Genomic DNA, 137,969 nt, shown 5'->3' on the forward strand with positions numbered 1-137,969 from the left:
ATCTGCTCCACAGTGGCCCCAGACAGTACAATCTGCTCCACAGTGACCCCAGACAGTACAATCTGCTCCACAGTGGCCCCCAGACAGTACAATAGGCTCCTCAGTGGCCCCCAGACAGTACAATCTGCTCCTCAGTGGCCCCCAGACAGTACAATCTGCTCCACAGTGGCCCCCAGACAGTACAATCTGCTTCTCAGTGGCCCTTAGACAGTACAATCTGCTCCACAGTAGCCGCCACACAGTACAATCTGCTCCACAGTGGCCCTCAGACAGTACAATCTGCTCCACAGTGGCCCCCACACAGTACAATCTGCTCCACAATGGCCCCACACAGTACAATCTGCTCCACAATGGCTCCATACAGTACAATCTGCTCCACAGTGACCCCAGACAGTACAATCTGCTCCACAGTGGCCCCACACAGTACAATCTGCTCCATAGTGGCCCCCAGACAGTACAATCTGCTCCTCAGTGGCCCCCAGACAGTATAATCTGCTCCACAGTAGCCGCCACACAGTACAATCTGCTCCACAGTGGCCCTCAGACAGTACAATCTGCTCCACAGTGGCCCTCAGACAGTACAATCTGCTCCACAGTGGCCCCCACACAGTACAATCTGCTCTATAGTACCCCACACAGTACAATCTGTTCCACAGACAGGTGCCCACAGAGAGGTTCACCATCACGGGTCTATGGGGTCCACGGGTTTCCTTAAGTAACCACTTTTTTATTTGGCTAGGTTTCCATTCAGAGTGTCCCCAAGCGGACTCCCCAAGAGGAAATCCGAACGCAGATGTGAATTGGACCTAAGACCCCAATGTAGTGAGCCACAGCAAAAAAGCGCTGCGGGAAAAACCACGGGGATAACGCATCACAGCTTTTCCCACAGAGCCTTTCACAGAAAGACCGCAGAGGTTTCCTCTGCAGACTTTTTGCTTGCATTATACCTAGAGGGAAATGGATGCATTTATGTAGGTATAATTGACATGCTGTGATTTCCAAAACGTGTCCGCTGCGCAAAGTTTTCTGCAATGTGTGGATGGGATTTGCCAGAATCCCATCCACTTTGCAGAGACTGTAAAACGCAGCGTTTTTTTCTGCGGTGTTTACACCATATGGCCCCCGGCCTCAGGCATGTTTACAGGTAAACAATTGAGAAAAGTGAATAAAGACAATAGGGGAAATTCATCCACCCCATGACAACAGTATATTGGAGCTGAGGAATGCCATTGTGACGCACATTTAGCGAAAAGCCCTTTCTTGCGCCTCATTGTGACACACTGTTGTGCTTGCAATACAAGCTCTGACATTGTGCAAAACGGTGGAACGGAGCTGGGACATCTCTGTCTACAGATTCATTATAGCTTAGGCCAGATTTCCATTGTGGCATAGGGATGTCCTACTGATATATGAAGACGCCGCAGTCTCTTCATGAATCTCTCGGTGCCTGCGCCAGTCTGACCATTTATTAAGACTGGCATTCAATAGATCATCATTGGAAGAGCCCAGAAAACCCCTTTATTGCAGCCCTAACAATGGGTGCCAGCTTCAGATGCCCCACAAGTCCCTTACAGTCCAAACGCAGAGTCCCAACAGATGCCCCTCAGTACACCTGCCACAGATGTCTCCGAGAGTGTCAGCCACAGATGCCCAATTTACTGCCAGGCACAGATGGGACCACTCCTGAGCCTGACCATAACTCTTAGGCTACATTCACATGACAGTGGAAACTGTCAGCATGATGTCACATGGCAGCATTAACTTCACACTCAGTGAATGGGCCTATTTTCCTGACCATTATTTTGACAAGCCGTTGTCATTTCCTATTTTTGGCCATTTTCATGGTTCCTCCATACAGATGGTCTGCATTAGGTGTAGTCTGATACACACTGTATAAGGAGCTCACAGCTATATTCACATGATATGGGACCCAAATCTACCTGGAGAGTGGGTATATCCTGACCCCCATTCGTGGCCATAGTAAAGGGGAAGACGGTCTCTTCATTCTTGTGTGTTGACGTTCCCTAAATACTTTGGCTATTTTTTGGAGCTGCTGTAAGTGGACAAACCCGCATATATGCCGCCAGCGTCGGACTGACCCAACAGAGTGCCAGTGCCGGAGTGCCAGTCGGCCAAATAATGGGGCAGCAGATGACACCCACATTTAAAGGGTTCTATGGTCCATATACTAGGGGTTATTGATGGTGGGTGCCCACAATCAGTTTATCTCATGTGCCCAAGGAACTTGAGTCCGACACTGTATGCAGACATCTCTTACTTGGTGTCGGGGAACATTGGGCCTTTATAGCACATCCTATGGTATAGAACCATATGGCACGTTTTAGGGCACTCTCTCCTTTTACTTGCAGATTGTAGGCACATAGCAAAATCTGCAAAATGTCTTATTTGTTGCATATTCTTACTCGTTGCAATCCTGTAGCCAAGTCTACAGCATAATCCGCATAACCAGTGGATCCTTTCCAGAAATCCTACTGAAGTTTGCACTAGGATGGTGCGTGAGATCCCAGCGCACTGCATGCAATATGAGACTGTGCAGCCCCAGCCTAATACTGTAACCTATACGGATGCTCATTATATCCAAGTCTATATACCGGCTGTTTAAAATATTCATTAACTCCTTAGAATCCAATGCCAAGCCCAAAGTCAACCTGCTACCATCTGCAACCCAGAGCCTGACAGCTGAATGACACCGATGTTTGCTGTGTAGTGTAAATATCCATGGCCTGTCTGTGTTTGCACACGTGGGTTGACTTCCTGAGGACATGTCCTTTTCTGGCTGTCACATTGCATGTTCATCAAGTATCCAGTGTCAGCAGGGCAGGTGGCAGGCTGAAGGCCACTTCACTGTTGGTGGAGACGGAGTGTGTCTTTTATATGCCAAGCAGCTGATTTACATGACAGGACTTTGTATTCACATGGATGTCCACCCTGCAGGCTGGTTTATGCAGTCACTTTTATTCCACTCTCTTACATTGAAATGTGTGCTGCATCTATGTTTGCTATACAGGGTGCGGGGATTGAAACGTTTTGCTAGTGTTAATGTAATGTTCTGCAGCAGCAATAGGACTCACAGTATGGTGCATAAAATATTAGGCATGGGTGGAAAAAGCTTACAGAAATAGAAACATATCGCGTCATAGAAATAATATCACATCAGCTATAAAACCAGATACTGTGTGATACAAATAATGAGGGGTCCCCACACAGTATAATCTGCTCCACAATGCCCCCCACACAGTACAATCTGCTCCACAGTGGTCCCACACAGTACAATCTGCTCCACAGTGGCCCACACAGTACAATCTGCTCCACAGTGGTCCCACACAGTACAATCTGCTCCACAGTGGCCCCCCACACAGTACAATCTGCTCCACAGTGGCCCCACACACAGTACAATCTGCTCCATAGTGGCCCCCACACAGTACAATCTGCTCCACAGTGGCCCCCCACACAGTATAATCTGCTCCACAGTGGCCTCCACACAGTATAATCTGCTCCACAGTGGCCCCCACACAGTACAATCTGCTCCATAGTGGCCCGTACACAGTATAATCTGTTCCACAGTGGCCCCATACAGTATAATCTGCTCAATAGTGACCCCACACAGTACAATCTGCTGCACAGTGGCCCCCCACACAGTACAATCTGCTCCATAGTGGCCCCTACACAGTATAATCTGCTCCACAGTGGCCCCACACAGTACAATCTGCTCCACGGTGGCCCCTACACAGTATAATGTGCTCCACAGTGGCCCCCACACAGTATAATCTGCTCCACAATGGCCCCACACAGTATAATCTGCTCCACAGTGGCCCCCACACAGTATAATCTGCTCCACAGTGGCCCCCACACAGTATAATCTGCTCCACAATGGCCCCACACAGTATAATCTGCTCCACAGTGGCCCCCACACAGTATAATCTGCTCCACAATGGCCCCACACAGTATAATCTGCTCCACAATGGCCCCCAGACAGTACAGGGTTAATGATTTATTTTTATCCATATTTGGTGCAACCTTTGCCCTTTGCCTTCCATCCATTATTCTCCATATACTTGCATGAACTCCGGCAAGGAGGTTGTACCCGCCATCTTGGAGAACTAAGCACAGATCTTCTGTGGATGTAGGCTTGCTCCAATCCTTCTGGTTCTTTGTGTCATCCTAGACAGACTGGATGATTTTGAGAAAGAATGGCCAATAGAGCCATAACTTGAAGCTCCTGTGCACCAAGGCAACATTTGTGGCATAGTAACCTTTGGGAACACCTCAATGTTGAAGGCTGGTTACGATTGTTGCTACCTCTGTATCCCCTATAGCTATGCCCCTGGTGACCACAACAAATATCAAAATCAATATTTTATGGGATTTAGATTTCTCTTCATTCACTTCATTTTGGTATTTGACAAAAATAAACTATTAACCCTTCTATTTCTGAAAGTCCTTTGACTTTGCAGCATTTTTCCACGCATTCGCACGGTATTATATGTTACATGAGAAAGCAGTACAAAGTGTAAACCGCGGAGGTTTTGCACTTGCACCTAAAGAGGGTTTAACCTGCACATCTCATGGCATAGGCTTAGAGCTTGTTCACACGACAGGGTTCATCAGCCATGTGTAGGAAATGAACAGAGATCTAGCGCAGAAGTCATGAGATCGTATTATAATAAAAAATATTGTATAATCAAAGGTAAAATCCTGACTGATAGAAATTAAAGGCCATCTGTCAGCTAATAGTTTCCTTTAATGATGTCTGGGAGCCTGTGGCTGAGGGAACAATAGAAATCAATAAAACAAAGGCCTACCGGCTCGAAATTCAATTTTCCTATTGATCAGTCGGAGTTCCCCTTTGTTGTCTAATTGCCTATTGCTGCCGACTGAGAATCCAATCAATGATAGTAATTTGTCAAATGCTAACAGAGGGCAGCCCACCATTGTGGGGGTTTCAGGGTTTGTGTCCATAGACGGGGCAGGGACATTGGATCACTTGTATCTGTAATATATATATATATGGGTGTCCGCGCACTGCGCAGCAGGAAGGGCCTTAGAATTTTCTACGTCCGGGGTCCATAGCTTCCGATTCCCTCATTCTGAGTATGCAAGTGTTCTCGATGCGGAGAGCGGAGAAACCCCCCATTATTTGTCCTAATAGGAGACAAACTTGCGCAGATGTCTAGCAGTAATATATTTCCTTCTCCCTATTGATGACACATGCATGCTTGGACAAACTGAGTGTGCATGTGTATGGAGGGATCAGGAGGAATAGCTGTTGTCTAAATAAGGACACACATTTAGGTTTTCTGATGCAGTTTATAAAGCAAAAAAACTGATGTGGATCATGCAGGGTGAGACAGTCTATAGGACAGGTGATGTTCAATGTACTCCTGCTATTGGCCTGAACTTGTGTCCTTACCCTAAGGCCTCGTTCACATCTGTGTTGGTAATCTGTTCGGGGGAGTCCGCATGGGAACCCCCCGAATGGAATACCAAACGATTTGGCAAGCGGTGTGCAGTGGAAGCACACGAACCCCATAGACTATAATGGGGTCCGTGTGTTTTTCGCGCGCTGCCGCACGAATCATGCAGACAGAAAGCACTTTGTGATCTATTTTCCTCTCCGCATGATTGGTGCGGGAAGCGCACGGAAATCACACAGACCCCATTATACTCTATGGGTTTGTGAGCTTTCACTGTGTACCACTTGTCAATGCATTGGGTATTGCGTTCAGGGGTTGCCATACGGACTTACCAAACGCAGATGTGAACCAAGGGTCAGCCTAAAGTCACAAGATCGTGGTACAAATCAACCTTGAAAAATTGACACAAAAATTTGCTAGAGTCCTATCCACAGCGTTTGCACCACGTGAGGCCCCGGCCTTACACGGCGAATTATCGCAGTCTTGTGATGTAGGCCTAGACTCGCACTATACACAGTGACACGTTTTATAGCAGGGTTGTGTTAGAAGCCATAGAGGAAGTTGTATGAGAATCGTGACTACCTTGGACTATCACATGTACATAACTTATCAATAAGACATAGAATGAACACAATGGCGCACTAGTCGAAGCCCTGCTAACAATGTCTTTGGATAGTCTCACACAAGCTGTTCATTTATCATATATTTCGGATTCTATGTGAATTAGTAGACAATATTAGAGATGAGCGAGTACTGTTGGGATCAGCCGATCCGAACAGCACGCTCGCATAGAAATGAATGGACGTAGCCGGCACGCGGGGGGTTAAGCGGCCGGCCGCCGTCAAAGCGGAAGTACCAGGTGCATCCATTCATTTCTATGGAGCGTGCTGTTCGGATCGGCTGATCCCAACAGTACTCACTCATCTCTAGACAATATCAGCACCGATTTAGTATTTTGTGTATGCTCCAAGTACACGTCCGTAGTTTTTGTCAGCAATTGCGAATCAAAGTCCGCACACACGCATTTCTATGCACATAGCCGTAGTTTTTGCAGACGTGTGTCCGGGACATAGTGAAGAGCAGATCCTATACAGGTCCAGCTCAAGCAATGGGTCAGTAAAAATCACCGATACCAATCCATGTGTCATTGGTGCTATTTTTACTGACCCGTACACCGCACACGCTCATGTCCAGGACGTCGCAGAGCTTATTCTTTCCTTATTTACCTATCAGATGGCTATTAGATACTTTTCTCCAGTGCATACAGCCACATATGTCAATTTCTTTGCAAACCTACAGCTTCTATTTTTTGGCACTAATAGGGTTTAGCTTTCTAAGCTCCCCCCAAGGCCTCACACAGATGACCGTTGTAGTGCAGACTGGAATTGATGAAGAAACAGATGGTCGCAGTCCTGGTCAGGTCCCGCCTAAATCTTATGTATAATAGGATTGTACCAGCAGCTGGCCCAGTAAGAGCGTTAGGGGCACGTGGCAGGTAGTACAATGGGACAAACAGCAGAGTGACCTATTGTCTGTGAGCAGGGGACATTTGCCATCTGACTAGCAGCCGGGATGGGGGTAAAGAGGACTTAGTCCACCCGGGGCCCCTCTGTACAAGTATTTAGCATATTTAATTATTCAGTCTGAAGAGTGACAGCTGGATAGCAAACATGTAAGGGGACCTATAGCCGGAATAAAGGATCACCCTAAGTCCCCAAGTGGTGATCTGCCTTTATACACATATGTACCTAGGGCGGCATATGGCGGCCACACAGATGTAGCATAGCTAAGGCTGTCATCTTAACTAATGTTAACTTAATGCGCCATTGGTGTAGCAAACCATCACAATTCATTAAAGGGGGATTCCGGTTTCAGCAAATAAATGAGCTATTTTTATATGATATATCATTTTTTTGCATCAATTCTCAGAACTCTGCTGGCTGTCATTGAATAAGAATCTTCATTGTTTGCTCCTGGGGAATATAAATCTGTCCTGGACACAAAGGTGTTACACAGCTCTGCTACATATACCAGAACTGTAATGAGTTAATGTACAACAATGTATCGGTGTAATGTAGTGACGTATTCAGGTGACCAACTTCATCGGTCATAGGCTCCTGTGATCCGTGAAAAAAGTAGCATGTGCATTATTTTATCACAGGTCGGACTATGGGGATCATTGTTACGGACTTGATTGCGGTCATAGAGCAATGGAAAAAACGGGTTCTGCATCTTTGCACAATCGAGTGACTATACCCGTAGACTTCTCTCTGCCAAAAAGATGGGGGAGTTCAGATTTCAACATTACCTGGCAGATATATATATATATATATATATATATATATATATATATATATATATATATATTACATACTAGCTTTTACCCGCGACTTCGTCTGCGGTGATTGGAGAATTGGGCGGACACAGACGTGTGAAACTGTAAAAGGGCTTTAAAAAGTTTGGTGGGCTAGCAAATGTGATGTGATGTGTTATATTGTGTATCTAGTGATACAGACAATGTGATGCGTTGTATTGTGTATGTCGTGATACAGACAATGTGATGTGTTGTATTGTGTATGTCGTGATACAGACAATGTGATGTGTTGTATTGTGTATGTCGTGATACAGACAATGTGATGTGTTGTATTGTGTCAGAGAATGTGATGTGTTGTATTGTGTCAGACAATGTGATGTGTTGTATTGTGTATGTCGTGATACAGACAATGTGATGTGTTATATAGTGGAAAGCTATATGTAAAATGTGAGTGAGTACAGTGAGGGCTACTCCTGAGGTGACAGTAAGGAGTGTGCAGGCAGATTGAGGCAGGAAATGGCAGGCAGTGTGTGTGAGTGTGTATGTAGTGATACAGACAATGTGATGTGTTGTGTATGTAGTGATACAGACAATGTGATGTGTTATGTGAGTGAGTAGAGTGAGGGCTACTCCTGAGGTGACAGTAAGGAGTGTGCAGGCAGGTTGAGGCAGGAAATGCCAGGCAGTGTGTGTGAGTCTATAGCTGGGGCTAGGAGTCCTGCTTTTGTGAGTCTCCTGCTAGGAAGCCATGTTGTTTAGTGGCACCAAAAGTAGCCTGTGACTCAATCCTAAGGGAAAACTATGTTTGTGGAAAATTGCACGCAAATCCGTCCAGGCGTTTTAGCGTGATTGAGAAACAAACATCCAAACTCACAAACATCCAAACACACAAACTTTCACATTTATAATATTAGTAGGATAAGTAGGATTGAGCGAACGGAATTGGAAAAGATCGGATTCCAGTCGGCGATCGATTACGTTCCGATCCCGATCTTTTCCGGCAGGATCGAGGTTGGAGGTTATCTCAAGATCGGCTAAACCCTATTGATGTATATATCATGAATAGGGTTGAGTGATCGCGATCGGGAAAGATCGGATCCCGATCTGCGATCGAGCAAATTTCACGATCGGGATCGGCTGGAAAATGATCGGAAATCGGATTTTAAAATCGATCCTGAAATCTCAAGATCTTCTCAACCCTACATATAAGCCTTGGGGTGATGATGCGGAGCTGTGAGGAATGTCCCTTCTGACAGTGGGGAGACATCAGCACCAATATTTCCAGCACTTGAGTACATAGTGGGAAAGCTTTCTAGTGGTACATAACACTGCACATTGACAGAAACGAAATGTCTCAGAGCCTTCTTCATATTTCCCATTCCTTTTTATGCCACTCCTGACTTTGGCTCAAAAAACCGCAGCAAAATCTGCAACAAAAAAATTTCCTCAACATGGAGCTTTAGCCTAAGGGGATCTTCCAGAATAAAAATAATCTGTTCCAAGGATAGGTCTTCAGTATCATATTAGTGGCAGTCCAACACCAGGCAACCCCCTCAATCGGCAGCTGTTACACTGATAGAGAATGGAGCAGGATGCAGACAGCGCTCCTATTGTGTAGTGGCTGAACAGAGTCACTGCAGTTAATTTCACAATCAAGTGAATGGGAGCTGATCTGCAGTACCTGGTGTGGCCACTACACAGAGAACGGCGCTGTCTGCTTCCTGCTAAATCGGGTAGTGGATTCCCACCAATCTTATATTGATGACCTATCCTTGGGATAGGTCATCAATAGTTTTAGCCCCCCCCCCCCCCAATCCCTTTAACTAGGGGTCTGGTATATTTATTTACTCTTTGGTCTGATCTGGGGTCTGTGTGTATTTATCTGCTTTCATTTGGGATCTGCATTTACTTAGTTGGTCTGGTCCATGATCTGTTTGCGGGATTGAGTCTGGAGTCTGCTTTAGTTAAAGGGGTCTGGTTTTAGTTCTGTTTTTGTTCAAGGGATCTGGGCAGCGTTCTGTATTTGTTTAATGGTTGTGGGGGGTTGTGCCACCAAATCAAATTATAATCTGTCCTTCTATAGGTCATCATTTTCTGATCCGTGCAGGCCCAGTAGTCGGCCATTTTGGATATAATAATAATAATTTAGTAGGTAGTGGCCTAAAGTACCTCTGTCGGGGCCTGTATGGGAGGTATTATATTGTGTGGGGGCCTGTAATAGGGGCAATTACTGTATGGATGCCTATATTAGGGACCCTTCCTTTATAAGGGCTTTTATTAGGGCCCCATATTTACTGCTTACTGTATGGGGGTCTGTATTGAGGGCACTTACACTATGGGTGCTGTAACAGGGACAGTATACTGCATAGGGGCCTGTAATGGGGACAGTATAGTGTCTGGGGGCAATAAAGGAGGCAATTTATTGTATGCAATCCAACAAAGTAGCAATATACCATGTGGGGGGAACAGTAAAAGGGGTATTATAAGGGCACCACAAGGTACAGTTCTTGCCCCATTTCTCTTCACACTGTACACTGCTGACTTTAGGCACAACTCCTCCAGCTGTTACTTACAGAAGTACTCCGATGACTCTGCTATAGTCGGCCTTATCACTGATGGTGATGATAGGGAATACAGAGACTTAAACCGGGATTTTGTTGAATGGTGCCAGCAGAACCAGCTCAGGATTAATGCTGGGAAGACCAAGGAGATGGTGGTGGACTTTAGTAAACGGAGAAGTGCTCCGACCCCGGTGGAGATCCAAGGAACATGCATTGAGATAGTCAGGACCTATAAGTATTTGGGTGTGCTCCTCAACAATAAACTAGACTGGGCTGATCACCTGGAGGCGCTGCACAGAAAGGGCCACAGCAGACTCTACCTGCTCAGGAGGCTGAGGGCCTTCGGAGTCCGGGGGACACTTCTTAGGGCCTTCTTCATCTCTGTGGTTGCTTATTCAGCCATCTTTTTCGGTGTGGCCTGCTGGGGGAGCAGTATATCAACCAGGGACAGAAATAGACTAGACAGGCTGATCAGGAGGGCCAGCTCTGTCCTGGGGAGCCCCCTGGACCCAGTACAGGTGGTGGGTGACAGAAGGATACTGTCTGTGGTGACCTCCATGCGGGAGAACAAATCCCACCCCATGTATGGGACCTTGATGGGACTTGGCAGCACTGTAAGTGACCGTCTGCTTCACCCCAAGTGTGAGAAGGAGCGCTATCGGAGGTCCTTCCTTCCAACCGCGACCAGGCTGTATAATCTACATCAGTCCAAGCGAAGATCACTCCGCACAGAGAACTAATGATTATGACGATGACCATGAAGTCTTCCTTCTTTCTCTTCTGTTCCTTAGCTGCTATGGACTCCTAATATATCTTCTCTTCTCAGCATATGTGTGTCTACGTCTGTAATATATTACTGTGTATTATCCTGTATCTGTATTACTATGCTGCTGTAACATGCTCCCCACTGTGGGACTATTAAAGGATTATCTTATCTCTTATCTTATTATATCATGTGAGGGCCAGTAAAGAGGGCTTTATACATTGTGGGGGCTATAAGGGGGGTGTTATACCATCTGGGGGCCAGTAAAGAGGGCATTATACCTTGGGGTCCCTGTCTTCTGTATTTGTTTAAGCGATCTGGTTTTTGATCTGTATTTGTTCAGGGGATCTGGCCTGGGATCTGTATAAATTTAAAGGGGTTGTGCCACCGAAGCAAGTTCCAACCTATCCATAAGTCTTAATTTGCTGATCAGTGAGGGTCCCCGCAGTCGGATCCCCACTGATCAGTGGGTGCATTTAGGTACACTGTTAGTAGCTGACGTCCCAGAGCACCATGGGAAATTTCTGCACTTTTGTATTTGCGATCTTTGGAATTCCCATAGGTTTGTATAAATCTTAATGTTATGGCGTATCCTAGCACTTTAATAACAAACATAAACCTTTGTATTTCTATAGATTTTCACCATTTTGTGTTGATATAGAAGCTAAGTATGTAAAAAGTCTTTAATAAAAAATATAAAAAATCCTGGTTTGTATATATCGAGTCTGGTTATGCATTATAACCCCTGACAGCCGCCTGATACTCCATTGGTGTACTACTCCCCTCTATCTACCTCTTCTTCTACTCCTGCAGATGGACGTTCAGAAGATGGCGGATGAGTGGAGCTAGTGGTGTATGGCGGTAACAGCATTGATATAACAAGTCATAACACTAACTAGAACAGTTATGGCCCCCAGCAGACACTCATGTCTCCATTTGCAAACACTCTTGTCTTGGCTTCAAAGGCAAGTAGACTGCAAGTGTTTATTTGTGCTCCCCCTGGTGTTGGAAACCAAAATTACACATAAACCAGGCTGTCCTTAGACACTGTAATATAATAATCCTATTAATATTATAAATGTGAAAGTTTGTGGGTTTGTGTGTTTGGATGTTTGCATGTTCGGATGTTTGTTCCTCAATCACGGAAAAACCGCTCCACCGATTTGGCTGAAATTTTCCACAAACATAGATAATACACCAGATTAAACAATAGGCTACTTTTCGTCACAATAGCGCACATACGTTTGTGCCAGGACCCCCACAAAACCCAAACTCACACCACCATCTCTGCAATCTCACACACTTTGGACCATAGCAAGCCACAAAATTCATATTGCCCTCTACAGCCTCGCCCCTAACCCCACACAATCACATATACTGTACATATACAGTACTTTACCACTTTGCCCCTCCCCTTAACGATTCTCTAGGAGGCGCTCTTTAACGCTCCAGAGCAGCCATGTTTGCTGACCCCCACCGCTCTGACAATCCGCGACACCGCCCACCCATGTCAATACCCCTAGGCGGTCTAATAAATGCAAAGAAAAAAGTTTAAAAAAAGTAAAAAAAATATAAAAAATAAATAAAAAGGATTAAAAATTCAAATCACCCCCCTTTCCCTAGAACACATATAAAAGTAGTTAAAAACTGTGAAACATATACTGTTAGGTATCCCCACGTCCGAAATCTCCCGCTCTACAAAGCTACACAAATATTTTTCCTGTTCGGTAAACGCCGTAGCGGGAAAAATGGTCAAAAGTGCCAAACCGCCATTTTTTCACTGTTTTCATTCTGATAAAAATTTGAATAAAAAGTGATCAAAGCAATAACATTTCCCGAAAATGGTAGAACTACAAAGTACACCTGGTCCCGCAAAAAAAGACGCCCTATACATCCCCGTATACGCACGTATAAAAAAGTTACGACTGTCGGAATATGGCGACTTTTCAAAAAAAAAATTTTTTAACACAGTTTTGGATTTTTTTTAAGGGGTCAAAATGGAAATAAAACCATATAAATTTGGTATCCCCGGAATCGTAACGAAGCACAGAATACAGGGGACATGTCATTTTGGTTGCACAGTGAACGCCGTAAAACCAAAGCCCGTAAGAAAGTCGCAGAAATGCATTTTTTCTTGAAATCCACCCCATTCTGAATTTTTTCCCTGCTTCCCAGTACATTATATAGAATAATTAATAGTAGCATCATCAAGAAAAATTTGTCCCGCAAAGATCAAGACCTCATATGGCTCTGGGAGCGGAGAAATAAAAAAGTTATGGGGTTTAGAAGGAGGGGAGTCAAAAAACGAAAGTCAAAAAATACCATCGGCGGGAAAGGGTTAACTGCAAATACTTCTGTCCCAAAGTCACTATGTAAAGTTTCTCACAACATCGTATATATAGCAGCTCAAATACAAAGTAACTTCAACACAAAAGTCTCACGTATTCTCTGAATTACAGCAAACACAAGATACAAAGTTACATTTCATATCCCATACCTTATACACACTACGAAAACCTTACCCGCGCCTGTATATACCCACTGCTACAATCACCGCAGACGAAGTTGCGGGTACCAGCTAGTAATTTATATTTCTATAGCGCCAACATATTCTGCAGCGCTGTACAATATGTAGGGTTCAAATACAGACAGAAAGATACATTACAAAGAAAGTCATTTCACACAATGGGACTGAGGGCCCTGCTCACAAGAGCTTACAATCTATGAGGTAGAGGGGGGTGACACAAGAGGTAGCAGGGGCGGCATTGCTTATACAGAGGTCAGACAATTTTGTAATAGAGGTGACTGTCATTACACAAACATAAAACTTTATGAGCCATCACTAGTCGTGTCCTTTAACATGTGGATGGAACTTGGACCTATAAAGTTAGCCTGAAATGGCATCATATCATGTGGGGCAATGTGGGAGCGGGGACAGAGGAGGGTTACATTTTGGGGATTCTAATTATAGTACGGAAGGGTTTACGTTAGAAATTGTGATAGGCCTGTCTGAAGAGATGTGTCTTTAGTTTGCGTTTGAAACTGTAGAAATTGGGAGTTAATCTGATTGTCCGGGGTAGAGCATTCCAGAGAAGTGGTGCAGCTCGGGAGAAGTCTTGTATACGAGCGTGGGAGGTTCTGATAATAGAGGATGTAAGTGTTAGGTCATTGAGTGAGCGGAGAGCACGGGTTGGGCGATAGACAGAGATGAGGAAGGAAATGTAGGGAGGTGCGGCATTATGGAGAGCCTTGTGGATGAGAGTGATAACTTTATATTTTATTCTATAATGAATAGGCAGCCAATGTAATGACTGGCACAGACCAGAGGCATCGCTGTAGCGTCTAGCCTGATAGATGAGCCTGGCCGCTGCATTCAGAATAGATTGTAGAGGGGAGAATTTACTAAGGGGAAGACCGATTAGTAAGGAGTTACAGTAGTCAAGGCAAGAATGAATCAGAGAGACAATAAGTGTCTTTAGTGTTTTTTTTGTTTTTTTTTCCCGTCCCCTATACTGTTACGTCAGTCCAGGTAGCTGCAACGGGGCTAAGGAATAGCAGTAGGAAATCTCGCCCTACACTACTCCCACTAGCTATCCCGGTCCCTGCCTCACGGGTGTGGGTCGGCTGTTCTCAGGCTAAGCCTGACCCCGACAGCTCCTCTCTTACTGATACCGTAGGCCTAGAGGGAAGTGGGAGAAGGAATGCCCTATAAGATCTCTAGGGACTGGAGACTAAAGGGGGTCACCCCTAACGAACAAGTGAAGCTGCTACTGACAGGGACTGACAAGGGTGTGCGCTGACTAACAACACAAGCAGCACACAGGAAAAATGTGGGAAAGGATTCCCCCAAACCAATATGGGAAGGAACCTTACACTAGGAAACAAACACAGGGAAACTGAGTAGAAATCAAAGGATAAGGCAATTCACTCACACAGTCAATAACACACAGAGGGAGGATTGGTGAACACAGAAGGGAAAACACACAAACCAACTCGTTCACCCAAACCTCCCAAAAACCAACCATGGAACTTCCTCTATCCAAGATAACCACCTACTCCTCCTGCTAAGGCCTAGCTCTGTAAAAGCGACACTCAGCACAGAACCATGGGAGGCATGGGTTTAAATACAGAGTAGAGACCACTCCTCCCAGGTGCAAATGGGAGGACAGACTAATCCACCAGGAGATAAAGCTGCCTACCATTAGTGCGCACGTGCAAGTCAGAAGGTGTGCACCAATACTCACGACAGGACAACCCCGCAGCGCCAGGATGCCACCCCAGACACCGCACAGCCAAAAACTCCCCAGGTAAGAAAAATAGAAAGCAATGAACCAAAATACTCCTAACATATACTGCACGCAGAACTTTTCTCTCTGCATTTTTCAGGCGGAAACCTTGCACACCCTAATATAGTCTATGGGGTCTGTGGGTTTCTACGGGTAATCGATTTCTAAGTGGATTGGGTTTCCATTTTTTTCGGGACTGGAAACTTGAGTGCAGGTGTGAACCTAGCACTAACCTTTAGCTTAAGTTCACACAGGTTTTTTGGACTGGAACCTGAGACGGGGGTTGATTTCATGTCATGTGCATTCAGCCTTAAACTGAAGCTTGTAGAAACATGGACAAAGTATATTCAAAAGCAAGAAAATGATGTATTTGTCTTTTTTGTAGGTTGCTGAAGAGCGGATCTACAGAGCGGATCATTTTTGACTCGCCCTCCTACCTATCATCCTATGGGAGGTGGAGAAATAACTAAGATGTTGGAAACAGAGGTCCTCGTGTATCCAGAACGCTGTAGCGTGGCGACTCCGCATCCTGCTCTGCCTTGCCGCCAGTCCCAGGCCTTCGCTGCATGGACCATTACATTTTCCCCACAGTACACAAAATAAAAAGGATTTTCTTCTCCACACGAATCAACAAGCATCAGGAATCAGAAACATTTCAATTAGCTCCCGCGCACTCCACAAGCTCCATTAATATCAGAGTAATAAACTAATTACAGTGATTAGGGAAAAATAATAAATTAGCAGTGAATGGCAGGGGAGGGAGCAGAGCGGGCCAGCCGGGTGAATGGAGCAGCTGGCAGAGAGGATGAGGGTGGAGAGACTGGAAAATGAAGTATGACGGGGAGCGTATGGAGGTGGGAGCAGGCTGAAGAGCGGCCATAAATAAACTTTCATGAGAGGACAAGTCGGGAGCATGGATGGAGGGGGGTCTTCTTTCTTCTCCAGTTCTTGTTAACCCCTTAAGGACGCAGCCTATTTTGTCTAGGCTATACAGTTTCTGCAAGGAGGTTGGGGAAGGTGCAACGTTTAAAAAAAAAACAACCAAAACCTACTCACCTGTCCCCAGTGCTTCGGTGTCTCCCACCGCTGTCCGGTGAAAGGAACCAGAACGGCACTCACATACGTCACCCATGTCCTTCCATTAGACCTCAGCAGTCACATGCGGCGAGGACTTCCGCTGGAACAAGACCAGACCGCGATGGAAGACACTGGAGCACACGGGAGAGGTGAGTATGGTTTGTTTGTTTTTCACCTTCCCCAGCCTCCCTGCGGAAAACTGTAAATCCTGGACAACCCCTTTAAGGACTTTTTTTTTTTTACTTCATTATTACACTTCAAGTGCCAAACGGTTTCAATTTTTCAATCTATTTAACTGTATGAGGACTTGTGTTTTGTGGGATGACATGCATTTTTGGGGTAGATATGCATTAAGTAACTTTTGTTAGAAAAAAAAGGTTTTGTTTTTTTTTGTTTTTTTTACCCTGTAGTATACTGTAAGCCGTTCGGGTTTCTGGGCTATTGTTGACTAAGGCTATGTCACCGATATCAAATTAGTGGAGGTCTAAATCACCGGACCCCCTCAAATGAGTTGTTCTCAGATAGATATTGTACCCCAAACCATCCATCCACACTATGCCTGCCCCACCCCCTTAGCCACCCCCTACCCCAACCAGCTCAGCTCCCTACTCTACTTGCTTTGGCAATGCCAAATACCTATTCGGACGTGCCGATAAAGCTTCTTTGTATTGTATTGATAGCACTGTTCTCTGGGTAGTGGCCATATCTGTCTGTCTGCTGCCTGGTCCAGTCTCTGAGAACAGCTATCAACTACGGCCGTGCGTATGGGTCCCTAGAAATGCATGCGTCCGTATTTTGATCCCTTAGACCTCCTGCACACAATGTCATGTGTCCGTACCATATATATACTGCAAATTATGAAGAATGTCTTATTTTTGCTTGGACTTGTGGCTCAGAAAAGTGTAGGGGATCATACAAGTCTTTTTGCGGATCCGTGTCTGCAGGTAACATATTGGCATGGTTTTTACGAATCTCAGATCAGTATTTGCGGACAGTAAAAGCCACTATGGTCGTGTACAGGAGGACTAATACCGGACATGTCACCAATATGCTGTATTGACTGGTTGCAGAATAAGCAGCTATGATCGAGTAAAAAAAAAAAAAAAAAAAATCAATGATCGAGTATATTCACTTGTGACATATACTCGCTGCCCTAGCCATGGTGAGTACATGCGCTTACAGGAAGGGGTTAAGCTACATAAGATTTCATATAAAAATGATTACCTATGACTTACAAGACATCTGACCCCTGAGGTAATAGGTCAGAGGATGAGAAAATACAGTTTAAGGGTGAGGGAACGGCTGCGCCAGAGGAGGTTGTATATTTTGGATGTAAAAGCTTTTCCCGCTGCTTACAAACCACTGAATCCGCACTCGTTTCTCTCTGTTAATGACCCTCTCGGCATATATTAGAAAAACCTTAATTGAGAGAAATGGACTGTTATTATCCCTGTGCCAAAAAAACTACTCAGTGTTTCCAGATGCCTCGTGCAGTCCCAGGGTGGAGGGAGTGGACGTTCTCAGTTATGGTAGTTTAAGCCACTGTGGCATGTGATTTAACCCGTCGTGGGACAAAAAGAAAAGCAAGATGAATTTTTTATTGTTATTTTAATTGGGGCATCAAGTCCCTCATTTGTGACCTTAACCTAACAAGGACCTGAAGGTAATTGATACTGATGAAAGGTATCAGATTGGTTGGGGTCCGACACCTAGACCTCATCTGGCTATATATCTAGTATATGACTTCTGGCAACTGGTGTTTCGGTATATATATTGTACCTATATACTGCTAGTAGCATCTACAGTGAAAGATGCCATCACTACAGTCTATGGCGCTCAGTGCACTGTATACAGCTTCTGCTCTGCACAGTGTAGAGGTGGTGTATGGAACTGCAGCCCCACTCCAATTCATTGAATAGCAGCTGCTTCCATCTGTGTATCTTGTATATGGCTTCCCGGTGGCCAAAACACCCGATCAAGATGGGGCCCAAGTGTTTCACCCCAACCAATCTGAAACTAGAACTGTCTCAATTACCTTCAGGTCCTGGACAAACCCTTTAAACAACTAGCAAGAGTAAAGTTGCAAAGGGCAAAATTTGGCTGAGGGAATCTGGAAGAATGGAGTGGGGTGAGGCCACAACCCCTTTTGGGATTTGAGCATGTGCCATGCCCTGTTTTTGTGATATAGAATATTCCAGTACTCCATTAAGGTGACATCTATTGGCAATCCACAGATAACAGGTGACATTTCGGCCCCACTGGACCCTTCATCAGACATTGGATCGCTGCAGAAAGTAGATGAAGGAAAGGAGGAATAACAGTATATGATGGGCCCCTTTTTTGTGACATGACCTGCACAGAGATTTCAGTGGATGCAGGAGCCTTCTGTTGACCTCAGGATCTTTGCCCATGCTTTCAGAACTCCAAGAGGTCATCCCTTTCTTCCAGAGCCTTGTGGACAACCCTTGAGAATTTGCAAGTGTGACAAAGAGTATTGCTCTGCAGGATCCAGACTGTTTGGTCACTGACAGCCTCTTGATGTCAATGGCTTCATTTTTACTATGGTGGTTCTTCACAAGAATTGAAAAGTAGAGGTATAACTTGAAGCTCCTGGGCATCAATGCAAAATATGTAATAGGACCCCTACCCATTACATATCTTGCATTGGTGCTGCAGAGGGACCTTTGGAGCTCCATTAGCAACCAAGGCCTAGCAGCAATTGCTATGTTTATACCCCTGTTGAAATGGGTTTTCAGGATCCCTTTATTGATGGCTTATTATTGATAGGATAGACCATCGATATCAGATCGGTGGGGATCTTATTGACAGCACCTCAGCTGATCAGATGTTTGAAAGGGTGGCAACGCTCAGACACATGCATCCTCTTCATTGTTTACCATGTCTGCCTACCTGCATGCCATCTAGTTAGTAACAGCAGTGCAGAGTATTACAGCAGATTCTGCCAATATAACAATCGATCATTAGCATAGCGATCCCAGAATACTTTATGTTGCATGTCCCAAATGTCCCATCTGTTGGATAGGGTACTAGCATCAAGATACCCAGAGATCAGCTCAAGATGTAACAGGGCGGGGGCACCAACAAACCATTTCTGTAAAATTAGATACAGAGTAAGGGCAGTGCAGGAACCTTTGCCCAAAATGATGGTGATCCTTGTTACAGCTCCAGATCAACTTACTATAAGGAGACTCTTCTAATAACAAGACATTGCCTAAGGCAGACAGCCCCTTAACGGCATAGTGGGTTCGTTAACCCCATAAGGGGAGCGGTCAGGATGCAAAAGACCAGTGGACCGTGTTGGACTGGGGTGCCTAGGGCCCACCCATAAAAATCATACCTCGTATGTATTATTGTACTACATACCCCTTGCCTTAGAGTAGGCCCCCTTAGCTCTATGAACAAGATGATTGGTGATGGGCCATCATGTCGGCAAGTCAATGGGGCCTATAGAGTCAATGTGCATCCTGATTCCTAATACGACGTCCTTCATATCACTTAAATCTAAATGTACAGGCTCTCCTAAGTCTGTGATATGAGACAGTATACAGATCTTATTACTTCCTTCATATCAAAATCTTGGCATCCCTGTGTTTGAGAAGAAGCATAATTCTTTCCTCGTAATCTAGAGAGATCTAAAATGACTAATTCTAATAAACCGGACAGCACAGTGTAAATATAGTACGGACACCTGAGCATGGATCTTTTCATCTTGACTCTGCAGCGGCCATTATATACTCCAGTTTCATAGCTGTTCTTAATATCCTGCCAGGGAGAACTCTTCAAACCACAATGGGTTAAGTCCGCATCTGTACCAAATTTCTCTGAAGTCTTTGGAATTCCAGGGAATACTTCTAGGAGTAAATCTAGTTATGCATGGGTACAAGCTGCTGGCGGCTGAGGTTAGGAGACCTTTTTAGGGCCTTTTCTATGGTTACATGTTATGCTTGGACTAGAGTTAAGCCTTTGCCCTGACATTCAGGGAACAGCTGCGTTATTTCGCTGTCCAGCTGTCTACAGTTTCCAGAACAGCTGCATTTTAGTAAGAGGTTGCTTTCCAGCTGTGCCCATGGGTGGCATTGGTCTTTGTTTCAGACCTCTTTTTGTTCCTTCGTCGGCTTTAGCGTCCAAAGCATTATAGAATATACTGTATATTTAAAGGGGTTGTCCATGACAGCATATTGAAAGCCTGTCCTTAGGATAGGTCATCAATATGAGATGGGGGAGCCATACATGGGGCACCCCCACTGATATACCCCTTATAACGTATGCCAGAAAGCTGCCACAATGTATTGTGTCGAGGTGTCCCCGCCGCAGGATGGGGAATATGGTGCTCATTTGGTAGAAGAAAGGGCCTAGGACCAAATGTGCATCATAATATCACCCATCTACACCAGAAAACTGGTGAAAAGGGAGTTGATAAATTCCCCCCACTGTGTAGTGGCCAGGCCAGTGTACGACCTACCGAGCTGCAATATTGTGACATGCCCCCTATACGGTGTACAGAGCTGTCCGCTTCTGGCAAATAGCAGCTGATCAGTGGAGGTGTTGATTAAAAGATTCCCTCCCCACATCTCATGTTGATAACCTAATATGAGGACCTATTTTCAGTAAGTAGTCTTGGACAACCCCTTTAAAGTTAGCCTCCATGTTCACATGATCTTGATCAGAGGTGTAACTTGAAGCTTTTGGGCCCCAATGCAAAATCTGTAGTAAGTCCCCACTCTACCATGTGCTTATGAGATGTTTAGGGCCCCCTCAGTGTCTGTATGCAGCGTCTCCGCTTGGAAAACGTTTTTTTTTTTTTGCATGGACACAACGTCGTACATGCAGGAGACTGCATACAGACACCGGCGGAGCGTGAGAGCAGGAGACAGCAGAGTTCTGTGGCCGCCCAGGGATCCCTGGTGTCTGCTTGTTCACAGCGTAGGCTGAGAGTTATCTCTGGACACTGGCAGGCTGGGGCTGCGGCAACACCGCCTGTCAGTGTCCGGAGATGACTCTCAGCCTGTGCTATGAACAAGCAGCACCCCAGCTCCCTCCATCCCTAAGAGCGGGGAGCGCGTCATCCCCCGGTGCTGCTGCTGCCCGGCCTGCAAGTGTCTTGAGTGCTTGTTCACAGCGCAGGCTGAAAGTCGACACCGGGGATCCCTGGCTGCATCTCGAAATCGACCCATACGTCCATTGCGATCTACCGGTAGATCGCGATCGATGTATTGGGCACCCCTGCTCTAAACCATACCTTTTTTTTATACAAGTCATGAAAGTGTCTAAAACATGTCTGAAACACTTGATAAATGTGGTACAAGGAATCTTACACCGCTTCTTGCTGCAATTTACGCCAGATTGTTGATAAATCTCCTCAATATCTTTTGTAGTCTATTTCTACTGCTTTTACCTGTATTAGCTCAACATCGAATAATGCCATTTATGTTAATCCCATTTGGTTGTAGCCCTGACAGATTCTTGACTATAATGGCTGAAAGCATTTAAGATTATTTATTCATAGACTTATCCTTATTAACTTGTCTGTGTCTGAACCTATTGGGAAATGCTGGGATAATAGAAAGGTCCTCTTATTGGGAGCAGCCAGATCTAAGGCCTGTATTCAGCAAGGCTTACAGTTCTGGAGAACAACAACAGTCTACAGGACTGAAGCAGACTACAGCTGGTATGAAGTCAATCGATACGCCTTAAGGGAGTGTGTCACCAGAACCCAGCATATTAACCCAGCCCTGCAGATAGATAGGTTAGTGTCACCAGTACCCAGCATATCACTCAGCCCTGCAGATAGATAGGTTAGTGTCACCAGAACCCAATATATCAACCCAGCCCTGCAAATATATAGGTTAGGGTCACCAGAACCAGCATATCACCCCAGCCCTGCAGATAGATAGGTTATGGTCACCAGAACCCAATATATCAACCCAGCCCTGCAGATAGATAGGTTAGTGTCACCAGAACCTAACATATCACCTAGCCCTGCAGATAGATAGGTTGGGGTCACCAGAAAACAGGATATCAACCCAGCCCCACAGATAGATAGGTTAAGGGTACCAGAAACTAGCATCTCAACCCAGCTCTGCAGATAGATAGGTTAGGGTCTCCAGAACCCAGTATATCATCTCAACCCCACAGATAGATAGGTTAGGGTCACCAGAACCCAACATATTAACCCAGGCCTGCAGATAGATAGGTTAGTGTCACCAGAACCTAACATATCACCTAGCCCTGCAGATAGGTATCTGGGTGTGCTCCTCAATAATAAACTAGACTGGGCTGATCACCTGGATGTGCTGCACAGAAAGGGCCACAGCAGACTCTACCTGCTCAGGAGGCTGAGGGCCTTCGGAGTCCAGGGGACTAGAGATGAGCGAACAGTGTTCTATCGAACACATGTTCGATCGGATATCAGGGTGTTCGCCATGTTCGAATCGAATCGAACACCACGTGGTAAAGTGCGCCAAAATTCGATTCCCCTCCCACCTTCCCTGGCGCCTTTTTTGCACCAATAACAGCGCAGGGGAGGTGGGACAGGAACTACGACACTGGGGGCATTGAAAAAAATTGGAAAAAGTCATTGGCTGCCGAAATCAGGTGACCTCCATTTTAGACGAATAGTGGATTTCAAATCCGGGTCATATGAGAATGTGAACTTTGTGACTATGAGACAGGGATAGCTGTACAGGCAGGGATAGCTAGGGATAACCTTTATTTAGGGGGGAATGTTATTAAAAATAACTTTTTGGGGCTCTATCGGGTGTGTAATTGTGATTTTTGTGAGATAAACTTTTTCCCATAGGGATGCATTGGCCAGCGCTGATTGGCCGAATTCCGTACTCTGGCCAATCAGTGCTGGCCAATGCATTCTATTAGCTTGATGAAGCAGAGTGTGCACAAGGGTTCAAGCGCACCCTCGGCTCTGATGTAGCAGAGCCGAGGCTGCACAAGGGTTCAAGCGCACCCTCGGCTCTGATGTAGGAGAGCCGAGGGTGCACTTGAACCCTTGTGCACCCTCAGCTCTGCTACATCAGAGCCGAGGGTGCGCTTGAACCCTTGTGCACACTCTGCTTCATCAAGCTAATAGAATGCATTGGCCAGCGCTGATTGGCCAATGTATTCTATTAGCCTGATGAAGTAGAGCTGAATGTGTGTGCTAAGCACACACATTCAGCTCTACTTCATCGGGCTAATAGAATGCATTGGCCAGCGCTGATTGGCCAGAGTACGGAACTCGACCAATCAGCGCTGGCTCTGCTGGAGGAGGCGGAGTCTAAGATCGCTCCACACCAGTCTCCATTCAGGTCCGACCTTAGACTCCGCCTCCTCCGGCAGAGCCAGCGCTGATTGGCCGAAGGCTGGCCAATGCATTCCTATGCGAATGCAGAGACTTAGCAGTGCTGAGTCAGTTTTGCTCAACTACACATCTGATGCACACTCGGCACTGCTACATCAGATGTAGCAATCTGATGTAGCAGAGCCGAGGGTGCACTAGAACCCCTGTGCAAACTCAGTTCACGCTAATAGAATGCATTGGCCAGCGCTGATTGGCCAATGCATTCTATTAGCCCGATGAAGTAGAGCTGAATGTGTGTGCTAAGCACACACATTCAGCACTGCTTCATCACGCCAATACAATGCATTAGCCAGTGCTGATTGGCCAGAGTACGGAATTCGGCCAATCAGCGCTGGCTCTGCTGGAGGAGGCGGAGTCTAAGATCGCTCCACACCAGTCTCCATTCAGGTCCGACCTTAGACTCCGCCTCCTCCAGCAGAGCCAGCGCTGATTGGCCGAATTCCGTACTCTGGCCAATCAGCACTGGCTAATGCATTGTATTGGCTTGATGAAGCAGTGCTGAATGTGTGTGCTTAGCACACACATTCAGCTCTACTTCATCGGGCTAATAGAATGCATTGGCCAATCAGCGCTGGCCAATGCATTCTATTAGCGTGAACTGAGTTTGCACAGGGGTTCTAGTGCACCCTCGGCTCTGCTACATCAGATTGCTACATCTGATGTAGCAGTGCCGAGTGTGCATCAGATGTGTAGTTGAGCAAAACTGACTCAGCACTGCTAAGTCTGCATTCGCATAGGAATGCATTGGCCAGCCTTCGGCCAATCAGCGCTGGCTCTGCCGGAGGAGGCGGAGTCTAAGGTCGGACCTGAATGGAGACTGGTGTGGAGCTATCTTAGACTCCGCCTCCTCCAGCAGAGCCAGCGCTGATTGGTCGAGTTCCGTACTCTGGCCAATCAGCACTGGCCAATGCATTTCTATGGGGAAAAGTTAGCTTGCGAAAATCGCAAACTGACAGGGATTTCCATGAAATAAAGTGACTTTTATGCCCCCAGACATGCTTCCCCTGCTGTCCCAGTGTCATTCCAGGGTGTTGGTATCATTTCCTGGGGTGTCATAGTGGACTTGGTGACCCTCCAGACACGAATTTGGGTTTCCCCCTTAACGAGTTTATGTTCCCCATAGACTATAATGGGGTTCGAAACCCATTCGAACACTCGAACAGTGAGCGGCTGTTCGAATCGAATTTCGAACCTCGAACATTTTAGTGTTCGCTCATCTCTACAGGGGACACTTCTTAGGGCCTTTTTCAACTCTGTGGTTGCCTCAGCCATCTTTTTCTGTGTGGCCTGCTGGGGGAGCAGTATATCAACCAGGAACAGAAATAGACTCGACAGGCTGATCATAAGGGCCAGCTCTGTCCTGGGGAGCCCCTTGGATCCAGTACAGGTGGTGGGTGACAGAAGGATACTGTCTGTGGTGACCTCCATGCGGGAGAACAAATCCCACCCCATGTATGAGACCTTGATGGCACTTAGCAGCACTGTAAGTGACCGTCTGCTTCACCCCAAGTGTGAGAAGGAGCTATCGCAAGTCCTTCCTTCCAACCGCGTTCAGGCTGTATAATGTACATCAGACCAAGCGAAGATCACTCCGCACAGAGAACTAAATGACTATGAATGTCCTCCTTCTTTCTTCTCTGTTCCTTAGCTGCTATGGACTCCTAGTATATCTTTCTCAGCATATGTGTGTCTACGTCTGTAATATATTACTGTGTATTATCCTGTATCTGTATTACTATGCAGCTGTAACATACTGAAATTTCCCCACTGTGGGACTATTAAAGGATTAAAGGATAAGGAAAGGATATCACCCCAGCCCCCAGATAGATAGGTTAGGGTCACCAGAACCCAGTATATCACCCCAGCCTTGCAGATAATGGAACAGTAATATGGCTAGGAAGCACACAGGATAAAACAATGAATGGGGCCACAATGCTAAAATGATGGCATATCCTCGCAATGTGCCATCATACACTATATGAATGCCTCTTTTACACCTGGCTATAGTGGGTCCACACACTTTATGGGATAGCTTGAATATTGGGGACTATCAAGCCTATATGTAAGGCTAAGTGTAGCTTCTTTATGGGGTTTTTTGTAATGTAAAGTCTGTTATTTAGCTAGTGCTCTGTGTGTCAATGGGTCACATTGCCTCACCCAGGGCATTAAGATACAGGTTAGAGAGAGACCTTAAAGGGATCTTGTCACATGGACAATGCAGTCCAATCTGCCGGCAGAATGTTATACAGCAGGAGGAGCCGACCAGATTGATATATAGGTTTCTGGGAAAAGATACAGTATAACCTGTCATTTATCCATTGAAATGTCTGATTTTTCTATATTGAGACGTCCAGGAGACGGAGCTATCAGTGACATCTATGTATGCAGAGTGATAGAGGGGAGGCTGTCAATCACATATAGCTCCGCCTCCTGGACTTCTCAATATAGAAAAATCAGATTTCAATGGATATACTGAATCTTTTCCCACAAACCTATATATCAATCTGCTCGGCTCCTCCTGCTCTATAACATGCCGCCTACAGACTGCACTGCATTTTTCATGTGACAGGTTCCTTTTAAGAAATTGTCCTAATTTTCTAATATGTACTGTAGTCTGAGAAATTTTTGGGGCCTACAAAACTGTATTTATGACCACTGAAAGCTACAGGCTACTACAGTTCTTCTTTTTGGATCATACCATTTTTATATACATTGATTTCAGTAGTAGATTGTCACAAATCACACGACCCATATAAGTCTAGCGAAAGGAACGGCTGCAAACTAGGGTCATCCGAAATTTAGGAGGAATATACCATGTGTGGCCCAACATCAAACTCGTCCTGACTTTCATTGCCATGTACAGTAGAATAGACAATGAGTTCTCACCCAGACTTCTAGGAAGGTCGGTTAACTTGTACTCCGGGTTACACTTGTGGTTTAAGGATTTAGATTCTTGTTCCGTCATGGTTCCCACGCGTGAAAGAATGAGACCAGTGTAATTTCCGGATGTATATTAATCTTTTCATGGTTGTCATGTTCAACAACATCTGAATTCTTGGAATGCTACTTACCATGCTTCAGACATATCCCTATGACTAAGCGTTCTTAGGATCAATCTCTACCATTATTCCATTATTCTAGGACCGATCCGCTTTCGGGCATGGTTTAGTTTTAATAGAAGATTAAATATAATCTAATTTTGGTAAGACTGTGAGTCATTATAGGACGTATGCAAGGAAGGTTGGGAAAGGGGGGTGCAAATTTAAGATCTCCTCTGTACCCTAGAAAGCAGCTGCTACCTCACAGAAAAGAAAGAGAATTGACATTCAGCTGCCAACGTTCCCATAGTCATATGATTTTGTTCAACAATACAACCACTAGGTGGCAGCAGACCCGCTATAGTGAAGATGAGTGCAGTCTCTCCTCTATGAGGTTTCGAATTCCTCCTGATCAGCCAGGCTCAGGACTTTGCTTGCACCTTCTCCCTAAACTAAAGAGAAGCCAGGAGCTAGGCAGACTTTTGGGGGGATTTGGTCAAAGGTCTGGATTCATTTCGAGGTCCATTCTGCTGTCTGAATATATTGGTTATTTTGGTATATGTGTAGTGTTTCTTACCCCTCGTTCACTTCTGCGTTTAGTAATCCGTTCGGGGGGGGGGGGGGGGCCCATACTACCGAACGCACTGGCAAGTGGTGTGCAGTGAAAGCACACGGACCCTATAGACTATAATGGGGTCCATGTGCTTTCCGCTTGCTGCCGGCACGAATCATGCTGGCATGAAATTAGATCACAAAGTACTGTTCTGTCCGCACGTTCCGTGCGGACACCGCGGACTGTGATACAACATATAGTGTGTCCCGTATTCCCAATTGCGCACATGACCCTTGGGGATCACAGTCCACACCACTGACCAGCAGGACCTGGCTGTACTTTATAGACAGCAATGCCTTGTATAAATCTCACTATGAGCGGCATTTACATGTATCACTTGTGTAATTTTATGGTTACGGCATCACAATTGTTGATCAGTGATAAATGGTAGTTTTATCCTTCATCTCTATTGTTATTATTAACCAATTATTACAATTGTTCAAAAATGAGAGAATCATAAAGATAACTGGAAATCTAAATGGACCATTAATGGGAAGGTGTTTCTGTATTTCCCATTAACCAAAATGTGGGCAGGAGACATGAAATGTAACGTGTGAACCTGGGAAGATCCTATAACAAGCTCAGATATACTGATGTTTTTTTCTTTTGTAGGGCTCAGGATGTGAATTCCCTATTGGCAAGTTTTTTGGAGGAAATCTGAGTACCCAGGGAATACCCACACAAGCACGGGGAAAACATACAAAAAAAAAAATTCTCTATTGACATTTCTATATGTGGGCTTGTCAGTGACCCCATTTTAGGTTACATATAGCTTGTTGATTAACTCTTATTAATATACAATTTAGTAATTTTCCTTTTTTGTCCTCTTCCACTTTGCGCCATTCATCCTGCGGTATAAATCAAGGTATAGGTCAGTGCCATGATAGAAATACCAAATAGATTTATAGTAAGACCCCGGTATCTGCGGGTAATAGGTTCCAAGCCCACCCGCAGATAACGGAAACCGTGTATAACATCGCCAGAAGGGCTCAGCTCACTATGTAGTGACCAGGCCGCGCTTACAAGATCGGTCACTGCACAATTGTATGGACACATCTGCTTCTGTACTACTCAGCGAACAGATGATTGGAGCTGGGGTGTATATAGACCCCCAAAAATCTTATATTGACTTATCCAAGAGAGCTGACGTCTCTTTCTTTGATGCCATTTATACAGGCACAATGGTGCGGTTACATGTGTAGGATTTCTTTTATTACAGATAGTGGGGTAGCGTTCCGTACAGTAGTCTTAATCCCTTTGCCCTTATGGCGCTACATGTGCCTCACTTATTAGGAGGCCCCGACCACGTAGTACTTCAGGTTCACTCCCATGTGCCAGAATTGACATCTACATCAGTCACGTACCAGCTTAGATTTAGGGTATAACTCATACCAGCTTTCTGATGTGGGTTACAGTAGAATTGGCAAGGCCAGTCCGCATGAAAGGGCCGTATACCAAAGACTCACTAGTTCACCATATTTTATACCATCTAATCCTCAAATGTAGATGTAAAATATCCCCCCACCCTCATTAAATACACTATATCTATAGTATATTCAAGTGTATTAAGGATGGTTATTAGAGATGAGCGAACACTAAAATGTTCGAGGTTCGAAATTCGATTCGAACAGCCGCTCACTGTTCGAGTGTTCGAATGGGTTTCGAACCCCATTATAGTCTATGGGGAACATAAACTCGTTAAGGGGGAAACCCAAATTCGTGTCTGGAGGGTCACCAAGTCCACTATGACACCCCAGGAAATGATACCAACACCCTGGAATGACACTGGGACAGCAGGGGAAGCATGTCTGGGGGCATAAAAGTCACTTTATTTCATGGAAATCCCTGTCAGTTTGCGATTTTCGCAAGCTAACTTTTCCCCATAGAAATGCATTGGCCAGTGCTGATTGGCCAGAGTACGGAACTCGACCAATCAGCGCTGGCTCTGCTGGAGGAGGCGGAGTCTAAGATCGCTCCACACCAGTCTCCATTCAGGTCCGACCTTAGACTCCGCCTCCTCCGGCAGAGCCAGCGCTGATTGGCCGAAGGCTGGCCAATGCATTCCTATGCGAATGCAGACTTAGCAGTGCTGAGTCAGTTTTGCTCAACTACACATCTGATGCACACTCGGCACTGCTACATCAGATGTAGCAATCTGATGTAGCAGAGCCGAGGGTGCACTAGAACCCCTGTGCAAACTCAGTTCACGCTAATAGAATGCATTGGCCAGCGCTGATTGGCCAATGCATTCTATTAGCCCGATGAAGTAGAGCTGAATGTGTGTGCTAAGCACACACATTCAGCACTGCTTCATCAAGCCAATACAATGCATTAGCCAGTGCTGATTGGCCAGAGTACGGAATTCGGCCAATCAGCGCTGGCTCTGCTGGAGGAGGCGGAGTCTAAGATCGCTCCACACCAGTCTCCATTCAGGTCCGACCTTAGACTCCGCCTCCTCCAGCAGAGCCAGCGCTGATTGGCCGAATTCCGTACTCTGGCCAATCAGCACTGGCTAATGCATTGTATTGGCGTGATGAAGCAGTGCTGAATGTGTGTGCTTAGCACACACATTCAGCTCTACTTCATCGGGCTAATAGAATGCATTGGCCAATCAGCGCTGGCCAATGCATTCTATTAGCGTGAACTGAGTTTGCACAGGGGTTCTAGTGCACCCTCGGCTCTGCTACATCAGATTGCTACATCTGATGTAGCAGTGCCGAGTGTGCATCAGATGTGTAGTTGAGCAAAACTGACTCAGCACTGCTAAGTCTCTGCATTCGCATAGGAATGCATTGGCCAGCCTTCGGCCAATCAGCGCTGGCTCTGCCGGAGGAGGCGGAGTCTAAGGTCGGACCTGAATGGAGACTGGTGTGGAGCGATCTTAGACTCCGCCTCCTCCAGCAGAGCCAGCGCTGATTGGTCGAGTTCCGTACTCTGGCCAATCAGCGCTGGCCAATGCATTCTATTAGCCCGATGAAGTAGAGCTGAATGTGTGTGCTTAGCACACACATTCAGCTCTACTTCATCAGGCTAATAGAATACATTGGCCAATCAGCGCTGGCCAATGCATTCTATTAGCTTGATGAAGCAGAGTGTGCACAAGGGTTCAAGCGCACCCTCGGCTCTGATGTAGCAGAGCTGAGGGTGCACAAGGGTTCAAGTGCACCCTCGGCTCTCCTACATCAGAGCCGAGGGTGCGCTTGAACCCTTGTGCAGCCTCGGCTCTGCTACATCAGAGCCGAGGGTGCGCTTGAACCCTTGTGCACACTCTGCTTCATCAAGCTAATAGAATGCATTGGCCAGCACTGATTGGCCAGAGTACGGAATTCGGCCAATCAGCGCTGGCCAATGCATCCCTATGGGAAAAAGTTTATCTCACAAAAATCACAATTACACACCCGATAGAGCCCCAAAAAGTTATTTTTAATAACATTCCCCCCTAAATAAAGGTTATCCCTAGCTATCCCTGCCTGTACAGCTATCCCTGTCTCATAGTCACAAAGTTCACATTCTCATATGACCCGGATTTGAAATCCACTATTCGTCTAAAATGGAGGTCACCTGATTTCGGCAGCCAATGACTTTTTCCAATTTTTTTCAATGCCCCCAGTGTCGTAGTTCCTGTCCCACCTCCCCTGCGCTGTTATTGGTGCAAAAAAGGCGCCAGGGAAGGTGGGAGGGGAATCGAATTTTGGCGCACTTTACCACGTGGTGTTCGATTCGATTCGAACATGGCGAACACCCTGATATCCGATCGAACATGTGTTCGATAGAACACTGTTCGCTCATCTCTAATGGTTATCCTTCAGTGACACTTACAGGAAATGTCTGGGATTAGGAAAAGGAAAAAATCCGCCTGCAAAAAAAGGTTTCCATTCACTTCAATGGGACTCGCTTGCTTTTTCTCCCCGCTAGCGGGAGAAAGAAGCAACATACCCTATTCTTGTCGTGGATTTCATGGCTGACTCAGCCGCGGCATGAGACTCACTCTCGATTAGGCCCATTCATTTGGGCTTAATCAGGAGGGGGAGGCCGCGATGTTCACCTGTAATGACAGAATATAGAGAATGTGGAGATCTGGTGGATGGAGAGTTCGGTATGGGGCAGACTATAGACCCTGCTTGGTGCAGAAGGGCCAAGAGTATGGTTGTGTATTCACACTAGATATATACGACCATTGTAAGATTACAGACAAGTTCACCTGGACAACTCCTTCACAGGACATGGACCTGCTTATGGATCCGCTATTACCACCAGGGGGGGCTGTAGGTATTACGTGACACCTATTCAATGAATAAGTCTTTACAGTATTTCTATATTTTTCTACTTCACCAGATAGAAATCTATAATAAGTGTGTTAGTGACATAATGCCTTCTAATATTCAGTGTAAAAAAAAATAAAAAAAATAAAAAACATGGCCGATTTATTTTAAATAAAACGTTACCCTTGTCAATTGGTTGTGATCTGGTTGCAATACCATGCTTCACCCATGACCGAGCGGGGCGCTGTATCTTGAAGAAAGAAGCCATGTTTTCTCATCTAAACAGCTTCGTTAGATGGATTTATCTGGGCTTTTACATCAATAACCTATCTTTAGAATAGGACATCAACCGGGGATTCTCGGGGGTTTGCCGCTCATGAGTGTGGATCAGCGGTGACACTTTCCACTTCTCAGGCCACGTTACGTCAATACCAAGTGCAGCCACTATACTAACGTATGGTGCTATGCTTGGTACGTATTGAAGAGGCTGTAGCGCTCACCCATGCATTGAGGACTCTTCAGTCAGCTGATCGGCCCGGGTGTTGGACCAGTATACTGTAGCACGAGGCATACTACAGCTAAAAAGAAACTGCACCAATAATGAGAACTGTCTGTGTGACCTGTAAAGCAGTTTTTCATGGCTTTTATTTTTGGTGCCTATAGCCATGTATGAGGGATATCGCCGTCACCCAATTTTGGGTGCTTTTTTTTTTTTTTTTGCCATGGTGGCTTGCAAGAGAACACACTGTAGAATTTCCCTGTGAACATTCTGCAGCTTGTTCACACTGTGTGGCCCTGGCCTATGATTTCTACCTCCCTTGTTTTGTTATCTCCTTTAGGCTAAGGCCCCATGGGCCGTAAACCCCATGCTAAAGCGATGCGAGAACAACAGAGACGGGAACGCATCATGGTTCTTCCCACAGCACCTTAAACCGCACCTGGTTTGGAAATCGCAGGGTGTCCGCGCTGCAGTTTTAATCACAAAATGGGCATGGGATTCGCATGTACTGTAAACGCTGTGATTTTTCCCGCTGCGGACAAATTGCGACATTTCCGGCCCGTGGGGCCCCGGCCTTAGAACTTGCATTGTGCCATTCCTCTGTTATTCTGCCTGGAAATGCAAAAATCCACAGCCAACTAGCCACTGCCATTTCCCTACCAATGGTTATGTTCAATAGTAATTTATTCATACATTAGCAGGAGGAATAACTGAGGGACAACTATAGAGATTTAAGGGCTAGTTCACACAGGGGCAAGGAGTCGGATTTTAACAGCGGATTTCGCCTCAAAATCTGCCTCCATACAATGGTGGTCTATGTAGACCACTAGCGTTCTTTTTTCCGCTAGCGGAAAGAAGCGAGCTGCCCTTTCTTCAGGAGGATTGCACGGCTCACTGAGCCGCAGCTTCCACTTAGCGGCAGCAACTTCCCATTCATTTGAGCCGATTCCGGAGGGGGAAGCCGCGATCGCGACAGTCGTGGCAGGTGGGTTTTGACCCAAAAGTGACATTACTCCCCGCGTCACTCTTGGTGCCAAAATCAGCCCCTGTGTAAACAAGCCCTTACAAAAGATGTTCCAGAATTGTTAAGTAACGTTGAATAGAAGTATCCTTGGGAGAGAGGACAGATGCTCGAGGAAAGTAAGGCTAAGTTCACACGGGGGGCGGATTTTGGCACCGAGAGTGACGCGGGGAGCCGCGTCACTCGAGTCAAAACCCACCTGCCACGACTGTCGCGATCGCGGCTTTCCCTTCTTGAGCCGGCTCAAATGAATAGGATGACTCCGGAGGTTGCTGGGGTGCTCCATAGACCATTGTGAGGGGGTGGATTATGATGTGAATGGGCCCTAAATGTGTGCAAAAACTGCATTGTGTGAACATTACTATAAGGGTCGATGCACACGGAGTATTTGGGACCCAATTCTGACGCAAGGAAAAAAAGCCTCCCATTGACTTCAATGGGTTCCTTTTTATACGAGCGGAAGAAGCCTTCCATTGATTTCAATGGGAGGCTTTTTTTCTGTGCGGATTCCGCATCAGAATCCTTGCCCAAATACTCCGTGTGCAATGCCCCTAACCCTTGTAAAATGACCTGTCCTCTCATTCTCACGCACACAGACACCTCACAAAATGTCACACAACACGGATTATTAACAGCATTTTTATGTAGGAAAAACCCAGATGTCAGCATCAGGATGAAGAAAACGAATCAGTTACTTGCACAGTTAACATAGTCTGTCAAAGTCTTAATCTCAACATATACAGCATTAATAATCCCAAGTGTAGAAAAGTGACCGAAAACAAAAAAAAAAAGAGGAAAACAAGTCAAATAAATAACTCAGTGGATGAAATGTTACGTTTCTTGTGGACACGTCCGGACCGGTCAGATAAATTAGTAACACTACGAAAAAAAACTAAAAAAAAATAACAGAAAAAGTAACAAAAACAATGAGCGCCATTGATATGAGGCCGGGAATATCACAACAGGGATTTAACACTTCACCCACATTCAAGGCAATTCAAGAATGTTGTCAATTTCTTATAGTACATCCTAGAAGGAAAAAAAACAATAAAAAAAATCGCCCCAAATCGATATAATTTTCATTTCATGGTATATGTGTGTGCATGAATGTATATAAATATATATATATTCAGAGTTTATACATTGTGCGTATAGAGAATGAGTCAAGTATAGAGAGAATGTGACTGGCACAAGGGATAAGGCTAGAAAACAATATGGGGGACACAATGTCAACCTCGGTGCTGAAGATCCTATAGATACATGGATATAATGAAGCCAAACTAAACCGTACCCCACAGGTATATGGCGGCGTACTCTCAACCATACGTAACCCCAAACTGGCATCATACATCAGCATAGGAGAGGTTTTCTATGGCTACTTTGCATAGGGTGACTGTGTGGAGACATTTCTAGGTCTAGGGTGTCCACGTGAGCTTGGTTTTCGCCTACGTCTACATGACAGGAACCATTGGGAGTAGGCTGGAAGGTCCAAACTACTAAAACAATGCAGATCAACAAACGGGATGAAGAGGCCGCCATGTCTAGTGGTGCATCACTGCTCCTCGTACAGTAGGGGCACAGGACTGAATACTATAAACCTATTATAGACGTTAACATGGACAGAAGATGTGGAGTATATTATATTATGTAGTAAATAAAGATCTCTCTGCAGGTGGATTTTATTGACCTATATAGGTGTTGCAGCGCGGTTCCGAATTTTAAGACCCTCATCTCTTATGACAGCGGATGTGGGGGAGGGTTAGGAGACCCCAATACACATTGGATAGACACATTGCAATACACGTCTAATGTATACGGATAGCACAAGGCCTTAGGCACCAGAACATTGGAAAAAATGGCTGCAAATTTATTATAATGGTCTAAAATGAAAACTTAGTTGCCCACAGAAACCAATCGCAGTGCGGCCTTCATCTTAAAACTATCAAAAATGTGACGAAGCCTCAATGAAATCAATGGGGCAGATCTATTAGAACGAAACCATCTTAGTTGTCCATGGCAACCAATCACAGTGAAGGTTTCAGCTTATACTCTGCCTTTGAAAGATGAAAGCAGAGCTGTGATTGGTTGTTATTGGTTTCTTTTTGAACAATGTAATAAATCTGCCCCGTTGTGTTATAAAACAGTCACGTGACACCCGCTACATAAACAACACGCGGCCATGGTGTTCATGAGGCCATAAACGGCAACATGACACGCGGGTGCTTATTCATATATAACGTCTTCCCTGTCTCTGACCTATGCTGGCCCCATATGAACAGGGTAAGGCCTCATTCAGACAGCTAAACCTGGAGTCAACACAAACAGAAACATAATAATGAAGAGAATGACATCTCTTATACGTTTGGGTTCATTTCCTGGTTTTGGCTTACAAATACGGACGTGAAATACTGACCACAAGACTGCTGTCTGAATGAGGCCTAAGATTTGATCCACTTCCTGGAGTGGTAATGGAGGAGTCCCATGAAAAACAGGGCGGGAGATGAATGTATGACTGCTAGGGGTTTCACTCCTGGGACCCTCATGACCCTTACAATGGGGGGCAATATTGGTCACCTCCATTCAATGTCTGTAGGTTTGAGAGATGTTTCCCACAGACTTAAGGCCCCGTTCACACGGGGCAAGAGGGGGCGGATTATGGCGCTGAATCCACGTCATAATCCGCCCCCTCACAATGGAGGTCTATGTAGACCGCCAGCCTACTTTTTTCCAACAAGCCGCTCACGGAAAAAAAGAAACGAGCTGCCCTTTCTTCAGGCAGACTGCGCGGCTGATTCAGCCCCGGTGTCCGCCTCACGGCAGCACCCTCCGGAGTAGGCCCATTCATTAGAGCCTACTCTGGAGGGGAAAGCCGCGACAGTCGTGGCAGGCAAATTTTGTCCCAAGAGTGACGCGGCTTCCCGTATCAATCTTGGGGCCAAAATCAGCCAAACCGCAACCCGTGTGAAAGAGGCCTAAGTGAAAGATATCAGGATACATGGATGACCACTATGCCATGAAAATAAAAGATTAGGGCCCCTTTAGGATCGTCTGTAGCCAACATTGCCAGATATTCTTGACCAGTAACCAACACTCTTTTTCTGTCCAGGATTAGAAAAAAGGTCCATGGTGTAATCTTGTCCACAGAATAGGACTGAGTTGCAATACTACTCCCAGCCTGTGAACATTAGTGGCGATGTTCTAGGAAAACGCTTTCTATTCCTGGACCAATACACCAGATAAGGTAGGCTTCGCTATAGCATATGATACAAAAATGGTGACTGGTATCATGACCATCATCCCATTATCATCATCAAACCCATCTATATAGAAGTCATTGAAAAGCTTACAGATTCTGTATAGAAATATACATATATACACACACATATACACAGTTTAACATGCAATGAGGTGCAACTGTTTCAGAAGAATGCACGGCAAGTATTTACCCCCAGTCCCCCACCGTTTTGGGTTTTGCTTCATTGTCATCTACCCGGCTAGGTAGTGGATATCACTGTAAACATTCGCACTACATACGCCAATCCCCCATCAGTACTAGACTCAAAGCTTGGCTGTGTTTTCTATGCGGACTAATAGAAAGTGTTTACGCAGTGAGTACAGTAACATGTTGATCCTGTAGTGATCTGTGCATTGCACGCACAGGAGTGTATTACCTTATACATGAAATATATGATTTATTGGCTATAGGTTGGGTGTTTACGCCACTGGTAGGTATACAGGTTGCATTTGCATTAAAAAAAAAAAAAATCACATCAAACTTTGTATTGTTAGCTGTACTGTGTACGGGAAAGTCTACAATCGACATCTAAGAGACCACGTCATATAAAGTAAGAGCAGTAGTGTCAAAAAGGAGGTAACCAATGTGTAAAAACGAAGGGACTAAAAGAGTAGATCAACCTACTGAGATACAAACCACAGCTGCCATTATCTAGTTACCCTAGTTTGGAGGAAATTTTTTCTTCCCTTGGGTTGTCTTGGAGTTTTTGCCTTTTTTTTGGTTGGCAGAAACAGCGCCATACTTCACCACTGACTCTTTTTGGTATTACATCTCAGCTGAGCTGCAATACCACACATGCCCACAAATAAGAGCAGCGCTATTTCTGGGAGGAGGGGGCTGATCATCATTTTTTTTTTTTTAAAGGGAGTCTGTCACCAGAACCCAGTCTTGCAGATTGATTCGTGTGACCCCAACCTAACCTACAGTATTTCCTCCATTGACAAGATATCACTATTTTTGCCAATATGCTAATTAGCTCTTTTAAGCCTATAGGGTGCGGATTTTGCACAAGAGGAGAAAACAATTTGATTCAGGTGACCTTTATCTATCTAGGTGTGGGGTTGGGTTCTGGAGATAGACTCCCTTTAAGTGACTAATTTTTGTAAAACTAATGGACGTTGAGGGCAAAGAATGTTTACTCAAGTAACAGCAATTTCCATATACCGTATTTTTCGGACTATAAGACGCACTTTTTTTGTGGCGCCTGGCATCCGCTGTAATAGAGAGGCGGAAGCCGGCAAGTGATAGACGCCATCACAGGTGCCGGGGCCTGCGACATCGCGGCGCTCCTCTGTCCTGCATGAAGCCAGCAGCGGGAGGAGTGATGCTATTCCGCTCCTCCGTCCCCCGCCGCTGGCTTCATGCAGGGCAGGGCAGCGATGTCTCAGGCCCCGGCACCTGTGATGGTGTCTATCCCTTGCCGGCATCCGCCTCTCTAGTACAGCGGATGCCGGGTCAGTATCGGTGGCCCTTCTCCCCCGGGGCCGGTCCCCACCGGCCCCGTACCTGTTAAGTTGCAGGCCGGCTCCTGCGCGGCGATATCGCAGGAGCCGACCTGTTCGGGTGACAGCCGGGAGCCTAATGAGGCTCCCCGGCCTGTCACTGCTATATATTAGTATTGCGGCTGGGTCTATGACCAGCCGTAATACTAATATACAGAATGTCCCATAGACGGCAATACAGTTGTATTGCCGTCTATGGGACTTGCAATCAAGTGACCGCAGGTTCAAGCCCCGGGGGAGGAATAAAATAGTAAAAAAAAAAAAAAAAGCTTTAAAAATATATAATACAAATATGAAATAAATAAAAGTTCTAAATCACCTCCTCTCCCTAGAATATATATATAAAAGTAGAAAAACATATCATAAACCACCGTTTTTTTTTTTCAATACAAGGTGATCTAAGCAATAGATATTCCCCAAAATGGTAAACTAAAAAGTACTTCTGGCCCCGCAAAAAAAACACTCTATGCATCCCCGTACAGCTGCAGGGTCACCTGTCAATGTGGCCTTGCAGCTGTTGCAAAACTACAACTCCCATATATTAAATATTTTACCAGTTTTTGCTTCAAAATGTTTTTTCCCTATTTTCCTCCTCTAAAACCTAGGTGCGTCTTATAGTCCGAAAAATACGGTAGGTTTGTCTAACATAGAGAGATTTCTACTGAATCCCATATCGAGCACCCTCAAGAATAACTGTACCTGATAGGAGCAAACACTGAGCGCGAGGTCATCCTAAGTATTCAATACTTACACATAGATTCATTAGATTCATACTAAAGTGCCAATAATTCTGCAAAAGAAGAACCGACTGGAATGCAAAAATACAATGACGCCTGAAGTTCCCTGTGCGAATGCATAGTCCAGTTCATTTTTGGAACATGAAGGTACCTTCATAAAGCTAAAAGTATCCACCATCTCACAGAATCGTCATTTATCAACCAATTACGACCAATCCAGGGATTCAGATCTACCACCATGATGTCCTGGAGGCCACCATAGAATACTGCTGGTTAACTGGTCAGAACTCAAAAGATTTCCCTAAAATGACCTATGTAGTTGGGGGTAAGAGCAGAGAAGAGATGGTAGGAGCACCATTTTATAACCCAAGTTAATGAAGTACAAGGGTGCGAGTTACTGGAGGAAGAGACGGAACGAATACTGGCCATAGCACTTTAGACTGTTGTGGGGCCAACAGCTATCAGCCATGATTTACCCCATGATATAGGCCTCAGCCTATCCCAATGAAGTGAACAGGGTGTAGAAGCAGCTGTAGACCAAGAAAAAAAGCAGTGCAAGATGTGTTTCACATGCACACTCGGTCAAGGGGAGTAAGCCAGAGAAGATAGGTGGTGGCCAGCAGACAATGGTCAGTTTACCTACTAGACTGATCACATTTTTCCCCCCCAGTTACAGTACTTGCTATGTATGATATTTGACAACCTAAGGCCCCAAGTCACAAGGGAACCCGGGCCAGAATCTTCAATCCATACATAGCCTGGATTTCCAGTCCGGAGATGGGGACTCCTTGTATCATAGTGATGGCGGGTGTCCCTTTCTCCTTGTGCCTCTATTGTCCGTACGACTTACAGTACTCGATAGCGAAGTCAAGGACTCCCAGGACAAGGTCTCCTGACTGGATTCAGACCAGGTCATCTGGCCCAGATTCCCCCGTGTGAATGGTGCCGTAACAAGTGCAGGAAAAACTATACAAAAAAAAAAAAAAAAAAAAAAAATCGAAAAACTTCACATAGCAACGGCATGAATGTGAGAAATAGCTACATTACGCATCAACCGCAGGTTTAAAAAAATAGAAGACAGTGCTTAGTATTTCTGTCGTCAACTACCCATGAACAAATCCGTCTATTTACGTGGGTTTTTTTTGTTTGTTTTTTTAGAAAAAAAAAAGTATGAATATATGATTTTTATTTTTTTCCAAATCATTAATTATATATATCTATATATTTCCATCTACACTACTAGACCAGTAAATATAATAAAATAGGGCAAAATTTTTTAAAATATATATAAAAAAACAAATCTTAGCGCATGATTTTACGTACAGATTTGGCTTAAATAGGTTAGAAACAAATATAAAAAAAAAAAAAATATGGAGTTTTCTACATAGGATCACATAGAACAAGTGGCAAAGTTTTTTTTTTTTTTTTGCTTCTGAACTGTTTCCCACCATTGATTCAGTCTACAATGTATTTTGCCTTAGACTAGGGCAACATGGCGCCACGTGAGATCTCAACGATGGTCCATGTGATCACGTCACACCCTGATGGACGGCAGGAATCCAGCCCTGCTGGATTTCTATGAGACCACATTGAAGAGCATAAGTTTCGACTGGCAGCGCAACATCTAGGGCAGGGGTAGGGGACCTTCGGCTCTCCAGCTGCTGTGAAACTACAACTCCCAGCATTCTCCATTCACTTGCATGGGAGTGCCAAAAACAGCAGAGCCAGTATGCATGCTGGGAGTTGGAGTTTTGCAACAGCTGGAGAGCCGTACGTTCCCTACCCCTGATCTAGGGTTTTAATGAGCATGTGGCCCTAGCGGAGAACAGATCTGCGCCAAACCAGTTCAGGTCCTGATGGGTTTTTTTTTTTTTAAAGCAGCAGTCCCTATTATAACATTGCTTTGATGCGTCCAATACTAATTTTGTCATCTGCTCTACAGTGATTTTCTACCTTTAATCATATACACATATATTTCTCTTGTTCTCTATACAATAATTTTTTTCCTTGGTTTCTACGGTTTTTTTTAAAAAAAATTTAATTTTTTTATTTATTTATTTTTTTACAGAAGGCCATGCCTTTATCTTACAATTAAGGTGACGTCTGGCTCATCAAGTGCTCCTTTGAGTTACGGTACAATAGGTACCAGGGGATACAACAATAGAAGAAGTGCCTCGTGTGTAAGGGTGCTTTAAGTTTAAAGGGGTAGTCCAGGATTAGAAAAAAGACTCCATGTTTTTTCTGGAAAAAAAAAAAAGCGCCACCCTTCTGTATGGGCTATTTTGGTATCGCAGTTAATTGATGAATCGCAATACCTAAAACAGTCCATGGACCATATTGGCACCATTTTCAAAAACAAACCCAAAAATAACAAAAAAACAGGCCCTTTCTTTCTGACCCCAAAAACCCTTTTTAAGGCAAAACTTTCAAGTTATTGTTACATTGGTCTCTCCGGCCATTATACCCAGCTACTTCTTATACTACGATTGCTTCTACTCTCGTCCAACCAAATCTAAAAATAGATTCCAAATTATAAATAACTATTCTACAGAATACTTTAGACTTGGAATAGTAATGCGCCATTTTAATAAGGGGTTAAGGCAATTTTTTTAAAATAAATATTTGGTTTTTTTTAAAAAAAAAAATCAACCCATCAAGTACTACTAAAAAAAAAATTACAATTTGGGAATTCGTTTTTTTAAAAACTTTTTGAAAAAGTAATTAAAATATGAGTAAGCTTCATAGGCAACTATTTCAGGATAAAATGCAGTAGGTCGCTTTATGCTGCTTGGTAAAAATTTTCTCTGAGAGTAAGAGAAAAAAAAACAACCCATAATGGGGCAGATTTATGAAAACCACCACTAACAACCAATCATAGTGTAGCTTTCATTTTTGAGAACCAGAATATGAAATGAAAGCTGTGTTGTGATTGGTTGCTTTTCGTCATACTGAAATATCCAGAAGGGCCTCCTGGAGTTTCGAGACTGGTGGAACGCTCCTGGGTGAATTACACATCCCGGTCACCAACATGGACGAGACATGCCGAAAAGAACGGCACGGTTGCGTCTGAAAATTTCACATACTGCTCTCCCAAACCTGTTTTTTTTTTTTTTTTTTTAATGTATATTGTGAGCCCCATATAGGGATCACAATGTACATTTTTTTCCTATCAGTATGTCTTTTGTAGAATGGGAGGAAATTCACGCAAACACAGGGAGAACATACAAACTCCTTACAGATGCTGTTCCTGGTGGGATTCAAACCCAGGACTCCAGCGCTGCAAGGTTGAAGTGCTAACCACTGAGCCACCGTGTTGCCCCTAAAGCTCCAAATATTGTCACCTATGCTTCTTCTTTTAGGTAGTTCCCATAAATCTGTCCCTTATTGCTTAGATGCATACAACTATGCAAGAAAGAAACCAAAAACATTTTTAAAGTCCAATTTGTAAAAGATCTGATGGACATACACATCCTAATAATCTTTTCAGCCAAGAGGGAGGAGCCTCCACATGTCACTATAAGGGGCGCCATTATAGTCTGGCGAGGCTGCAATGCTGACGTAAACATAAAGGTTTCTACAAATATAATATACAGATTGTATAACCAATTATGATAAATTTTACAGCAATATTTGGTAGTGAACCAGTCTAGGCTTTACCAAGGGGCGAGTAGACCGTGAAGGTTTGCTTACAGATTATCCATTACATCGCCGATACGCTTCTTCCGTTCCCATGCATAATAGCCCAAATTATAAAATTGACCCTGTAAATGCCCTGCAATTGGGGAATGGGAGGAGAGGGGGGTTTAATGTCTGACATACCAATTTTTTTCTGCGCGCGCAGCCAGTATACACGTACACACAAACAGAAAGACATAGTTTAGAATTCACTTTCCGTCAAAGTCGATTGCGGACAGCACCAGTTATATTGCTATAGCCAAAAGCCTGTCTTTGGATGAAGGGATTGCTGCTTTAAGGCTTTGTGCTACACTGTGCCTTTAAATCAAGTCAAGAGCCTGATCTGCGTGAAGGGAAAAGGCAAGAAACAGATAAGATGCTTCAGAATTCAATTGATGGAATGGAAATAAAAGAAAAAAATGAAAAAAAAAACTAAGAAAATCAATTAAAATTTGTCTGCTTTCCTACAACATCCAAGTTTTGGGGGTTTTTTTTGTCTACCATAAGAGTCAAGGTGTTACAGACATACCACGGAGATAGAGGGGAGCGGTTTAGGTAGAATTTTTACTGATGGACACTCCAGAGTGTAAGAAATATTTATGAGAGAAAGAACTCACAAGTCACAATTTTTAGGGAGTCAAGTTCTAATTCGCACTGTCTGGAGTTTCTCTTAAACCAGTATCGTCCTCGTCCTTCTCGGATGCTTGTGTTTCGCTTGTATCTACAGAGTTCTGGCCACTGGGAGACGGCTGCTCCTGCTCTGTGGACTCGGTAAAGGGTGCAGTCTCGGGTTCAGAAGTCTGAGAGTCCCCCTTTACTTTCTTTCTCTTCCTCTTTTGGGGATCGTGGCCACTTGCCTCTGATGAACGGCTAGACTGCACCCCTGGTATGGCCATGCCAATGCCTGGCGACAGAAACATGGAAGGGTACAGTAGACTCGGGGACATGCCTGGGATAAGGAATGGGTTAAAAGCTACCGGGCTGCTTGTAGTCACTGCAGGTTCCGCCTGTTCTTTGAAAGCGGCGGTCGCAGTCTTCTCAGAAAGCGTGGAATCTTGTGTACTGTCTTGGCTGGTGTCTTTGTCCTCGGTGGCTTTCTCTGCGTGAGTGGCGCCACCTTTTATTGTGCTTCCTAAAGACGATGGCACAGAAGAGGAGATGGGAGGGTTGATGATCCCTCCAACGCCAAACATCTGTGGCATGGCAGCCATACCCGGTAGCATCATGGGTAACATACTTAACGTGCTTTTGACGTCCTCGTTGGCAGATACTGTAGTGAATCCAGTAGGAAACCCCACCAGCCCCGTCAGTGGAATACCCTGCATATTTCTCATGTTTTGCAACCCCACTATATCCATTCCAGCGATCAGGCCGTTCATAAAAAGGGGGTTTATGCCAGACGATGAGGTATCAGATCCTACCACTCCCGGGGACTTTATCAGATCACTACGTGGTCGTCTTCCTCGCCTCCTGGGCCCTACGTCACGGGCAATAGTATCCGACAATACCCTGCTGAACTTGGTTTCAGGAAGAAATCCCTGAGGACGAAAAACAGATGAGACAAAGTACAAATTTTACTGACTACAGAAACTAAAATGGGGGTTCTGTGGATGTCATGGAATAAAAGTAGTGATCAGGAATACTAGTGTAATACGGCAAAAGCTATGCTTAACATTATGGCCACAGGGGAATGGGCTCCACAGCACATGCAATACGTCATGCATGGAACATTTAATACACTCAGCGTACTATATACAGATAGGCAGTATACAGCATCTGAACCTGCCCATTGGGTTTGAAGGCATCTGGTGGAGACGCAGGTAGACAAGACCAGTATCTTGTCTCTACCGGTCCCACCTTCTTCATGTCGCTGGGGAAGGGGCCCCAATCACTAATGCAGCGTGTACTATGTGATCAAATTGTGAAGGCCCATTTGTCCTGAGAAGATATCACTAAGAACGTCATAGCTATATACACAGATGGCGACTATAACAGTATCGCAGTTTAAACTTCATATACCTAATGTTGGCGTTTGGCTTAGTGCCCCCTACAGACTGCTGCGGCAATCTGCTCAGCTCCTGCTCTATAACATGCCTCTCACAGATTGTACTGCATGTTTAACATGACAAGGTCCGTCAATGACAGTCACCGCAGGATATGATTTACATTGCAAGACCTTATAGTAAGTTATCATACCCTGCGTACTGAGTCTTTGCTACCAGCAGCCGCGATCCTCTCTTCACCAGTGAGAATGCCAACGTCCACTTTACTGGGTTCTTTGCACCGCGGGCGCCTTGGTTTGGGTTTATCGGAGAAACTCTGAAAGACACAGAGAGTTAATCTATAAAATAGTGAAATATTAATTTCTTTTCCCATCAAATTCTAAGGGGTCTTACACATGAGAGGCTTATGGAGAGGAAGTGGACTCGACCCCCTCAGACACCTTTAATTCCGGCCCATGGTGCCGCAGTGGAAAGTTAAAGCAGAGCTTCAGGTTTCCACAGTGGCTTTGCTCGCCGTTTAGTCTCAGAAACAATGGGGCTGCTCGGCATGAGCCTTGTGTTGTGACGGCGGAAAGATTGAGAAGGTTTTTGTTATTTCTGTGTCCATTAGTTTTGGTGCAGATATCTCTGCACTGTCAGAAGGGCCGGCCATACAGCTCAGTGTCATCACTGGGTGGTGAGGAACGTCCCATTGACAGTACACCTCTATAGCGTAGTACTGTCGGGGGTCCTCACAGCCTACTGATAACGTTGAGCTTTGAGGTCGACCCCTCTGACAGTAGAGGGATATCATTACCAAAAGTAATGGCACTGATATCTCTGGCACTGGCAAAGTTGGCCATATTGTACACCGCTAGAAAGATGACCACATGGAAAACTCAGCGCACTGTCAACTTTCTAGCGTTAGAGAATAAGGTCAGAGGACATGAAAGGCCCAGTTTACGTTTGGGTGCAGAAAAGAACAATATGCACAGCACTAACCAATGTGATGTACTTACACCTGCGTATGTTGGTATGTCTATTGTGCAGTCTGACTGCTGGCGTAGCCACTCCAGAAGGCTTTTGTTAGGGATCACCTTCTCGGGTTGTGTCTTAGTGGCTGCAGCTGCAGAATGTGAAGGGGAAGAGGCAGAGCCTTCGCTATGCAATGAGCTCAGTTGAGCAGGGTCCTCACGTAGCCCCTAGAAGGAAAAGAGAGCATGTGAATGATCACAAGTGTAACCCTTACTAGGATGAACATTAATACCATTCAGTACTGCTCCGTAATGTGGTCAGGCGGCTCTCCAGCTCATAACGGATGCCATAGAGTTTGCCTTTTTAGCATAGGGCTACTTGGTGAAAAAAGTTGTTGCATGAATGTAATGAAAAGGACGTCACCTTCATCCGGACTGCACCAATCAACTTTAATGGGCGCGTCGGGTGTTGTACTTACGCTACCTCTGGTACGGTTACTGAAGTGAATGGGAAAATTGACTGTCACAAGTCATATCATTCAGCATTGATCTTGAGCCAAAATTCCTCTTTCAATATACAATTTGACACCGTTCTTTCATTACAGCAGTGTCCTCTTACCACAATTCCTGCATGCATCCCTCTGTCCTTCAGAAAGACCAGATCCATCCCTTCCACATTTTTTCTTCTTCCTCTTCTCCTTCTGAAGGAAGACTCATCCCTCCTCAAATTGCCATTAACAATTTGTCCTGTCACCGGATGGATGAGTCCGGCCTGCAGGATTCCTGACAAGTCCATTCCCAATGAACCCTGCAAGCCAGTCATGGCAGCCATCTTGGGCGTGCTGCTATTGATGGAATAGGTAGAGCTGCCTCCTGCGGCCTGCTCTCTACAAAGTTCCATGGCGGTCTCTCTCCATCCATTCAACGCTGCGCTGGTTCTCCCAAGAGGAGTACTGAGATGCTGCATACCTCGGGGCTTGACCTCCGTCCTCTCACTCTCAAACTCAAATGGTCTTCTATGCTTTCGTTCGTCGCTTGAAAACGCTGCGCCCGTGAAGGTTTCCTTTACCGCAAATACAAATAGGCGTAAATTTTTCAATATACATGCAATATCTGCAAGTCATAAAAGCAGCAATGTAAAAGGGATTGTCTGGGCTTAAGCTTTTCATGGCCTATCCTCAGGCTAGGCCATAAATACTTGATTGGAGGGGGGCGAGCTGCAGTGCCGGCACTGCGACAGACAGGACTTTCTGCTTCCAACCCTGTACACGATGTGGCTATGTACAACTCATCGGTCTGTGGGCCGGCTATCAGCTCTCCCACCCATAAGAGCCCATAATACAGCATGGCAGTGAATGAAGAGAACTGTGCAGTCACAAGACAGGGGACCCTGGTTGTACATCAACCTGACATTTATGGTATATTCTGATATATACCTTTTTTAACGTACATCTTTGTGATCAGCTTACGGCACACGCCCTATTATACATACATGTATACATGTAACCAAGCTTACCTTCTGCACATGTGACCCAGGAGAGCCATTGCTATATGTTGAATGTTGTGCTTCTGCGTTGCTGTAGCTGCTCCTCGGACACAGATTACTATTTAACACTGACGGCACCATGCACTGTGCTTCAAACTGTTGACTAGAGGACGGCCATTTCCCCTTCAGCACCGAATGGCAAATATTGTCTATCCGGTTAATGATCACGCGATCCTACAGAAGACGGAAGACGTTAAACTGTGCTTCTTCTTAGGCACTTCTCATAATATCAATCCTCCCAGTGTAATATAATTATATATTTCCTACGTGCTGGATCCCTTTTTTTGTATATTGGTACTTATTAAACCATTGCTTCTACTAATATATACATGAGGTAAAATAACAGAAGGGAACTGCAATTGCCCTAGCGTTACATCAGACATGTAATAACATCATCCACTAGGGAAAGTTCGCATGGGGTTTTTTGGTCAGGATTTTGAGGTGGAATCCGCCTCAGAATCCTGACCATAAACGGCTCCTATTAAAAATCAATGGGAACCGGTCATTTCTTTTTTCCACGAGCGGTCTGTTCCGGCTCCTGGAAAAAAAGAAGCGACTAGATCATTCTTCAGGCGGTTCAGCCGTGGACGTTCGTCCAAAGACACTCCCTCCCGACTAGGCCCATTCATTTGTGCTGCAACTGGATGCCAGTGCACTGCAGCGGCATCCAGTCGCAGCTACCGGTTTTTCGGTCCAGAATCTGAGGCGGCCTCCGCCTCAAATTCCGGACCAAAAAACTCCGGCTGAACTCAGCCTTACATTTATCAGACTTAGGGTTGGTTCACACTAGCGCTTGTATTCCGTCCGCAAGGAGTACACATGAAAACCCCCCGAATGGAATACCAATGCAAGCGCTGTGCAGTTAAGCACACGGAGCCCATAGACTATAATAGGCTCCGTGTGCTTTCCGCGCACAATTCATTTGTGCGGGTAGTGCGCAGCAAGCACACGGAACCCATTATAGTCTATGGGCTCCATGTGTTTTGCAAGCACATCAATTGCAATTGCGATTGCATTCGTCCGGGGGGGAGGGGGGTCTCCATGTGGACTCCTTGCGGATGAAATAAAAGCGCTAGTGTGAACCAACCCTAACACATATAACAATATTCTGCAAACAGTGTATAGGGATATAGAGGATACAGTGGGTTTTAGAAATTCTACTAACGAACAGGGATTGTCCAAACTGGAAATTCTGTTCTCAAAATACAGGCACGGGTCACGCTGGCATCATGGCTTCTGTACACCGGATGCCATAATGCGGTGCCGGATTCCCTGCATTATAGATCTAAACAGTAAAGACAGACCCTATTGATCTACTTAGAGGTTTGTCAGACTTCCATCGTTTTATTGGAAGCAAGTCTTACGAAAGTAGTGTGACCACTGACCAAGGAAGCTTAGGTTGATAATTATCTGTAGATCTTTGGCAGATCTACTATAAACGTCCCCCTAAGCTGGATCTGCCATTGATCTCCAGATAAATACCTTGTGTGTATGACCAGCTTTATGTATAAACCTGAAAGCGAGTGAGAATATAAAAATAAGAGATTTGTATTGAACACCTTAGGCCACTCTGAAAAAGAATACAAGGTTTTCTCCTGCAGCAGCTGAGCAATAGTCGGAGCTCTGCCATCTTGAAAATCCTGTGCTCCTTCCTTAGCAGCGGCCATTGTGCAACTTTTAGCCTCCTCTTCTGGATACTTCTCAAGAAGCTCTAGAGAACACAGAAGTAGACACCAATAAGATCAATGAACAAGCCTAGCTTTACACATTCAAGGCTCTGTTCACACTGGTATCACAGGTTCTAATATCACGGAGCCATGAAGGACACTAGTGGTCAGGCTTCCATTTTCTTCACACTGGATAAAATGCTGCAACGTGTTGCACTATTTTTTTTTTTTTACTAGAAAGCATCAAAAACCTAATGAAAGAAGCAATAACGTGCAAACAGCATCTTATACTGCAAGTGAATAAAATGTATAAAAAGTAAAACACAAGATTATAAATTTGTGAACCAAATAACAAGTGAACAATTTAAGGGATCCCATCATTGGATACCCTTTTTTTTCTGACTAACACATAGAAATAGCCTTAAGAAAGTCTATTCTTCTCCTACCTTGAGATGTCTTCTCTGTACCTCACCTCAGTTGAAATCCAGGTTTTCTTCAGTATGCAAATGAGTTCTCTCGCAGCACTGGGGGCGGTCCCCGGCACTCAAACAATACAGGGGGCGTCCCCAATGCTGCAAGAGAAATCTCCAGCGCCGCCTCCATCTTCTTCTGGAACGCTCTCTCCCTGTGTTTTCTTCTGTCCTGGGTTTCAATCTTCTAGGCCTCAGGCAGAGCCGACTGCACATGCACAAGAAAATGGCCATTTACACAGTAAGCTGGTGTAAGCGGCCATTTTCTTGTGGCCCGGGCATGCGCAGTCGGCTCTGCCCGAGGCATAGAAGAGTGAAACCCAGGACAGAAGACGACACAGGGAGAGGCCATTCCAGAAGAAGATAGCGGCGTCGCTGGAGAGTTCTCTCGCAGCATTGGGGACGTCCCCAGTGTTGTTTGAGGGCAGAGAACTCATTTGCATACCGAAGAAAACCTGTATTTCTACCGAGGTGAGGCGCGGAGAAGACATCTAAAGGTAGGAGAAGAATAGCCTTTCTTAAGGCTATTCCTACATGTTGGAGAGAAAAAAGGGTATCCAATGATAGGATCCCTTTAAGCTAGGTCCACATGAAGGATTCTGCAATGAGACCCGCCATGCAAAATCCACCACAGAAATCAACCTGCCGGCAGCCGAAACATATTCTGCTTCCACCAATTTGAATGGGAGCCTCGGGCACATTACCCCCGAAGATTGAGCAGGACACTTTTTTTTAGCGGAGATGTCTGCTGCCCTTTGAAATATACGGGAGGTGGAATTTTTGCAGTGTATTCTAATGCAGAAACTCCACTATGTGAACCAAGCCTAAGGGTTTATTCACACCACAGTAAAAAACGAATACGTGATGGATGTTTTAGCAATGTCCATTTTGACAACACATTAAATTCAATAAGTCTATTCACGTCCATCAAAAAAAACGGACATGTACTATGGGTTCTATAGTGGCCACGTGACAGCAGATTCAAAAACAACCGTGGCGTGGCCATTATTTACTGCCGTGTGTATAAGGGCCGACCGCGAACTTGCATGGACACAGACCGGATGTTTTTCAAGGACGCCAGGTCCATGAATAAATCTCATGGCCATGTGAATAAGGCCTTAAGGGAGACAATGAAGTATTTTGACATTTCCAGGTAAGCACAGTGACAAGATGCCATTTTAACACAACAAGGTTTTACTTGGGCCTAGCGGCATTGACTCTCTACCTGTGGGTTCAGACTTCCATATCCACGTTCTGCCATAATGTGTGGCTCCTTCTGACAGACGAACACAAAAGAGAAAAAAAAAAAAAAAAAAGAGAGAGAAAAATCCCAGGCCAGGTGCTGAGTGCTGAACTTGCACAGGCACAAACACACACCAATGTCGTGCATGCAGAATGATAGGAACACACCGACAATATAATAATGTAAGAGATGGGCAGTGAGAACGCCAGTCCGAAAACGACAAAAAAAAAAGTCTGCATGCAGTGACGTAAGAGTGGACTCTATGGGTACAATGGTCCGTCAGGGTCATAGTCATAATGGGGCACTATAACTTATTAAACCTTTCCATCCTGGCTCTACATATTCTGAGCTATGGCAAAATGACCAGCTATTCAAAGAAACATGATTTTGCAATAGTCCGTCTAGAGACCTCTATGTGTGGCCACCTAGTGGGGGGTGTTGAGCTGTAACCTGTTAGGATGTTTATCCAGCAAGTTGTGAGGTACTGAATTGGTTTCTGGAATAGTAGTGTCCTTATCAAAATTACAGCTAGGGTAAGGGCGGACTCATCTGTACCTTTACGGTGACACCAAGGTCAAAAACGGAAAAATCTGCCACTTCCGGAGCCGTAGTTCTCAGCCACAGCACATACCCTGTGAGACTGCATGGCGTACCCCTTGGGGTACACGTACCATAGATTGAGTACCACTGCTCTAGATTACTGGGAGGTCTACAGCAACAAGTAAAAATTCCCTTGAGTGATGACCGGCCATTTTGATTTTTAGAAGAGTGTTAAAGGGATAACTCCCTGCAATCACGGTATACAGTGGACGGTGGCGGCAGTGCCACTTCTTTAACTTGAAGAGCAGCCTGCACACCTATATAGCTGTACGTTGGCCATCTCCAGTATTCCCACTGAATTGAATAGAGCGGTGCACACACTGCGCATCCACACTGCGCATCCTTCTCCTGATCACTGGGGGTCTGAGGGGTCGGACCACCACTGATCTGCAACTTATCCCCTATGCTATGGATAAGTAATAGATATACACTATATTGGTTCTTTTTGTAGACCAAACATGCCCATTTAAGTCTATGGGTCAGAGAACCACACTCTGTGGCACAACACACAGATTCCATCTTTGTGTGGTTTGTTCTTCACAGATCCTATGCATAGATCAACCATGGACAAAAACCACTGACATACGTGTGGATGGAGAACATGGATGCCAAGTTCTCTATGCTTTTATGGCCACGGACACGTGAATAAAACCTAACTTTCACCAAGGCTACAACTAGGTGGTCAGGGAAAAGCAATGAAACAGGGCTGCAACAACATGGAAGACTATACCTGAGCTTCAGTGGTATCACAGGGCACGGCCAGAACACTTAGGCCACTGTTATGGCACCTCCATATGATAGCAGCTTTACTGTCATGTATGTTATATGTAGTCCTAGCCTACGGTGATTGGCACCACTACATCGAACCTTACAGACATAGGAGGACATAGTCTGCTATACCGCACAACACAAGGTACTCAAGAGTAACACAAGACAGATCCAACTGTCCCAATAACAATTAGTAACGTCTACTAATGACTCGATGAAGACATAAGATGAAGACAATGAACGAAGTGCAGTGCATCACCACTTACTCTTACAACCACATTCCTCCTCAATATTCTCTTTCTTAACTTCACAGACCTCCAATTTCACATTTTCTTCAGAAAGAGATTTGGAGCAGTCTATCAGTTTTTCTTCAGAGTCTTTGCCTTTCAGATCCTCAGTATTTTGCTTTAAGAGGCCAGAAAGCATCTCTCCAGTTTTGTGTTTAGACTCCACCGAGTCTTTATCATCTAGGAGTTGGGCCGAGCAATTGTCCTCTGGCTTTGCAACGTCATTTTCGACCCCTAAATCTTTGACTTTGTGCTCATCGCCACATTCTTCTAAGGGAAGTTCCTTCATGTCATCTAACTCCTTGTGCCACTTTACAATTGGGTCATCCTTAATTTCTTGGAGTTCAGCCCCCCATTCCTCTTTTTCCTCCACTGGAAGATTACAATCTGGGTTTCGAGGGCTTTCCCCAATTATACCACAGCTTTTTTCTTCAGTGCTCAGACCTGTAGGTTCCTCATAGGTTTTGTCCAGGAATTCGAGTTCTAGACCTAAGGATTGCTCAGCAGTTTCATCCAAATTTGTACAAAAATGATTATCGTTTAAGGTCTTGGAGTCTTTTTCTCCAATGTTTTGGGCATGGGGTTGCTCCTCATCCTCGGGAGAGAGACTAAGATGACTATCATTGCTGTTAAATGGTTTGCCTAATCCATCTTGTCCTTCTAAAGGATCACACTCCTGACCATTGCTTCCGAGGAAGCAGTCTCTAGATACAGGCTCCTCTTCTTGAGTTAGATTACCTTCTTTGGTCTTACTCAATGAGTAGTCAGTTGGTTCACTTTTTTCCATACCCAAGAAGCTTGAGGAGAGAGAGGCTGGCTCGCTGGTGCCAGCCTGGAGAAGAGAGCTGTTACATGTCTTCTCATCATACATCATGCACATGAGAGAGTCTGGCAGAGAACACTCATCTTGGCTATTGGACATGATATCGCCAACTTGGGAAATCAAATTTTCACAGGAAAGATCCTGAGGGCTACACATTCGACTTTCAATGGGCTCATCCACAGCTTCAGACTTGATTTCAGTCTTGGCCTCAGTCTTTTCAGACTCGTTGGTCCTTTCTAGATGACAAGCAGAAGGTTCATATACTTTAGAAGCCATCTGGTAGTGACAACACATGTTCTCATTGCCATTTCTCTTATGCTGAGAGTAATTTCTGTAAGCATCTAAGAAGGAAAGTTGAGGGTCATTCATGATATAGTAATCTGTACGGCTAAGTCCGTGTTTGGCCGTGCCTATTAAAAGGTCTCTATCGTGTTTGCCACATTCCCACCACACGGGAAGATACAGACTAGGCCTGCACAGCTTAAGACGTTCGTGGAGCTGTGGATGCCGCAACACTTGCTCTCGGACCTTTCTTAGAAGTTCTATACGATACAAGGTTCTTGCCGCACGTTCTTCTGTTATTGGGTCCAGAAAGAGAGAGGGATCAGCTGAACCTGGGCAACAGAGAATACATGAGGTCAGGACAGTGGATAGTTTCTCAATTTTGTAAAAAAAACAAAAACAAAGAGATCTTCTTACCATCATCCTTCCTGAGTGGGAGGCGACAGACGTTTCTGCACATGGCTACAAAGCTATGGAAATATTTCTCTAGGCTCTCATCTGTCTTCTTATCGAGGCGAGACAATGCTCTGAATTGGGTCCAATCAAAGCACTTCTTGTCTGGGTCATACATTACTCCAAAAGAGGACACTGTCCGATAGAAGTCCGCTTGTTCTCTTCTGGTCCACCTATGATATGGAAAAGCATTTATTACTGGTTATTGATTTATTCATATAGTTCCAGGAGATATAATAGAGGAATTGAACAAGACCACGTCACCACCTCCGCCTACTCAACCTTTAATATCATCCTTTAATAGGCTCCTCTCAGCTGAATCCAGCAATTGGTAAGTTTTTTTGATGCCCACACCATCCCTGAGAAATCAGTGCAGTTAGTTATGGTGTCTGAAATGCTAACTAGGCTCTCTAATATCAAGTGGGTGGTATCAGGCAGGAGGAGGCACGGGGGTGTGACTCCGAGCTCTTACGCTCTTCGTCTCTGACTGGAACCGAGTCGCGTCCCCTTGCCTAATTTCTGCCTGGCACTACCCAAGTGAGTCTAGTTAGTATATCAGATATCATATACCAGAACTAACAATACTGATTGCTCAGGAACGGTGGGTGCTAGAGAAATAATTCCAACTGTGCTGGAATCATTATTGAATGTTGCAAAAAACCGGAGGTGATGACTTTAAAAGAAATTTGAAAACATTTACTAAGTGGTTGGTAAAGGATTCGCAATGTCACATCCCGATATTAATTATCAGGTATAGGGGTCAATAAACACGAAAAACCCCCACAACAACAAATACCTCTTCTGCATCTCTTTCATGATGGGATCCATCTCTGCTCTCCTGACCATGTCCTCCTGAAGCCAGTAGCTGTGGCTGGTGGGAGCGATGATCTCTGGGCGTGCCAGCTCCCTACGATTGCACCGCTGATACACAGTAATGAGTCTGCGCAGTCTCGCTGTCAGGGCGGATGCAACAGGCCATAACAATCTGTCTGATTCAGGGCTATCCTGGGCTTCAGAGAACATGGACAATATTAGCATCAGCAATGAGGTCGTATATGTCATTAAAATAAATTGTGATTTATAACTTTGGTGTACAGTGTTGTGCAAATGTAAATTTCAGCAACATTTGGTATGACATTTGCCCTTTGGAGGAGAAGTCCTGTACGTGATGATACGGCCCCCACAGATATCGCCCTGATCTCATCATCACCCAGTCTGTCTGGAATGACAAGAAGAGACAGACGGATTGGAGCAAGCCTACATCCATAGAAGATCTGTGCTTAGTTCTCCAAGATGACGGGAACAACCTCCCTGCTCATTTGTGCCAAAAACTGTCCCCAAGTACCGAGAAGAACTGATGGAAGGCAAAGGTCACACCAAATATTGATGGGATTTACATTTCTCCATTCACTTCAATGTGTTAATTGACAAAAATAAACTATTAGCCCTTCTATTTCTAAAGCAGTCTTACTTTGCAGCATTTTTTTTTTTTACACTTAAAGCTTTCTGCACAGTGATGGTTGTTTTCACGTGTTGTATGCTCACCTGGATTACTTTCCTCATCTATCTGCTCCACATTGTCCACAACGGGATTTTTTTCCACCTAGCCACCAAAAAAACAAAAAACACACCAATGAGGAACAGGTATACCAGATTACAAAGCTATTTTTGTTGAATGCATGGTTGTGGATTGCACTGTCGCTTTGTAGCATCCAACATCCTGTACTTAAAGAGGACCTTTCATGGTTTGGGGCACAGGCAGTTCTATATACTGCTGGAAAGCCGACAGTGCACTGAATTCAGCGCACTGTTGGCTTTTCTGATCTGTGCCCTGTATGAAGAGCTATCGGTCCCAGTACTGTAGCACTTTACAGTCAGAAGGGCATTTCTGACAGTCTGTCAGGAATGTCCTCCTCCACAGCAGCGCCTATCGCTGTACAGTGTGAGCGGGGAGGAATGCCCCCTTCCTCTGCTCACAGTGATCGCCCATAGACCAGTATTATCAGGAGGGGAGGGGGCATTCCTCCCCGGTCTCAGAGCACAGTGCTATAGGCGCTACTTGTACAGAAGGACGTTCCTGAAAGAGTGTCAGGAATGCCCTTCTGACTGTAAAGCGCTACGGTATCGGGACCGATAGCTCTTTACCCGGGGCACAGATCGGGAAAGCCGACAGTGCGCCGAATTCAGTGCACTTTCGGCTTTCCAGCCGTATATAGAACTGGCTGTGCCCCAAACCATGAAAGGTCCTCTTTAACTGACTGGAGAACTACAGTAAATGCAGAGTCTGTAGGTTCTCTCTGATGATGTTTGCAAAAAATTTCAGTTCCCAAAAAACTTACCTCTTGCTGCCCTTCTTGTTTACTTTCATTATTCTCTTCTTTTTCTCCACCACTCCTTAGAATAAAACGAGAGTTAACCAGTCTGTTTTATATAGGTTTTGATGAGGTCAAAATAAATAAGTATTTTTTTTTAAGGAGATGAACGATATCAGAGAGCCAAACCCTGAACCTGAATAAAATAGCAGCATGGGGAATAATAGTAACATACAAAGATGTGTCTGTGCCAAGTACTGTAATTCGGCCAAGTACGGCCAACCACAGGGTCCCTTCATTCTGTGGTCTGGGGATATTCTATATTGGTCTGACCCACATCAGTTTAAAGTGTAACTCTAACTCCCACTTTTTTATATACTATTGTGTCAGGTGTTGTGTGGTTAATCTTTTTGTAGTGTACTTTATTAACCTATCTAACTTCCTTTTAATAGAAAACAGGTTATAAAGTTCCCATTAGCATTGCTCTAACGTACCACTGCCAGGAAGAGTTTTGTCCATATACAACGCAATGTGTAGAGCTGAAGCATTCAACATAATGGGCTAGTCATCTCAAATGGCTGTATCTCTGGTTTTATAACACCTAGAACAACGGTTCTGGTATCACAAGAAAAAGGAGATTGTTCAAGATTAAATTACAAGTTATAAAACAATTAGAGATATCACTAGTTACAACTAGAGATGAGCGAACACTGTTCGGATCAGCCGATCCGAACAGCACGCTCCCATAGAAATGAATGGAAGCACCTGTGACGCCGGCCTGCTGCCGGCAAAGTCAGCGCCACAGGTGCTTCCATTCATTTCTATGGGAGCGTGCTGTTCGGATCGGCTGATCCGAACAGTGTTCGCTCATCTCTAGTTACAACCAAATCCGGGAATGTAATTTTTATATCCAGCATGAACTGCTTCATATTAAGTTCTCATCTTTCATGTGAAACCAGAACCCTTTTTCTTGTCGGTATAAAGCCAGAGATACAGACAACTGAAGTAACCATCCTCCCTTTGGTAAAAGCCTAAGCTCTGCATTTTCACAACAGAACTGTGGACAGACTTTCCCTAGTAACAGTTCAGTTAAAGAGTTACTAAGGAGAATGTTACAGCCTGTTTTATAATAAAAAGGAAGTTAGATAGGTTAATAAAGTATATTACAAAAACGATCACCAAACACCCCTCGACAAAATAAAATAACGTGTGAGTTACACTGTAATTTAATACGCGTTTTCAAGCCCCAAATTCATTTTTCACACTGATGACCCCAAGATAAGTCATCAGTAACTGACCTGTGGGGATCCAACACATGGATCCTGTACAGATCAGCTGATCTGGCGGCCTCTGATGTCTATAGCAGCGAACAGGAAGTGGAAGCAATCAGCTCCTATTCAAGTAATAGACTAGAGCTGCAGTTCCCCAGAACCACCACTATAGTGAGGATGGGACTGTAGCTCCACCTGTATTACTTGAATAGGGGCAGAGTGTATACACTCCCCTTCCACAGGTTCCAACCCCTGGATCAGTAGATTGTATGGATCCAGATTTGTTACCTCCACAGATCAGATAACGATGACCTATGCGGAGAGAAGTATTTGGGGCCAGAAAACCCCTTTAACCTTTATACCAGGGTCAGGAAAGTGTAATGTAATGTTAAGTAATTCCAAGGCAATGTCTTACCTCTCCGCTACATCAGGAGCCACATCATTAACTCCGTCCGCTGATAATGAATTCTTGTCTGGCATTCCCACTTTCTCCAGAAAACACAGGGCAGGATCCGCTCTCATGGCGCAGTAACGCTCGTAACCTAAAAAGGAACATATAGTCAAGGTTTTAGATACAGGCGGTGTACATACATGTGATCATTGCTCTCAGACATACATACCGTGCTTATAAACTCCAACCAGGAGAGATTTATCAGCTTCTGCATCCCACCAGTCCACCGGGATTTCTACATAATCTATGTCTGGTAACAGGACGTCCAGGTCTCTGTGAAAGAAATTTAACTCATCAGAAACCGCTGCAAAATTGATGGAGTCTTGAATGGTGACGGCCATGAATGTCTGACAGATGCAGTTTGCACCGGTGGAACCCCCACCTAAGTGACTGGTATCCTTCACACCAGACATATCGGGGACCAGTGGTGCAAGATCATTGACACCAGTTATGTAATGTTTCCAGGTATCTAATGACATAGATGGTTTGGAAGTCGCGTCTAACCTCACCTTACATTTACTCCTTCCAAGGCCTTGGCAGCTGCATCTCCTAGAACCTCTGCCTTGAGGTAGTACAGCATACGCACCCGAAGGAGGACCCTATCAAGAGGCAAAAATCATCTCATCAGGTAAAATGCAATATAAAGCTACATTCACATTTGCGTTTTAGTCTCTGTCGCAGTTGGTCCAAAATTGCTAGACAAAAAAGGATCAAAGACCAACTTTTTCATCTGGTGGTTTTAGCTTTATAGAATGGACACCTGATGGATCCCATTATGGTTAGTGGGATCTGTCGGGCTCCATATGTGACCACAGTTGTAGCGTTCCGCCTAGCTGTCGTTCTAGTCACCAACGGATCAGGACAAGCTGATGCTTGTGTGAACCTAGCACCAACAAGATACTCAAAAAAAAAAATACAAAAATTTAAATCCTATGAAAAATTTTAACATATTTTAGGACTCAAAGTCGGACATGCAGAACAAAAAAAACCCAAAACGGTTTTGCCGTGGAGAGGCAGAAGACGCACACGGGTGGTCACTTTGCAAACCCATACTAGTGAATGGGTTTGAAAACTGACCGCCGGGTTTCCGTCCCCTGTCCAGTTTCTTGGGGCAGAAGACGGAAACCCGTCGGAGTGGCAAAACCAGAGACCGGGCGCAGGTGTGAACTAGCTCTCAGTAATGCAAATCATAAAGTCAGAATATCACAATTTAGTTGCCTCCTGCACAAGTATGCCAAGGCCCGGTACACTCACTTATTGCAGTGCTGCTTGAGATGCTTCTTGTAGCTGTCATCGTGCAGGATAATCTCGGGGTTACAGCTCGCCAGCCAATCTGCATTTTTAATCTCTGGGAGTAACATCTGGTTCTTCATCTTCTTCCCTTTTCTGCCCCGTGGGACAGGTGCAGATAAACCTACAGCAAACACCATCAATACAATATTAATAAGGGATGACATCTGCGGCAGTGACACACACCTCTCTGCTAGTCAGTTGTAATGGATCAATCACAGGTTGTGTAGCCTAGACTAGATACAACTATATCCACTCTGTACGTGAACCTGGGATCTGCTGTATTGCAGGCTCCCTATGTGCAATAGGGATAGGGATCCAGAAGGCCGTTGCAATGGCAACCCCTTGGACCCTGCAACCTTATCCCAGGGAATCCGAGGGGTGGAAAGGGGAGGCAACAAATTATTGAGATGTGATTGATATTGATCATGACCTGAGGATTTTATGACTCCAGTGACTAGTCCCAGGCATCCTATTACGACGCTCACCATTAACTATACACAAGCGTTAATACAATAGTATTGCACTGAAGGGGGAATGGGTTAAAAGAAATCTCCCTATTTTGCTAGGACTGTGAAACTGAATTGTTTGCCACTGCGTTTCGAAAGCATTTAGCCTGAAAGCAGGTACCACGGCAAGTCAACTGAAGCAGAAGCCAGGTCCGAAACATTAACCAATATTTAAAGCAAAGGGACCAGAAATAAAGTTGGGACTACTTGACTGAAAGAAGACCATCCTGAAATATTGGTCTATCTGAATCCCAGTGCCTGGATCCCAAGCTTCAGCATTGCTGTGTAAGTGTCTTATGTAGCTGTCAACGCACAATGGATGTTGATCTGAAACCAGAAAAATCTATCAGTACCCGAGTGGTTTTGCAGAGCCTGGTTGTAGCCGTCCTTTGTGGGAGTGATCAGGTCCCAGATGAAACTTTTGATCTTCTCGTCTCCTTTGTAATGTTTGACACAGTAAACCAGCAAAGCCCTGCAGATCATCTCCATATCCTTCTCATTCAGATGCCACTTGAATCGGCCAAGTGTCAGGATGTCCTTCCAGCGTCCCCAACTATAGAATAACAATGATGGAAATTCAGCAAATTGCAAGGAATCGACCTTCTAAAGCAGCACTGAGGATCATAAGAGGACTTGAAATCTCCTGTTCATGGCTATGTCATGTTATACATTACAAGGATACTCTGGTGTGTAACCCCTGCACTCCATCAGACCTACCTCATACTATACTATAGTTTGTCATGTCCAATTTCTTGTTCCTTATATATATGTAAGCCACTACTAGTGGGTCTGAATTGGAAACACATGCACGTAGGCCAAAACCAAGCATGGATGTGTATGGTTGGGTCATGAGGAATAGTTGTCAAACAAGCATCTTAAGGAGACATGTAGTAATCTGATACATTAAAGGGATTATGTGTGGAATAACAAAGCTTACTGATACATTCCCTGTAGCGAGTAACGTTTATTACCAATATACACCCCAGTCCCCTGGAGCCCCTCTTACTAGCGGGGGAGTCCAGAACTCTCAAGTTCTCTGTCCCCAGCTATACTCCAACTCTCACAGATGTCACTGGCTTAACTCTACTCAGGCCACAGGTTCCTTCAGTAAAGTTGGTCATGTGACCGAGTTGGAGCGTCAGCCAAGGGGGCAGAGGAACAAGTTCCTTGCCACTCGGGGATGAGAATTTTAGTGCACGCTATCCCTGAGCCCCACAATATGCCAGTGTTGCCCCTGATACTCCACAAATGTGAACAATACTTCCATTATTGTAAAAGTCACCTACCCAAATATAAGAAGGTTCTTCTCTACCCTAAAGCATTCTGCCCGCAGATACCGTCGCGTTTTGTCATTCAGCCGCCGTGATCTTGTAGGACGCTCTTCCGTATCGCTTTCCAATTCTGAGAACTCCATCAACTCATCATCCTCAAACGAATTGTAGTGTTTTGTTTGCCTCCTCACACGAGGGCGGTCAATGACTAAACTGTCCTAAACAAGGGAAGAAGTGCAAACATGACTGTTGTAGTGACCGACCATATCCTGACTAGGAGACGATCAGCTGTAGGAAGTAACCGTTACCTTCTCATTTTTGGCATCGGTGTCCAGCTCTGCAATCTTTGCCCATTTCTGCCAGAAATTCGGGTCGTCTAGAGAGATGTCCGTTCTATTACCGGAGGACACAAAACTGGCCTGTGGAGGGAAGGGGCATTGAAAAACATGAAAGCATCTGGATAACAAACGTGTGTAAAACCATATAACCCCAGGGAAAGCCTGTTTATTATATAACGCCATATATTTGGAATACTAATTTTATTACTTCCCCACTTTGACCACCCTGGTAAACCTTTTAGTAAACAATGCAGCCAACTGCGCACCTTAGCAAATGTAGACCCCTTCCCTTCAGACTGGATGGTGATGGTCTGTGTTCTGCGCTGCAGAATCTGATCAATGTCTTCTTCACAGAATTTGGAACCTTCATCTTCCTCATCCATGAGTGCACCATACGCTCCTTTCCTAAGGAGATCTTCAACCTCTATTTTAGACAACGGCTGGACCTAAACACATTACACATCTTAGATCCTGTCCAAATGCGAAAGACTATTAGATGAGTAATCCAAGACTAGATAAAGGATTTGTTTTTTCAGAAATGACACCAATCCTGTCCTTGGCTTGTGCCGGTTATCGCAGCTCAGCCCCATTGGCTTGAATAGGGCTGAGATTCAGAATCAAAGGCAAAACATTGGACAGGAAAGCCTGGGCAATCCTTGCTATGATCACTATGTAGTGTCCTATCTAAACATACACATATCTATTGAACACACTTACCCCATTGGTGTTGCCTTTCCTATTAATGTCTTGTAACACGGCCTTGTCTAGCCCAAGCTTAAGACTCGCCTTATCAAACATTTCCCTCTCGTAAGAATTCCTGGTAATGAGACGATAAACCTTCACGGCTTTGCTCTGCCCAATACGATGACAGCGAGCTTGTGCCTGAAAAACGGAGAAAGAAAAGGATTATGGAATATATAAAACAGTATCCATGAATTTTTAGTCTTGCAGTGGGGCTCATGATGGTAGGACCCACAGGATTCAACCAATATGTTGAAATACACAAATTATAATATATAAATAATTAAAATAATAATAAAAAAAGTGATGTTACCTGGAGGTCATTCTGAGGGTTCCAGTCGGAGTCAAAGATAATGCAAGTGTCAGCAGCTGTCAGGTTGATTCCCAGGCCTCCTGCCCGAGTGCAGAGAAGGAATACGAAGCGATCCGAGTCTGGCTTACAGAACCGGTCAATGGCTGCTTGACGGAGGTTGCCCCTTACTCTTCCGTCTATTCGTTCATACGTGTACCTGTAACAATGGTTGTAGTTGGCACTAAATATACGTTATATAGGTTGTATGGCTAGTCCTAACCTGCACAGCACAGACATATCACTATGGTATGCCATCACTTTGTGATCGATGAGGATCTGAACTTTGGGTCCCTCACCGATCTGGACGAAGGGGACCAAACATGAACCGTACACTAAACTGTGCACCAATGTGCAGGCAATGCTATCCCTTTACATGCCTGGATAAATCCCAGAGATCGGACACTCACCACTCAGTGATGAAGTATCCCATAATAGCCCATCACCTTACGTTTTTCAACATGTATATTATATACGGTGCTGTGCAAAAGTTTAAAGGCAGGGGGAAGTGGATAGAGCGCAGTAAGAATTTGGTCAGAAATAGAAGTGTTAATAGTTTATTCTTGTCAATTAGGGCGGGCTCACACCTGCGCCCCAGTCTCCGCTTTTCAGGTTTTCGTCTTCTGCCTGAGAAACTGGACAGGAGACGGAAACCCGGTGGTCAGTTTTCAAACCCATTCATTTGAATGGGTTTGCAAAGAGACCGCTCGTGAGCGTCTTCTGCCTCTCTGCGGCGAAACCGTTTTTTTAACCGGACACAAAGTCGGACATGCAGGAGACCAGAAGACGCTCACGGGCAGACACTGACTGACGGAAACCCACAAAGTGGAGACCGCGTGCAGGTGTGAACCCGCCCTAAATGAGTAAACTTGATTTTCTAACAATATTTGTGTTATTAATTTATTTTATATACTTTACTAACAAATTTGTTCTAATTTCTGTGAAATCCCGCATCTTTTTATCTTATTGAGAGCTGTTCCCTGCTTTGATCAGGCCTATATCTGTGGGGGCCATATCATCACCTCCGGGACTCCTCTTCCATAGGGTGAAGGTCACATTAAAAAAGCTTCCGTCTCCTTTCTTACCTATTAACCCATCTATTTCTGAAAGCATTCTTACTTTGCAGAATGTTTTCTACGTCTGGCTAATACTTTTGCACACACTTTTACATATGAATGAAAATTTTAATTGTTAATTTTTTTTTTAACCAGTTTCAATACAGAAGAGTACAAATATGAAGCTGTATGTCAGGTACTTGCCAGTGTCGTCTCTCATTGGCCCTCACCTCCTCTGAATGAGATAGTCCTCCAGGATGTCCAGACACCGCACCATCTGGGAGAAGATAAGCACTTTGTGTCCGCCGGCAATCAGCTTTGGCAGTAGCTTATCGATCAGTACAAGCTTTCCTGCCGCTTGAATCATTGCTTGCAGCTGGAAATCGGATGCATCAGGACTGTGAGTCTTCCTAAAGTCCTCCAGAATCTTCTCTTCTGCACCTAAGGCAGAAAGAAAAGATGGCGGCAGCTCAAACGGTGACAAAGGATAGCTTTATAGGCTTATATTATATTTAGGGGTCATTACCATAGACTTTGAAGAGTACTGGGGTCTCATGTTCTAGTAATCGGTTTGCATATGGACCCTTCACCAATCTAGTGTCTATTACCCATCTGTTTACTGCCCTATCTGCTAGTTTTTCAGTCCGTTGTTCTGATCCCAAAAAATAGATCAGAACAAAAGACTTAAAGAGGACCTTAGACCACCTCCAGCAAGTCCATAGGTGTAAAAGGCTTTAGATCAGAGCGCCCCTTTAAATATCCACACGCCAGCTTTTCCAGCTCACCATTGATAAGATACGGGTGATTGCAGCACTTCCGCAGCTCCATCATAGTGTTAATGAGGTTCGGCATGTTATGCTGGTTGGCGCCTTTGGCCAGGAATGTAAAGTTCTTCTCCAGGATTGCCCGGTAATACTTTTTCTGAATATTGGTCAGTTCCACCTCAATGATGGTCTCTTGCTTCGGAGCCAGGTTCTTCTCTACGTCGTCCTTTAGTCGCCGCAGCATCATTGGCTTGAGGATAGATTGTAATTTCTTCACCTAAAGGTAAAGCATTGTAGACATTTGAGTGTCAGATTGCTGAGGGTCCAACCACTGGGATCAGGAGAATGTGGAACAGAAGTCCCCCTGAATCCTCAATGTCAATGATCAATAGGACATTATACTTTGATTATGTTTAATGGTGATTATTTCTGGTCCCCTTATAAACCACGCCACTTACAGTACGACTAAGTGTTGGGCTAACCGCTTACATGTGGACCAACATAACCAAACCAAAACTGCTGTTATACTCCAGAGTCTCCTCAAACCTCAGTATAATAATCTGGGGCCCAGGGAGTTGTGTAAACATAAAAACAGAATTACTCACCTCTCCTGGGCTCTGGCGTGACTCACTGTTGTCTTCAGCGCTTCTGACTAACATCAAGGACCACCAGAGCCCACACATACAACAAGTGACACCATGCAGTGTGACCCATGTGGTCTCAATGGTCCCTGACAACAGGCAGCAGCACCGAAGACAGCAGGCAGTCGTGCCAGAGACCAGGAGAGGTGAGTAATACTGTTGTTATGTTTGATCATCTCCTCTGGGCTTCCGATCATTATACTCTGGGGTCTGAAGAGAAATAACCGATGTGAACAAAATCATAACGGGCCAATGTGCTTGTGTGGCCAGCACTCCATTCACTTCTATGGGGATACCAGGACTGCAATCTCCAGCAGCCCCACAGAAGTGAATGAAGCACCAGTCACACAACAGCACTGCCCATTCATTCACAAGGAGTATGGAGAGCGACATTCTGCTCCGCAATATCTTGTTTGTTGGGGTCGCAGACATTGTACCCCCAAAGAGTTGACAAAAAAAAAACGTGCAAGCATGGTTATACCTACAGTTGTGGATAGAAAGTTTCTGAAACTTCAGCACTATATTTTTTTTTCAAGAAATTCAACTTACCTGTTCCTCAGTTTTTAGATCTCCAAACTCCTCAAGGAAAGTGTTCTCACAAGGAAACTGATTTGGTTCTAGAAAGTTGAGTAAGCTGTACAACTCCTCCACAGAGTTCTGCAATGGGGTGCCGGTGAGGAGAACCTTGTGTTCCTGCAAGACGCAAAGGAAGGGTTTTGATCCCTAAACATTACTTGGCCTTCTACCCTAGGAGGGGTCAGAACAACGGACTGAAAAACGAACAGAACGAAGGAGGCAGATGGAGAATACTCTGTCTGCATCCGTCATGTTTGTTTACTTTAATATGGACAATAAAGTTAAAAATTTTTGTCCTCCATTGGAAAGAAGAAGCTTATTTCTCGTTTATTTCACATTACAGTGAATTAGGACGATGCAGACAGAGTGAGCTCCATTCTGCTAGCTTTTCGGTCTGTTGTTCTGATCCTATGACAGATTAGAACAACAGACTTAAAAGTACATTAATGAATCTGCCCTATTTACTAGAATACATATACCCTAGCAAGGCGTCAATAACTACAGAGATTCTCTTACTCACCAGTCCCATGAGTTTGAGTCCTTCGAGAAGCTTGCAGTTCTTGTTCTTAAGCCGATGAGCCTCATCGATGATAACACAGCTCCATCGGATTTTCTTCAGTTCTGGACAGTCCGCTAGAATCATCTCAAAGGTTGTGATAACCACATGGAACTTGAAGATTCCCGGGATAGGCGCTCCCTATACAGGTCACAAAAAGGATAAGAGGTACACGGTTACTAAGCCCCGCCTCCCGGTGCAAGTGACACACAATGAATTGTGCAAACATTAGCCTAATGGGTGTGATACACTATTCACAACACAAGATCGGATTAACCCATTGTGGCCACCTCACCTGAGCGTCCCTGTAGAACATTTCATACTGGTGGATCATCTGCCGGCTAATCTGGCTCCCGTGGTATACGATAGTGTTCATCTCCGTCCACGTGCGAAACTCCCGCTCCCAGTTTGTGATTGTGGAAAGTGGAGCAATAATGAGGAAAGGTCCTCGGATGCCCATGAAGAAAATCTCAGAGAGAAAGGTGATAGACTGGATGGTTTTACCAAGGCCCATCTCGTCTGCAAGAATGCAGTTCTTCCTACATTTAGGTACAAAAGAATGAGTAGATTATAGGATTTGGGGAAAATTCAGTAAAAGGTGAAGACAGACAGACAAATAGACAGACAGACAGAACGTCACCTGTTGTACCAGTTGAAGAGAAGCCAATTCATGCCCTCCAGCTGGTACTCCCTCAGCTGGTTATTATTTTTGTAGGTACGAGAACATTCCAACTTCTGCCAACTTTCAGAAGACGGCCTCTCCTATACCCAAATAAATAATACGGTATATAGTATACAAGCGCCAACAATGCGAGACAAATAGCCTGTAGAGATAGAGCTCAGACAGAAGGTTTATAACTCGGGGTCTTCATCTCCAACAGTCAGAAGAGTTGAGCAGCAATTGTTATACAAGGAGTTACTATGAGGAGCCGAACCAACCATCGCAATAACAATATGGCTGTATGGTGAGCACTGCTGGAGACAGCAGTATGTGATGGAAGGATACGACTTCTGAGGGCTAGTTCACAGAGTTTTTTGGTCGCTGATTTTAACATGAAATCCGCTTCAAAATCCGCTGCCAAAAACGGCTCCCATTGACTTCAATGGGAGCTGCTCCCTTCTTTTTTCCGCTAGCTAGTAGCGGAAAAAAAGAAGCAACCTGCCCTACCTTGCTGTGGACTCCGCGGCTCGAGATGCTCCAGTATAGGACCATACATTCAGGCCTACACAGGAGTGGGATGCCACGATGGAAAGCTGGTGCTGCATCGGCATTCTGTCAGGGCGAGCGGCGCGGAATGTTTACATGGCGGAAAAGGTTTCCGCAACCTTTTCCTCTGTGTGAACATACCCTAACAGAGACAGTAAGAGTTCTGCTTATCCCGGCAAGTCACAGTCATCGACGGCCTTCACTAAAGGCACAGGGATACAGGGAGAGCTGTCCATCATCATCTGTGGCTGGAGTAAGCAGGACTCTCTCTGCCTCTTCCAGGACTCCTGTCAGGATTTACTCTGCTTTTTACTCTGAGATTTTGCTCCAAATCATATAACCCTATATATCACAGAGCTCAGCTCCTCTCCTCTATCATATAACCCTATATATCACAGAGCTCAGCTTCTCTCCCTCTATCATATAACCCTATATATCACAGAGCTCAGCTCCTCTCCTCTATCATATAACCCTATATATCACAGAGCTCAGCTTCTCTCCTCTATCATATAACCCTATATATCACATAGCTCAGCTTCTCTCCTCTATCATATAATCCTATATATCACAGAGCTCAGCTTCTCTCCTCTATCATATAACCCTATATATCACAGAGCTCAGCTTCTCTCCTCTATCATATAACCCTATATATCACAGAGCTCAGCTTCTCTCCTCTATCATATAACCCTATATATCACAGAGCTCAGCTTCTCTCCCTCTATCATATACCCCTATATATCACAGTGCTCAGCTTCTCTCCTCTATCATATAACCCTATATATCACAGAGCTCAGCTTCTCTCCTCTATCATATAACCCTATATATCACAGAGCTCAGCTTCTCTCCCTCTATCATATACCCCTATATATCACAGAGCTCAGCTTCTCTCCTCTATCATATAACCCTATATATCACAGTGCTCAGCTTCACTCCTGTATCATATAACCCTATATATCACAGAGCTCAGCTTCTCTCCCTCTATCATATACCCCTATATATCACAGAGCTCAGCTTCTCTCCTCTATCATATAACCCTATATATCACAGTGCTCAGCTTCTCTCCTGTATCATATAACCCTATATATCACAGAGCTCAGCTTCTCTCTCTATCATATAACCCTATATATCACAGAGCTCAGCTTCTCTCCTCTATCATATACCCCTATATATCACAGAGCTCAGCCTCTCTCCCTCTATCATATAACCCTATATATCACAGAGCTCAGCTTCTCTCCTCTATCATATACCCCTATATATCACAGAGCTCAGCTTCTCTCCTCTATCATATAACGCTGTATATCACAGAGCTCAGCTTCTCTGCTCTATCATATAACCCTATATATCACAGAGTTCAGCTTCTCTCCTCTATCATATAACCCTATATATCACAGAGCTCAGCTTCTCTCCTCTATCATATAAACCTATATATCACAGAGCTCAGCTTCTCTCCTCTATCATATAACCTATATATCACAGAGCTCAGCTTCTCTCCCTCTATCATATACCCCTATATATCACAGTGCTCCGCTTCTCTCCTCTATCATATAACCCTATATATCACAGAGCTCAGCTTCTCTCCTCTATCATATAACCCTATATATCACAGAGCTCAGCTTCTCTCCCTCTATCATATACCCCTATATATCACAGAGCTCAGCTTCTCTCCTCTATCATATAACCCTATATATCACAGTGCTCAGCTTCTCTCCTGTATCATATAACCCTATATATCACAGAGCTCAGCTTCTCTCTCTATCATATAACCCTATATATCACAGAGCTCAGCTTCTCTCCTCTATCATATACCCCTATATATCACAGAGCTCAGCCTCTCTCCCTCTATCATATAACCCTATATATCACAGAGCTCAGCTTCTCTCCTCTATCATATAACCCTATATATCACAGAGCTCAGCTTCTCTCCCTCTATCATATACCCCTATATATCACAGTGCTCAGCTTCTCTCCTCTATCATATAACGCTGTATATCACAGAGCTCAGCTTCTCTGCTCTATCATATAACCCTATATATCACAGAGTTCAGCTTCTCTCCTCTATCATATAACCCTATATATCACAGAGCTCAGCTTCTCTCCTCTATCATATAAACCTATATATCACAGAGCTCAGCTTCTCTCCTCTATCATATAACCCGATATATCACAGAGCTCAGCTTCTCTCCTCTATCATATAACCTATATATCACAGAGCTCAGCTTCTCTCCTCTATCATATAACCCTATATATCACAGAGCTCAGCTTCTCTCCTCTATCATATAACCCTATATATCACAGAGCTCAGCTTCTCTCCCTCTATCATATACCCCTATATATCACAGTGCTCCGCTTCTCTCCTCTATCATATAACCCTATATATCACAGAGCTCAGCTTCTCTCCTCTATCATATAACCCTATATATCACAGAGCTCAGCTTCTCTCCTCTATCATATAACCCTATATATCACAGAGCTCAGCTTCTCTCCTCTATCATATAACCCTATATATCACAGAGCTCAGCTTCTCTAATCTATCATATAACCCTATATATCACAGAGCTCAGCTTCTCTCCTCCATCATATAACCCTATATATCACACAGCTCAGCTTCTCTCCTCTATCATATAACCCTATATATCACAGAGCTCAGCTTCTCTCTTCTATCATATAACCCTATATATCACAGAGCTCAGCTTCTCTCCTCTACCATATAACCCTATATATCACAGAGCTCAGCTTCTCTCCTCTATCATATAACCCTATATATTACAGAGCTCAGCTTCTCTCCTCTATCATATAACCCGATATATCACAGAGCTCAGCTTCTCTCCTCTATCATATAACCTATATATCACAGAGCTCAGCTTCTCTCCTCTATCATATAACCCTATATATCACAGAGCTCAGCTTCTCTCCTCTATCATATAACCCTATATATCACAGAGCTCAGCTTCTCTCCCTCTATCATATACCCCTATATATCACAGTGCTCCGCTTCTCTCCTCTATCATATAACCCTATATATCACAGAGCTCAGCTTCTCTCCTCTATCATATAACCCTATATATCACAGAGCTCAGCTTCTCTCCTCTATCATATAACCCTATATATCACAGAGCTCAGCTTCTCTCCTCTATCATATAACCCTATATATCACAGAGCTCAGCTTCTCTAATCTATCATATAACCCTATATATCACAGAGCTCAGCTTCTCTCCTCCATCATATAACCCTATATATCACACAGCTCAGCTTCTCTCCTCTATCATATAACCCTATATATCACAGAGCTCAGCTTCTCTCTTCTATCATATAACCCTATATATCACAGAGCTCAGCTTCTCTCCTCTACCATATAACCCTATATATCACAGAGCTCAGCTTCTCTCTTCTATCATATAACCTTATATATCACAGAGCTCAGATTCTCTCCCTCATACTTTCCAATACCCCAGTTTTCTCAAGTACCTCTATCACTATAACACTACACAGTAGAGGGTGTCCTTTCATTATGAACTCAAATGTGACTTCTGAAATATGAATGCATGGAAAACAAAGATATCCCGCCATCCTGCGCTGTGATGGCAGATGAATAAAGTCTCTGTTACTATACCGTTAGATTGCCTTCAGGGAGAGCTTGCAGAGCTTCAAACTCCTTGACTTTGCCTGGATCAACATCTTCTTCAAGCTCCCAAGTGCTTTCTTCATAAGACAGTGAGCACCATTTTACTAGGAAATGCGTCACCTCCTGTGAGAGAATACAATACATATAATGCCATAACATTCATCTTTATGGGACTACCAAGTGTTGTGGCTTCTCGTGAGCAGCCGCATAGAGATGAATGGAGCGGATGTGCATATCTGCAACTGTGCATTTATTCAATTGGGAGATTCAGGCCCCCGATCTTGTGCTTAGAGGGGGACTCAGTTTGTTGAAAAATCCCTAGGTTGACCCACATAAAGAATATCTACTTAAAATGAAGTGGGGCCAGTAAATAGCCAAGGGTGTCGCTATTACAACTCTGTCACTAGTACACTTACCTCTCCAGTGTCAGAGTCCTTTGTATGAGCAACTTCTAAAACTCTGTCCACCTCCACATAGTCTGGATTAAACATATCTTCATCTGGCTAAGGGAAGGAAATGAAGACCTGTCAGACATCAGAGTACGAAGGACAATGCCCGAGCAACGCGCAAATATACTTATATATGAACGCAATGGAACGTCCATTAAATTGTAGCAAACTTGAAGAAGACTTATGTTAACAGATAAGTGAAGAGGAGGGATTGGATCAGCAACTACACATATATATATATATATATATATATATATATATATATATATATATATATATGTGTATTACAGCAATGTTCCATCAGGTTGCTAGAATAATGGCGTCTACTGAGCTATTCTGTCAGATATAGGAGCACGAGGGATTGTACTGCGCATAATCCTAACCTCAGTGAAGATATGCTTCATCTGTGCTTGCTTGTTTCGGAACCTCTTGATTTTCTGCTGGATTCTAGGATCCTTTTCAAGATCTTCTAGCGTTGCCCACTTACAGTGGAGGTAGGAACTAGGAGGACAAGACAACGGCCATTAGTAATCCACCAAAACAATGATCCTCAAGCACAGACAAATGGAGAACTAGTACAGGTACAGATAAACCTCTATCTGCCGACACATAGGCCACTGTTATGGTCAGACTGAGAATTGCCCCACTGAAGGTCACAATAAGAATTGAAAGAGTTGAGCAAGTGATGCGAAGCTCGACTAGTAACTCCAAGGATGGAGACAGTGGCACCAGCACTACCTTTTTATTGGTGATCACAGCACCCCCAATTATTCCAATAAGACCTCTAACTATGAGGCATTCATGGTTATCCTTTGGATATGAAATAACACTTGACTTGGTCCTCAGGATCTGCTGATCAGCGACGGTCCCAAACAAATCAGCAGGCACAGACAGTAAATGTCAATGGTGTGACCAGATGGTGGACAACTACAGACGCCTAAAGCTGTAACCTGTAAGTCTGAGCAATCACATATTTGTCACAAATGACAGACGGAATGTAAAATGACGTACAAATTTCTATACTTGACAAAGAATTCCTCCACCTCCAATGGCAATCCTCCAGGAATGAGCTGCAAAAGGAAAGGAGATGGATTGTCAATGCTATTTAGGTGGCAAATCATAATGATTACAGATCAAGTCACTGACATTACCCACCCATCCATCCATCCATCCATCCATCCACACACTTCACCTACACAGACAGCTGTACCAGTAATCACATGTAGAACCACACGGGCCAATACAGATTTACACATATGGAGACACTTTACAAAAAGTTACTTCACACTTAAGGGGAAATGTATCAAGAAAACTGGTACAGGAGGGTGAGAATGTGTTGCAGTCCCTAGTTGTGCATCTTGCTTGTCAATTCCCACAAAACTGGCTGGGGCGGGCATGTGTTATATTGGAAGTCTATGCAAGTTCTTAAAGAGGACCTTTCATGAGTTGGGGCAAATGCGGTTTAATATACCACTAGAAAGCCAACACTGCGCTGAATTCAGCGCACTGTCGGCTTTCCCAATCTGTGCCCCAGGTGAAGAGCTATAGGTCCCGGTACCGTAGCTCTTCACCGTCAGAAGGGTGTTCCTGACAGTCTGTCAGGAACATCCTTCTTCACAGCAGCGCCTATAGCGCTGTACAGTGTGAGCGGGGAGGAATGCCCGCCGACCCCCCAGTCTATGGACGAGCACTATTAGGAGGAGAGGGGACGTTCCTTCCCGCTCTCAGTACAGCGCGATAGGCGCTGCTGTGAAGAAGGACATTCCTGACAGACTGTCAGGAACACCCTTCTGACGGTGAAGCGCTACAGCACCGGAACCGATAGCTCCTCACCCGGGGCACAAATCATGAAAGCCGACAGTGCACATAATTCAGTGCACTGTCGGCTTTCTAGCAGTATATAAAACCACATGTGCCCCAACTGATGAAAGGTTCTCTTTAACTGGTGCAAATCTCCACGTTGTAAAGGCTCCAATTTCCGGCACCCTCGCTGATGAGCTGTTTTAAAGGGTTAATAAATGGTCTCCATGAAGCAGACTGCAAACTTAAAGCCCCTTACCTCTTTCTGAACTATTCTTGAAGACAGGATCTTTTCTATGATGTTGGCGTCATCTTCAGGAGGTTCCTACAAAGTAGGCAAAACTTTCTTAGTTCCAACTAATTTTATACTGAAAACATTAATTTATTTTTTTTTTAAATATAAACAGTATTGACAGTGAATCTATAGAAGAATATTTTCAATCATTGAGCAATATGTAAATACATAATAATATCAATCTAATAGTAATAAAAATGTAAAATATAATTATTAATAAAACACACAATAATAATAATAATAATAATAATAAACTATAACAATTATAATATTAATAAATAATAACAACCCATATATTATACATATAAGTTCAATTCCAAATATCTGGGGCCAGAGCGATATAGTAAGGGTATGGAGGAAATAGAAGCCTGTTTATTAATGGAAGACAGTGACAGTGTACTGAAAAAAAAGCCTCCTGCTCCACATCTGAATCACTGCGCAAAGCGTGGTGCAAGGCCTCACGCCTGACTAGGCCCGAATATACAAGGCTAAACCCAAGGCAGAAAGCAGGTTGCAGAGTCACTTTCTAGAGAGGAATGAATCGTGTCACATGTGCTGTGTCATGAAATGCACCATTTAAGCTCAGTTCACACTACATTTTCCTTCTGTATAGGCTTCTCTTCACAAAGCATGTTCCCATTTGCAAAGAACTTACAAATATCTCTCAAAAGCCATATTTTCCTATTTAGTGCACTAGGTCTGAAGAATGAAGAGACACAGAAACCAGAACAAAGACTCCATACGTGAAAAGTAAGTGGATCCTGTATACAAGTGCATGACCATGTGCAGTATACACGTCAGTAAGAACAGAACGGATGGCGCACAGATGGTATCCGTGTGTGGTTTGTGATTTTCACTAAGGCTAGGTTCACATCTGCATTGGAGACTCCGCCGCAGATTTCGCCAAGAATTGGCAGAGAGAAAAGTCCTGCAAGGAGGACTATCATCTCCACCAGTCTCAGTATAAAACCAGTGGAAACCTGATGGACACCATTATAGTCTATGGGGTCCTCGGGTAACCGCTTTTCAAGCAGACAGGCACTCCGTCTTTCGGGCCCCGATGCGGATCCGAATGAAGGAGAGCTGAACACTAGTGTGAACCTAGCGTCACACCTACACATGAATTAATGGGCAGAGCCGTAAAAAGTGACCTGATATCAATGTCCAGAATATTCACTCCTAAGATTTCAACATTACCTCCAGCAGAAAGCCTACAGGTTAACATATAGACATTCCCATACAGTCTGTAGAATATACACAGACACCATCTAGTTGCCTGACCTCAGCTTGCCATGCCAGCGTTGATGCAGACAGTGCAGATGCTCTTCCGGCTCCCAACACAGCGATGGTTTCTCCGTCATCATCCACCACCTTGAAATCGAGGTCTTCATTATACTTCCTCCGCTTCACCTGACGGCCGGACCTCCTCTTCTATGTGCAAGGGGCATTGTTAATCATGGAAACCACAAGAAAAACGCATTACTAAAATTATAGATTCTCCCAAATAGTTTGGAAGGGTTAAGGGGGTTTATCCGGCTGCAAATCGAATTTTCATACCGATGACCTATTCATCAATATGTGATCTTTTGGAGTCCGACACCTGGACCCCGCAAGGATCATCTGTTCTAGCAGCGTCCAAGTGTCGGAAGCTGCTAGTGGACGAGCACCATAAGCAGCACTGATCCGATCCAAGTAATAAAATTGGCGCAGCAGGCCGGTCCTTTGCATAGCAGTGGTTCTAGTGATCTGCAGTGCTGCTCCTGGTATAGGAGGGGTTCTACACATGTCGCCCATCCATTAGCAGTTTCCAGCACCCAGAGGGTTCTAGAAAAGATGATGGACCCTGACAAATCACATAGTAAATAAAGATTTGAGGCTGGACGACCCCTTTATGGCCTCATGCACATGACTTGTAATGTTTGTTCCCTTCACTCGCACTATTGAGTTATGAAAAAAGGAGCCTTAAACTAGTAATATATAGCCATATAAGGTTCATTATTATTGTGTGGCGCCTGCACAGCCGGTGGTGCTGGCACAGACACGGAGCACATGTCCGGACAGGTAGACACATTACTACGCATGTACCTGACTGTCTAGAGACTCTGTGGACTCCTCTGTGCTCTGCGATCCCGAGTTCAGCATGGAGAACTCGCCCTCCAAGCTCTCTTCGCATGGCTCCGCTTTCCTCTTGCCTTTCTTCTTCTTCTCCACTGGAGTTGGTCCCTGTTCTTTGCTGTAGAGGAATAAACAGGATTGACCATTACAGTAATACAGCCAATGTACAATCTGCTTGTACCGCACAGTCCTAGACACAACCTTTTCTATAACTTCCATCTATAACTACTACACAATGACACCCACCATATTAATCCTGCGCATAATCTTCCATAAACTGAACCAGGTGAGCTGAGCGGCAATAGTGCGGAAAACCACTGCATAGTGTACAGAGCTGTCTGCTCCTGGTTCTGTACACCGTGATCTCAAAAGATGGGGGGGTTGGATAGGTCCTCAATATTTGGACAGACCCTTTAACCCCCTTCCTGCTACAGCCATCTATCATTTTTGTCCTCACATTTCTACTCTCTGCCTTCCAAAGGCCATAATGTTTTTTTTTTCCCCCCAACAGAGTATGCTTGTTTTTTTGCAGGACATATTACATAGAGGATAGGTGGGAAAAAAAAAAAAAAAAAAACAGAATGGGGTGCAAAAAGAAAGCAATGCAGATATTTTCTAAAAGGCAGCCTACCACATCCCCCAAGTATTTCAGCTGCTAGCACCCCATTACACAGATAAACAACATGGCTGTGTTACTTTTTTTAAAAAATGTAGATTATGAGCCCCATATAGGGATCACAATGTACATGTTTTTTTCCCTATCAGTATCCACGCAAACACATAGAGAACATACAAACTCCTTGCAGATATTGTTCCTGGCGGGATTCGAACCCAGGACTCCAGCGCTGCAAGGCTGCAGTGCTAACCACTGAGCCATTGTGTTGCCCCTATGAATTTCACTTTTGTAGATTTGGAGAGAAAAAAAAAAAACATCTGAACATTGAAGTCTTATGCAAAGTAGGCAATCAGTGCACTGGAGGCGGGCCTTCAGCCCTGGGAGCCCCGCCTGTGCTGCTCAAGTAGGATGAGCGGTTATTAACAGTAGGAGGATCAACTTTCATTGTACAGGGTTGTATAAAGCAGGAGATGGTAGAGGTCTTAGTGCCAAAGGCAGTACTCCAGGGAGGTGAAGCCCCGCCCCCAGTGCACCAGACTTGAAAGATGTTCTCCAAATTTACAAAGTGACCTATATAACAGAGGTATAGTGTTTATTACTGTAATGAAGTGTTTACAAATGAATATGTTTGGGGGACATAGTAGACTCCCTTTAAAGGTCTCATCGGACAGATCTCTGAATGAATTGTCTGTGATCGCCTCCAACCATGAACAATGGTGGTGCGGGTCTACGGTGTATAATAGCAGACACACAGGATTCTTAGGTCCTCCCTATGTCTACAAAGACATTTATTTACACACATAGTCATAACAGTTCCTGCCATATGGTTAAATGGAACTGGTCACAGGTCTAAAGAGCCCAATAACATCCATCACCTGAGTATTTGTTTATCCAAGTCCATTCAGCTATTTTATAGCTATAAGCCCCTTTAGTGTTGATGTAAATTAAAGTCTATTAGACAAGTGGGCGGTAACACCGTGGTTTTTCTGTGTGATGGATGTCATGAAGTGTTACCGCCCAGTTGTCTAGTAGACCCTAATCTACATCAGTACTAACAGGGCTTATATTTTTGGAATAGCTGAACGGATTTAGTTAAAAAAAAAACACCACAATGCTCAGGGTGACAGCGCCGATCAGATGAGGGACATCATTGGGATTTTGAGACCTGGTGACAAGTCCTCTTTAAGATTAATGGCGATACAAAATACACAAAGTAAAGATACATGATGAAGTTTCTGGATGCAGATATTCTCGTCCTTACCCCCATATGGAATTTCACATCTGATACTCCCTTGGTCCAAAAGATACGGATGTATGGCATCACATTACAGAATTAAATACTCTATGCGCAACTATACAAATATACATAGGCCTGGAAAAACAGTTTTGGAGACAGAACACCTACACAACTCAACACAGACAATGAAAAATATGCTCGAGAAGATGCAGACCAAGTGATGATCTCAATCCAGAAAGCAGATTACATTGAATATGGTTTAGGCCCTCTGCTAGGCTTTACATCAGGAGTATACCCAAATATACCAGGAGTACACTCAAATACCCAAAAACTGCATTCAAAACATGCTGATAGGGGCCACTTCAATGAGGCACTGCTCCGTTCATTCTCTATTGGAGCACCAGAGACAGCCAAGTGTTGATCTCCAGTCTGAATGGGGTGGTGGTCAGAAAAGTACACAGATGCTCATTCATTTCTATGGGACTGCCCGAAAAAGTTCAAATCCACCGGTCGGCTATCCCTAGCTCCGCCATTTCTTTGGCAGAAGTGTATGGCGTTGAGATGGCTGTAGCAATGACTGCTAGACCGCAAGCTCTATTTTTCAGGGGAAGCCTTATGTCTATTAGCTTGTAAAACATTGAACTAGGTCTTATATTCAGGGGGTGTCTTACTTTCGAGGAAACACGGTATGATGCATTATGTAAGTCATGCTTTACAGCAGCCACATGGACCACTGGAGCGTGAAGATTTTGCTAAGTGAGAAGGTTGAGGATGGAGTCTTTGTGGTAACTCAGAAGCAGCCGGCAATAATGACAACATGCTGAAAAATATCCTCAAATTTAAGTGACCCTCTCCTAAGAACAAAGAAAACAAAGGAGAGGTCCCATTGAATGAGGTGTCCTGAGATATCTGGGGTCTACAAAAGAAAACTTTCCTAATTACAACCATCCTATTTACAACCTGTTGAATTTAAGGAAAGTTTCTTCCAAGGATTGTGTGGAACTTGACTACCAGGCAACATGACCTTCAGACCAGCAGAAGTATCTGACCAGAAACCACAGTCGGCACGCAATTTCATATACATGACACATTAAGACGTTCTACAATTGTAGAGAAGAGTCTCACCTTGTTTTCTTAGATTTGGTTTTAGCAACCGTTTCAGAATTAGCTTTCTTCTCTTTCGGAGGTTTTGGCTCCTTCGGCTTCCTAGGCTTTTTCGGTTCCTTGGGGTTCTTGGGTTGCTTGGGTTCCTTCACCTCCTTAGGCTCCTTTACTTTCTTAGGTTCTTTGACTTTCTCTTTCTTGGGTTCCTTCTTTTTCTTTGGTTTAGTTTCCTTTTCCTCCCCCTGTTCCTTTTTTTTCCGTTTTTTCTTCACGCCCGTCCCACCCCCTCCACTGTCCTCCATCCCATTCAGATTGGTCACCGAGTTGAGTTCACAGGTCTCCTGCTCAGGGTACAGTTCATTCTCCGGCAGGAGTCGAGGCGGAGTGTCCAAAAGTGTCACAGGGTGGAAATCTTCAAGGCTAGATTCCGAAAACGGGGCAAGTACCTGGCGCTCGCAGGATATTGAGGCACTGGACATTGGTGAATAGCTAAGTGCTTTCAGGGTGGGTAGCTGGCAAAGCGGAGAGAAATACAAGTAATGTAAATAAGGGCTTATTATACACATGGGACTTTTTATAGAAAACCAAACCATGTTCAATTCCGGGCATTCTTCAATATTCAAACCATTACTGTGAAAATTGGGATTAAATTTCATTGTGATATCAAACAATAACTACCACAACTAAATTTGCTTCCCCAAAACAAAAATAAAAATTAAATTTGACTTTCCAAAACAGAACTCAATATCAAATGTAAAGCTTAAAGGGATTGTACCATAAATTAAAGTTATCCTCGCTCCACAAGATAAGTGAAAAACATCTGATTGATGGGGCGGGGGATTGTGCCGATCACAACAAGAGTTCAAACCCATATGCTTGAATGAAACAGAGGTCAAACATGCACACCCTTACTTATCTCTATGGGAAGGAATATAGGGTTCAGCCATCTCCGTCAGTCCCATATACCTAAATTAAGTGGACCAGCCCCCGTTCTCATGATCATTGTGGGTCCTGGTGGTCAGAGTCTTATCCCCTTGCTCTATGGATAGGGGATAACTTTAACTTGTGGTCCTTTCATCAACTCCAGTTTTTTGCATCCTCCCAATGATTCCAGCACAGTTGTAATTTTTCTCTAGTCCCCACAATTCCAGAGCAATCAGTGCAGTTACTTACAAAACCCAATATCTGATTAGGCACTCTCTACTGTCAGGTGGGCAGACCCAAGCTGAATAGATAGACAGATAGGGACTACCCATCTGATACTACAGGGCCTAACCCCCAAATGTAAAGCACCATGGAATGAATGGTGCTATATAAACAATAATAATAATAATAATAATAATAATAATAATAATAATAATAGTTAGTATTTTGAGAACTGAAACTAACTGGATTGCTCTGGAAGGGTGGGGGCTAGAGAAAAAAATTCCAACTGTGACGGATTCAGTGGAGCAACACTTATAAAGGTGGATTTGGCCAACACAAAAGGGAAGTTTTGGTATCTCCAGTTCTTCATATATAATTACAGTGAAACCTTTTTCCCAAAAAGACAAATCGCCTGTCTATAAGCCCGATATCGACCTATGGAAGTCATAGATGTAGGGGGTCCCCACTTCTCAGTACGAACCCAGGCAGGGTCGCTATGCAGAAGCCCCTTACCAAGGCATCCTAGGTCATATATATATTAAATACATGGCCATTCATCTGAACATTACATTTTCCCTATACAGGCCACAACGTCCGGCTCTATTCATAAATCCTATAGACAACAATGGAGAGGACTGTACATACGTGTGGCCACTTCTCTGTTGCAGTCTATGGAGAGAACTGCTGCTGATATTTTGGAGTGGGGGATCAGGGAACATCTTCTTGAGATAAATAAGGGTTCCAGAGGCAGAAACTACAACTTTCTAGCTTATATAGGTTTCGTGACTATCCCATAAATGTGTATAAGAAAAGCCCTTTAAAGGAAAATACTCCATTCACTCAGCAGAAAATGAATAAGATTGAAGCAGAGTTTCGACAACGTTGCTGAACTGACTGTCTCTACTTCCCGCCTCGCACCTACTAAGATTCCAGATTATCTAGCAATTCCCTACTCAGAACAGGTGGCAGACCCTTCTAATGTCTAGGAGCAAAGTAAAGCTTCTGCATGAATATGTATACACAATCCATCTGTAAACAGGTAAAAAGATCATTACTAACCTGTGGCTCTTGTTTCTGTATTTTCATTATCATAAATTAAGGTCACACATCTGGAATACAAAAAAGATCGAGGTGTTAACATCCGAAAGAACACAGATAAGACAACCAAATAGAACATGGCAAAATAATATACTGGGCTTCAAAGGAGGAGAGGACACCGGGGCCGGGGAGTCGCTGGGCCAAAACACCAACTTCGACTCCTAGGTTTGCACAGCCCAACTCCGACTCCTTCAAAAATGGCCGACAGTCATGGTCAAACAGAAGCAGTAAAGATCCTCTACTACATTACAAATCTAGTGAGTGATTCCTATGACAGTAAATAAGTAATAATCTATACATCCAATTCATTGTAGAATATGCCTACTTTCTACCTGGCTGAATGCACAGCTGGGGAAAAGGACCGCAGTTCTCAGGATTGGTGGGGGTCTGACCGCTGAGATGTAAACAGGATATACTTTTTGTGGCATAATCTCTTGAAACAGGAAGGGTTCACTAATTCATGATGCTTGCTCCAAATTCGGACTCAGAAATGTGGATTCCACTGCTTACTCCATCCAGTTATGGCGCACTGGAATCTTGCCTTCACATTTCCCTTAGACAGTACTGGTTATAGCTGAGGAGCAACAAGCGAGCTCCGACTAACAAGTGCAATATAGGTCTCCTACTCGTCGACTGCAATTTCTTGAATGTGCCCTGCATCCTCATCGGAACGCTTTTTGACATTCTCCTCTGACCCCTTTTGTCGATGACTTCTTTATATCTGCAGGATCTATATACTCTTTGCACAGTTGTAAGAGAAAACCCCGCTGTCCCCGTCTAGTTCCGCACCAATGACCATGGCTTGTTTGAAGTTGCTCACATCACTTGATTTACACATTCTAAGGAATATAAAAAACAAACAAAAAAAAAAAAACTTTGCAAGTCTTCAGTAGGTGATACCTTTTTTAATGGCATCATTATGAGTTAGCCATTAAAAAAGATATCACCTACTGAAGACTTGCAAAGTTTTTTTTTTTTTGTTTTTTATATTTTATAACCACTGGCTAACACAGTACCAAAACAAACATTTTCCTTTTACATTCTAAGGACTCATACAGAGTGATCCATGGGAACCTTGCGTTCCAGGGTAAAGCGCCTAAATTCCATACAGGGAAGCTCCAATTGAAGTCCCTAATAAAGTGGCTTTGGCGTATACATGTCTGACTAGTTGCCAACTGTACCCCAGGCACATACAGTCTTTTATAACCATGCACACTGGTCAGCTGTACACAAAAACAGGTCCACTTAATGGCCAATATTTAAAGGGCTTTTTATGGCCTATCCTTAGCCAGCCCCTGCACCGATTAGCTGTACGAAGCCGAAGCTGTTCGGTGTGGGTGCTGTATGTAGAAAGGAAATAGATTCTGCAATGCACTGAAATCAGTGTTGTGACAAAAGTATTGCAACATGACTACAGTAAAGAATATTAAAGAAGACCTTTCACCACCTCCATCTCATTTAATAGTCGTTGCTCCACTGATTCCATTGCAGTTAAAATTTTCTTTCTAGCCCCCACCATTCCTGAGCAATCACTGTAGTTAGTTTCAGCACAGTTGTACTCTCTAGTGTGAGGTGGGCGGTCCTAGACTGCAGCAGAAAGACAGGAACCGCCCCCTGGCAGCAGAGAGCATAAATGTGCTGAAACTAAAAGCAATGATCACACAGGAACCGTAGATTCTAGAGAAAAAATACTGACTGCTCCAGAATCAATAGAGTAGCGCCCATTGAGGGATGCGAACAGCTGGAGGTGATCGAAGGTCTCCTTTAAGCCACTACACATCAGCTTGAAAAAAAACAAACCTAACAAAGGTAATATATTTTGGCCATTTGTCAAATAACTTTTTATTTCATACGATTAAAATCCACAGTCGCTCGTGGAGTCTGATGGAGCCCATTTGTCCAAATTCCATGTCAAATTCTGCATCAAAATATGCATCAAATTCGGCATCTGCCAGGTGGTATTTTCCATCTCCTACTGACTTCAATAGGAGTTCTTAGGGCCACAAAATCACGGCTGCAAAATAACGCGGCGTATACAATCCGTATACAAGCGCGCAAATTCTCACACGCCGTATACGTGCCACATCACGCGGCACATTACTCCGTGTGAACTTAGGCTGGTCTTACACGACCGTAGTTTTGCACCACAAATGGTCCGCAATTGCGGGTTCAAAATTGCGGACCATTTACAGTCCCATAATTTTCTATGAGGCCTCTTACACGATCGTAGATTTTGTCAGTGGTGTGGCGCGCCGCAACCGTGGTTCGGACAGTATACCGCATGTCCATAATGGCTGTGCTTTTACGGCACGGCACAGCACGGCAGGTCCAATAGAAGTCTATGGGCGCGTGCATTTTTTGCGGATATACACTGAACATACATCCGTGTATATCCGCAATTGCGGATATCAACATGTGTGTTTTGTGGTGTGTTTTGTTTTTTTGCAGATCCGCATAATACTGATACACACGGAACGATGCACTTTGCGGATGTCTGCGGAATGAATTTTTAAAGTGAAATTTGTGTCCAGACTTACCCTTAGGAGGAATCTAACTGAAGATCAAGCAAAGACATTAAAAACGTTAATAAAAGTAGTCTGATAGGGTATTGGGGGACTATAGAAGAGACAAATGGTATTCCTGTGCTGCCTAAAATTACAGACCACCAGTTCCTTCTGTAAGGCTATGTTCACATCTGCATCAGAGCCTCCGTTTAGCGCCCTCAGTGCAGAGTCTTGCAGAAATCGCAGATACAAAAAAAGTCCTTTAAGTCTTTTTTGAGATCTCTTGCCACGGTGCAGTGCTGTATGTTGTTTCCCGCTCCGGTGGTGCTGTGCCTCAGAGCCTGATGGCAGGGGTGGTAGAGCCGCACCCAGCAGAGTAGGGACCCACTATAGAGGTCGTCATGAAGTGGCTAGTGGGCTTATCAATATCAATATATCAGTAAGATTGGGATATGGGGTCCATGTATTTTTTCATTCATAAGTGTACCAACTTTTTGTTTGGCGAGATCTGTGAAAGAATAAAGGACACATGGCGGACGCAATTATAGTCAATGGGACCTTTGGGATCTGTTGCCGTCTATCACTAGATGGACCCTTTTATCCAGCAACGAACCTAAAGAATGATGGCGACACCGCAGATGTAACTGTGTATCCCCACCATAACACGATCCACTGTAAAAACAGGAGTAGCCCCTTTGTATCCCGTCATCATCACAAGACTACTACAACTGCATAGCTTAGATGGGTCTTTTCCCTAATCTTGTACCTTGTGTACCAGTAGTATAGATGTCATACTGAAGGTGCGTTTTAGGATTACCAATACAACTTCAGGACAATTTTTGCACCACCAGAAGTCTAAGCAATTAAAAGCCAATTTTTTACCCCTTTGTGAAACTCTATCCGGATATATCTGCGCCATGGGCATTGATGGTAAGGCTGGTATTACTTCTGTCTTACCATTTGTGAGAGAGTCAGGGCTAGAGTTGCAGTTGGAGTGGAATAGCAGAGTCTACTGAATACACAATCCTATGGGATGATAAAAGGGTCCCTCCCGCTACCAAACCCCTTAAATTCCGCCGTTATTACTAACCAATTCAGCTAAGGGGTTAAACAGCCAGGACTGGCGTTCTCCTCACTGCGGCAGGATGTCAGCTTTATATTAATATACAGAACTTCCCCTACAGAGGCGAAAATGTAAACTCCTATACATACCCCAGAGATCTGTAAGGACATATTCCCATTCCCATCATACTTTCTGTATGACAACTGCACACTTGACAGCTCGCTGCAGCTTTACACTGGTTTTTGGGATGGACTCCAATAGCGAACAGTGATATTTATTCCACAACTGGCGGCAATTTTTGTGTGTTATTTTCGGCTATATTCACACGGCGGAGTCTGAACTTGCTGAAGTCTATTGAGGGACCCAAGAACTCAGTCCGAGAAATAAGTTCTATTCTACTCGAATTGTTCACATGGACCCTGAATAGATCTGTTAAAACCTATGGGTCCGTGTGCCGCCACTACTGCAATGGAACCTTAATAGATGAACTGTGTCGTGTGAACGGAATCATAACACAATCCCTGAGCCTTGTCCGGCGTGTCTATCAATAGAAGTCTGACGTTTTTCTGTCTACATTTGCACCAAAATTTATGGTGCACAACGCGTACGATATATTCATAAACAGCGTTGTGCACCAGAAAGCACGCAAAAATCCGGACAGGCTCGCCGCTTCTGAAAAATGTGCCCCGGAATGGGCGAGGTTTAGAAGTGTAACTTTATGACACATTTACATTTGTGCAAAGTTTACAATGGGGTCATGAATTGCGCCATAAATTCACGTCCTGCACTACATATTTGTCTCCTCAAAAAGGGAGAGAATTTATATCTGCTTACATTGTGCCAAAAATTTTAGGGTTTTTGATGCGTGCGCCAAATATTTGTTCCCTACAGCCTGCAGGTTAAGTTTTTGTCCACAAATTTTGCCTAAATGTTTTGCGCCAAATATCTGTCTCATGGTGAAGTGCTTCTAGAAACACTCCATATTTATGAAGGTCCATACACCAGATTAAGGCCCGGTACACATCTGCGTTCGGTATTCCGTTGGGAAGTCTGCTTGGGGAATACGAAATGCATTAAAAAAAAATGGTGAGCAATGAAAGCACATGGACCCCATAGACTATAATGGGGTCCATGTGTTTTCCGCATGAATCATGTGGAGAAGAAGGTAATTTTTGAAGTACTATTCTCTCTGCATGACTCGTGCAGACACCGGGCGGAAAACCCACGGTCTATGGGGTTCGTGTGCTTTCATAAGCTCACCACTTGGCAATGTGATCAGTAGTCCATTCGGGGGGGGGGGGGGGGGGGGGGGGGTCTCCAAGCAGACACCCCGAATGCAGTTGAGAACCAGGCCTTATACGTCTAAAACTAAGAACAGTATTCCTAGTTTAAGACTAGTGCAAAGTTTGACAGGGTTGATAAGTGTGCCCTGATGTGTCTAGTGCTCAGTCGTTCCAGCAGTATTAGGCTACATTCACATTTGTGCTGGGCTTTCCGTTGTTCAGGTCCCGAATGATGGAGAGCCTGACCACCAAAACAACGGATACCTGAGAACACCAGCAAACCCCATAGACTTTAAAGCGGTCTCTCGGGTTCTGCTGTTTTAACACTGAAACCGGCAGAGGGAAAGTCCTCCATGAATTGATCTAACACGAATTCCCACATATGCGTCGACGTCCATTTACACCGCTGCTCGCCGGTTCAATATGCTACAATGGGGCATGGTTCCAGTCCATGGCACAGAGATCAGGGAACTCCACTTACCCTGCTTACAGTCTACGACATGTTTAGCACATCATTACATTGCTGTCAGGCTCTGCCGCAGCTACAGTCACCGCGTGTGGGTTGTGTTCTGGGCACACGCAACTAGGAAAGCGAGGGGCAGGCAAACACGAGATCAAAAACATCACAGACTTGGAAATATCAATGAACCTAATCCCGAAACACCAGTCTATTGGAAATCCTTACTTCTCTATAAAGCCATAATGGTTCTTACGGTCATCCGCAATCATGAATCTACTAAGACGCGGATGATCCCCTACGGGCAACAGGACGTGCTTTGTAATGTGCGCGCCTTGTCTTTTGTATGGCCCCAGAGAAATAAATGGGTCTGTACTTTTTTGCGGAAAGATATTTTTTCACCCTGAGATAATCTAGTATCTTGCTTTTCTATACATGTATGTCAAATCTCACGTCAAGGCTGTGGTGCCATGAAGGCAACGGAGAGCTGCGGCATTACATCTGCCACGGAGACCTTGGCATTTGCTTTCTGCCGCTTTCATTAAGCTCAGTATGTTCCCTATACTTTCCTGCAGTCTTTAATGATCTCAGCGGCCCCGAATCCAATAAGCAAACTTCAGCTGAGCTAAAGCAGTGGCGTCTCGGGAGGGAAGAAGCCATGTGTAGACGGAGGGGGCGAGAGAGCATCTCCGTCCTTCAAACACCATATCCCTTGCTAACAGGTCTGAACATTAATCTCCTCCTGGCACCGTCCCTTCGCCAGACAGACTTTGCTTTCTGCTGCAATGTGCTCTGGAACGGCTGCCAGGCTTCTAGAGTGGCAGCGCGTTTTCTTTCTTATGCTCGAGGATCTCGCGGGAACTTGGGGTGAAAAAAAAAAAAAAGAAAAAGCAATATATATAGCAGGGGACATGTTGTTACTTGCTAGGCAAAAAAGATGGGGGCTTGTGCAGAAAACCCAACCTTCTCCGCAATGAATCACTCTCCACACTACACCTGCTTTTTGCTTCAAGGCCAGACATCCTAGAATCTGCCACAGTGAGATACCGCCATTGCAAAAAAAAACAACAAAAAACATGTTTCGGGATGTAGACCCCCACCCGTGTAGATCGGAAAATGAAGTCAGTATCCCCCCCCAAGCTCTGCTTAATAGGCACCTTCACGATTTACGGAAATACACCATGGACAGCGAGGGAAGGTTTAATAGCTGTAACCCTATATATTCGTTGTGCAGTAGTATGGGTGTACCCCCTCCCCAAAATGTGGCAGCTGTAAAAGTAAGAAAGCACATACATAGATATATTCCCCCTATGGCTCTAGCCCCACAGCGGGGCTCACATGGTATATGATGATGTGCCAACCTGGTGCCAGCAAATGACCGGCAAATCGCTGGAGCGGTCATATAACAGTATGATACGTCATTAAAGCAACAGACTGGCAAGGCATCACACGGCTGTCATAAAAAGAAAAAAAAAAGGTTTGTACATCTTTAATATCTTTTATGTAGATTGTGAGCCCCACATAGAGCTCACAATGTACATTTTTCCCTATCAGTATGTCTTTTTAGAATATGGGATGGAAATCCATGCAAACACGTGGAGAACATACAAACTCCTTGCAGATGGTTTTTTGCCCTTGGCGGGATTTGAACACCAGGACTCCAGCGCTGCAAGGCTGCAGTGCTAACCACTGAGCAACCGTGTGGCCCCTCTCCATCTTTAATATCTTATAATGTCATGTTTAAGATTCTGATGTCTATGTAAGGCCCAGAAAATTGCTTTAGGGTATGTTCATACTTGCAGCAGGTTAGCTGCCACAACAGAAAACAAACCTTATACTCATCTGGTATATACCCAGTGCTGACAATATGGCGGCCCCTGTCAGCTTTATGACGTTGTACATGCATACGTGACCACTGCAACCAATCTCTGGTCTCAGTGTCTCCTGACATGCATGTAAGCAGGGGTCACAATAACACCTATACATGCATTATTAATCATTGAAAACAAATTTTTCAGGAATTGCCCCACCCCCACCCCCGATGCTTAAATCTCATTGCCAAAATCTGCCGTGCTATTGTGGTGGGTATTGGCACCTTAAATGTGGCCTACTTGAAAATGATCAGGCACCATGACCTTTGGGTCGCCCCCATGTTATACAGCCGAGACTAATGTCTGCGATCACTGTCCTACCTGATTAAGGGGATTTAGTATATGTGAGCTCTGCTGAGCCTCTCTATGACCCCTCCAACTGGTCAGAAAGGTTTCCCCATGGCAAGATCACAATCTACATAAAATAAATATATTTAAAAAAAAAAAAAAAAAGATCAAAAAAAGATGCCAAATTGCTGTTTTGCCTACCCCAAGAAATTAAATTAAAAAAAATTATCAAAACATTGGAGGTTTCCCAAAATGGTAACCCTAAAAACTAGACTATAAAGTCTTGTCCCATACGAAAAAAAAAAAAAAAATAAGGCCCAGTTCACATCTATGTTCAGGTTTCCGTTTGAGGAGTTTGCTTGGGGACCCCTCGAACGGAAACCTATACGCATAAAAAAAGCAATAACCTGAGAAAAGTCCTGCAAGCAGCGCTTTTCTCTCCGCATGTTTTGTGCGGAAACCACATGGACCCCATTATAGTCTATGGGCTCCGCGGTTTTCCTTAGGTAACTGCTTTTTTTTATGCGTATAGGTTTCCGTTTGGGGATCCCTAGGCGGACTCCCCGAACGGAAACTCGAATGCCGATGTGAACCGGACCTTACACTGCTCCACACACAGATACATAAAAAGTTACAGGTGTCAGAATACGGCAACTAAAATAATATTTTGCCATTTTAAAAGTTTGGGATTTTTATTAAGATATTAAAATATAAAAACTATAGAATTTTGTCTTTGTTTTGATCGTGCATATTTTTATAAACAGTGAACCCCACAAAAACACAACTCTAGATTTGCCATGTATACATGGAAGATGGTTTTAGTGATGGTTTCCCTGCTTATATAGCGACCTCAGACCATTATTACACCTACGTATCATTTATGTCCATTACTGTGAACTTCAATCTCTTCCATGGCTAAAAATACTCCTGAAAAATCATCAGTGGAGTATTTTTACTCTGCTGGGAATAATGCAGTTCGACTTCTGCATGCAGACATCACCACAGAGGCCAGACTTAGTTAAAGGGAATGTGTTGGGGCGATTTGAGACACTAAACCACCCACAGGCCCTCATAGACCAAGGATAAGTGTCCCAACTCACCCTGTTATGTAGCAATCTGCAGCCACATTAAAAATAAAAACTCTTTATACTCCCCCTGACGCTGTACGCCCCACACCGGCGTAGTTCTTCAACGAAGACCAAGGAGTACACCTCAGCTTTAGTGCGCATGCGCTGAACCTCTGAGACATGCGCAGTGAAGCCGCGGTATACATCTTTGGCTTCATTAAAGGGATTCTATCATTAAAATAGTATTTTTTCTGCCTACCACTTAAGAATGGCTATTCTTCTCCTACCTTTAGATGTCTTCTTCGGGCTGCCATTCGGTAATAATCCCGGTTTCGTCGGTATGCAAATGAGTTCTCTCGCAGCACTGGGGGCGGGCCCCAGCGCTCAAACAGCACTGGGGGCGTCCCCAATGCTGCGAGAGAACTCTCCAGCGCCACCTCCATCTTTGTCTGGAACAGCCTCTCTTCGTGTCTTCTTCCGGCGCTGGGTTCAAACTGCGCATGCCTGCTGGCCACAAGAAAATGGCCGCTTACACTTACTGTATGAGGACTGGGGCTCGCCCCCAGTACTGCGAGAGAACTCATTTGCATACTGACGAAAATCAAGATTTCTACCGAACGGCGGCCTGGAGAAGAATATCAATAGGCTATTCCGAAGTGGCAGGCAAAAAAAAAATATAATTTTAATGATAGGATCCCTTTAAAGAACAGCATCGGCGCTGGCGGCAACACCAGTCCCATGAGACTCATTGGACTCACCTCTAGTCAAGTATAAAGCTTTTTTATTTTTAATACGGCCGTAGATAGCTTTACAACAGGGTGATTTGGGACACTAAAGCCCTGGTCTAGAAGGATCTGTGGGTGGTTTAGTGTCCCAAATTGCTCTAACAGATTCCCTTTAATATTTGGAAGCTCCAGCGAAAACAAACGATTTCCTGGGGCCCTGGAAGACTGAGCAAATCTCCCCTGATCTGTGGAACGCTCCTCCCAGCCATATTATACGTGACACGGGCCAGTCAATACGGCCAATAAACATTAGCATGTAAGGATTGGGTGAAAGGGGTCATGTTCTCATGTAAGGGACATCACTACTGCAGGACAAAATAAGCAAGACCCGAATGGACCATGAAAGTATGGTGGATTTACCATGCAATTTTTTTTTTCCCAATCGTGGACAACTCCATTAATTTTTAGCAATTTCCCAAAATTTCAAATGAACATGATCATTGTAACATCTTGCAGATGGCGGAATTGGAAATGGAATATTTGGAAGTCAGCACCCCTCGCGGGTTAGCTAACATTCCTCACCTGTGACCCCGGCCGCTCACCTTCCAAATACTACAACATCAATTTTTTCCAGCTAAACTGACAATAAATTTCCTTTTTCTCAGCTTTCTACAAACCGTCTTATCAGAAGTTAGCAGCAGAGTCTGGGTAGACGCCGCTTTAGGACAGAGACCATCTTACACTTTTTGGTAGTGGAACAATCAAATAATTCTCTCTATAACTCATCCAATAAATTTCTATATTAAGTATAAAATATTTATCTAGAAACCTGAACATGTATCATAGACTAAACGGGAAAAGACGCAGCTTCGGCAAATAGGGTAGAGACCGATTGTGAACACCATTTTTCCTTAACATAAGGCTTTCCGGTACAAACTGCTTTACCGGCCCAAGAAAATCCCAATGACCTACATCATCTGATCGGTACAGCCACCCTGAACATTTTGCCATATTGTTTTTCCAAACCTGTTCAGCTATTCCAAAGATATAAGCCCTTTAGTTTCAAATTATATTGTAGTTCCTCTGGAGGGGGGGGGGGTCTCTGTGCGCTATATGTTATGCACTGTTATCGCCCACTTGGCTAGTAGACCCTGCATCAACATTAAAAGGACTTAGATCTTTGGAACAGCTGAACAGAATTAGATAAATGAAACAACAAAATGCTCAGGATGACAGCGCCGATCAGATGAGGTCTTAAATTTCACTTTTACAATTACAATCGAGCCTTGACTATAACAAAAAAAAAAAAAAAAGAAAGAAATGGCTGCAACATTTGTGGCGCCTCCTTGTGTTCTTTAGTTCCTGTTCACCTTGTGTCTAGAGCCAGTGAGAAGTAGCTAGTCTTGTGACCTGCACAACAGTAGGAACCACTCCACCATGCATTTAGGAGGGGATCCGAGCTGAGCTTGTTCGACCACCAGTACTGGACATACTAGGTGGACATACATATACAAAACCAAGTGGACAGCCCAGTCTAAAAAAAACCCAAAAAGCTGCAAACCCAGTCCTCAAGCTCGGGGAAGGAGCAGACAGACAACCAAAACACCCCCTCCCCTTTCCCAGCACCTACTGCACCCAAAAACCATTTTAATTTTTGTAATTTTCCAGTAGCTGCTGCATTTCCCCCCTCGGCTTATACTCGAATCAATAAGCTTTCCCATATTTTTGTGATAAAATTAGGGGGAGGGCAGCTTATATACGAGTATATACGGTAGATCAGTAAATAGAATTTGCCAAGCAGCAGCATCTAGAAGAACCCAGTTGTGATAGGACTTTGTAGAAAGTAGACCAAGGCGTAGTTGCTATAAGTGGCATCTCCTTCAAGTATGGTGGAGACATGATCTGAAGAGAATTGATCGTGCAAAATTTAGGTCAACAGAACAGGAAGAGAACTTTCCATTATGACCGTGAGAAACATCGCAAAAAAATTATCCCAAAGAAAAGAAAATTTTATGTGGCCCAAAAATAAGACCTGGTTAATAATGGCCTAGTATAAACAACTGAGACATGGACATGGGGCAACTTCCAGTGTTGCCCGAGTTTAAGCGTCTGCCTGAAACAATTGGCCCAAATCCTTCCCGAACACTGTCCGAGAATGCTACATATGGACCATCAAATGGCTGACGTTAGAAGGGCTATAGAGGAGGTAGGTTTTTTATTTTACGGCCCGACACAGACCCCTTCATAAATGGCTGACAGAAGCGATAAAGGTTTGTTCACATGGTGGAAATTTTCGTAGTTGAAAATTCAACTTCAGGAATTTGAAGCTTTTCCAAATTCCGCACCGGACAGGCGCTATCTTCTGCTTCCCATTCACTTCGATGGGAGTTATCAGGCGGAATCTGCCTGAAGATCAAGAGGAAAAAAAAATCAGCTAGATGAAAAATCAACCGAGAAGAATGGGGGCTGGTTTGAGGCAGAAATCGGAGCGGATTTCTAGGCGGAATCCACCTTAAATTCAGCACCAAATTCCTCCATGTGAACATATCCAAAGCCTCTCTAAAAGCTACGGTTTGACTTCCTGAGAAAATGTGAAACATTATAAAATATTGATAATCTTATTTAAAATTATAGATAATTGTGAGGCCAGAGTCAGTGACTTTTTTCCAACTGACTCAACCCAAAACTCAGGGGCAACTCAGTAGCTCAGTGGTTAGCACTGCGGCCTTGCAGCGCTGGAGTCCTGGGTTCAAATCTTGCCACGGACAAAATCTGCAAGGAGTTTGTATGTTCTCCCTGTGTTTGCATGAATTTCCTCCCATACTCTAAAGACATACTGATAGGAAAAAATGTACATTGTGATCCCATATAAGGCTCACAATCTATATATTAAAAAAAAAAAATGTTGGAAATCCAACAGACACTATTATAGTCTATGGGATCTGCAGGTAACCGGTGTCTTAGCGGACGAGTTCTCCATAGTTTGAGAACCTGGCGCAAGTGCGAACCTCGCCTCATTGTGTTTTGAATGTCTTTAAGGCCAAGGCCCCACGTTGCAGAAACAGGTTTTTTTTCATGCAAATTTTGCTGCAGTTTTTGGAGCCAAAACTAGGTGTGAACGGACAACGGTGGGAAACACCAGGGACAAGTATGACTTTATTTTTATGTTCACCTCCCTGGCTTCCTGAGCTAGTATTGTAATACATGCACAAACCCTAGAACTACATAGTGTGTGTAGAAACCCATAAGGGTGCAAGCACACAGGAGCACATAAGGTGCAGACTTTCCTTGTGGATCTGCAGGAATTTTGCAGCGATGAAACCCCAGTAATATATGCACGTGTGTGAATTTGTTCATGTACAGTTAGGGCCAGAAATATTTGGACAGTGACACAATTTTCGCGAGTTGGGCTCTGCATGCCACCACATTGGTTTTGAAATGAAACCTGTACAACAGAATTCAAGTGCAGATTGTAACGTTTAATTTGAAGGGTTGAACAAAAATATCTGATAGAAAATGTAGGAATTGTACACATTTCTTTACAAACGCTCCACATTTTAAGAGCTCAAAAGGAATTGGACAAATAAACATAACCCAAACAAAATATTTTTTTTTTCAATATTTTGTTGCGAATCCTTTGGAATTAGAGACAGATACACCTACTTCACTGAGAGTGTTCTGGACTTCAGTTGATGTTGTGAACGGGTTCTTCTTGACCAAAGAAAGTATGCGGCGATCATCCACCACTGTTGTCATCCGTGGACGCCCAGGCCTTTTTGAGTTCCCAAGCTCACCAGTCAATTCCTTTTTTCTTAGAATGTACCTGACTGTTGATTTTGCTACTCCAAGCATGTCTGCTATCTCTCTGATGGATTTTTTCTTTTTTTTCAGCCTCAGGATGTTCTGCTTCACCTCAATTGAGAGTTCCTTTGACCGCATGTTGTCTGGTCACAGCAACAGCTTTCAAATGCAAAACCACACACCTGGAATCAACCCCAGACCTTTTAACTACTTCATTGATTACAGGTTTACGAGGGAGACGCCTTCAGAGTTAATTGCAGCCCTTAGAGTCCATTGTCCAATTACTTTTGGTCCTTTGAAAAAGAGGAGGCTATGCATTACAGAGCTATGATTCCTAAACCCTTTCTCCGATTTGGATGTGGAAACTCTCATATTGCAGCTGGGAGTGTGCACTTTCAGCCCATATTATATATATAATTGTATTTCTGAACATGTTTTAGTAAACAGCTAAAATAACAAAACTTGTGTCACTGTCCAAATATTTCTGGCCCTAACTGTATATGCTGCAGATTTTACCCTATACATTGCAAAGCATGACATCTACGCCACAACTACAGTAAAGGAATTGAATCAAAATCCACACCGAAAGTCAACTTCAACAAAGAATATATCCCCAATGTGTGCAGCACTGTCTTAGCACAGTATTAAACTGGCAGCACAATGGGTGAAATTACTGCAGCACAGTGAATGGGATTTAAAGGTGTTTTCCAGGCTGCTTGTGCCTGGGGATCACTGCAGCCACGTGCAGTTTGTGAAGAGGTCACCGCTCAGGCCTGTGATTGGCTGCAGTCAGACAAGACATTACTGGCGACGTCAACCAAGGGACCTGTACACATTGAGCTGCCGTTGTTGGAAAGAGGCTCCGGGATGAGTATTTTTTATGTTTATTGGTTCAGCAGCAGCAGTTTTAAATAATAATAAAAATTTAATAATTTAATAAATAAGAAATGCAACTTAAAATAACTTTAACAAAAATTTTATCTGGATAAAGAAAAAAAAAAAAAAAAAAAAAGTCCCACAATTTAGGACCCCCTATTTTATCAGCCTAATGTCTAGCTTGGGATGTGACAACCACATTATGTCACTCATGTAAAAAAAAAAAAAAAGCCATAGCCATTTTGTTTTTCTATCAATGTAGCCAGTTTGAGGGCTTGTTTTTCACTGAATGACTTGTATTTTTCAATGGCATCACTTTGGGGAGCCTATTACTAAGTTTTAGGTTTTTGGGGGTACGTGGTAGCACTATACAGCATAAACAACAGGATACTTTTATTGTGTTGGTCAGTACAATTATGGCAATAACACATTTACAGTATGTAGTTTGTTCACATTTTTATTTAATTTTCTATCTTTACTGTAGTTTGAGAGCTTGTATTTTGATGAATTAGCTGTATTTTTAAATGTTCTTGGATACTCTAAATTTTTTCTATAGCCTTTTATTTTATTTTGCAGAGGCAAGCATTATTTTCTAATTACAGCATTCACCATGCAGGACAAATAATACATTTTTTTTTATTGCATGGGTTGTTACATATGCTTACATAATAAAGCATTTTAATAGGGAAGAATTTGACTTTTTTTGGATTTTTATTCCTTTATATTTTTCAACGTCATTTTTTTTTACTTTTTTTTTTTTTTTTTTTTAACACTTAGGATGGGAGTTCTCTTTGTTTTAGGCACTGGTAAGGCATGAGATGTACATTACAGATGACCCCTGCTGCTAATGGCGCCACCCCATGCTGTACATTTATGGCATGGTGCATTAAGGCCCTTCCTGCCATGCCGTAAATATATGGCATGATGCCTGGAACAGATGAACACATCACACTGAAAATGCAGTCCAATCTCTATATACTCACTCAAACAGGGAAACCTGTCAATCAATGACTAGGACCGCCCACTGGACTCCTAAGACAAGCCTGAGCAGACATTTAGATCAATAAATGGCAGGTTATCCTGAATCTTTTACCATATACCTATATATCAATCTGCTCAGCTCCTCCTGCTCTATAACATGATTTCCACAAATCAGACACCATGTTCCCCGTAACAAGTTCCCTTTAATTTTGAGGCCTAGCATATAAGATATAAGGGGGTGGTTTATCAGTCGGAAGCCTTACAGCTGAACCCCTATCTAAAGAGTGAATGCTGCAACCGTAACTAGTCACACGATTATTTGATGCCAGATTCCCCTGGGATCCTGCTGCAATTGAGAAACTGGGGCGCAAGAAACATTCAGACTGTGGTATCTGCACCAGGTTGCACTATGAGGCTTTACGAAACAGGAACAGATGACAGTATGGTGAGGAGGAATGTTTATTTCTGCATAAAAGGAAAAAAAAAATAGAAGATTATATCATGACTTACTTAGGACGGGTTCACACCTGCGCAAGGTGTTCGGTTTAGCCAATCCGGCGGGTTTCCGTCTTCTGCCCCAAGAAACCCGGCGGTCAGTTTTCAAATCCATTCGCTTGAATGGGTTTGCAAAGTGTCTACCCATGTGCTTCTTCTGCCTGTCAGCGGGGAAACCGTTCCTTTTTAGCCGGACACAAAGTCCTGAATGTCCGACTTTGTGTCCGGCTAAAAGAAAAAACGGTTTTGCCACGAAGAGACAGAAGACGGTCACTTTGCAAACCCATTCAACTGAATGGATTTGAAAACTGTCCGCCGGGTTTCCGCTCCCTGTCCAGTTTCTCGGGGCAGAAGACGGAAACCGGCCGCAATGGTTAAACCGGACACTGGGCGCAGATGTGAACCGGCCCTAACTGAGGTTACCGCAAGACCCCAGGACTATAGTAATGAGGTGACCCTGCCATCTTGCTTGAGTAGGGGGACAGTATAACAAGCAGAGGGCCCAGGGATGGTGTCATTCCCTACTTTCTTTGTCTTTGTCCTTACTGATGTCCGGGACTGTAAGGCCTGTGACTGGGCCTCAGCGGGTCATGGGGCATCATGACACATAGACGCAAGAGTCGTGGTCATGACACTGAATGACCCATGTGACTTGCTGAGGTCCAAACACAGGCCTCAGCGTTCCATGACATCAGTCAGAAGCATTGAAGACAACTTGGAGTCATGCTGGAGCCCGGGGAAGGTGAGTAATCCCGTTTTATGTGTTTGATCGCCTCCTCTGGGCATACTCTTACAATTTGTCAAAATTCTCTCGTGAAATTTGTGTACTCTTCTCCAAACTAAGTGTCAAAATCTGAGACTGCTTTTGTCAAGCAGAAAAATTCTAATACGTGTGGCGTTTCAAAGGCGGACATAAAATTCCGCAGATTCTCTTACTGATACTGCATTTTCTTTACAAGGTTAAGTGATGATGGGTTGTCAATAGTGAGAAAATGTCACATGACCACAACCGCCATCACAGCCCATTGTGGTCACTTGATGTGTGATCAATATGGATGGCATGTCATTGTGAAGGATCATAAACCGAGAAGACTGTGGAGACCGGGAGCAAGGAAATGGGGCAAAACTTCTACAGCAATTACTCAATGTGCTAAATGCAAAACAGCAGAGACCCAGAGGTTACAGGGCCGATCTGTTTCTCAGGGGGCGCATATTTAAAGTGCTAGGTATTAAAATGCATGGAAACGTCTCATGTATATTAATACGTACGAGACGTCAAGGCATGAAAATTGTTTTACAGGTGTTATTGCGACCTCTGGGTGGTAACTTCATTACACAACCCTGTTTCTGTGCAGACCATTGCCCTGGGATTAGCAAAAGCAAATTCGGCATCACGGCACCCATTACAAGTCCCGGCACTGACAGTCACTGTCTGCTTCATTTACAGAAAACTCAATTTCTAAAACAATAAATCCAGGTTCTGATGATGGTCGGGTTTGAGCATGGACACTGTTCCCTGCTGGTATGAGGATATAGAGAGCCATTACATATTACAGTGGGTCACCCATAGTATTGGCATATAGGGGACACGAACAACTAAGGGTTATGTGCGGGACATCCCTGTGGCCACGTGTTGTCTCTTATGGCAAGATAGACAACTGGCATTATTCAGCAGGATAATGCTCACCCACACACAGCAAAGCTTTCCAAGAATGTCTCCACCAACACTTCCATGGCCTGCCCACTTGCCAGATTTATTGCCAATTGAGCATTTACGGGATCAGCCGGGTCCTGACATCAAGTGAAACCTTCAAGTGTGCAGGATCTACAGGCCCAGTTGTGACAACTATGGGCAAATGTGCTGCAGGATACCATATAGAACCTATATACAACCGTATCTCATCATGTATCCAGGCTAAGGGAGATCCAACAGGGTACTAAGACCTGCATCCAATTGTACAGTTTTCCCCATTAAATGTCCCCTTTAACATTGTGATCACTTATAGATATCATCATTGCATTCACATACAGAAAATTTTATTCCATTCCAACAATTCTAGGCGCGCTATTCTTCTAGATAATACGTTTATATAAAAGGTGATTTTTTTTTTTTTTAACCTTATTGAATATCTCGAAAATTCCTTTAAAGGGATTCTACCATTAAAATTGAATATTTTCTCGCTAACACGAAGACATAGTCTTAAGAAAGGCTATTCGTCTCCTACCTTTAGATGTCTTCTCCGTGCTGCCGTTCCATAAAAATCCTGTTTTTCGCCGGTATGCAAATGAGTTATCTCGCAGCAATTGGGGGCGGGCCCCAGTGCTCAAACAACACTGGGGGCGTCCCCAATGCTGCGAGAGAACTCTCCAGTGCCTTATCCATCTCAGGAAAGGGCTCTTTCCTGCGGTGGATTCAACTTCTAGGCCTCGGGCAAAGCTGACTGCGTATGCCTGCCAGCCACAAAAAAATGGCCGCTTACAATACTGTGTAAGTGGCCATTTTCTTGTAGCCAGCGGGCATGCACAGTCGAGTTTGCCCTAGTCCTAGAACTTTAAGCCAACCCCTGAAAGAAAATGTGTGAAGAGCCCGTTCCTGAAGAAGATGCAGGCGGCGCTGGAGAGTTCTCTCACAGCATTGTGGACGCCCCCAGTGCTGTTTGCTCGCTGAGGCCCGCCCCCAGTGCTGTGAGAGAACTCATTTGCATACCAGAAAAAACCTGGGATTTCTATGGAGTGGTGGAGAAAATATTCGATTTTAATGGTAGAATCCCTTTAAATTCCGCACCACTTATATAGCACTTTTACAGCCGACTTCGGGAAGACTTGGTTGTCACTCAGCTTTTCTTGTAAGAAATGATTGAGCTGAATTGTAACAACTTGATAAGAGGAGGCAAGTAACAGGATTTATAATATTTATTTTTTTGTTTGTTTTTTTGTCACTTTGGTTCAATTGGTGAATGGCGCTCTCCTTTTTCAAAAAACAAACAAACAAAAAAAAAAAAACAACAATTTGATAAATATTTGCTATTTTACACTTTTTTTCCCACACAGGCTTCACATGGCAGTGTGTGCAGTCACAATGTGTTCCGACATTTTTAATGCAGATCCTATAAGATATCGGAAAAGAGCATTGGAACACTCTTGGTTGAGTGTTATAGACGGAAAATATCTTTATTAGATAGCTAAATAATAATCCGTCAATAATATGACAAATTTGGGGCAACGCGGTGGCTAAGTGGTTAGCACGGCAGCCTTGCAGCGCTGGAGTGCTGGGTTCGAATCCCACCAGGTACATCTGCAAGGAGTTTGTATGGATTTCCTCCTATACTACAAAGACATATTGATAGGAAAAAATGTACATTGTGATCCCTATATGGGGCTCACAATCTACAATAGAAAAAAATAATGACAAATTTATGTGGTATGAGGTATAAAAATACAAATAAATATATTTTATAGAAGTTTTCCCATATATCATTAACTGATTGATTTTGGGGGAGGTGACTACTTGCACCCCACTAGTGTCATGGCCTTCTCAATCATTTTTCATGCAACAAAATGTCCTATCCTAGAAATAAGCCATTATGTTATGGGAACACCACAAATTTGCACCACCAGGTATTTTGTAAGGATAACATAGAATGTTGGCCCCCTGCAACGCGATTGCTGGGTGCTAATGGGCTACTATGGTAACCTGGGGCATAACAATGGTCTGCTATCTCAGTACAACTACTAACGCTAGGTTCACACTAGTGTTCATGTCTCTGTTGTTTGGCGGAGGCGCGGAAAAAAAAGTTGGTATCCGCAGACCCCACAGACTATAATGGGGTCCTCTGCGCAGGACTTTTCACTCTGCCGATTTTAGACCAACTCCATGGCGGAATCACCAGCACTTTGCTCCGCCAGAGATGGGCCATCTTCACATAGTCAGTATTTGGTCTATCTGTAAGCCAAAACCAGAAAGGGAATCTACAGGAAACCTACATTACACATAAAGAGTATTGAACCATTTGTGTTTCTTTCATGACAGGCTTCGGCTTAAGGAATAGTTCACACAGGGGCAAGGAGGCGGATTTCGCCTCAAAATCCACCTCCATATAATGGTGGTCTATGGAGACCACTAGCGTTCTTTTTTCCGCTAGCGGCACACTGCCCTTTCTTCAGGCGGATTCGAACCGCGGCTTCCGCCTGGTGGCAGCAACCTCCAGAGTCGGCCCATTCATTTGAGCCGACTCCGGAGGGGGAAGCCACAACCGCGCCGGTCGTGGCAGGCGGGTTTTGACTCGAGAGTGACGCAGCTCCCACGTCCTTCTCGGTGCCAAAATCCCGCCCCCCGTGTGAACGAGCCCTAATACCGATGCAAAATACTGACCAAATACGGACCGTGTGAAAGTAGCTGAAGGGTGTCAGAGAATGCCTGGCAGAGTCATCAAGGTTGTGGAATCAGTAGGCCAAACCACCACGACTCCGACCCCTTCATGATTGACAGAAATGGTCTGAGGGATTCACAATTCACAAAAAAAGTCTACTAATCTGACTTCCAATGGAAATTATTATATATAAAAACTATGCATCATATTATACAATATCAATAATATCATTAGGGACAATTAATTTCATTTTTAAGCCGGAGTTGGTAACTTTTTTTCCAACTCTATTCAACAGCCCTGAGTGTTACGCTAAGGCCCTGCTCACATGTTGGAATCTGCTGCCAATTTGGGGGCTGTTTCTGTCCCCAAAATCAGTAGCAGAATCCGCCCTCCGTTGTTTTTGATGGGAGGCCGGGATCGTAGCAGGATGCTGAAATAAGAATCCTGATAGGTCTTGCCATGGAGTCCCGGCTTATTAGGCCTCTTCATCAAAATGGTGGAAAACCGTATAGGAATGTCGCGTGCACTACATTGGCATTCTGCCGCGGGAAATCAGGGGCTGGAAAATGAAGAAGAATCTGAGGTGGATGTCCTCTGCAAACTCCTCTTCATCTACCAGTGTGTACCAGGGGTAATAGGTAAAATATAACACTACAACACTGTAGCGGACTATATGAGCGGAGAGAACACGATTAGGTACTCTAATGGTACTGGGGGTGGGGGGTGTAAAAAAACGTGTAAAACTATTCCCTAACTTTATGATGTAAAAAATAAAATTAGGATCAAAAAGATTACAAAGGCTTTGACATGTCCATGAGGGCTAGGTCACACAGGACCGCATATTTTGGTCCTGATTGTGATGTGGGAAGCCGCATCAGAATTGGACAAAAACGAGCCTGCCGTGGCTTCCAACAGTCGCGGCTTCTTGCTCCGCAGTAGGCCCAAATGAATGGGCCTAGTCCGGAGGGTGCTGTCGCGAGGCGGACGCCGGGGCTGACTCAGCCGCGGAATCTGCCTGAAGAAAGCACAGCTCGCTTCTTTTTTCCGGAGCTGGAACATACCGTTCACGGAAAAAAGGAAGCTAGCGATCTACATAGACCACAATTGTGAGGGGGCGGATTCTGAGGTGGATTTGGCATCAGATTCGGCCCCTTCTTGCCCCGTGTGAACGATCCCCGACTGCCCAAAATAGTAACAAGACCTCCGACAGGTTTTTTTTTCTCCCTATCAGTAAGTCTTTGTAGAATGGGAGGAAATCCATGCAAACACAGGGAGAACATACAAACTCCTTGCAGAAGTTGTTCCTGGCAGGATTCGAACCCAGGACTCCAGTGTAGCAAGGCGGCAGTGCTAACCACTGAGCCACCGTGTTACCCCTAGACTTCCTACAGTTCTGTCATCAAAAAAATAAAAAAAGTTATGAAACACAAAAATAAATGCAAAAATCTGTATTATAACAAACACCATACAAACATTGTATGGACAAGTTTATCCTGCAGGTCGGTGTGATTAATGTCTTATTTATGCCAAAAAAAACAAAGCACAAAAGAATTGCAGAAAAAGAAGAAAGAAAAAAAATTCATAAAAGTTTTTCACTACATATGTACTCCAAAACAGTGCCATTAAATATTACACTTCGTCCTACAGTTCAAGTCCTAAAACAGCGACATCAACAAAAAACCTAAGAACAGATCCCGGTAAACAGTGCTCATCCAGTATTACAACTCATAAACCTCGTGTCTGAACTTGCATTTACAATCTGCCGCATGTACCCTGACGGTACGGATGGAGACGGCTACCATTAGAGATTGCAAATGACCTCTTTGAAGCCACAAGGGCATTGCTCCTAAGAAGCAAGCGGCAGCAGCCTTGTTGCACCAGTGATTCACAAGGGGAATACCGATCTATATTTTGGAACTGGGTTCTGGTGACAGACCAATTTTCGGAAGGGTTTGAGAATAGTCGGTGGTTTGTCTCCACAGTCCCAACTTTAACCCCCTTGCACACGACCGAGTGTGCATCTGATGTGGGGCTGAGATTGCACTCGAATGACACTGGGAGTTCCATCCGATTGTAATCCATGACACATCCACGTCTACGTAGGCTTCCAATTTGTTGTGTTCCAATGACATGGGGCAGGATAGGACTTGATCTATTATCATCGGAACAGGCCATCAGACGCCACCTTGGAGTAGCCTTGGATGGCACACTTGGACGCATGCATGAATCCTAGCTATAGAACAGTCCTGACTTCAGAAGTCCTAACTAGGGGTGGTCCAAACACTACGACACCAATAGCTGGAACGTAAGGGCTCCCTCTTAGACGTCTTCATCTGCACCTACAATTATTAATCTCCGAAACACTCCGGTTCCCCATAATCTCACATAACACGGGGTATGGAAAGGGAAAGTCTCTGATGCCCTTCTTATTAATCCTTCACCCCAGATTCCACAACGCCTTTGCCTTCACCTACAATTGCAGATTCTCTGACTACGCCATGCACATGTTCAATCCATTCCCGAATTCACCAGTGCTGCCCAAATCTGCGTTGCAATTTTTTTTTTTTTAACAGGTCACCAGGTATTTTAAGTCTAGATTCCCCATGTTATGTTAACATCTCTATGAAGAACTAGAGAGTCACTTTAAAGTGATAGTCCCATCCAGCCATAAATTCCTAATAGGTGCCGGTCCCGGAGGTCGCATTGGCGATTTACAGCCGCTGCATTCTGCACAAAGATCAATGGAAAATAAGCTGCGCTTGCACATCGCCTCCTCTCCATTGAGCCCTATGTAGACTGCAGGGGTCAGAGGTGAGTATATAGGGGTCACTGAACTCCTCGGTCTACCAATGAGGGTCCAAGAGGTGGGAGTAGCACCTATCAGGCAATTAGGGTATATCCTATAGTAAGACCTTTTGCTTCACACAGCTATGTCACCATATGATGCTAATATAGAATACGAAACCAAATAAATCCAAATATTGATCAAGAAACACTGTCCAAAAGAAGAACATAGAAGAACATGATAGATCTAAGTGGGGGATGGTAAGCGACAACCTCACAGCGAACAAATATGGCTCAGGGTATCGGTTGTGAAATCAAAGATTCTAGTCATTTGTTTTCATGATGTGACTGCAAAAATCGTATTGCCAGTTATGTGGCTACACATGACATAGAAGACTAATCCAATAGGTAGGATAAAGGGCTATACTGTATTCCGCGAGAGATACAAAAACACCTCTAGGATAAGGCCCCACGGGCCGGAAACACCGCGCTAAAGCGCTGCGGGAACAACCGTGGCTAGAACGCATTGCGGTTCTTCACACACTGCTTTGAAAAGAAATTTCACAAAGTTTTTCTCCGCGGACTTTCTGTTACCATTATGTCTACGGGAAAGCCGCTGGCGTTTCCGTAGATATAATGGACATGCTGCAATTTCCAAAATCACGCCAGTTTTGGAAATCACAGCGAGTCCGCATAAATCCCATCCACTTTGAATGAACTGTATAACGCCACACTCTTTCCTGCAGCGTTTCCACTGCGAGCAAATCACGGAGTTTCCGGCCCTTGGCGCCCCGGCCTTAGGCTCCACGTTGTAGCAATGCTGCTTTTTTGGTTGCACATTTTGTTGACACCTGACATTGGCTCAAAAAAGCGCAGCAAAATCTGCAACAACAAAAAGCTGCGTTTGCGCAATGTGGGGCTTTAGACTTAGGCAGCAGGAACTTATGGAAATTCAGAATGCAAAATATCATGAAACAACACATGGCCTGAAGACAGTGAGGGCCTAGTCACACATACAACTACATCAGCCACAAAAAAACAAAAAGCAAAAAAAAAAAAACACAGAACATGTTCTACCATTTTCTTGCAACCAATTCATTCATTGAAGTGAATGCGTCAATGAGAAAAAAACAAAAAAAAAAAAACAAACACAGGTCCCACACGGACGCTGCTAAATACACGGCTGACTCTCGGATCGGTCATGTGAATAAAGTATACGCTGGAGCAAATGGTAAAGTGGTCATGCTGTAAAGGGCGGCCATAATGGTAGTGTATACTCCACACGTGTCATGGTGGGAACCCTCACGTGGGATGGCTTCAGCTACGAGACCTGGATTTAGATCTATTCTGCCAATAGGCCCTTGACTTCCCCCCCCACCGACCTACAAAATACCGTCCAGTAACAATTACCTTATGGGACACCAACTAGTAACTATAATGCGGGTAGTCCGCCTGTCTGGGTATTCCGGCTCCCACACGGACCGAGTTTCACAGCCTGGCGGCAGAGGGCTCGGAACGGAATAAAAAATACCTATCCCTAATCCCTCACCAAACACTGCGCACGTAACCGCTGGTCTGTACATCCGTTCCACTAGCCATGGTGGCCAGTGATGGGCTCAAGGGATATTTCGTCAAGACAGGACTAGAGACAGAAACCAGCGGCAAAATAGGAGCACCAACTGTGATCCCCCCGCCACCATTTTTTTTTTATATTCGCTGTTTGCTATGTTTTACTCCGCAGCGGTTCGCCATGTGGGGCCTAGGCCTTAGCTCGGTGTCTCAAGTAGCATTTACTGCACCAAAGCCAGAAGTGGATCCAGTAGGACAGAGAAGTATAAATGTCCATTGCCTTCTGACTTTGGGTCAAGAATCTGCAGTAAAAGAATCTGAGTGACTCGGCCTTAAACAGAACAAGTTTTCTCCCCACATTCGTCTGTACGGCCCACACAGTAGGGAGACTCATAAGAAGTTCCGAAAAATGTCTGCCTCCATGACAACTAGGTTATCTCCCAGGTCTCCACTTCTGGGAACTTCTAGAAGCAACCACAGACATATTTCTGAATGATACTCTATGTAGAAGTCTCACCTTTCCAAGCTTTATACTAGGCCAAACGCCTCTTTAATAAAACTTACATGGCCACCCCTTAAGGTGACGTCACACAAATCCTTATCTATTACTTACACAGTAGGACTTCAGCCAATATTTAAGGATAGGTAAAACAAGACTGCTTTCTCCTAGAAACACTGCCACACCTGTCCAGAGGTCGCGACCGGTATTGCTGCTCGACTCAAATTCACCTTGACCAGTGTGGCGTCACTTCTGGGAGAAAGCAGACAGATTTTTTTTTCTAATGTAGATTATGAGCCCCATATAGGGATATATATATATATATACACATATATATAGATCACAATGTACATTTTCCCCTATCAGTATGTCTTTGTAGAATGGGAGGAAATCCACGCAAGCACGGGGAGAACATACAAACGCCTTGCAGATGTTGTTCCTGGCGGGATACGAATCCAGGACTCCAGCGCTGCAAGGCTGCAGTGCTAACCACTGAGCCATCGTGTTGCCCCTTAAAGGGGTGTTCCCATATACGTAATTATTTTTAAATTTTTTGATAATTAAAAGTTAAATATTTTTGCAAATATAAGTAAACATTTTGCAGAGTTTTAAAGATTTTCTCTAAATATCTTGTGGTCTCAGTCTATGGTCTTGATCGGTTGCCAGTGGATATGACCATGAATACAGGAACTTTCTAAGGTCAGAAAATCAGCCATGATTTCCTTATTGTGGCCGGGATATCTTCTCATACATATAGTGTCCCTGCCTGATAACCCAGGTACAATAAGACAATCATAGCTGGGTTCCTGACAAGACCCAGACCATAGAAAGTTTCTGCATTAGTGGTCGTAACCATTGGCAATCGATCAAGATAACACACTGTCACCACTAAGAAAGTTAGAGAAAATCTTTAAAACGTTGCAGAATTTCTAATTACTTATATTTGCAAAAATTTGTAACTTTTAATTCTCTACAAATATAGATATGATCATGTACATGGGAATACCCCTTTAAGCATTCCTTTATACTAAAAAGAAACCCAGGCTGCACCGAATATACACCTGGGATGAAACAGCAAAAAGTAGCCGCGCTACAGAAATATTCATGGGGTCATTTTCTTAAGGGTGCATTCACACCATGCAGTTGGGCCCAATTACAACAGCATCGGAAAAAATTGCATGCAGGTGAAATATAATATTTTATATTATTATCTATTGGGCTAAAATAAAAGAACTCACCTGTGCCCGGGTCCTCCATTCCAGCGTCAGGTCCACTATTCCATTCGGTCCATGGACTGCTATGACCAAGCACAGGCCTCGGCGGTCACATGTTGGGTACCAGTGATGTCACTGCTAATGCATCACCAGTACCCAACACGTGACCACTGGGGTTAGTGGTCACATACACAGAATAGGGGACCTGATGCCGAAACGAAGGACGGGAAGGGGGGGGATGCGAGTAGTGTTTGGGGTTTTTTAATTATTACTGTAGCCCACTCCCGATCCCCATCAGTTTTTTCCAGTTTGGTGGAAGGCTCCTACGCAATTTTAAAGGGAACCTATCACGTCAAAAATACTGCAAAATACTGAGTCTAGGAGGCGGAGCTAAAAGTAACAGCTTTCTCTGGCCACATGACAGGTTATCCGGAATCTTTTCCCACAATCCCATACATCAATCCGCTCGGCTCCTCCTGCTCTATAACATGCCGCCTACAGATCAGACTGCATTTTTCACATGACAGGTTCCCTTTAACTGCATGGTGTGAATGCAACCCAAGGCCACAGTTGTATAAAGCACTCAGGACCCAATAGGAAGTACAAGATGTTACAACAATCTGCACAGTGTGCATGGGACCTTCACACACCATCCTCTACTAACATGCAGCCTAGGCTAGAAACATATGACAAAAGCACAGGAGCAAATCTGCAGTGCAAAAGCCTGATGTGAACAGGGCCCTGGCATGTCAGGGGTCTCCTGAGCAGGAAGTGCTGAGCACAGAATGCAGCTGTTTCACGTCACATGAGGGAAGCAGGTGAGGCCAGGGCTGTAGGCCTGACAGGTACCGCTACACACCACACAGCCGCATCCATGTGTGAACTAGGCACAGCAGCCCCCTCACTACGGATGGACGTGGGGCCCTAAAACCAATCCACATTACACCATTTACATGCCCTCACTGCTTCCAGGTTCCCCCACTCCTCCCCCACTTGGTACTGCCCACAGCACACGCTATAGTGCAGTGGGCAGAACCACAGGGGCAAAAGGGGGGGTGGGAACGTTAAAAACCCAAAATACAAAACCCTGCGAGGGACCTGGAAGGAAGGGAGGCGGAGGAGGGGTTAATAATACCCGAGCGCTATGTGCCGCTCTCTATCCGCCGAGGTGGACACGTTTACAGACACCCCCCTCCTCCTCGCTGAAGCACACACAAAAAGCAAGGGAACAGTACGGAAAAATCACAGTTTCATTCATAAGAGATGCCCAGGAAGGGGATGGATGGCGACCACACGCCCAGGGCCACCTACCAACTGCCAAAGAGGCTGCAAATTAAAAAGTTAAGAGGAGAACTTACCTAAAATGGCCACTGCTGCAGCCAAAATACAAACAGCTATTATTTGGTGAAGTTTAGCACAAGACACCCTGCAAGGACACCCTAACTTGGCCGGGGAACGCCTCCTCCTCGATCTCATTGGCTAGCCTAGTGGCAGGCAGGCGAAAAGCTCAGCGCTGATTGGTCGATGGCTTGTCAAACAAGTGGTGGTCGTTTCAAGGCTGGTTGCGGCGTGGTTATTGCTTTGCTCCATTGTGCTGCTATTTGCATGGATGAGATGTGCTCGGCGATTGGTGGAGAGCAGGAAGGGGGGGATAGAAGGGGGTGCAGTGTGAGAGACAAGGGGAGCCCAGGGGGGGTCCTGCTGGATATTTGAGCTGCTTTTTCCTGCTAGGCTGGAGCAGTTCTGAGGAGGAAACCTTCACATGCCTTGGTCACTGCACATACATGAGCACATGGAGTGTCAGCCAGTGCACTGGGAGGACTTTACTGCACTGCATTGGCAAAGTGGGGGGGCTTGGATAAAACTCAGGAAGGAGGTGTGACCCCACTTTTAGAAAACTCGCTCACTCAGATCATGAGCTGTCATGTGTACCAAGTTACACAAGTTCTGCTGTCCCTGTGACAAACAATGCAACTTATATTTGCATGGTTATAAATGCAGATTTTTTTTGTCAGAATTGGTATTGGGACTGAGCGCCGTTTATTGCACCTTGACCGTTTTTTTTGTTTCTGTTATCATTTTTTTGCAAAAATGGGGTGTGACCTTCAAATCACATTTAAGGACACATGCATGCTGAAAATCTGCATCGAACGCCACAATATATACGCACTGGAAATTTAACGGAAAATCTGCATGTATATGTATGTTAATCTGCACAGAAAATCCGCACCACGTGGATTTTGAAGTAATAATCTTAAAATAAATAAATAAATAATTACGTTTCCGTATGGAAAAATAGAGCATTACTTGCGTAAGAATCATTGACCTTAAAGGGCTTGTCCAACTCTTTGATATTTTTCATGTTTAATTCTGCAGCTAAAGAGGCCATGAACATAACAACCATTACTCACCTCTTCCTGGACACCTGTCTCCAGCAGCGATAGATCCGGTCTTCTGTATATAGAGCCTCTGGATGATGTCACCAGTAACATCTCATCTGTGCTAGGTGACCTCTTCACGAACATCTTTCTGGGGTCTGGAAGCAGAAGGCCACTGAAAACGGGAGCGGGTAGAGATGAGTAATGGTTTATGTTCATGGTCCTTTCAACACCCCAATTAAGCTTTAAAGAGGACCTTTCATGTTCTTGGGCGCATTTAGTTTCATATACCGCTAGAAAGTTGACAGTTCTGTGAGGAACGTTCCCTATCCATAGACTGGGACTGGGGGGCGATCTTCACAGCTCAGCATTACTCTGACAGTATAGGGCTATGGACGAGTACAGTCATGAGGGGTGTTCCTCATAGCCCAGCTAGACTGTCAGGAAAGCCCTTCTGACAGTGAAGAGATATCGGTGACAGCAGTGATATCTCCAGCCCAGGGGCACATAATGGGAAAGCCAACAGTGGCGGTGAATTTAGCGCACTGTCGGCTTTCTCGCGGTATATAAAACCGCATGTGCAGAAGGACATGAAAGGTCCTCTTTAAAGACAGACAACCCCCCCTTATAAGATTATAGTGCAGATTTTCTGCTCTGGAATCTGTTACTTCCCTCTCTACATTCAGATCACATGCATACTCGGAGGAGTCGCTCACAGCAATGGCTAGCTTTGGTTACAAATAAAGTGCTATCCGCTATGAAAGATAAGATGTGTAATAGTAACTTAAAGGGGTTTCCCATGAACAAGAACATATTTAAATATGTAGACAATTAAAAGTTTAAACATTTTGGCAAATGTAAATAATTAAACATTTTGCATAGTTGTGACGATTTTCTCTAACCATCTTAGTAGTGACGTCTGCTGTCTTGATCACTTGTCAATGGATATGACCATGAATGCAGGAACTTTCTATGGTCAGAAACCTGGCCAAGATGTCCTTATTGTGGACAGGTTTTCAGGAGGACACTACATGTATGAGAAGATAACCCGGACACAATAAGGACATCATGGTTGGTTATCAGGAGGACACTACATGTATGAGAAGATAACCCAGACACAATAAGGACATCATGGCTGGTTATCAGGAAGACACTACATGTATGAGAAGATAACCCGGACACAATAAGTACATCATGGTTGGTTATCAGGAGGACACTACATGTATGAGAAGATAACCCGGACACAATAAGGACATCATGGTTGGTTATCAGGAGGACACTACATGTATGAGAAGATAACCCGGACACAATAAGGACATTATGGCTGGTTATCATTAGGACACTACATGTATGCGTAAATAACCCAGACACAATAAGGACATCATGGCTGGTTATCAGGAGGACACTACATGTATGAGAAGATAACCCAGACACAATAAGGACATCATGGCTGGTTATCAGGAGGACACTACATGTATGAGAAGATAACCCGACCACAATAAGGACATCATGGCTGGTTATCAGGAGGACACTACATGTATGAGAAGATAACCCAGACACAATAAGGACATCATGGCTGGTTATCAGGAGGACACTACATGTATGAGAAGATAACCCGGACACAATAAGGACATCATGGCTGGTTATCAGGAGGACACTACATGTATGAGGAGATAACATGGACACAATAAGGACATCATGGCTGGTTATCAGGAGGACACTACATGTATGAGAAGATAACCCAGCCACAATAAGGACATCATGGCTGGTTATCAGGAGGACACTACATGTATGAGAAGATAACCCAGCCACAATAAGGACATCATGGCTGGTTATCAGGAAGACACTACATGTATGAGAAGATAACCTGGACACAATATGGACATCATGGCTGGTTATCAGGAGGACACTACATGTATGAGGAGATAACATGGACACTATAAGGACATCATGGCTGGTTATCAGGAGGACACTACATGTATGAGGAGATAACCCGGACACAATAAGGACATCATGGCTGGTTATCAGGAGGACACTACATGTATGAGAAGATAACCCGGACACAATAAGGACATCATGGCTGGTTATCAGGAGGACACTACATGTATGAGAAGATAACCCGGACACAATAAGGACATCATGGCTGGTTATCAGGCAGGGACACTACATGTATGAGAAGATAACCCGGACACAATAAGGACATCATGGCTGGTTATCAGGAGGACACTACATGTATGAGAAGATAACCTGGTCACAATAAGGACATCATGGCTGGTTATCAGGAAGACACTACATGTATGAGAAGATAACCCGGACACAATAAGGACATCATGGCTGGTTATCAGGAGGACTCTACATGTATGAGAAGATAACCCAGCCACAATAAGGACATCATGGCTGGTTATCAGGAGGACACTACATGTATGAGAAGATAACCTGGTCACAATAAGGACATCATGGCTGGTTATCAGGAAGACACTACATGTATGAGAAGATAACCTGAACACAATAAGGAAATCATGGCTGGTTATCAGGAGAACACTACATGTATGAGAAGATAACCTGGTCACAATAAGGACATCATGGCTGGTTATCAGGAGGACACTACATGTATGAGAAGATAACCTGAACAGAATAAGGACATCTTGGCTGGGATTCAGAATATTCCTGCATTCATGGCTATATTTTTTGGCAACCAGTTAAGATAAGATAACAGAGAATCTCTAAAACCCTGAAAATTTTTAAATGAATTATAGATGCACAAATGTTTAACTTTTAATTATCTACACATATAGATATGGTTATGTTCATAGAACAATCCCTCTAAGTACTCCATAGTATATATACTAATTTTGCACAATAAAAACACTGAGAAAGCCTTTGTTCCTGCATTGCAAGGACCATAAGAGGGTCTTGTTTTTTGCAGTATGACCACTGGTTTATATTATTATCATTCTGGTGTACATGCAACTTTTTGACCAATTTTTATTCTGTTTTTCTGAAAATGCAATTCTGGCATCATTGTATCTTTCTTTATTCCTGCATTCACTGTGTAGGATAAATAATAAAGCAGTACTTTTCTCTCTGCATGTTTCGTGCAGAAACTGAGCGGAAACCACACGGACCCCATTATAGTCTATGGGGTCCATGTGGTTTCTTAGCTAACCGCTTTATAATGCGTTCGGTATTCCATTTGGGGGGTCCCCAAGCGGATTCCCCGAACGAAATGCGGAATGCAGATGTGAACCAGGCCTAAGGGGTTAAGTAGTTAGCTGCAATGCTTACTATAGCATGGACTATCAGCTCTATGTTACAGCTGTCACCTGCTGCTAATACAAGCACTGTATATGTATAGTACTTCATGGTAACAATAGAATATGGGTGGGAGGGGTTAATTAAGCCAAGTCGTATGATTAAACTCATCCATTGCATCCATCTTGCAAGAACAATAATATGTGAACCATTTCTTTGATTTGTCTTACTCCATCCATATCCCCTACATACATATCCTAACATTGTCTATTAGTTTTTAGTATATTTCTCCAAAACGGATGGATCGTTGAGCACCACCGCATACAGTACAACTGTGCAAATGTTTTAGGCTGGTGTGGAAATGTTGAAAAATAAAGCATGCATCCAGAAATACACAGTTCAGTCATATTAATGTGACCAGCGCCTACTTTTGACGTCAACGTTAAATAACCAATCACAGAAGGCCACGTGTCATCAGCCATCTGGGTGCGCTCATCATTGTGGAAGGCACGATGGATCAACACAAGTATGCATCTATCCTTGCGAACCATGTTCACCCCTACATGTGAACTGTTTTTCCTCAGGATGATGGCATCTACCAGCAGGACAATGCGACGTGTCATAAAGCTCGCAGTTTACGTGCGTGGTTCGAGGAGCACCAGGATGAGTTTACCGTACTCCCTTGGACAGCAAATTCCCCGGATTTGAACCCAATCGAGAATCTGTGGGACCACCTCGATCGGGTTGTTCGCGCCATGGACGCTCAACCGCATAACCTAGCGCAGCTGGCCACGGCACAGGAGTTGGCATGGCTCAACATCCCAGTCACCATTATCACAACATCCCCTCTCTTTCCGCACGTCTCGCAGCGGTCCGCTCTGCCAAAGATGGCTATTCTGGATTTTGATGTGGTCACATTAATGTGACTGGACTGTGTAGAAGAGCTAATAGTTTATTTTTGTCAGTGACCTTTGCCTTTTGGAGGAGTCCTGGAAGTGATGATATGGCCCCCACAGATATAGCCCTGATCTCATCATCATCCAGTCTGTCTGGGATGACATGAAGAGACAGATGGATTGGAGCAAGCCTACATCCACAGAAGATTTGTGCTCCAAGATGGCGGAAACAACCTCCCTGCCAAGTTCCTTCAAAAACTGTCTGCAAGTACTGAGAAGATCTGAAGGTCTCGCTATTATTAGGATTGTTTTATAGTGACAATAGCCGAAACAAAAGTATTTGTTTTTATCTGTAGACAGCGAACTGTATTGACAATGTCTAAATAAAAATGCAAATCAGCAGCAGTTAAGAAGTGACAGAAACTTTATTCACCTATATGTGCAGGGTTTCTACCTTACGCTAGGTTCACACCTGCGTTCTGGTCTCCGTTCTATGGTTTCCGTCTTCTGCATGCCAGAAGACGGAAACCATAGACCGGGTCCGGCCGTGCGCGGCGGTGAGCGTTTTAGGCTCTCCGCCGCGAAACCGGATTTTTTTATCCGGACACAGAGTACTGCATGTCCGACTCTGTGTCCGGATTATAAAACTCGGTTTCGCGGCGGAGAGCGCAAAACGCTCACTGCCGCGCATGGCCGGACAGCTTTCTCACCCATTCAAATGAATGGGTGAGAAAGTCTCCTGCAGGAAACCTAAAGTACATGGACCCTTTTGGAATCCATTTTTGGAATGTGGTGCTGTGTAGTTGTTAGGCCAAAGCCCCATCTCCAATTTTTCTATTTTTCCACAGCCTGACTTTGGGTCTTGTTCCAACTCCATAAATGTCTGATAGCCATGAGCAGTTTATTTCTGTCTGTGGTCTTACTATAAAACCGAGGCAGTATTCCCGCTGTCTTGGGGTTTTATTTGACTTGGAGCTCACCTTTACCCCACATAATCAGACACTTGCACACTCTCAAAAATATCTCCAGAATCTACATACGTCACTATCTACTGCCCTAACCGTCCTCTCCGTTCTGGCAATGATCTTAGACTTGTATCCTGTTATTCAAAAATCCCACTTCCATCTACAAGACTTTTCTCGAGCTGCATCGGTGCTCTGGAATGGTTTAACCTGGCAATCAAATTAATACCCAGCTATGCCATCTTCAAACATGCCCCATAGTATATGTTTAGACAGGCTTATTGTGTGACCTGATCACGTTCTTCTACTCCCCTGCACACTAAACTAACATTTCTTGTCCTAAGCTATCATTCTTACCCCTCCTTCTAGAAGATACTGGCTGGTGATGGCTCATACAGCTTCATTTATTTGATCTTATCTATTCAGAAATAGCTGGACCATTGTAATGTCTATTGCTGTCTGGTCATGCATCCTCTGACTTAGAACTAATTCATTAAAAATCTAGTGGCTGAATTCTATGAAAGTGAATATGTAACAAACCATATATCTAATAATTACACAATATTAATAATTCTATGACATCATTAGAAATTATAATCTTATTTTGAAGCCAGAATCACTCATTTTTTCTAACTACGCATGTATCTATTTTTTTTTTACTTAATAAGAATTAAAAAATAGTCTTCGTAAAAAAAAGTTGGTTTAAATAAATTAAGCATATTTCCCCAAAAGTGAACACAGTTAAAAGTCTGAATATTATTTTTTTTCTGTTTTCCTATTGGGGCAAATTTTAATTTACCTTAAAGAGGTAAAAGAGTTTTCCTATGAGAATAAACGTAGACAGTTAAACGTTGAATATTATTGCAAATGTAAAAAAAATAAATAATTTATAATTGACTTTTAATTTTAACACTTCATGACACAAAATGTACACTCTTTGTCATTTAAATTCTCATTTCAAAATTTTTGTAAAAACTGGAAGATCATTTATCTTTGAGACAAAGTCTATTGGATTTAATTTCACGTAAGACATGATAGTATGTGATGCAAAAATTTCAGATTGAAGGGGTTTTCCCATCAACGTAACCATATTCAGATTTGTAGACAATTAAAAGTTAAACATTTTTGCAAATTTAAATAATAAATTTTTTTCTGAATTTTATAGATCTTCTCTAATCATCTTACGCTGGGTTCACACCTGCGTTTGGGGTCTCCGTTCTATGGTTTCTGTCTTCTGCATGCCAAAAGACGGAAACCATAGACCGGGTCCGGCCGTGCGCGGCGGTGAGCGTTTTAGGCTCTCCGCCGCGAAACCGGATTTTTTTATCCGGACACAGAGTACTGCAGGTCCGACTCTGTGTCCGGATTATAAAACCCGGTTTCGCGGCGGAGAGCCTAAAACGCTCACCGCCGCGCACGGCCGGACATCTCTCTCACCCATTCAAATGAATGGGTGAGAGAGACTCCTGCAGGTTTCCGTCTCCTGCCTGTGTTTTAGGCAGGAAACAGAAACCTAAGTACGGAGTGCCGGGCCGCAGATGTGAACAAGCCCTTAGTGGTGACAGTCTGTTGTCTTAATCAGTTGCCAATGGATATGACCATCAATGTAGGAACATTCTATTCTCTGAAACCCATCCATGATGTCCTTATTGTGTCTGGGTTATCTTCTCATACATGTAGTGTCCTCCTGATAACCAGCCATGATGTCCTTATTGTGGCTGGGTTATCTTCTCATACATGTAGTGTCCTCCTGATAACCAGCCATGATGTCCTTATTGTGTCCAGGTTATCTTCTCATACATGATAACCATGTCATGATGTCCTTATTGTGTCCGGGTTATCTTCTCATACATGTAGTGTCCTCCTGATAACCAGCCATGATGTCCTTATTGTGTCCGGGTTATCTTCTCATACATGTAGTGTCCTCCTGATAACCAGCCATGATGTCCTTATTGTGTCCAGGTTATCTTCTCATACAATGTAATGTCCTCCTGATAACCAGCCATGATGTCCTTATTGTGTCCGGATTATCTTCTCATACATGTAGTGTCCTCCTGATAACCAGCCATGATAGCTAATAGCCCCATGATAGCTGCAGCACATTTTACATTTCTCTCTTAGGCAGGGCGTGTGTACAAGAAGGAGCAGTTTTCCCCCTCCCCTATCCATTATGACTGTCACTGGTTTATTACCTGTAATTCTGCCAGGAGTAACTGTGATAGAGCAAGCAAATAGTTGACAAAAGCCCAAGTGACCATAATATATGAGTTCCGTGGACACTAGATTGTAAATATATGAAATGATGCTGCTAAAAAGATCCCTGACTCAGAATGAGAAATCTATGAGCACAGTCAGGAAAGCCGCTGCTGTCTGTGAACCTCCCATCAGCAATAACACAAGCACATACAAGTGCTTTTTTACAAGTGGACTTTTTACAAAGTAAGCTGTGAGATGCTGCATAATCCGCTCACTACAGTGTACAGACAGCTGTGGCAGCCATTAGTTCCTTAATTGCTATGTCAACTAACGCTACGTTCACACTAGTGTTTGAGTCTCTATACGAGACTCCGTCTCCCTTTCCATAGAGAAAGAAGTTCTGCAAGGAAGAAAAACGTAAACTGGGTGGAAACATGATAGACCCCCTTATAGTCTATGGGATCCTGGGATTTGAAGGATGGAAACCCGAATTTTTGTAGCCTAAGCATGTTGCCGATTCACCTTCCTATGGCTTTCTTTCGGACTTTTCGCAGAATATTCACAAGTTTTAGAGGAAAAAGATCCACTTCTTGCGTGGTTGCAACTCAACCAAAGGAAACGGATGGGCGGAATTGGTTTTCTTGACATCTTTAAGTATTACAAAGTTGTCCAGATGAACTGGTGGACAGACTTGGCTGCTCCCACTAACCGCTCAGCTGGTGAAGGCGCTATCACCTGTCTCTCTTGAGTCCGCATTGTAGTTACCTCACTTGAAACATCAAGACAAGTTTATGTCTCTTTCAAGGTTTCTCTGATATCTGGAACGAACTTGAGGGTACTTTGGCCCCTTCACCATCCCGTCTTCTTCCATCTGGAAACTGAATGCTTTCGCTCTGCGAGACCTTTCACCTGATGGCACACCCCTGGATCTGGAACACATCCTGGCTCCACTACCTAAATCTCTTCTGGAATATTTTCCATTCTAAAACCCAATTGAGAATCTCTTACTGTCTGAGACCAGGATGCTCAGACCGACCTCACGCTTACTATCCACCTTTATAAGCCCACTAGCTGTTACCCGCGACTTCGTCTGCGGTGATTGTAGAAGTGGGTATATACAGGCGCGGGTAAGGTTTTTGTACTGTGTATAAGGTATGGGATATGAAATGTAACTTTGTATCTTGTTTTTTCTATAATTCAGAGAATACGTGAGACTTTTGTGTTGAAGTTAATTTGTATTAGAGCTGCTATATATACGGTGTTGTGAGAAACTTTACATAGTGACTTTGGGACAGAGGTATTTGAAGTTAACCCTTTCCCGCCAATGGCATTTTTTGATTTTCGTTTTTGACTCCCCTCCTTCTAAACCCCATAACTTTTTTATTTCTCCGCTCCCAGAGCCATATGAGGGCTTAATTTTTCCTGGGACAAATTTTTCTTCATGATGCCACTATTATTTAATCTATATAATGTACTGGGAAGCAGGGAAAAAATTCTGAATGGGGTGGATTTGAAGAAAAAATGCATTTCTGCGACTTTCTTACGGGCTTTGGTTTTACGGCGTTCACTGTGCAACCAAAATGACATGTCCCCTGTATTCTGTGTTTCATTACGACTCCAGGGATACCAAATTTATATGGTTTTATTTACATTTTGACCCCTTAAAAAAATCCCAAACTGTCTTAAAAAACTATTGTTTGAAAAGTCACCATATTCCGACAGCCGTAACTTTTTTATACGTGCGTGTACGGGGATGTATAGGGTGTCTTTTTTTGCGGGACCGGGTGTACTTTGTAGTTCTACCATTTTCGGGAAATGTTATTGCTTTGATCACTTTTTATTCAATTTTTTATCAGAATCAAAACAGTGAAAAAACGGCGGTTTGGCACTTTTGACCATTTTTCCCGGTACGGCGTTTACCGAACAGGAAAAATATTTGTATAGCTTTGTAGAGCGGGCGATTTCGGACGTGGGGATACCTAACGTGTATGTGTTTCACAGTATTTTACTACTTTTATATGTGTTCTAGGGAAAGGGGGGTGATTTGAATTTTTAATCCTTTTTATTATTTTTTTTATATATTTTTTTTACTTTTTGTAAACTTTTTTTTTGCATTTATTAGACCGCCTAGGGGTATTGACATGGGTGGGCGGTGTCACGGATTGTCAGAGCGGTGGGGGTCGGCAAACATGGCTGCTCCGGAGCGTTAAAGAGAGCCTCCTGGAGTATCGTTAAGGTGAGGGGCAAAGTGGTAAAGTATATGTATATGTGATTGTGTGGGGTTAGGGGCGAGGCTGTAGAGGGCAATAGGAATTTTGTGGCTTGCTATGGTCCAAAGTGTGTGAGATTGCAGAGATGGTGGTGTGAGTTTGGGTTTTGTGAGGGTCCTGGCACAAACGTATGTGCGCTATTGTGACGAAAAGTAGCCTATTGTTTAATCGGGTGTATTATCTATGTTTGTGGAAAATTTCAGCCAAATCGGTGGAGCGGTTTTTCCGTGATTGAGGAACAAACATCCGAACATCCAAACTCACAAACCCACAAACTTTCACATTTATAATATTAATAGGATAGGATATGTCCAGATGAAGCCAGCCTTCATCTCTTCTTCGGAAAATAAACTAGGTCTCTCCTTGACTGAAGAAGAAATTCAGTAGATCTTAAACTGTTCTCATGGTTTCTCTTTCTGGATCTGCCTTCTAGAAAATAACTACAAGTTTCTGCCCAGGAAATACAGAACGCCTGACTGGTTGTTTCACAAGAATCTTTCAGATGACAATGTCTGCTGAGATGGCATTCTCAAGCGGAAACCTATCTGCATATCTGGTGGAGTTGCCCAGCCATCTCACCCTTCTGGTTAAAAATCTAACAGCAAGTGCCCAAAGTCACCAAATCTGCTATCACTTTGACCCCAGAGATGATATATCTTGCCCTACTAAAAATTTCAACCCTCTACATGATAGAGGCCACTAAATATGTTATTCCACAGTTCTGGTTGCAAACAGACACCTTCTCTGTACAACTTTGGGAAACTAAAGTTCACCAAATTGCCCAATTTGAGGAATTAAAGGGATTCTATCATTAAAATGACATTTTTTGTCCCTAACAAATAGGAATAGCCTTAAGAAAGGCTATTCTTCTCCTACCTTTAGATGTGTTCTGTGCGCCGCCGTTCGGTAGATATCCTGGTCTTCTTTGGTATGCAAATTAGTTCTCTTGCAGCACTGGAGGCGTTCCCCAGCGTTCAAACAGCACTAGGGGCGTCACCAATGCTGCGAGAGAACTCTCCAGCGATAACTCCATCTTCTTTTGGAACGCCCTCTCCCTGTGTCTTCTTCCATCCTGGGTTTCAATCTTCTAGGCCTCGGGCAGAGCCGACTGCGCATGCCCACAGGCCACAAGAAAATGGCTGATTACACCAGCTTACTGTGTAAGTGGCCATAAGAAAATGGCTGCTTATATAGCTTACTGTGTATCTAACTGTTATTGTTGCAGACATGTACACTCTGTGAGGAGAACCAGTCCCTCCCCACTGCATTCACTGTGAGAAGAAAACAGATCCTCCTCCCTCACCCCACTCGGAACCCTTCTTGATTTTTAAAGATAACTAAGGTCAGAACTTCCCTGGTATCAGAGAGAGAACTTCAAATTAGCTAGAGGAGAGAAACCTACTGGCAGTAACTTTTATGAGGTTTTTCAGACAAAACAGCAATATTTTTGAATAAAGTACATTACGTTTTGGTTCAGAATCACATGCTCTATTAAATAAGACAAAGTTGTCTGAAAATTTACTGACCATTTAAAATCTTACACAGGGATATTATTAACCCATGAAAATAAACAGGCTCCCAAACCCCTGGAGAAAGCACACATGAAACACAATCCCTTTTCTGTTGATCTGTATCCATTATGTATGGTATTATTATTTTGTTACAATTATATATTTTTGCCCATACTTTATAGTATTGTCGGGCATTTTGATTACATTTGGGCCAAGTAGATTTTTTTGTAACTTTACGTTTTATATATATAAGCTTGTGTAATATTTTAAGTGCTTTTATTGCTCATATATTTTAATAAAGACGATACATGGTTCTGTAATTTTGTTCTCCTATATCGTAATTTTTGGTACAGTTTAATTTTGTTCACACATCTCTCTTTTGAACAGTTGAATGTATCTGTAACGGACAGTTGGTTGTTGATCCAATATGTCACCAAACCAGTTTTGCAGAGGGCCACTCCTAAGGGATTGTCTAAGTGGCCTCCCTGGTCTTTACCTTTTAACCTTCATACAGGGGTCTGAACTTCTTTGCCAGGAGACCACCTCGTTGTTATCTCTTGGAATGGTCTCAAAGTTGGAGACAGGTTAGGGACTATGGTGCAATGTACCAAGAAGTCAGACTAAAGCAGCATGAAGATTCAGGACAGGCCAGGGTCAGGGCTGGCAGCACAGATTCAGTCGTTGGGAACAGGTAAGGTCAATACAAGGAGATCAGAATAACAGGGTCAGGTAACAAGCCGAGGTCAGCAGTAGGTAGTCAGTAAATGGGACTGGAATGAGGTCAGGAAACACACCGGCGTCAAACACAGAAGAAACAGTCAACATACAGGTCACCAGTGAAACTGGTAGGTTGTGGCACAGTGTTGGGTGAATTTAGCTGTCTTCTGCTGGAACGTTAATGTGTTAGAGCCACTTGTGTGGTAGGTAAATCAGACTTTTATACTTGAGAAAGATAGAAGACTAACTGGCATGCACACGGGCAAGAAGGTAGTGTCCGCATGGTGAGGGCAGAACTAGTAGCAGCAGAAACAGTAAGTGCGTGTGCATGGTACTGGAATGGGTGTTGTGTAGAACAGGTAATTTGGTGGGTATGCTTACTAGTGGATGTTCTACATCAGCAGGTACAGACTATTGGCTATACATTATCCTACTTTAAAATCTGGTGGGCCACTTGGTGACCTACTTTGAAATCTGGCGGCCCACTTGGTGGCCTACTTTGAAATCTGGAGGCCCACTTGGTGGCCTACTTTCAAATCTGGTGGCCCACTTGGTGGCCTACTTTGAAATCTGGAGGCCCACTTTGTGGCCAATTTTGAAATCTGGTGGCCCACTTTGTGGCCTACTTTGAAATCTGGTGGCCCACTTGGTGGCCTACTTTCAAATCTGGAGGCCCACTTTGTGGCCTACTTTGAAATCTGGTGACCCACTTGGTGGCCTACTTTGAAATCTGGTGGCCCACTTTGCGGCCTACTTTGAAATCTGGTGGCCCACTTGGTGGCCTACTTTCAAATCTGGTGGCCCACTTGGTGGCCTACTTTGAAATCTGGAGGCCCACTTTGTGGCCTACTTTGAAATCTGGTGACCCACTTGGTGGCCTACTTTGAAATCTGGTGGCCCACTTTGCGGCCTACTTTGAAATCTGGTGGCCCACTTGGTGGCCTACTTTGAAATCTGGTGGCCCACTTGGTGGCCTACTTTCAAATCTGGTGGCCCACTTGGTGGCCTACTTTGAAATCTGGAGGCCCACTTTGTGGCCTACTTTGAAATCTGGTGACCCACTTGGTGGCCTACTTTGAAATCTGGTGGCCCACTTTGCGGCCTACTTTGAAATCTGGTGGCCCACTTGGTGGCCTACTTTCAAATCTGGTGGCTGTACATACTGGGCATAGCTACCTTACCCAAAATAATGATCGGGTGAGAAAAGGTCAGGAAAAAAGCAGAACAAGAGCGGAGGGGGATCGATATGGTGAGTACTTCTGTCATTACTATTTGCTCTCTATGGATGCAGGCATTACAATTAGCTCAATGTGATTACCGATGTTGTTAGAATAGATGTGAATGTGGTGTGATCGTTGTCTCCATTACTGGATAATAATGTAGTTCTGAGATACATGTGGTTTTAGGACAGCACTCCGCTGCGGCAGGAAACTATTTACTATAAGCTTTTATGGTTAAAATTGGAAAAAAAAACCTTACTATTAAAAAAGTAAAGAAAAAGACAATCTTCTAACATTTCATTAAACCAAATATCCACTTGGGAGAGCAATGGAATGAAGCCTAATAAGCCACAGGTACGCTACTTGTCTACCAGTCAATACCATAGATCAATAGCTACAGTTTTATTAACACTGGCCTGGAGAGTTATGGAAGTAATAGTTACTGGTCAAGGTAAATATTTCATATAGTGCCCTTTTATTAACCTTTTGTAAGAAAACTTTTATAAAGCTTACATAGAGTGTATATAGAGAGCGAGCGAGAGAGAATATATATATATATATATATATATATATATATATATATATATATATATATATATATATAGTGGGGAATCGCTCAGGTAGATGCTTTTTGTAGTGCAGGAAACAGGGACACAGACACTGGGTTGCACACAAGTTCAGGCTTTATTCACATGTAACACATACACTGCTTTTGCAAAGCCACAGGATAAACAAAACAAAACCCTTCTCGGCTGAGAAACTAACTTAAATATAAGGAAACTTTTCCCTGACTATACAGGAGACTGGCTACCACTAACTAAACAGAACAAAACAAACTATACGTGTGGATTCCTATCAGCCACATCAACAAACAGATAACGCAGTTTGATCTCACCAGTCTCTCAGTAAGAAGGACAGACCCAGGCACTTCCTCTCGCTCCCAGGACCTGCCCTGAAGTGCAGGCTCTGCAGCCTTTTATGGCCCAGTAATGAGCCCAGAAGCGACACCTGGTCTAAGGCCTACTCAACATCTGCACTGGACCTCATATGTCACAAATCTGAGGGAGATATACCATGATTTCAGCACTCTGCCTGTCACCTTCTGACACTAGTATATATATTGTGGGGAAGGTAGCTTGGTAGAAGCAGTGGTGCGGACCCAACCAGTCAGAAGAAAAGTCCAACAAGCAGGAAACCCAGCGGAACCCATTATAGTCTATGCTATCTGTGGCTTTTTATCCCATTCCTACTGGTGACATTTTTCAATTTTTGTTTTTGACTCCCCACCTGTCAAAATCCAGAATAACCACCTTTGGCAGAGCGGACCGCTGCGAGACGTGCAGGAAGAAAGGGGATGTTGTGATGATGGTCACTGGGATGTTGAGCCATGCCGACTCCAGTGCCGTGGCCAGCTGCGCTAGGTTACGCAGTTGAGCATCCATAGCGCGAACAACCCGATCAAGGTGGTCCCACAGATTCTTGATTGAGTTCAAGTCTGGTTGAATTTGCTGGCCAAGGGAGTACGGTAAACTCATCCTGGTGCTCCTTGAACCACGCACATACACTGTGAGCTTTATGACACGTCGCATTGTCCTGCAGGTAGATGCCATCATCCTGAGGAAAAATATTTCACATGTAGGGGTGAACATGGTCCACAAGGATAGATACATACTTGTGTTGCTCCATCGTGCCTTCCACAATGATGAGTGCACCCAGATGGCTGATGACACGGGCCTTCTGCGATTGGTTATTAAACGTTGACATCAAAAGTAGGCGCTGGACTGTGTATATGAGAGCTTAATGTTTGCGGGACAAATTTTTCTTGAAGATGCTGTTTTTTATTATTCTGTACAATGTACTGGGAAGCTGGAAAAAAAATTCAGAATGGGGTAGATTTGAAGAAAAAGTGCATTTGTGCGACTTTCTTGTGGGCTTCGTTTCTACAGTGTTCATTCTGTGGCCTAAATGACATGTCACCTATATTCTGTGTTCTGATTAGAGATGAGCGAGTAATATTCGATCGTGTAGGTATTCGATAGAATACTACAGTATTCGAAATATTCATACTCGTTCGAATACTACTAGCTATTCGCAGTAAATATTCGATTCAGAGCCAGCGTTGATTGGCCGAATGCTATACAGTGTATAGCATTTGGCAAATCAAGGTTCGGCAGCAGGCTCGTCCTTGCTAGTCAGGAGACTCCTCACAGACGAGCCTCTGGCATAGCCAGCGTTGATTGGCCGAATGTTGTACACTGGCCAATCGACACTGGTCTATTCATTCCTATGAGAAAAAGTCAGCTCCCTCATAACAGCAAGCTGCCTGCATCAAATCAACGCTGGTTCTGCAGCAGGCTGGTCCTTGCTAGTCAGGAGAGCTGGCAGCTTGCTGTTACGAGGGAGCTGACTTTTTATCATCACAACTGCAAGCGCTGTGCAGTTAAAGCACACAGTCCCCATAGACTATAATGGGGTCCGTGCGCTTTAACTGCACAGCGCTCCTCCTAAACACTCTCCTCCTGCTACTCATGGACTTGGTGACTCTCCTTTAGTTGAATAGTAGTTTCCCCTGGAACGACCATTTTTTCCCCATAGACTATAATGGGATTCGATATTCGATTGAGTAGTCGAATATTGAGGCTCTATTGAAAACGAATATCGAATCTCGAATATTTCACTGTTCGCTCATCTCTAGTTCTGATACAATTCAAGGCATACCAAATTTATATAATTTTATTTACATTTTAACCCCTTAACAAAAATCTAAAACTTTGCAAACAAATTTTTTTTCTAAAATTTGCTGTATTCTAACAATATAAATTTAACAAATTTATTAATGTGACCTTCACCTACCATGTGCTATCTAAAATGCTGGTGTCTCCACAGCCTGGTAATGAATGCCACCACACTGAACATGCGGACAGAAAAGTAGATCGTGATCTACTTTCATGTCCACATGATTCATGCGGGAAGCGTGCGGAAAGTACACGGACCCCATTATGGCCTATGGGGTCCGTGTGCTTTCACTGCCCACCACTTGCCAATGTGTTTGGTATTTCATTCGAGATGGTCCCTATGCAGACTCCCTGAATGGATTACCAAACGCAGATGTGAACTAACCCTTACTTTTGAATAAAGCAAAATCCTGGGACCACCAAGCAACGCACCGTTATTATACAGTGGCAGAGATTGGTTTAGATGCATTTTAGAGATGAACTAATTGCTTTGGATTAATCTGGATTCTACATGATTTTTCCAAAAGTTTGGAAACTTTGGAGGTTCAGTACTCACAAAAAACTATGATACTTTGGGGCTTCTTGGGTGAAGTCATGTGCTCTGGGGGACCTATAAGGGAGCACTGACGTCAGGAAGCTTGTGCTAAAGCATCATGACTAGGGTTGAGCGAAAAGATCGGATAAGATCGGATCCCGATCCCGATCTTTTCCCGCGGGATTGAGGTCGTAGGTTATTTCCCACAATGCTTGGCTACTGGCCAAACATTGTGGGAAAAGCTAACAATGATTAGCCAGTAGCCAAGCATTGTGGGAAATAACCTCCGACCTTGATCCCGCGGGAAAAGTTCGGGATCGGAATCCAATCATATCCGATCTTTTCGCTCAACCCTAATCATGACATTGACATGCCTGTGTAACCATTAAAATTCCATCATGGCATCAGTGGTTCCCCAGAGTGTGCAATGTCACCCCGGAACCCGGGAGACAACCTCACCTCAAGAACGCACCGGACTGTTTCTGTGCTTCTGCTTATTATACCCTGGGGTCAGGGGTGAACCTACCTGTTTTGCCTCATGGGAGGTGTGGCGCTGAAAATGCCGCCCTCCCCGGGGCCCTGGCATAACGCCGCCTGAAGCAATCGCTTCAGGTCGCCTCATGGGAGGTGCGGCGCTGACTGGGGTTTGAAGAGACCCCACACTATAATAATAGAACTTCCAGTTTTTCACTAACAACTTTGGCTCGAAACTAATTTTTGGATGGAACCGCCCAAGCCCGAAACCCTACCTTTAACCCTTTCCTATGTATCAATGAGCCAGTGAGGTGTAATATTTATCCTGTTTAAGACATGACCACGGTGTTTTGGAGTAAGAACATATATTTTCTCAATCTAAAGACTTAATACGTGTCCTCTTACTCCAATTATTACCTAATTACAGATTATTAGATTAGGTTTTGTCCCTTTTTACCATTACAATACAATTTTCACACTTCTGGGCTTGATTTCAAAGCTGTTACATTTCCAAGAAATAAAAGACACATAATAAGGCTTACGGATAATTAGTTTTGCAGAGACTATTGAGCGGTGTAGCCTGGTCTTCATGTCTGCTAATCCTTAATTATATTAACATAATATGCAAATAAAGAACTGTTATTATACAGATAATGTTGTTAATACGCTTGCTTTAAGTCATGACAAAGTATATTGTATTCATTTTCTTTATGTGTTATTAAAAGGGGTTGTCCATACAAGACCACGCATGTCCATAGAAACTATTAGGGCATATTGGTGTCATAGAGGGGTCCCCTACCGCACCATTTTGTTGGTTTGAATTTGTTATGCTCCACCCTCCAAAAGCCATAACTTTGTTACCTTTACATTCATAGAACCATATGATGACTTAATGTTTGCTCCTGTACACCTCAAAACTTCTTGAGCAACAAGTCCACTCCGAACTCTCCTCCTATCTTTCGTCCAACCTGCACTTTGTCAGACTTCAGTCGGGCTTCAGACCCCGGCACTCCACTGAAACTGCTCTAACCAAAGTCACTAATGACCTTCTAACCGCCAAAGCCAGGCGCCATTACTCCGTCCTCCTTCTCCTTGACCTCTCCTCTGCCTTTGACACAGTCGACCACTCCCTCTTGCTAGAAATTCTCTCATCCCTTGTTATCTCAGACTGAAGCTGGGAAGTAGAGACCGACGAGTGCTGGCCAGAGAAACCGCACCCAACCGATGGCTCACATACACCAGGAGTGTCACCAGGCGTCCGGGAGTATTGTGTCGCTCAATCCCATCCGTAAGGAAGCATCTGCTGGGCTCTACCAACTATTGGATAGGAATAAATGTCCAAATACTTATTGGTAGACAGTGTATCCTAGGCCAGTGATGGCAAAACTTTTAGAGAGCGAGTGCCTAAAGTGAAAAACAAAACCCACTAATTTATTGCAAAGTGCCTACATGGCAATTTAACCTTAAATGGATTCTACCATTAAAACACATTTTTGCTCGTTGACACGTAGGCATAGCCTTAAGAAAGGCTATTCTTCTCCTACCTTTAGATGTCACAGGCCACAAGAAAATGGCCGCTTACTTACTGTGTAAGCGGCCATTTTTCTTGTGGTTGCGGGCATGCGCAGTCGGCTCTGCCTGAGACCTACAAGTTTGACTGCCTGCGCCGGAAGACGTGTGAAGAGGACGTTCCTGAAGAAGATGCAGGCGGTGCTGGAGAGTTCTCTCGCAGCATTGGAGACCCCCCCAGTGCTGTTTGAGCACTGAGGACCACCCCCAGTGCTGCGAGAGAACTCATTTGCATACTGCCGAAAACCGGGATTTCTACGGAACAACGGCACAGAGAAGACATCTAAAGGTAGGAGAAGAATAGCCTTTCTTAAGGCTATTCCTACGTGACAATGAGAAAAAAATGTGTTTTAATGGTAGAATCCCTTTAATACTGTGCGGATCCACAATTGTGAAAAGTTAGAGACCTGCAATATACTCAGTGGTGTAACAACTGGCGTAGCAGTGGTAGCAGCTGCCACAGGACCCGGGACATCAGAGGCCTGGCAACAGCCGCTACCGCTGCGTTTTGTTTTTTTTTAATAGGCCATTACCGGCTGGAGTTACCGGTAACGGGCCCTACTTACTTACCAATCTTGGCAGGGGCCGGGATCGGTAAGCGACGCCGCGGGCCCCACAAGTATTATTATACTCGGGGGGTCTTTTTGGACCCCCAAGTATAATGATCGGAGGCTCGGGAGAGGTAAGGGAATATAAAAAACTGTGTTACTTACCTCTCTGCGCTTCGGGCATGCTTGGGGCCTACTCGTGTGACGTCACATGACCGGGCCTGCGTTCTTATGTGTCGCAACGCAGGCCCCCCCGGTCACATGACGCACCGGCTGTCACTGAAGATGGCTGACAGCACCGGAGAATGCAGTGGAGCTGGGAGTAACAGTGTTTTTTTATTTTTTATCCCCCCTGGGTCTCCGACTAATATACTCTGGGGTCTGAAAAGACCCCAGAGTATAATAATTTTTTATGGGTGTCCACAATGGAGCATAATACTGTGTGTAAGGGCCACTATGGAGAATAATACTGTGTGCAGGGGCCACTATGGGGCATAATAGTGTGTGCAGGGGCCACTGTGGGTATTATAGTGTGTGCAGAAATGCGGGGGGAGGGGGGGGTAGTGGTCAGTTGGTCGAGATCTTCCGCGTCGGTCGGGGGAGGGGGGGGGATTGTCAAAGGTTTACCTCGGGGCCCTGCCATTCCTAGTTACGTCACTGAATATACAGTCATGTAAATGGAGCTTTATAGAATTTTCAATAATAGGAGCAACTTTGTACTGAAAGGTAAAGGTCTCTGCGTTTGGTACTTTTGAACAATTAATGTTCACTATTTACATGGCATAGGATCTGTTTTATAGTGACTGTGCAATGTTAGTAGAGCCTGTACTAATATCACATCTGCTATATATCAGATACTGTGTGATATAAATAGTGAAGGGCTCCCACACAGTTCTATCTGCTCCACAGTGGTCCCCACAGAGTACACTTTTCTCCACAGTGGCACCCAGGCAGTACAATCTGCTCTACATTGGCCTCCCCACACAGTACACTTTGCTCCACAGTGGCCCCCAGACAGTACATTGTGTTCCACAGTGGCCCTCACACAGTAGATTGTGTTCCACAGTGGCCTCCCCACACAGTACACTTTGCTCCATAGTGGCCCCCACACAGTATAACATGTTCCTGTACATACCTGCACTCCCACGAACAGCAGCGGAGCAACCTCCTTCCACCACAAAGCAGGTGCTAATGAATGATATCATCGCGCCTGTATTGGGACAGAGGATACAATCTTCTGTCATTGTAAGCTGCAGCCAAAACTGACAGCATTTGCACATACACCTGACAAAAGCGCTTGCCGGGGGATCTGGGGCAGCTGTCCAAAAAAAAAATCGAGTTCAGGGTACTGGTGACTGCATAGACAGTAACAATGGGCACTCAACACTTGTGGGTTTGTGGCACCATTCTGACAGGCAGACCCCATATCTCCCCACTGTCAGAATGAGAATATAATATTCAATAAATTATAGTTCCAACCTGTATATATTATGTATTTTAATAAGTGGATTTTATTATTCTCCATTTGGGAGTCTGGAACATGAAGTGTCTGTGGTTTTATAGATGTCATAAAAAAAACTCTTGAATTTTACATAGGGTTAAAGATTAATTTATAGATATAAAATCTAATAAGAAATATAGTATGGTACGCTCCGAAAGAAGCCTGTGATATTGATGACTATGAGTCCTAGTTCACAGGTTACTGTATATATAATGAGATAGTATATATGACATTAGGCCCAGGCTAGAAAACATGGCTGCCTTCTCTGAGAAAGTGCTCCAAGTCCTCTTCTCCGTAAGCGACCGATGGATGTGATGTGACCCCTAAGAAGAAAAAGCAGCCATGTTTTCTAATCCTGGTTAACCCCTTAAACCTAATATGATGTGCATTTATTGATGGTGTCCTCTTATATCCCCAGTTAGTATACGTCTACATCGTCTATATATACTGTATATGTCATTTTTGCCTGAAGATTGATATGACTGATCTCATGGAATTGGCTTCCACAAAATGGCCTTAGATTGGCCTGAATATCGGTTATATATTTTTTTTCTGTGCTTTGTGCGTCTTATTGTGCGCTGCATGACATATTTATTACTGTGTATATTCCGATGTCTTATGGTATTGTATGATATTACGCTGTCGCTTTTATTGTGTTTGTTGCTGAATTATTGCACCCGCTTTGGTCTGGTATTTTTTGGAAAGAAGGTGGAGGGATGATTCCCCAAATGGAATGAACCTGGTTGCGCCCATTGCTTGTACAGCAGACGGTGTCCTTTTAGTTCTAGTTATCACATGTTACAGGCCGAAGCCTTGTAGTCACCCGGGGTGGGGCAGACTTCCTTGCATCTACAGATCTTCCATCTGGACCTCGGTTGGGACTGTGGTAGGAATCCCAGCTATCCCTGAGCCTGAACGTGTCATAGTATAGTGAGTTTGGCATGTATTTAAGAAACGGGGTCCTAGGAACTGATTGCCAAGGCCTATGACAACTAGGCACTCTGTCACTGATCCCACCATGAGAAAGGTATCCGTCCATTCCTTGCTGAGCTGAACGGCCGTCATTGATCCTGGCTGTGCCCTACAAATGACCATCTAATGTTAACCACTTTTTGTGCTGGACAACTGCTCTTGTGAAAATCGAGTGTGTTTTTTGGCCCTGACCCTCAAGTAGCAGGCATCCACCTGTGCTGTCCTTGGTAGGCCGGAGTAGCTAGTCATACAACTACCCTGCGCAACTTTTTGGCCCAGGTGGTTGGGGCCCCTATCCCTATACGTCTATGACCAGACCAAATTCTAAAACAATTGCTGGGATGTCTTCCGATACTAACAATATGGGTTGTACACATCAATGGCACTGTATATATTTTTCACCAATACCTCCACGCCCTCACCGGTGACCCTACACTTTATGGGTACATCCGTCCTATCTCGAGGGTGACTGCCGCTTTCCATGTCGAGCTCACGGCTACCAGGCACAATTGATCTCTCTGCAGTAGGAATTTTCAGTAATGACCAGATCATCAGCACTGTCTAAATTCCCAGCACAGAGACAGATGTGCAGCTGGCACGTATCCTGAGTGTGTGAGCTGGCAACGCTGAGAATCCCCGAATGAAAACAGACTAGGACACATGAAAGACAACAGGATGCAAAGCAAGGCTGAATAGAAAAGAAGGCGCGTTTTATCTGCAAGTGAAGACATTACCATGCAGTGTTTGCACCTACACACCAGATACGTAGCACGGGCTGGTCCTCGGTAAGGCTGGTCAGGGACACTTACCACCTGGATTTTGGGCCGTAAACCATGTGCACAAAAATATTTGGTGCGATGATGAAAATACTTTATAGATTGTAGTGATAAATGGGAACACCATGTACACGGTGGCAGCCCTACTTACTGTCCATATTACAATGCTTGTCACGGGTGGCTACCATATACAGCAGCTGAGGCCTAAATGTCGAAGCATGTCCTTTTTGGGATAACATGCAGCACCCTTGTTCATACCTTTCTGCAGAATGTTCTGCCCATAGAGCAGGGGTGCCAACTTTTCTGGTCTGCGGGCTACATTGTTAGACCGTACCACTCTTACGTTATTCCTAAGGCTTATCAAGTATGCCATATGTTTCCAGTTTCCATTTCCAGGACCTCAAATTGTCCAGTTAATAGGGGTCCCTAGCTCCCCTATTTGGCATGCTAGGTAAAAAGACTTGAGTTGACTGAAAATTGGCAAAAATTGCAATTGCGGTGCATTTTTCACACGACCCTTTCTTGCGCCAAAGATGCACCACATCCCTTGCACATCCCTTTTTTGCAAAAGTGTACAGAGCAGTGTGTTTCGGGGAAGGAACTCCTCAGCCTGACAAAAATATTATAATTCATGCCAGTAACGTGTGAGTTACATAGGAAATCTACACCAGTCCGTGACCTCCAACACATTGCCAACCTATTATTGTTGCACATAAATCTGTTTAGCTCTCTTTCCCCACATTCATGTGACTGAGTTTCACCTATAAAATTCGGTCCTTGTGTTTGCCATATTGATTGGCCTGAACATTATACCAGGAAAGGTACTCCTAACATTATAGTGATGCTCAGAGTCCCTGCATCCCACCAACATACTGTCCCCTACTATCATTCTATTATGATGTACAGGTCGGTAAATCCAGCTAACACATAGAAAGGTCATGTGACCATGGAGTTAATCTTTAGGTGTCAATACACATTAGGTGGATGGTTTGTTCAACAGCCAATGGAGCCATACAAATTTTAGACAATATTGTCCATTATAGTCATTTGAACTGGCCACATATCCTCAGTGAAGGGAGAACATGTCAACCCTTATATTTAACAACCTGTAGATCCCATTTTAACACCAAATGTTTCCTGTAGCAACACTTAATGTTGAGGATAACAATATTGTGGAGGATATTTGCAATTCTTTCACACAGATTTGTGTAGTTCCGATGAAGAGTTCTACTTCTGTCACTTCTGTCTATAGAACATCTTCCAAGAAGTATTGTAGACTAGCTATAACCCGCGACTTCTCCGCTGTCCCCTCACCCTTGCGTGAACCACCTGCAGCGCAGCCCGTGGCCCCCCATGGCCCTTTCCTTGGAGACCCTTTCCTTGGGGCCCCGCTGCTGCACCTTCAGCCACCTGAGGCAATGTGTGGCCGGCCGGCATGTCAGCGGCGTTTGGAACCATGCATGCAGCCGCCATGTTGAGCAAAGGGTCCCCGCGCTGGCCACGCCCAGAAGTCGGCGCCAACCTATGGGCCACTGTGCTGGCTCCCTATCCCGCCCACACCCCGCCATGCACCATTAGGAGTGGCGTGTAACTACCTGCGCTGACGTCATGCCTGGGCCGACAGCAGAGCAGGATACAACTTTTGAGGGTCGCGGTGGCGTTTTGGGGTGAGTGAGACACTTTTAAAGTAGCCTATTTTTCCTTCCTGGTCAATATGTAGGTGTGTGTGAAATTTCTATGAAATCCATTCAGCCGTTCGGGTGTGATTGAGAAACAAACATCCAAACACACAAACATCCAAACACACAAACTTCATATTTATATATTAATAGGATCATCCAGATGATTCTGAGCAAACTTAAAATGAGCCACAATATTCTTCTTGGACAGCAGTTTCTTTGTGGTGCCCTTCTGGGAACACCATTTGTGCTCACAGTATAATGCTGAATTTATGTCCACTCAAATTTCCGGCAAAGTTTCTATAGATTTTTTTCAGGTTGATGCATCTTTATAAAGTCTTTTGAGGTCTTGTGAAATTTGTTTGCAAATTCCTTATAAGAACAGGATTGTCAGTAACAAGGTCTTGTGTGCCTTTATTTAATGGCCAAAATATTTGTGAACTCACACTTCCAATTTCATCTCCCTAATTAATACACTTTTTACCAACTAGTTTTTTCACAAGACAGTTAACACAGGGATTCACTTACTTTTTCTCACGAACCACAAATATTTACGCAATGTGCTGAATGTGCTCACGAGATCAGTACAACTGTTCAGATGACTCTTTCAAACTTTTCATTCCTTCCTTACTCCCAAGGTGCAGGCGCCATTCACAGACCTCTGTGCAGAACAACTGGCCACTTATTTCCATATAAAAATTGATAAGATCGCTCATTAAATAATTGCCCAATCTCCAGGTGGCATAAATCTACTGATTCACTCTCGCCTTGACTACTGTAACTCCTTACTAATCGGTCTTCCCCTCACTAAACTCTCCCCTCTACAATCTATTCTGAATGCAGCGGCCAGGCTCATCTATCAGGCTAGACGCTACAGCGATGCCTCCGGTCTGTGCCAGTCACTACATTGGCTGCCTATTCATTATAGAATAAAATATAAAGTTATCAGCCTCATCCACAAGGCTCTCCATAATGCCGCACCTCCCTACATTTCCTCCCTCATCTCTGTCTACCGCCCAACCCGTGCTCTCCGCTCACTCAATGACCTAACACTTACATCCTCTATTATCAGAACCTCCCACGCTCGTATACAAGACTTCTCCCGAGCTGCACCACTTCTCTGGAATGCTCTACCCCGGACAATCAGATTAACTCCCAATTTCTACAACTTCAAGCGCAAACTAAAGACACATCTTATCAGACAGGCCTATCACAATTCCTAATGTAAATCTGTCCGCAGTTAGGTTCCCTAAAATTAACCCTTCACTGTTCACGCTCCCGCATTATCCCATAGGGTATGATGCCTAATTAGACTGTAACCTTGTTTGTCCAGACATCATCTGACTAGTGACTATTTTCATATGCGTAATAGAAATATCCTTGGTCACAAAAACATCTGGACCACTGTATAAGCACTGCTACCTCCTATGCCACCCCTGCCACCATGGTACCTGAGTTTGAAAGCCCACAAGTCAGAATCCAGATGGAAGCAATTCTGCAAGATGTTTCTTATTGAGTTAAATTGTGATGTGTTAAACTGCAGATTATTTGCATGAAAATCTCCAGGGATAATCTGAGTGTAATCCTGACCGTGTGCACATAGCCCTAATGGTGTCCATGGACATAACAGTAATCATTAACAACATCCAAAAATGATGATCATTAAAGGGGCTACATCATTAGCTTGTTGCCATGGGACCAGCAACTGAAATCCCATGGTAAATATTCGGCCAGCTGCCCCCTTCTCTTGTAGTATGGCCAGCCAAGCATTCAGAACAATTTGTAATACATGGATGGCTCGATTTGCTTGCTATTTGGACTCATAGAGGGGTGTCCCGGTTGGAAACCCCCCTTGTGATGTCCATATCCACTTACAAGATACAGTATATGGCATTGGTTTTTGTGATGATGCATCTCCTTCAACCCCTTCCCGACATATGACATAATAGTACGGTGGCTGTCAGGTGTTTAAGCATGGCATGGCAACCGCACAGAATTTGGGAGCATCATAACCATCAGGTCTTGCACAGCAGAGACCCGAAAGTAATCGTAAATAATCTGATTGTGACAATCAACTCTTTAGATGCCTCAGTCAATTTCTGCATCTAAAGAGCAGTGGAACACAGGCGGGTCCATTGAGTGTCACAGGTGGGTCCATTGAGTGTCCATTGAGCGATCAGTTCCTGTGACTACTGGGCGCCTACTGAAGGTTCCTAGGCCTGTCCTTAGCATATTGTTATTGTTTACTACCAGAAGCAGTGTGTAATGGAATTGAAGGGATTTTACAATAAACTGTAAAGCGTTATTATTGCAGTATATTACATAGGTGGTCAAATTCCTTAAAGTTCGAATCCCTAAGGAGGTCTAAAAATGAAAGAAAAAATTAAAAAAACATAAATATACAAAAAGTAAAAAACCATAAACAATAAAATCACCCCATTAAAAAGATGACATATAAAACAAAACACGCAAAAAAAATATAAAAACATTAGGTATCCCCACATCTAAATATGTCAAAACTATAAAGATATAAAAATTTGTATCCCATTCAGTGAACACTATAGGAGGAAAAAATAAAAATGGCTCACTTTTTTTTTTTTTACTGTTTCACATCGAAAAAATTAAACAAAAAGATCAGACATTTCCCAAAATGATATTATCTAAAACTACAGCTTATCCTTGTACAAAAAGATGCCTTGCACAGCTCCGTACATGGGAATACAAAAAAGTTGTGTGTGACTCAAAGAAATTTTTATATTTTTTGGAAAGGTATTAAAACATAAAAAACGTATAAAACCAAACCACAGAATATAGATAACGTGTCACTTTTATGGTATGGAGAACACCATGAAAACAACCTATAAGAAAATGGTGCAATTGCATTTTTTTTTAAAAAATTCCACCCCATTCATAATTTGTTTCTCAGTACTTCGGAAAAGATCGGATTCCGATCGGCGATTGAGAAAATTTCACGATCGCGATCGGAATTCCGAACACGATCTTTTTAGGTGGGATTGAGATCGGTACCACAATGCTTTGCTTAGCCTTCACACTGAGTATACGCTCCACTCATTCTGAGCAGAGTGTATACTCAGTGTGAAGGCTCCACTGCGGTTCCATAGGAATGAATGGAAGCAGCCGGCACACAGTCTTAACCACCTGCGCGCCGGCTGCCTCCATTCATTCTAATGGGAGACTAAACTAACATCTCTAGTAGCTACTTACCTCCAGAGATGGCTGCTCCGGTGCTCCCGCTCCACGCTGCTATTCTCGCCTCGCTGCCGCCACCTCCCAGGTTAGTGTTTAAAGAGCTAGGAGGGCAGGGCTTGTGGCTTAGGAAAGTGTGGGCGGGTACAGGGCGGGGAGACGTGACATCTCCCCGCCCACACTCTCCTAATCTGGGAGGCAGGGGGCAGCGAGGCGAGAAGAGCAACGTGGAGCGGCAGCGAGGCGAAGAAGAACACCGGGCACCGGAGCAGCCATCTCTGCAGGTAAGTGGACACCAGGGGGGACTAAGTAGCCAGAGGATTAAAAGAAAATCCTTTGGCTACTTAGTGATTCACTACACAACGTGGATTCTAACAATTGTTAGATTCCATGCTGTATAGTGAATAGGATTGCTTTTAAAATCCGATCTCCGATTAATAAAAAAATCCCATAGACTTGCATTGGGATCGGAATTGGGATCGAGATCGGGTGCGAATGAAAAATGATCGGAAATGGGATTTTAAAATCGATCCTGAAAAGTCAAGATCGGCTCAACCCTAATCACGACCCATAAAAAAATGGTACAAATGCTTTTTTTTCTAATTCCACCTCATGCTAAACTTATTTCCTGTTTCCCGGGACATCGTGCAGAATATTCCATGGTACCATAATAACGCACAATTTTTACTACAATAAAACAACCCATAAGAAAATGGTGCAATTGCATTTTTTTTTCATTCCACCCCATTCAGAATTTTTTCCCGGTACATCATAATGAATATTGATAATGAAGTATAATTTATATTACAAAAAGTATTCTGAATAAGACTCTGTTAATAGAAAAATCTAAACGTTAGGTTGAGACCCCACAAAGGCTAAATGCTGCAGTTTAGCTGCGGAAAAACATGTTTTACAGTCCCTGCAATCCTAGCAAATCACATTGCATAAAAATATGAGCAGCGGATGCGCTAGGATTTCCAAAACCGCCATGGTTTTGGAAATCTCAGCATGTCAATTATACCTATGGATACACCGGCGGCTTTCCCTATAGGAATAATGGAAAAAGAATGTCCGCTGAGGTTTCCTCCGCTTTCTGTGTAAAGCGAGATGGGTTGCCACCACGGTTTTTCCCGCAGCACTACGTAGGGACTTAGGTCGGGTTCACACGGGGTTTTTTGGTCCAGAAACTGAGGTGGAGGCCTGTAACTGCGACTTGATGCCTGTGCAGTGCACCGGCACTCAGTCGCACGCTCCGCTCCAGATTAGACCCAATGAACGGTCCCAGTCTGGAGGAGGGAGTGTCTTCAGGTGGATTCGCGAGGCATCTGAAGAATGAGCATGCCGCTTCTTTTTTCCGGAAGCCTGACCGGCTCCGAGAACTGACTGGCCCCCGTTGATTTCCCGTCTTTTTGGTCAGTCTTATGAGGCGAATTGTGAATTTGTGAACTCGGCTTTAGTCTTGGAGTTTTCGGGAAGCGGGACGTAAAATTGAAAACGCGAGAACTAAAAAATGGCATTGGTAGGAAGGGGTTAAAAATAATCCTAATTTCCTAAATTACATGATAATAACGGGACTAGTTTGGGTGTCGATAGTTTGTCCTGTGGCTCGTGTGTTATCTGTCATGTGACGTAGGACTGTATGTAAACCTGTGGCGTTATACGAAGTGGTGCTAATCTATATACTCAGCCCTGCTACATGGGTATATACCTTTCCTAATCATAGTATTTAGGTATTAGGCCCCGGCCAGTGGCGAAGGCTGAGCCAGGGCTTCCATAGCCAGCACACAAGGCCGTACAGTCTAAGCCGTGTTGTACAGCCATACACATGTGTGTGAGGGAAGTCTCAGCGTGGACGGACGTCGCCTGGTTGCTGAGTTACTAGATCCGTGTATTCCTTGCACGCGGCGCCAGTTGCTATGGTATCGCCTCCCCTGGTATCCTGATACTCAGCAGGTCTATGGCTCTTTGCCTCCGGCTTAATGGAGGAAAAAAAAAAAAGCAAGAAGGAGGGGAAGAGAAAGCGAGGCAGACGCCGAGCTCGGGAAAGAGACGGAATATTACTGTACAAAACTGACAGTGTGTTCTTGTGACCATATTCACACTGTGATAGTCTATAGGGCGGTCACTTGTAAGGTTAGACGCCATAGACTTTAGTTAACTTCACAAAGTTGTGTTGTCCCCCTTCGAGATGTCCAGTTCCTCTTATGCGATACCCGTCACGGGAAACCGTTCCTGATCTTAATAATATTCCATACAGTATTGTGCAAAGATATTAGGCAGGTGTGGAACAAATGCTAGAAAGTAAGAATGCGCTCAGAAATGGAAGGGTTAATAGTTTTTTTGGTGTGACCTTTGTCCTTTGG

General features: G+C 44.1%; 1 protein-coding gene across 4 annotated transcripts; it reads right to left on the reverse strand.

Annotated features, from left to right (window-relative positions):
• Positions 1-42,103: 42,103 nt before the first annotated feature.
• CHD6 (chromodomain helicase DNA binding protein 6) lies at positions 42,104-107,662 on the reverse strand. Of its 4 annotated transcripts, XM_075277506.1 has the most exons (39): positions 107,567-107,652; positions 85,693-85,794; positions 80,323-80,372; positions 78,139-78,629; positions 75,131-75,278; positions 74,327-74,476; positions 73,010-73,075; positions 71,962-72,020; positions 71,334-71,451; positions 70,918-71,004; positions 70,490-70,624; positions 66,313-66,434; positions 65,968-66,211; positions 65,637-65,813; positions 65,090-65,233; positions 63,921-64,176; positions 63,366-63,576; positions 62,045-62,240; positions 61,708-61,872; positions 61,257-61,436; positions 60,961-61,071; positions 60,668-60,870; positions 59,735-59,934; positions 58,837-58,996; positions 58,092-58,181; positions 57,752-57,855; positions 57,547-57,673; positions 55,888-55,942; positions 55,094-55,151; positions 54,345-54,558; positions 53,513-53,721; positions 51,970-53,427; positions 50,318-50,368; positions 48,515-48,666; positions 46,926-47,129; positions 46,029-46,472; positions 45,455-45,637; positions 44,650-44,772; positions 42,104-43,991 (listed from the first exon to the last, which is right to left on the reverse strand). In XM_075277506.1, the coding sequence occupies exons 3-39, from the start codon at positions 80,353-80,355 to the stop codon at positions 43,098-43,100; spliced, it is 8,022 nt and encodes a 2,673-aa protein (XP_075133607.1). In that variant the 5' UTR covers positions 80,356-80,372; positions 85,693-85,794; positions 107,567-107,652; the 3' UTR covers positions 42,104-43,097. The 4 variants fall into 4 exon arrangements, with proteins under 4 accessions (XP_075133607.1, XP_075133608.1, XP_075133606.1 ...); XM_075277507.1 differs by lacking the exon at positions 85,693-85,794 and having other exon boundaries at positions 74,327-74,473; positions 107,567-107,662; XM_075277505.1 differs by lacking the exon at positions 85,693-85,794 and having other exon boundaries at positions 107,567-107,662.
• Between the last annotated feature and the right edge of the window lie 30,307 nt (positions 107,663-137,969).

The sequence above is a fragment of the Leptodactylus fuscus genome, chromosome 6, assembly GCF_031893055.1.
Source record: "Leptodactylus fuscus isolate aLepFus1 chromosome 6, aLepFus1.hap2, whole genome shotgun sequence".
NCBI lineage: Eukaryota > Metazoa > Chordata > Amphibia > Anura > Leptodactylidae > Leptodactylus > Leptodactylus fuscus.

What these genes read in the sequence shown, in the direction of transcription:
- CHD6 (XM_075277505.1), bottom strand. Translation starts at nt 80,355, where the DNA reads ATGATAATGAAAATACAGAAACAAGAGCCACAG. An exon ending in TCCCTGAAGGCAATCTAACG is followed by an intron (nt 66,435 to 70,489) that starts GTATAGTAACAG and finishes ATTTGGGTATAG; the next exon opens with GAGAGGCCGTCTTCTGAAAG. An exon ending in ACATACCAACATACGCAGGT is followed by an intron (nt 44,773 to 45,454) that starts GTAAGTACATCA and finishes TGTGTCTTTCAG; the next exon opens with AGTTTCTCCGATAAACCCAA.